The sequence below is a fragment of the Martes martes genome (genome assembly GCF_963455335.1).
Source record: "Martes martes genome assembly, chromosome: 12".
NCBI classification, from domain to species: domain Eukaryota; kingdom Metazoa; phylum Chordata; class Mammalia; order Carnivora; family Mustelidae; genus Martes; species Martes martes.
The window spans coordinates 24,848,950-24,993,128 of record NC_137900.1 but is presented as its reverse complement, the minus strand read 5'-3'; the positions used below and the strand labels follow the sequence as shown (position 1 = coordinate 24,993,128).

The window sequence follows — 144,179 nt, the reverse complement described above, 5'->3', positions numbered from 1 at the left end:
CCACTGGATATTTTTTCCTGTTTTGTCAAAGATTATTTGACCATAGAGTTGAGGGTCCATATCTGGGCTCTCTACTCTGTTCCACTGGTCCATGTGTCTGTTTTTATGCCAGTACCATGCTGTCTTGGTGATCACAGCTTTGTAGTAAAGCTTGAAATCAGGTAACGTGATGCCACCAGTTTTATTTTTGTTTTTCAACATTTCCTTAGCAATTCGGGGTCTCTTCTGATTGCATACAAATTTTAGTATTATTTGCTCCAGCTCTTTGAAAAATACTGGTGGAATTTTGATTGGAATGGCATTAAAAGTATAGATTGCTCTGGGCAGTATAGACATTTTAACGATGTTTATTCTTCCCATCCAAGAGCATGGAATGGTCTTCCATCTTTTTGTGTCTTCTTCAATTTCTTCTAGGAGTGTTCTGTAGTTCCTCGAGTACAGATCTTTAACCTCTTTGGTTAGGTTTATTCCGAGGTATCTTATGGTTTTTGGTGCTATAGTAAATGGAATCGATTCTCTAATTTGCCTTTCTGTATTTTCATTGTTAGTGTATAAGAAAGCCACTGATTTCTGGACATTGACTTTGTATCCTGCTACATTACTGAATTGCTGTATGAGTTCTAGTAGTTTGGAGGTGGAGTCTTTCGGGTTTTCCATATAAAGAATCATGTCATCTGCGAAGAGAGAGAGTTTGACTTCTTCCTTGCCAATCTGGATACCTTTTATTTCTCTTTGTTGTCTGATTGCTGTTGCTAGGACTTCTAATACTATGTTGAACAAGAGTGGTGAGAGTGGGCATCCTTGTCGTGTTCCTGATCTCAATGGGAAGGCTGCAAGCTTTTTCCCATTGAGGATGATATTTGCTGTGGGTTTTTCATAGATAGATTTGATGAAGTTCAGGAATGTTCCCTCTATCCCTATACTTTGAAGCGTTTTAATCAGGAACGGATGCTGGATTTTGTCAAAAGCTTTTTCTGCATCAATGGAGAGGATCATGTGGTTCTTCTCTCTTCTCTTATTGATTTGTTCTATCACATTGATTGATTTGCGAATGTTGAACCATCCTTGTAACCCAGGGATGAATCCTACCTGGTCATGGTGGATAATCTTTTTAATGTGCTGTTGGATCCTGTTTGCTAGGATCTTGTTGAGAATCTTAGCATCCATATTCATCAGTGATATCGGTCTGAAATTCTCCTTTTTGGTAGGGTCTTTGCCTGGTTTGGGGATCAGGGTGATGCTGGCTTCATAAAAAGAGTCTGGAAGTTTTCCTTCTGCTTCAATTTTTTGAAACAGCTTCAGGAGAATAGGTATTATTTCTTCTTTGAAAGTTTGATAGAATTCCCCAGGGAATCCGTCAGGTCCTGGGCTCTTGTTTTTTGGGAGGTTTTTGATCACTGCTTCAATCTCGTTACTAGATATCGGTGTATTCAGGTTGTCAATTTCTTCCTGGTTCAATTTTGGGAGTTTATAGTTTTCCAGGAATGCATCCATTTCATCTAGGTTGCTTAGCTTATTGGCATATAACTGTTGATAATAGCTTCTGATGATTGTTTCTACTTCCTTGGTGTTAGTTGTGATCTCTCCCTTTTCATTCATAATTTTATTAATTTGGGCTTTCTCTCTTTTCTTTTGGATTAGTGTGGCCAATGGTTTATCGATCTTATTGATTCTTTCAAAAAACCAGCTTCTAGTTTCGTTGATACGTTCTACTGTATCTCTGGTTTCTACCTCGTTGATCTCTGCTCTAATCTTGATTATTTCCCTTCTTACGTGTGGAGTTGGTTTGATTTGTTGTTGGTTCTCCAGTTCTTTAAGGTATAGAGACAGCTGGTGTATTCTGGATTTTTCAATTTTTTTGAGGGAGGCTTGGATGGCTATGAATTTCCCCCTTAGGACCGCCTTTGCTGTATCCCATAGGTTTTGGAGTGAAGTGTCTTCGTTCTCATTGGTTTCCATAAATTGTTTAAGTTCTTCTTTGATCTCCTGGTTGATCCAAGCATTCTTAAGCAAGGTGGTCTTTAGCTTCCAGGTATTTGAGTTCCTTCTGAACTTTTCCTTGTGATTGAGCTCCAGTTTCAAAGCATTGTGATCTGAGAATATGCAGGGAATCATCTCAGTCTTTTGGTATCGGTTGAGCCCTGATTTGTGACCCAGTATGTGGTCTATTCTGGAGAAGGTTCCATGTGCACTTGAGAAGAATGAGTATTCTGTTGTTTTAGGGTGGAATGTTCTGTATATATCTATGAGGTCCATCTGGTCCAATGTGTCATTCAATGCTCTTATTTCTTTATTGATTTTCTGCTTCGATGATCTGTCTATTTCTGAGAGAGGCGTGTTAAGATCTCCTACTATTAATGTATTCATATCAATATGACTCTTTATCTTGATTAATAGTTTTCTTATGTAATTGGCTGCTCCCATATTGGGGGCATAGATATTTACAATTGTTAGATCATCTTGGTGGATAGTCCCTTTAAGAATGATGTAGTGTCCTTCTGTATCCCTGACTACTGTCTTTAGTTTAAAATCTAATTTATCTGATATGAGAATCGCTACCCCGGCCTTCTTTTGAGGCCCATTGGCGTGAAAGATGCTTCTCCATCCCTTCACTTTCAGTCTGGGTGTATCTTTAGGTTCAAAATGGGTCTCTTGTAGACAACATATGGATGGGTCCTGTCGTTTTATCCAATCTGCAACCCTGTGTCGTTTTATGGGTGCATTTAGGCCATTCACATTGAGAGTGATTATTGAGAGATATGTTTTTATTGACATTGTGTTATCTTTGAAGTCTTTCTTTCTGTTGATTGTCTCTATATTTCTGTTCAATGCTATTCTTAGGATTTTTCCTCTTTTATAGAACCCCCCTTAATATTTCCTGCAGTGTCGGCTTGGTGGTTGCATATTCTTTCAAGCCTTGCCGGTCTTGGAAACTCTTTATCTCTCCATCCATTTTGAATGTCAGTCTTGCTGGATAAAGTATTCTTGGCTGCATGTTCTTCTCATTTAGTGCCCTGAATATATCTTGCCAGCCCTTTCTGGCTTGCCAGGTCTCTGTGGACAGTTCTGACGTTATTCTGATGGGCTTTCCTCTGTATGTAAGGAGGTTCTTTGTCCTAGCAGCTTTCAAGAGATTGTATCTACAATTATGATTCCTCAATTTTACTATGAGGTGCCTGGATGTTTTTTTTGAATTTATAATCTTGGGGGGGGACCTTTCTACTTCTAGTACATGAACACTTGTTCCATTCGCAAGATTGGGAAAATTTTCATGAAAAATTTGTTCCACTATATCTTCTAGACTTCTTTCTTTCTCCTCCCCTTCAGGGATTCCAATAATTCTGACGTTGGAACGTTTCATGGCATCATTTATTTCCCTGATTCTGTTTTCGTGGCTTCTAAGCTGTTTGTTCCAGGCTTCCTCCTGATCCTTTCTCTCTATTTGTTTGTCCTCCAGATCACTAATTCTATCTTCTGTCTCAGTTACCCTAGCTTTTAGAGAATTTAGATTAGATTGGAACTCATTGAGAGCGTTGTGAACCTCATCCCTGGTGGCCTTCAGCTCTGCCCTAACATTATGAACCTCCTCTCTGGTCGCTTTCAATTCTGCCCTAATCAATTCTGTTTGGTCATCCATGGCTTTCTCCAACCTAGCTATTGCCTGGATAATTGTTAGCCTGAATTCTCTTTCTGACATATTGTCTATGTTGATAGCCGTTAGCTCTGTTGCAGAAGGCCCATCCTCTGTATTTTTCTTCTGTTGGGGATTCCTCCTCCTAGTCATTTTGGTGAGAGATGACTGGACAGATGTAGCTGGATGTATTGACCGTGGTGCAGTCAAGGTGCACCCTGGAACGCTTCTGAGCAAAAATATGGAACGCTTCACGAATTTGCGTGTCATCCTTGCGCAGGGGCCATGCTAATCTTCTCTGTATCGTTCCAATTTTAGTATATGTGCTGCCGAAGCGAGCACGCAAAACAATTTTCTGAAGGTATTCTTTTGGCAGAATCAAGCAGCATAGAATATTTCATTGGGCCAGAGTAGAAAACACTGGTCATCCAAATTCTCCAGTGGTATGCTCACTTTATTCTGAGTGCAGTGTCACTAACTGCATAGAAGGGGTTTATGTGGTTAGCAAGATTTAGTCTTGTCAACCGTGCCCGAGATTTTAATTATCTCTTTGTTACAATAGGCCCTATCAATACTGTACATGAGGTTGGAGAGATTGATGGGAAAAAATAGGTAAGGTTTCTGAGTTAGGTCTCAGTTACAATTTTCAGTATGTGTGTATGTCGCCGAACTGTGGAAAGAACCAAGATGCCCTTCAATGGATGAATGGATAAAGAAGATATGGTCCAGGGGCGCCTGGGTGGCTCAGTGGGTTAAAGCCTCTGCCTTCGGCTCAGGTCATGATCTCAGGGTCCTGGGATCGAGCCCCACATCGGGCTCTCTGCTCAGCGGGGAGCCTGCTCCTCCTCTCTCCCTGCCTGCCTCTCTGCCTACTTGTGATCTTTCTCTGTCAAATGAATTTAAAAAAAAAAAATCTTAAAAAAAAAAAAAAAGAAGATATGGTCCATATATACTATGGAGTATTACACCTCCGTCAGAAAGGATGAATACCCAACTTTTGTATCAACATGGACAGGACTGGAGGAGATTATGCTGAGTGAAATAAGTCAAGCAGAGAGAGTGAATTATCATATTGTTTCACTTGTGGAGCATAAGGAATAACATGGAAGACATTGGAAGAAGGAGCAGAGAAGTGAGTTGGGGTAAACTGGAGGGGGAGACACACCAAGAGAGACTGAACTCTGAGAAACAAACTGAGGGTTTTGGAGGGGCGGGGGTGGGGATTTGGGTGAGCCTGGTAATGGGTATTAAGGAGGGAATGTATTGCATTGATCACTGGGTGTGGTGCATAAACAATGAATTTTGGAACACTGAAAATTTTTTTTTTTTAAAAAGGCTACACATTAAGTTTCCTTAGAGCTGGATCTAGATCCAGGGGATGGATCCTTAGCCTAGTGCGACTTCTGGTCTATATGATTTCCTGCCACCTTGCAAGTATTGAGCCCCTACCACATGTGAAGACCCCAGGCTTCGGTGCCAGGGATATCAGAGAAGAGGTCTTTCTCCCTGAAATGTCCTCTCCTTTTAGTTTTGGTGATGCCAGGCTCTGTGGGCTTTCTTCTACATCTTTGGTAGCCTTCCTGGACTTCCTGAAACTACATGTCACATAAAACAAACCTGTTTTCAGAGAGAAGCAAGTCTGTGTTGCTCTCTTCATACCATGTCCTCTTTAGCTCTACGTTCCAGCTGCGCCAGACACTGGTAACGTCTGTAGGCAACTCCTCACTGCAATGGCAGAGTGATAGACCTTGTGTTTCTTTTCAACATCTCCCAGAGATGGTTCTTTCTCAAAACACAGTTTGACCAAGTGATTGTGTGTGCAAGATGAAGCCAAAAATCAACCCTGGTATGTTGCTTTTGGAAAAGTGATGTAATTGCTCAGTGCCTTGGTTTTCCAGTTGCAAAATGGAAATAATATTTGCCAACATACTCCCTTCTCCCTGTTAGAGCTCATCAAGGTTCAGCACTACTGCACAACCCTCCCTTCCCAGGCCATTCTTGTGGCATCAGTCCCCATTTACATACCAATGAGTCCATCCCCCTGGGTGCCCAGCAGGCCACTGGGTGTGGCTTCATTCCTTTCCCCATCTGAATGTCCAATCAGTCACAAAGCCCTAACAAGCCTCCATTTTCTCTGCCACTGGCTTCCCTCCTACTGGCCTTCTCCAGATGCCTTGCTCTCCTTCAACGCTTTCTCCACACCAGTGGTGTCCTGAGGGCTGGGGGCAGAGGGCGGAGATGTGCCCTAGGTGCATTAGGAAGGAGGTACATTGACTGTAAAGAGTTTAAAAGCAGTAAGAAAACCTACTAAAAGTTACCTACTAAACCTATTATCACCATGCAAAGGCAAAGGCAATTCTAAGTGGTTTCAGCAATGAAGTACTCATTGCTGGAAAAGAAAATCTTTTTTTTTTTTAAGATTTTTTATTTATTTATTTGAGAGAGAGAGAGAGAGAGAGAGAGATCACAAGTAGGCAGAGAGGGAGGCAGAGAGAGAGGGGGAAGCAGGCTCCCTGCTGAGCAGGGACCCCGATGTGGGGCTCGATCCCAGGACTCTGAGATCATGACCTGAGCCGAAGGCAGAGGCTTAACCCACTGAGCCACTCAGATGCCCGTGGAAAAGTAAATCTTAACCTAAGTTGTATACAACTGTTGCAGTTGCTCTGGAATTCTAATAATTAATATATGAGCTTTAAATGAATCCATTTGCAATACTTACCCTTTGGTAAACATTGTATTCTACGTGGAAATGGATCCTTGAGTGCTCAGTAACACAGCGGGTCCCTGACTCACATGGCTGCATCAATCCACATCTTATGAAAGTTTAGTTCATGACTGTGTGTCTTCTGGAGCTTCACATTCAAGCATTTAAATGGCTGATCCAAATTACACGATCATAGCACAGGGAATATAAAGAGTTACTTTGGTTCCCTTATTTCATGTAACCACATAGAGAATTTATATGTTTAAAATTTTCAACAGCAAAAGTTTGATATGTCCACTTTTTGCTCATACATGAAGTGATTTGTTGATTTTAGATAATGTCTTAAAAAAGTACGTTTAAAGGTTTTGCACTAAACCTGAACAGCTCCAGGAAATAATAATTGTTGTCGGAAATCATTTTGCCCTAAAGAGAATGGGGAGTGTTAACAATGACCTATCACATCTCTACAAGGTAGCCAAAGTGATCTGTTTTTAAAACTCAAGATGGATCCTTGCTTAAAATCACTGGGTTCCGACCCTCATCCTAGGCCACAAGGTCGCATGCAGTGTGACTCTTTGCCACCTCATCTTGGGTCACCGCACACCCCACTGTGCAAATGCAGGTGACACCAGCCTTTCTTCCCTTCCCTGTGCCAAGCTCTTTCCCTTCTCCCTTCCGTGCAGATTCTCACATCAGCACAAATGCCTCTTCCTGGGGAAGGCTTCTCTAACTCCAACGTTACCCTTCATACAATCTTCCAGCATCTTTACTCGAGCACTGGTCAGGGTTGCTGGTGACCTTGCACACATGATCCTCCCTTGGAGGTCTGCCTCTCCCAGCTGAGCAGCCTGAGAACAGGGACCTGTCTATGTGGTTCTATCTCCAGGTGCACCACAGTGCCTAGCACATGCGGGTGCTCAGTAACCTTGATGGCACAAGAGAGTACACCTGGAATGGGCCTTATCCTGAGGGTGCTATTGGAGGGGAGCTCCTTAAGGTCTTTGGTTTTATTTATTATTATTATTTTTAACTCCCAGGGAAGCAGGTCTGGATCACAGACTGCTGCATCCTAGAGGATGACTGGCTCGCGGCTGCGGCTGGCCACCGGCCCCGTTCTCTCTCTCTGCACTGCTGCCGCCATGTTGTCCAGGCCATGACAGAGCAAGGGCCGAAGGACTTCTCCAGAGCTGTGGGGCTGCTTTTCAGGTATCAGTACTGGCCGCACACCGGACGCTTTTCCCCCCGGGGGAAACAGTATGGATTGGGTTCTGATGGCTTTCTCCCTCCCTATCCCCTCACTCCCCATAAAACATTATCTCTTTGGCATAAGACTGCACAAAAATGTAATCTGTTGGATGGGTACTACATTCACCTGGTGTAAAAAGTGAAAAGAGTATGAAGAGCTATCCTCTGAGACCGCGCCCAGATCCATGTTATATTAGTCGGAAAGGATGGTCATAGCAGGGTACCACCAACAGGCTTATGGGATTATAGGCCCGCCCTACACCAGTTCGACCTCATCTTCACTAATTACATCTACAATGAATCTATTCCCTAATAAGGTCACATTCTGAGGCACTGGGGAAGGGGCTTCAAAATGTAAAGTTTTGGGAATCACACTTCAACCCATAACACGTATCCCCCATGATATTTTAAATGTTTTTTTTTTTAAGATTTTATTTATTTGACAGACAGAGATCACAAGCAGGCAGAGAGAGGAGGAAGCAAGCTCCCTGCTGAGCAGAGAGCCCGATGCAGGGCTTGATCCCAGCATCCTGGGATCATGACCTGAGCTGAAGGCAGAGGCTTTAACCCACTGAGCCACCCAGACGCCCCCCCCCCACCATGATATTTTAATGTCTGATTGGACTTTCATGCAGGTAAGAAAGCACTTTATAATTATCCGAGCATAGATGACTTTACATAGACACTCAAAGTAATTTTTGCACAGTTTTAGTATGTGCTGAATTTCTCAGAAATGCAACTACCACACTTGCCGAGTTTGTTTTGTTTGGAAATTTACAAGGAGTTGCTCATGTCTTTGGGAAATTGGGATCACCAAGATAACACACGGAAAACACGCTTCATTTACGGAAAAATGTCAGGATCCTGCAACTGTAAAAATGATCTGGAGTGTGCTTTTCGTTTTGTTACACAGTTTTCCTCTTTTGAGGTGGGAAGAATGGGATTGCAAAATGTTCTAAGCCAGATTTACAGATATTCCCAAAATAGTCCCAAAAATATTATGGGAAAAATACACAAAGAGATGTGCACACAGACACACACACACATATAAATATATATATATATATATATATATATATATGGCACATTCATGATTTATGCATAAAGTTAAATATTTGTAGCATTGGGGAGATTCAGAACATAATGATTTTGTACAATATCTTGAAGATTTAAAATTTTCTTTGTTTTTTTTAAAGATTTTATTTATTGGAGGGAGGAGTCAAGATGGCGGAGAAGTAGCAGGCTGAGATGACATAGGGTAGCAGGAGATCAGATAGATAGTTTATCTAACCATTGCGAACACATACAAATCCAATGGGAAATCGAAGAGAAGAAGAGCAACAATTCTAGAAACAGAAAATTGATCACTTTCTGAAAGGTAGGACCTGGGGAGAAGTGAATCCAAAGCGACGGGAAGACAGACCGCGGGGGAGGGGCCGGCTCCCGGCAAGCGGCGGAGCAACTGAGCACAAAATCAGGACTTTTAAAAGTCTGCTCCACAGAGGGACATCGCTCCAGAGGCTAAATCGGGGGGAAGCCCATGCGAGGTCAGCGTAAACCCAGGTCCCGCAGGGTCACAGAAGGACCGGGGGTGTCTGAGTGCCGCAGAGCTCTCAGGTATTAGAGCAGGGAAGCCGGCTACAGCGACAAAGCCGAAGAGTAGGCTCTCAGCCCGGGGTTACCTTGAGCTGGTCGCAAGCTGGGTGGGCTCGGAGTGCGGCTGGAGGCCATGGAGATGGAAGCAACCAGGCACTTTTCTCCAAGTGCAGGCAACTGAGCGCTTTCCTCCAGGTGCGAACAGAGGCCAGGGAGATGGGGGCGGTTGGGCACCTTTCTCTGAGGGCACACTGAGGAGCGGGACCCCGAGCTCTTGGCTCCTCTGCGCCGGAGATTGGGAGGCCTCCATCTTCATTCCCGTCTTCCGGAACTCTACGGAAAGCGCTCAGGGAACAAAAGCTCCCGAAAGCGAACCCGAGGGGATTAATTAGCCTGGCTCCTGATAAGGGCAGGGCAATTCCGCCTCGGGGGAAAAGACACTTGAGAATCACTACAACAGGCCCCTCCCCCAGAAGATCAAAAGGAAAACCAGCCAAGATCAACTTCACTCACCAAGAACAGCGGAATTCCAGAGGAGGAGAAAGCAAATCTTATCTGGACAAAATGACAAGGTGTAAAAACTCACCACAAAAAAAAGAACAAGAGGCAGTACTGAAGGCTGGGGGCTTAATCAATATGGACATTGGTAATATGACAGATCTAGAGCTCAGAATGACGATTCTCAAAGATCTAGCCGGGCTCGAAAAAGGCATAGAAGATATTAGAGAAACCCTCTCCGGAGAGATAAAAGCCCTTTCTGGAGAAATAAAAGAACTAAAATCTAACCAAGTTGAAATAAAAAAAGCTATTAATGAGGTGCAATAAAAAATGGAAGCTCTCGCTGCTAGGATAAATGAGGCAGAAGAAAGAATTAGTGACACAGAAGACCCAATAACAGAGAATAAAGAAGCTGAGCAAAAGAGAGACAAACAAATACTGGACCACGAGGAGAGAATTCGAGAGATAAGTGACACCATGAGATGACACAACATTAGAATAATTGGGATTCCAGAAGAAGAAAGAGAGATGGGAGCAGAAGGTATATTGGAGACAATTATTGGAGAGAATTTCCCTAATATGGCAAAGGGAACAAACATCAAAATCCAGGAGATGCTAAGAACGCCCCTCAAAATCAATAAAAATAGGTCCACACCTCGTCGCCTGATAGTAAAATTTACAAGTCTTAGCGACAAAGAGAAAATCCTGAGATCAGCCCGGGAAAAGAAGTCTGTAACATACAAGGGTAAAAACATTAGATTGGCAGCGGACCTATCCACAGAGACCTGGCAGGCCAGAAAGAACTGGCATGATATATTCAGAACACTAAATGAGAAAAACATGCAGCCAAGAATACTATATCCGGCTAGGCTATCATTGAAAATAGAAGGAGAGATAAAGAGCTTCCAGGACAAACAAAAGCTGAAAGAATTTGCAAACACCAAACCAACTCTACAGGAAATATTGAAAGGGGTCCTCTAAGCAACGAGAGAGACCCTAAAAGTAGTAGATCAGAAAGAAACAGAGACAATATACAGTAACAGTCACCTTACAGGCAATACAATGGCACTAAATTCGTATCTCTCCATAGTTACCCTGAATGTTAATGGGCTAAATGCCCCAATCAAAAGACACAGGGTATCAGAATGGATAAAAAAAAAAAAAAACCCATCAATATTCTGCCTACAAGAAACTCATTTTAGACTCGAAGACACCTCCAGATTTAAAGTGAGGGGGTGGAAAACAATGTACCATGCTAATGGACATCAGAAGAAAGCTGGGGTGGCAATCCTTATATCAGATCAATTAGATTTTAAGCCAAAGACTATAATAAGAGATGAGGAAGGACACTATATCATACTCAAAGGGTCTGTCCAACAAGAAGACCTAACAATCTTAAATATCTATGCCCCTAACATGGGAGCAGCCAACTATATAAACCAATTAATAACAAAATCAAAGAAATACATCGACAGTAATACAAGCAGGGGACTTTAACACTCCCTCACTGAAATGGACAGATCATCTAAGCAAAAGATCAACAAGGAAATAAAGGCCTTAAATGACACACTGGACCAGATGGACATCACAGATATATTCAGAACATTCCATCCCAAAGCAACAGAATACACTTTCTTCTCTAGTGCACATGGAACATTCTCCAGAATAGACCACATCCTGGGTCATAAATCAGGTCTCAACCAGTATCAAAAGATTGGGATCATTCCCTGTATATTTACAGACCACAATGCTCTGAAGCTAGAACTCACTCACAAGAGGAAATTTGGAAAGAACACAAATACATGGAGACTAAACAGCATCCTTCTAAAAAATGAATGGGTGAACCAGGAAATTAAAGAAGAATTGAAAAAATTCATGGAAACAAATGATAATGAAAACACAACGGTTCAAAATCTGTGGGACACAACAAAGGCAGTCCTGAGAGGAAAATATATAGTGGTACAAGCCTTTTTCAAGAAACAAGAAAGGTCTCAAATACACAACCTAACCCTACACCTAAAGGGGCTGGAGAAAGAACAACAAAGAAAGCCTAAACCCAGCAGGAGAAGAGAAATCATAAAGATCAGAGCAGAAATCAATGAAATAGAAACTAAAAAAACAATAGAACAAATCAATGAAACTAGGAGCTGGTTCTTTGAAAGAATTAATAAGATTGACAAATCCCTGGCCAGACTTATCAAAAAGAAAAGAGAAAGGACACAAGTAAATAAAATCATGAATGAAAGAGGAGAGATCACAACCAACACCAAAGAAATACAAACAATTATAAGAACATACTACAAGCAACTCTATGCCAACAAATTTGACAACCTGGAAGAAATGGATACATTTCTAGAGATATATAAACTACCACAACTGAACCAGGAAGAAATAGAAAACTTGAACAGACCTATAACCAGTAAGGAGATTGAAACAGTCATCAAAAAGCTCCAAACAAACAAAAGTCCAGGACCAGATGGCTTCCCAGGAGAATTCTACCAAACATTTAAAGAAGAATTAATTCCTATTCTCCTGAAACTGTTCCAAAAAATAGAAATAGAAGGAAAACTTCCAAACTCATTTTATGAGGCCAGCATCACCTTGATCCCAAAACCAGACAAGGATCCCATCAAAAAAGAGAATTACAGGCCAATATCCTTGATGAACACAGATGCGAAAATTCTCACCAAAATACTGGCCAACAGGATCCAACAGTACATTAAAAGGATTATTCACCACGACCAAGTGGGATTTATTCCAGGGCTGTAAGGTTGGTTCAACATCCGCAAATCCATCAATGTGATACAATACATTAATAAAAGAAAGAACAAGAACCATATGATACTCTCAATAGATGCTGAAAAAGCATTTGACAAAGTGCAGCATCCCTTCCTGATTAAAACTCTTCAAAGTGTAGGGATAGAGGGCACATACCTCAATATTATCAAAGCCATCTATGAAAAACCCACTGCAAATATCATTCTCAATGGAGAAAAACTGAAAGCTTTTCCGCTAAGATCAGGAACACGGCAAGAATGTCCGTTATCACCACTGCTGTTCAACACAGTACTAGAAGTCCTAGCCTCAGCAATCAGACAATAAAAAGAAATTAAAGGCATCCAAATCGGCAAAGAAGAAGTCAAACTATCACTCTTTGCAGATGATATGATACTATATGTGGAAAACCCAAAAGGCTCCACTCCAAAACTGCTAGAACTTGTACAGGAATTCAGTAAAGTGTCAGGATATAAAGTCAATGCATAGTAATCAGTTGCATTTCTTTACACTAACAACAAGACAGAAGAAAGAGAAATTGAGGAGTCAGTCCCATTTACAATCGCACCCAAAACCATAAGATACCTAGGAATAAACCTAACCAAAGAGGCAAAGAATCTATACTCAGAAAACTATAAAGTACTCATGAAAGAAATTGAGGAAGACACAAAGAAATGGAAAAATATTCCATGCTCATGGATTGGAAGAACAAATATTGTGACAATGTCTATTCTACCTAAAGCAATCTATGCATTTAATGCAATCCCTGTCAAAATCCCATCCACTTTTTAAAAAAGAAATAGAACAAATAATCCTAAAATTTATATGGAACCAGAAAAGACCTCGAATAGCAAAAGGAATATTGAAAAAAAAGCCAAAGTTGGTGGCATCACAATTCTGGACTTCAAGCTCTATTGCAAAGCTGTAATCATCAAGACAGTATGGTACTAGCACAAAAACAGACATATAGAGCAATGGAACAGAATAGAGAGCCCAGAAATAGACCCTCAACTATATAAATATAAAATATAAAATATTTAATATTATTTAATATTTATATAAAACATAAAGGTTATACTTGGTTTCGTCTTGTGGAACTGCATATATATACTAGATTCAGGGTCTGGAAATGGGCCCAAATGAAAATAAGAGGGGCATGTAAAATAGACATGAATTCAAACTACCCCGGTCTTTTCCATTCATTTATGACAGTATTTACCACAGATCTATGCCCTTGGATTAGCAGACCACTGGGCCCACACACACTTCTGTTAGATTTACAGAACCAACATGCTTCCTCTCCTCTTTGCGACTTCACCAATATCATCCCTCTTGCTAATCACGTCTGTCTATGATCTTCATAATGGATGCCGCAGTTGGCAGACAGAGGATGCTTGTCAGATCCTACATATCTCTACATGGGAAAAATCAGTAGATTAGAATAGAAAGGAAGACATCATAAATGTACTTCATTATAGCCTTGAGGCCTACTTTTCCTTCCGGTCCAATTTTTAAATTATGCTTAAGCCACATTACAGATGGAACCCCCCCCACCCCCCATTCCCACCCCCCGCTGACCTTACTTTCATTTTGTCTTTTATCTGTGAGTATCTGGATAAAGGCTGTGCTTATGATCCCACTGATCAGCTTACTATACGTGTTTGGATTTCACTTGTAAATGTCTGACTGAAATATAACAAAGAAAAAAGTGAATATACAGTGCACTGGGCTAATGATAAGCCACTGTTAGCTTTTACTGATTTTGTCTCTGAGACAAAAGTCGCTCGTCTGGGTGATACAGAACTAACAAAAGTGTGACTTGACTGGAACCCGAGTCTTTCCTGTATTACCGTTGGCGGGCGGCCCGCATGAATGATCCACAGCTCAGGTCAGTTCCCTAATTAGGAGACTACATTCATGGTAGAAGGGTGCTGTGTCTCTAATTACACTGATATGTACCAGAGGCTTCACTTCAGAGAGGGTTTCATAAGGCTAGAATCTACTAACAGGCAGAATTAAAGACATTTTTTTTTCATTCTGGCTTATCTCCAAAGGCTGGAACATACTAATTAAAGTACAGAGGAGAGATTATTTTATTGGTTTTCACTATCTTACCAACATGGAGATTGTAGGCTGCGTGTGTGTGTGTGTGTGTGTGTGTGTGTGTGTGTGTGTTTATTGGTAACTATGGCAACATCGCCATTTTTGTTGGCTCTCCTGGCACTCTTACTGGACTATCTGCTTCATGCCACCTCAGGATCTTCCTTTTCTATTTTACTTCATCTCCAATAAAACATTCAGTTAATTCAAGTGTGAATTCAAAACCAGTTACGTTGCCTTGTTTACTGCCCCCAAACCAGCAGTTCAGTAGCTTAATTCAGAGAGAGGTGATCAAATAGGCAAATATACGACAGGCACGGGTGTCTGATTGTTTTACTGCATCTCTCGGAGCAGGGGTACCTCTACAGCAGAGCCTATCTGAGCAGGATTTATTCGATTATAAGAGAAAAGAATGTTCTATTCTGAAAGCGATGGGGACTTCCGGAAATGGTTGAATAGCCTGAAAGAAACATGTACAGCAATGTGAAACCTGTCCTTACATTGCCTTCCTCACGTTAGTGAATTTGTTTTCTTAGAGGAGAACATGAAACACTGTTCTCACGCTCATGAAAACACGCAACAGAAACCTGGGTCTGTGTCCTGTGGTTTTTATATTATCATTGAGGTTTGGACCAGAAATGAACAGGAACAATTATCAAACAGAGTCTTGCCCACTCATTTACTAATAGACTCTCAGGAATGAGAAGCAGATTACTTTTTTTTTTTTTTCCTGTGAGGCGATAAGATCTCTAACTAAAACATTCAGGAAAACACTCATTTAATTCTTCTTGTGCAAGTAGTCTAAATCTTTTGTTTCATTTGAGAGGCAGGATTGATTTAGAATGGACTTTGGAGCCCAATTCCCTGGCCCAAACCTCAGCTCTTTTATTAGCTGGGTGACCTTGGATGAGATACTAAACCTTTCTGTGCCTCACTTTCCTCATCAGTAACATGAAGATGAAAATGATAGGTCCTGCCTCAGGGTCTACGTGGGGAGTAAGTGACTTAACTCAGGAAAAGATTTAGGGGCCCAGACTATGAAAAGCACTCTGTGTTAGGCATTATTATTTGTTTATAAATACCATTAAAATTATTTTTATTCAAATAATAAGTATTATTCACTATGCATACACTCATGCTACTTATTTAAGGTGGTTATTTCTCAGAAAGTAAAAATTATCATTACTCAATTTGAATAAACCCATTGTAAAGAACTTTGAATTTTCATAATTATTACTATTGCTTAGAGAGCACTGGCCTAATCATTCAGTGGGACCCAAAGAGATATCAGAATTTCAATATTTATGGATATTATCAAGCTATTTAAAGTCCTCCAATTTTTCTGTTATTAATTGAAAACTAGAGAAAGTGTCCATTTTCTTTTTTCTTTAAAAGATTTTACCTATTTATTTGAAAATGAGACAGAGAGAGAAAAGAGAGAGCGTGAGTTGGGGGAGGGGCAGAAGGAGAGGGAGAAGGAAACTCCTACCCAGCAGTGAAGTCTGATGTGAGCAGTACCCTGGGATCATGACCCGAGCAGACGGCAGAGGCTTAACTGACTGAGCCACCCAGGTGCCCTAAGAAAATGTCCATTTTAAAGATGAGGACAGAAATTGTGGAGTTTTTTGTATGTATAATATTCTTTTAACATTGAAAAGCATAGATTTCTTACTACAGATATGTGCTTTCACCAGCATGAAACATGGGGAATTATTTCAGGGACAGTCTAAGGAAGCTTTCCCCTTGCCCTTGTTAACATTAGGAGAACTCTCCGTGGTATGCTATGTGAAACATTCAAAACCCCAACCAGATCATCTTTGATAGTGAGTACAGGCCACACATACTATCTGGGTCTGTATCTGGAGAGAAAAGATGATGATACTTAGCATTTAAGTTTGAAAGTTCCTTTGCCTTTAACGTTGGCATGGCTTTATCTCCATGGGACTATCTCATGTTTCTGACGTTGATGACTGTCCCATTTCCCAACAGTTCTGGGGATGGAGGAAATATGTTTGCTGCAAAACTACTTGCCCCAACTTTCCCCCCTTCTTGCTATTCTCCATTCTTACCTGCCTTCCTACAGTCCCCCAATTTTAAATGGAAACCTGGTAACTAGCCTAACAGAAGAGTCTGAAATGGACAGAAGAATTATTGCTTATAGAGGGCACAAATACTGAACATGGATTCTGTTAAATCAGAATTACTATTTTTAGGGACCCCAACTAGAAGGTCAGTAAAAAATCCTGCTTTCCAGAAATGTTTTACTTTAACCTATAGATTCATTTTCAGAAATCTGTTTCTTAGAAGTACAATTTGTTTAGATTGGTAGAATCACTGACAGTGATTCTCTGGCATCCATATTTGCTAATCATCGGATCACAGGTGGATCTGCTGTGTGGCCAAGGCTGTGAACCATCGTTAAGATCAGTAATTCTCAATTTTTATGTACACCAGGATCACTCAGAAGACTTGTTAAAACACAGGCTCTTGTGGGGCACTTAGGTGAGCATCCCACTCTTGATTTCAGCTCAGGTCATGATCTTGGGGTCATGAGATTGAGCCCCACGTCTGGCTCTGTGCTCAGCGCAGAGTCTGCTAGAGATGTTCTCCCTCTCCCTCTGTCCCTCCTTCCATGTGCTCTCGCTCTCTCTCTCTCCCTTTCTCAAATAAATATACAAAATCTTAAGCACACACACACACACACACACACACCCCTATATGCACAGACTATTGAGCCCCAACCCTGAAGTTTCTGATTTAGTGGGTCAGGAGTGAAGCCTCTCTCCCCCAAATTTTCTAACAATTTCTTAGGTGATGTTGATGCTGCTGGTCCAGGAGTCATCCTCCGAGGACTAACAATTTAGGTTATACACGGATCCCTTGTCCTGGGAGAGGACATTTTACTCCCGAGATCTAGGTAAACTCTTCGAAGTTACCAAAATTCCATGCTCATGATTTTGACAAATCCTGGGGTAGGACTTACACTCTCAGGTCCCCTCCCGTCTTGTGCTTCTTGGGGTCCTGCTCCCTCTCACATGCACAATGGTGACTCAGCCTCTTCTATCTCAGTTGTGAGCGAAATAAACCTCAGTAGAAATGTTTCAGGGAACCCAAAGAAAGGCCTACATCACAACAAAGAGAACACCTTCTCTCAGTCTCAAGTGTCCTGTCAATTTCACCTTGCCGGCTCTGGCTGTGCCCCATTTTTTTGCCTTCTGACTCTCCCCTCTCCACGGTCTTTACCCAGCTGTCAGGAGGGAGAAAAACCTATCCCTGTTCATGAAGAGTGGCAGAACTATCACGTGTTGTTCTGCAGGCCCTTTCCTCCTACAAACGTCTAGCACAGTATTAGCCCAAACAAAGACAGGTCCCTTCTGGGAGTAAGTCTGGTGCCAGACGTTAAGATAACGATCACTTTTACTTCATTATTACTAAATACCCATCAAAATTACAACACCGTAATAACCCTCTGGATTTATCTACTATTACCCTTTCTCTAAGTATCTCCAAGTAGAATCTGACATCTTTAGATCTTTGCCCCGTCATCTTTACTTTTTTTGTTTTGTTTTGTTTTGGTTTTTGGTCGGGAAATTTTATTAGGTGTGTTCATTGTATGTGCTTCTTTTACGGAACTATGTTTGCAGTCTCTGTCTGGATGGGAGGGCAGGACTGGTAGGGGAGGAGGGATAGCGTGGGGTTAGTGAACGTGCAAGGCCAAGGTAAATTTGGGGGCTGAGTTTTTGAAAACTTTGTAAAAAAGTACACTTCACTATCTATTCTCATAACTTTTTGTTCTCTTTCTCTTTCCAGAGTTTGTACATTGGCTAATTATTGTCAAATTAGTTTGGAACACATGAAACTCAGTTTCTGCAAGAATGTCACCCTGGATGTGGTTCGGAAACTTTGCGAAAACTGTAGATGGTAAGAGAATGTTGGTTTTTGTCCACTTGTTTCTCTTTCAGTCTTAAATGTCATCACAAAATGAAAACTTGATATTAGCTGTGTATTGTTTGTTTATTATTTAATATTTGTATTATTATTTATAAATCCTCAGTGTTGCTTCCATTTTATCAACACAGAGTTCTAGCTTATCATTAAATATTTCCCAGAAAATAGCTTCTGGTAACTTCATTTAAGACCAAACCAAGTTTTCATGAATTCTCATATAGCACAAAAATTATAGCTGGTCTTCAACTTCAGATATTCTCACCATACCTCACTAAGGCGACAAAATTTAAAAATGTACTTGATGTTCTCAAGTTTGATGCTATCTTTCTCCTTGAGAAACAGAAAGTACTTAACATAAAGAATGTTCATGCACTTACCATGCTTAGAATCTAGGCTCCACTGTTTCCACTCCACATAATTGGAGGTCTTGTCTTTTCACTTTTTTTTTTTTTTTGGTTGAAGATTCTCCATCTTTATGGTTGCATTGTCACTTCTGACCTGTGCAAAATAAAAGAGTCTTTCAAAAGGGTTCAAGTATTATATGATGCTAATGTTTTCAGGAAAATAGAATTTCTAGTAATAAAGATATTAACAATATATTAAGTTAAATATGCCCAGAAATATTCCCAATTAAAGCAAGATATAAATTATTTTTGACTTAAGAGGTAGACAAGGAATAATTGCATGGTACTGTGTTGAGATCTTATAAAAAATAATCCATTTTTGTATGTCAAACATCTCTACCCCCCCATAATAAAATAAAAAATGATACAATTTTAAATATTGGTATTTTCTTGCCAGTTTGTACTATTTGTTTATAATGTATTTAAACTTTTACCTGAGATTCCTAATTGGTAAACTGAAATCTACTTTTGAGTCACTCAGTGTGTTATAAGAGAATAATATGTCAATTAACTCTGGAAGGAATATTTTCCTTTTATGTGCTATACATATTTAATTGTATGCACCATGGTTTTATATGTAATACAGCAATGCCCAATAGTTTATTTCTTCAGAACTTGTATCAGGACATTGTAGTGGCTTCTGGGGAGCCCATATATCCCACAGGGTCATGCCCTTTGACTTGAGTCTCTGTTGTGACTATTTCATGCAAAGGAAGTAGGTGTGCACTGTATGGCAGGTTACCCAGACACTGGGATGAGGATTCACGTGGACACGGAAGGTAAGCAAAGTGGGGCAGGTAGAACAGTCAAGGGAAGGAGGATAAGCAACAGTGCACCACTGACATCGAGTTAACGTCACTGTAGATAACTTTGTCTCAGTCCCAATGCTGAAGATTGTACGGGTCAACTCAGAGTTGTTCTACAGCGAGGGCAAGGGGGCTTGACCTCCACTACTTTCTGAGGAGATACAAATTGCTTGGTATCTACAGCTAACTAGACACACAGGCAAAGTAAACTCGAACAGCCTCAAGGCTGACTGTTGGGTAGAATGCATAGGGGACGGGGCCGAGCAAGAGAGCCTTTGGTACTTGTGCCATGTACAAGTGCCATGGAGCACTTGAATCGGACGATCTGGTTTGAATCCTAATTCTAGTAGCTGTGTGATTTTAGTCATAGCACTCAACCTCAGATTTAGTTTTATCTCCCAAATTGGGAAGCCTAACTTTGTGAAAGGATATTTGAAGGGTGAAATATGATTGTATGGTGGCAAAACAGGGAAAGGATCCTGGGCAGAGGGAATATTGTAGATGAAGTACAGAGTCTTAAAAAGAATGCTTAATGTTTGGGAAACAGTATGGCTGAAGGACAGATCCGCATGTGCAGTAGGTATGGAGGTGAAAATGGGGTCCTATGGGGACACTTAAGAGGGAAGCATAATCTCTTTTTGGAAAGTCAGGCAAATGATACCTAAGTTGAGGGGGACGCCTGGGTGGCTCAGTGGGTTAAAGCCTCTGCCTTCAGCTCAGGTCATGATCCCAGGGTCCTGGGATCGAGCCCCGCATCGGGCTCTCTGCTCTGCAGGGAGCCTGCATCCTCCTCTCTCTCTGCCTGACTCTCTGCCTACTTCTGATCTCTGTCTGCCAAATAAATTTAAAAAAAAAATCTTTAAAAAAAAATGATACCTAAGTTGAGGTCTAAAGCAGGGGAGGGGAATATCAGGTAAATAGGGTAGACAGAGCTGAAGAGAGAAATAGCCCATCCCACTTCAGACAGAGATGTAGAAAACAAAAAAGGTGTAATATAAAGCCCAACTCAGAGCAAAAAATGTGTGGTAGATTAAAGATGGTCAAAAATTCTTTACTACTCCTCTCATTGAGTGATTGTGACTATTTACCCTCCTTTTGAGTCAGCGTTGGCCTTAGTGATTAGCTTGACCAATAGAAGGTAGCTGAACTAACACTGAAGACTTCTGAGGCTAGGTTGTAAGAAGCCTTGCAGCCTTGGCCCAAGACTCTTTGAACACTCATGGTTGGAGCCCTGAGGCACCATGTAGGAAGTCTAACTATCCTGAGGGAGGGGCCGTGTGAAGAAGCTGTGAGACCCCACAAAAGTAAAAGCTGGACTAAAATTTGAAAATTCATCAATATAATTCATCACATTAACAGGATAATGGAGGGGAAAAACCATTACCCTCTAAATAGATGCTGAAAGCATCTAACAAAATGCAAAATCCATCCATGATAAATATTCTCAGCAATGTAGGAATAGAGGAGAAATTCCTAAACCCTATAAAAAGCATCTACAAAAACTCTACTGTTAACGTTACAATCAACAGTGGAAGAGTGAATGATTCCCCCATGATTAGGAACAAAGCAAGGAGATCTGTTCTTACCACTGTAATTCTACATTGTAGTAGAAGTCCAAACTAGTGCAATAAAGCAAGAAAAAGGAAACACATTCAGATGGGAAATGAAGAAGTAAAACCACCCTTTTCTTCCCACAGACGACATGACTGTGTAAGGAGAATATTCTAAGAATTCTACCAGATCACTACTAAAACTAATAAGTGAGTTGAGCAAAGTCTCAGAATACAAGTTTGTCAAAATTCCAAAATCAATTGAATTTTATATGCTGGAAACAAATAAATGAGGGATACAACATGTTTATTGATAGGCAGACTTAATATTAAGATATCAATTCTCCTAATATTGATCTATAAGATTCAACACAATCTCAATGCCAGATATATAAGTATAAATTGAAAAACTGATCTTAAAATTTATATGGAAATACCTAAGACCAAGAAATATCCAAAACAATTTGGAAAAAGAATAACAAAGCTGTAGAACTTATCCTACTTGATTTTGAGACTTACTATCAAGCAATGTGATCATTGCTTGATAGTCAAGAAGACAGAATAAAAAGTTCAGAAAAAGACCCATACATGTATGGTCATTTGATTTCTGACAAAGGTAATTCAATAGAGAGAGGATCCTTTTTTCAATTTCAATCAAACCAACTCTATAGTGTTCTAAACAGTATAAACACCATTTCACAAACCAGAGCAGGGTAGACATTCCGTACTAATTGTCTATAATTCATGATTTCCCAAAGTCTGAAACTGCCAACACGTACACACACACAACAACGCTGTATACTGATTAGAGAAACAATACGCAATCAAAGAGGAAGTTCATCTGGATGGATCCATAATGCTGTATTTTCTAAAAATTAAAAAAAAATCTGGCAAAATGTTCATATTTGCAATTTTGTGTATATCAGTGTTACATTATTCTTTTCTCTTTTTTCCAGGTTTACTTAAAGAGCAAGTAAATTACTATGATGTAAATTTGTGGACACATTCTTTTTTTGTAAAATCTTCAAAATTTTCTTGTAACTTCCTTAGGAACAGCAAGCCATGGCAGATATTCATGACACAGTAAGACTCAAGGTCTTGCAGGGGTGCCTATGTTTGAGAAATTTCTGAACCTCCTAATTGGTCCCTCAGTGGTATGCCATTACTTGGATATTTTGTGCCATCTCAACAGGCTCATTGGATCTTTCTGGGACAGAGTAACTGGAGTGTTAAGTGACTCTGAGGAAGGCTGTTGTACCTGAAGGAAATCCTATAGGGTAGATTACAACAGGCTTCCACTAAAAGCCTCTCCCATTTTACTGAGTGAAGAGGAGATTAGGGGGTTGTGCTCATTCCCAGTTATAGGAAATTGGGTCAATTTATGATATTGGGGCAAAGGAATAATTTCTCATGACTCATTACTCTGGTCATTGGTTTCCCAAAGAATGTTCTCAAGATCACTAACTTGGTGGAAAGCCCTCAGAAATTGAAACAAAAACCAAACCAAACCCAAAACCCTACTTTCATAGTCAAATACATTTAGGAAATTCTAGCTTAAGCAAGTATAAACCGCTTTCTTTATCTTATCCAAGAAGGGGCAGAATAGGATTCTTTTCCAAATTTATTTGTGTTTTAGAAGTGTATTTGATCACATAATATCTTTTCACTGTTTTGAGAAACACACTCTAACAAGATTATCTCTGATTTTTAAAATCCTTGGGTAGCCACAGAGCAAGCTGATCTTTCTCAAAGTCATGCTAATAAATACAAGGCAAGCTCTCTTTACCTACCAATTCATTGGCTCTCAAAGGTTGCTCTGTTATCTCCAATTTCTCACTAGCTGTTTCTGGATGCTAGAACAGAAAAGAAATGCTTCCTATTTCTTTCTTCTCCCTCTTTCTTGAAAAACTTAGAGACAGATTACATAACCTTGGCCTTCCCCTGAGTATATTGCTGAAGATACTCAGAAGCATTCCTCAGCAACTCGTGAATGGGTTTGCAGAAGCATCGCATGTTTTAGATAAACTGGAGGTTCCTTACTCTTTCTATAAATCAATTATTTTCTCACTGATTTACAGGACAATTTCAGATGGTTGTCAATTTGTACTTGTGCCTAATGAATTAGACTTAAGCTTCATTACCTCCTCTTCTGTTTCCCCTGATCATCTCTGCCATAGGCTTAATGATGTATAAAAAAAAACACTTAAAATATGAAAGCAACCCACTAGGAACTCCCAGTACTTTAAGTATGGTCTGATACATTGTTACAATAAGGGCCCCTAATAAAGTACAAGTCCTTCTCTCTGTGATCTTGTATAGTCCCTTCCCACATTGAAGGTATGCTGGCTTGCCTTGTTGGCCATGTTGGCTTTGCCGGCCATGTTGGCTTTGCTGGCCATGTTGGCTTGCCTTGATCAATGGAATATCAGCACCCATGACATAAGCTGAGGCTTGAAATGCATTTGTGTGTTGGGACTTAGCCTCTTGGAACATTGTCCCCATGTAACAAAGCCCATGATAGCCTTTTGAAGACATATGGTCCAACTAACAACCAACACCAACTTCCAGAGATGAGTGAGGCCTTCTAACACCATGTAACCACAGTGAAACCACCATGACTACATAATCTTAGGCAAGCCTGCAGAAAAACTACTCACCCAACCCTGCCCAAGTTAATGACCATGAACAAATGAAATAGTTGTTGTTTTAAATGACTAAGTGATTGTTGTGTTGTTATGCAGTGGTAGATCACTTAGAGTGGGTTTGGAGTAGATCATTGTCACGGGAAATGAAAAGATGTGTACACAAGACATTTGCAAGGATCTGTATTTCTTGATGACTTTTCAGTCAAGGGACTCAGTGAAAGGGCAAAGCAGGTCAAAAAATACAAGAATTTAGAAACTGAGGGCAATGGTCAAAGTGAATTCAGGAATGAAGTTGGAGGAGCAGTCTTCAAGAAAGCACTTCTGTCTAAGCAGTTAAAAATATTAACTCATCTATTTTGAAAACTACAGATATTTAGTAATTACTAACAGTATAATGATAATAATACTTGAAAGGTTGAGTTTAACAAGTCTATTTCTAAAGCTTTAAGGGCATCATTTAGCTAGCCACTTCTTCGCTTATACGGAAAAATCAATCTTTAGAATAAACAGGAAGGCACATAAACTCAATAACAATTTATATTGCAATAATGATAAAATTCATTTTGATGTGTTAGCTGTCCACTTGAATGGAACTATATTCACTTAGCAATTAGACTGCTAAGATCAGGGCCTCTAATGGAATGCCTCTCATAATTTACCAGTTAAATTTATAGATGATAATTATCAGTGGTATTTATGGCTTGATAGATGCTGAGCATTGACTCTGTTTATTGTACTATTCAAGAATTAACAGTTCCTCAGATAGTTAGCACTTAGTCTTATGTTTAGGAACAGCAGCCCGGAGGGATGTCTGTCAAATCCCCTACTTTATTTTAATCATAATAAAAAAAAACACAGTAATAAGCAATGAAGAAAATCCAGAATGAGATAAAAATGGAAATACGGAGTCATAACAAAAAAAATGGCTGTACATAAAAGACAGTGTAAAGCGTGGAGGGAATGTATAATGTAAATACAGTAAAAATCACCCAAATGCATTTTCACAGGCTATTAGAATCACTGGAGGGAACATTCCCATAAGTCACATGACAGAGTGAGGAGGGTCTCTTGCAAACAGGGTCAGATTGAAAAAAAGAAAGATCAAAATGATCGAATTTTTAAAATCTTGTACCCATTAAGCAGTCAGTATTAAAGAAACAATAGCACTGCTGAAATAAGTGTTTAAAATCAAAGGGTAACATGCACTTGGACATAAGATTTCCCTAAGATTTATCTAAAAATTTTTAAAAAATCACCCTAGTTTATAACTGTCGCTGCCTGCCAAAGGATTTTGATTACTAATTCTTTCTCAGGTTGTGGAGACAAGGACCGAGAAAAATTATTCGGATGCGGGGATCAGGAAGATCTATGTGATTTCTGATGTGTATTGACCAGTTGGAACTTAATGTTGGGAGGACATGGATTAAGGAAAGCCAGTAAAATCAGAAAATGGGGTGTTCTGGTAAATCTCGTAGATAAGTTTGCAAGAAAGCTTGTATATGCAGACGTTTACCAATGTTCCGGAATAACAAGAGACTGAAATACACATAATGTTAACCAATTTGGAGTCCTACCCCTATCTTCCTTTCCTCTTTTTGTCCAGGTAGCTTTGCACACTCCTGCTAGCTCTTGGCTTTAACTGAGCAACCAGTGTTTTACTCCAAAGACCTTGGCAAACGCTACCGCTGCAGCCCCGGTTCGGGCCGGGTATCCCAAGTCCAAGAGGCCCCAAACCCGTCTTGGCCGGCTGGAGCCTGGCGCAGAAGGGACAGCGGGCTACTGAGGCGTGGGAGCCCGAGCCACGCGTCCCTCCTACCTGGCTGGGCGGAGCGGGGCCCGAGCGGAAAGTGTGAGGGCCGCCCCGCGGGGAGCTCAATCTCGGGCGGCCGCTGCTGCGCTGTACGCGGAGTCCCGCTCCCGGGCGGGAAAGGGCCGCGCGCGGGACAGCGTTGGAGGCCCCTCCTCCGGCCCGCGCAGGCGCCCCGCCGCGCGCGGACATACCTGCAAGCGGCCGAACCAGCCTGAGGAGGCCTACTCAACGCGGCTCCCAGCGGCAGCAGGTGGCCCCGGAATAACCCCTGTCACCGCTGTCCCAGCGGGCCTCACGCCCCGTCGCGCCCCGGAGCCGTCTGGGCTACCCTCGCCGGGCGGGATGGAGGCGGACGGGGACCGGGAGGAGCTGGCCCACCTGCACTCGCTCTTCGCTGCCTGCGAGGCGAACCGCTCGGGGCGCCTGGAGCGGGAGGAGTTCGGCGCGCTATGCGCGGAGCTGCGCATGCGGCCGGCCGACGCCGAGGCCGTGTTCCAGCGGCTAGACGCTGACCGCGACGGCGCCATCACCTTCCAGGAGTTCGCGCGCGGCTTCCGTGGGTTCTGCCGCGGGGGGCGGCACCGAGGCTGGGCTCCACGGGAGACCGCGTCCGCCTCAGCTCAGGCGGGACCCGACCCCGAGGACAGCCAAGAGGACGAGGACTAAGGGGACGCGCTGGCAGCCCCCTGGGGTCGGGCGAGCGCTGGCCAGGCTTGGCAGGACTTCCAGGCGCGACTTGGAGACCAGGCCAAACTCATTCCCAGGTGCGTGTGTGGGTTGGAGGGCGGGAGGTGAGGATGGTGTTACCTGCCCTCACCTGTGCGCTGGCGTCTCCCTTTTAACCCGCAGGGTGAGCAGACCAACGCGACTCAGCTCTTCATTCTGAGTTGCTTTTCTCTGTCCAACTATTCTGAGGGGAGATCCCCCTAAAGTTGAAGAAAGGGAGTGCGTTCAGAGTCAGGGTTTGGGGAGAAAGTTTCGCCTGCTCACTTCTGAGCCTTGCAAAAGTCACTTTATTAATTACTGGGGCCGCAGTGAAATCCGCAGCATCAAGAGTTTGTTCCCAGAGTTTAGGAGCGCCCGCCGGATCTCATCGCACCTTCTAGCAAGGGCCCCTGGCTGCACCCCAGAGCTGTGAGCTGCGGATTGTCAAACTGGCGTCCCTGATATGTAGTAGTTTTTGTATTTGTTGTTTTCCTACAACATAGAAGACGAAACATGTTGGGCATTTGTGTTGTTGGACTTACCTACTCATTGATACCTACCATGTATTAGGCATTTTACAGAATTCGTTCATTTAATTTTTGCAACAACCCCGGGATGTGGATTTTCTCATTTCTAATTGGAGAAATTTAGACCCAGAAATATAGGCCCGTAAGACTTTAAGGAACTTGACTGATTAATGAAAGAGCAGGGATTTGATTCCATATGTTGTTGAACTGAAAAACTCTGTTTTATACAATGGAATAAAATGAGAAAGTTATATAATAAATTCTCTATGGCTCTGACAGAAATGATATCAAGTTACTAACTTAATTCTCGGGGGAAAGGAAATGCCTGCAGGGCCAGGCGTGGAAAGATGCTTAGGTTTTATTCAAGAGTAATTTGCCTCTGTGCTTTCCTTCCTGTCATGGTGTGTCTTGAACTGCTATATTCACTTCTTCCTCAGACACTCTAAACATGTTAATGCTGTAAAATGTATTCCTGCTGTTTGGATTATGGATGAAAGGCAGCTTGCATATCTTAGACATAAAACTCAGAAAACCAAATAGCCCTGGGAGGATCAGTGGTCTTACTCACCCATTCACAACTTGGACCTGCTGGCTTGGGAGTCCCACTTCCTCCTCCTCCCACCTCCTACCTCAGTTGTGGAACACAATTGTGGCAGAGCAGTCCTGGTCTTGAGTGCAGATTCATGAGGGGCTAGAGCAAGGCACAAATCCAGGATCTTGAGTGAGGTTGATTCCGTGTGTATCGATTTGGAGGCTTTGTGCTGGTCTAAAGGGATAATGCATCACCTTGCTGCTAATAGATTACAGTGAATAAGCTGTCTCCAGGCCAGTGAAAATCTGTCAGTCCGCAAAAGTCTGCATATCTTTCAGACAGGTTGTTACAATCCTAATGAGCCCTGGCAACAATTAAAAATATTATGATCTAGCTGAGCGTTTGGGCCTTAAAAAGTGACCTACTCCGCCGAATGACACTTAAAGTTGTTGCTCAGCAACTGAAAAGTAATTCAGTTCTTATTGAATTCAATTTATTCAACTGAGTAAGTTGAATAATCTTTTTTAACTCTTTTAGGCAGTGCTAGCTTGCATATGCTGTGAAGCTGGTAAATTTTTGGGTGTGTCCTTAGCACCAAAGTGCAGTGATTCAAATCACCGTGTTATTTAGGGTTCCCTGGAGAAACAGAAACAATAAAGACTCTGTGTGTGTGTGTGTGTGTGTGTGTGTGTGTGTGTGTCAGAGAGAGAAAAAAAATTTTTTAAGGAGTTGGCTCATTGATTGTGGAGGCAGGCGAGTCCCAGCTCTGCAGGGGGGTAGACCAGGAGGCTGGAGACCAGGGAAGAGTCAGTGTGGCCCTGGAGTGTGATGGCAGTCTGCTGGCAGAATGCCTTCTTCCTTGGGGAGGTCAGTCTTTATCTTACTGTCTTCAGTTAATGGGGTGAGTCGTGCCCACATTATGGAGGGTAATGTACTTTACGTAGAGTCTACTGATTTAAATGCTACTCTGATTTACAAAATACCTTCACAGCAATATCTAGACATGTATGACGAATACTTGAGTACAGTAGCCTCACCAGGTCGACACGTAAGATGAACCACAGCCACTAAGAAACTTTTTCAGATATTCTAAGTTTTTGAGATTACTTGTGTCTTGGGAATCAGTTTTGAAAAGATCAAAGAGCATTTTTAAATGCTTCTAGGGTGTACAATATGTACCAAAAACCTTTCAGTTATTTAGCAGAATCTAGAAATATCCCTGTACATCTCTTGTACCTCCTTCCAAATGCTGAAACACTCCAAAACAACATACCACATTTCTGTGGCAACTTTAAAGTTACTATCATTTTTCTGTCGGCCAAGAAAAGGCTTGCCCTCCATGTATTTATGGCTCTGAGATGGGCCCTGGAGAAATGAGCTTATTTTTCTTTTCTTTCTTTTTTAAAAAGATTCATTCATCCATTTCAGAGAGAGTGGGAGAGAGTGTATGCACGATCGAGGGGAGGGACAGAGGGAGGTGAGGGTGAGAAGTAGACTCTGTGCTGTGTGGGGAGCCTGATGTGGGGCTCAATCCCAAGATTCTGAGATCCTGACCTGAGCTGAAACTAAGAGTCAGACACTTTACCACCTGAGCCACGCAGCTACCCCCAGATGGGCTTATTTTTCAAGTTCATCTCTACCCCTCCATCCTTACCCTGCAGTCCCACTCTTTACCTCAGTATCTCTAAGTCTGAACTGAGCAGCTGACAGAAGAGGCATTTTGGATTGAAGCAGCCTTTGCCCTGTGGCAAGCTATGCCAGCATTGCACACTGCAGCCTTTGCCTGAGCAAACCATTGCTTGCTTGCTCACTTCTTTCTTCCTTCTCCCTCATCCCCACCCTCCTTCCTGAAAATGCTGTGGGAAAGACATTATGCCAAGAAGTCCAAAGGCTGAAGTTTTAATGAGAAACAGTAGGAAATTCTTTAGAGTAGGGACACATTCTTTCTTTACCATTTCCAACCACTGGTTTTGGTTCCTGAGTTGGTAGTTGCTACCAAGGATGGAATTTGAGAGGCTTAGGGCAGCCCGGATGTGTTCCACCAGATAGAGGTCTTAAAATTCAGCCATAAGAAAGCCAGTGGTTCCACACTCATATTCTTAGAATGAGGCATTTTTTAGTTCATCAGCAGACACTGCTTTTAAATCCCATCTTTTCTCAGGCATTGCTGTTCAAGGGCCTCAGACTGCAGCATTGGTAGCACCTGGTAGTGGTTCTAGAACTGCAGACTCCGAGGCCCCGTCATAAACCTGTGGAAGGACCTGTATTTTAACAAGATCCTTGGTGATTTGTGCATGTATTTAAGTCTGCCAGAGAAATGAGAAGTGACGGTATGGGACATGGCCACGTTGGGTTGGGAGTTCAGTATGAAAAGATAGAAAAGATCCAGAAAGAGCATGTTAAAGACGTAGAAGGTAGCAAAGGTGAACTTCATGTACTCCAAAATTCTGCCTTGGGTTGCCTCTGGTTATCTGAAATCTGAGTTGTGAAGCATTCATGACTGAATTTACCCTGAAGATAAGTAACTGATAGTTCACCAAGGATATGGGTGTATTTTGTGAATGTATTCTTCAAAGACAGATAGGCATACAGCACAGTGCACACAGCTTACCTGCACACACCTTGCTGAATCTTCCCCGACAGAACACTCCCATAATCAGCATCCAGATCAAGAAACAGAACATTTTACCACATCTGCAGAAGCCCTCAGTGCTCCCTTCCAATCCCTGTTGCCCTCACCACCAGGTTAGTCATTATCCTTTGCCTGTTGTTGTTACTGTTTTTACTTACACAGAGGGGCTCAAACAGTGTATTTACCCTCCTGTCCCCAACCATATGTTCATGAGCTTGGAGTTGTACATCTGTCATTTCCATTGCTGTAGTGTATCCCTCTGTGTGAAGATAAGACAGTTGACCCGTTTCACTACTAATGGTCATTTGGGAAATTTCTGCATTGTGGCTATTACTCCTATAATGAGCAGCCTGTCACATGTCTTTTGGTAAACGTATGGACACATACAATGCATTGCCTTTAATAATTTCAAAATAATTTTGAGATTCCCTTGCTAACTCACGGTCATAATCGTGAAGCTTTCATCTTGGGCTGTAGTATAGCGATACCCCATGTTTGCAAAGATGGTTATTCAGCTTGGGTTTTTGGGTTCCTGTATACATTTTCTGTTCTTTCTGTAAGGCTGCTAAGTTTTATTCATTATTGTCAGTTCTTCTTTCCTGGGTACCTTGTCTGCCAAAGATACACAAAGCACATGATCCCATATTTTAGAATAGTGTTTTCAAACCCCTACAGGGTTATTCCTGTACCTACAGGTTATTCCTATAATGAGCAGGGGTGTCTCAGAGGCTGCTTTTCATTCTTTCTTGCTTTTCAGCCTTCTTTTGGATTCTTCTTGGTGCCAGATCTCCGAATTTTAGGTGGCTGGGGTACTGCTGCCATTTTGAAATCATTGTCTTTTTTTTTTTTTTCAGTCTTAATAATTTTTATTCCTGTGTTAGCCCCTTTTCCCCTCTGCTCATTTTGAAAGTTCCTCAAAGTAGACATGATAGTTCTAAATTATCTTTGTAGAAATTATGCCACTTAGATAAGCACGAACATTCAATTATATTATTATGAATACATGTGAGAAGGAGGTGTCTAGCCAAGAGTGGGCATGGGCTTATGCTTGGATGAACCCACGGGAGTCTGGCAAGGTTGTGAGCTTGCACCTGTCTCATTGGCCCCCAGCCCAACAGATGGTCAATGAAATTATTTGTAATGCTTTTTTTATGAGTCTTAAGGAAATGCTACAAAAACTATTCATGGAAGTAAACAGATACTACAGCTTTGTGGGTTCTCCTTGTCCACTCAAATGAATTATTATAATAACCCTCTTACAGCTCCTTCTTTAGTATTTGGATTGAAAGCAGCCATTCAACATTTCTTTCCATTTTGTCTCTGGGTTTTGGACCAGTTGCACTGCCCAGAGGGGATGTTATCCACACAGATGAGAGCGGAGGTCAGTTCATGCCACAGGGAACCAGAACGGCAAACTAGGGGGGAATAAAGGCTTGGGATGAAAAATATAAACTGAGATAAATGTAAATGCACAGTGCATTGAAATTCCTTTTTTTTTCTTTTTCTTTTTTTTAATATGATGAAGGGGTGAGTTAAGTTGATGACTCAATTAAGAGACCAGTTTTCCTTTTCTCAGCTCTCAGGAGGTGTTGAGGTCAGATTCCTTCAGGAGATAGTGTTTGCATATCTGAAGGTAGTTGGCTCTTTTAGTGGGCTGCAGCTCTGGGAACTCAAAAGTGGATTAGTTTTCAGGGCAACTGTTCCTGGTATAAAGTGAGGAAGTCAGGTTTTAATAGGATTTCTGGCTACCTTCTTTTTTTCTTTTTTTAAAAGATTTTGTTTATTTATTTGACAGACAGAGATCACAAGTAGGCAGAGAGGCAGGCAGAGAATGAGGAGGAAGCAGGCTCCCTGCTGAGCAGAGAGCCCAGTGCTGGGCTGGATTCCATGGCTACCTTCTTTTTTTAAATTACATTCCAGAAAATCACGCTTCGGTTGTTGAGAAAATCAAATGAAAAAGTAATTAAACTTTCCTGCTGGGTGCTGGGGAAGCAATGAAGTGGACAGTTGATGAGCAATAAAGTGTAGCTCAGGAAGTTTCTCCCTTGTGGAAAATATGCCCCAGGTGCCACTGAATGGAGACCAGAGATCTCTCAGAAGGTCTTAACTGTTGAAGTGTCAAATTAATGATGTCAACAATATTTTACTTTCAAGCGTTCTAGAAAACTTGTAAGGAAATCTCTATAGCTAATTTGACTTTAGTTTGGTCTTTTTGATCCAGCACTGCGTAAAATAGAGACTGGAAAGCCATTATCGATTTATTTTTATGTTTGACGGTTAGGTAGGAAGGGAGATAGGTAAAAATCAATGATTCTTTAAAAAAAGTAGATTAAAAAGTTCTTTGATACGCTTTTTGTGCAGGAACTCAACAAACACTACCATGTGTACAAATAGTTTTAATTTAAGTTAGTTCGAGGATGTGTGGAAAAACTCTCTCGTTTAATTACATGATTTTTCAGAGCAAACTCTTGTAACCCTCAAGAGAGGTTTTTAAGAAGGCCAGAGCAGGCTGGTATGATCTACAATAGTATCATCCATACTCCAGCGTAAGGTCAAGATTCAGCTGTTAAAGAAAATGTGACTATAGCTTAGGCACCAAACAGTTATCTTTCCATGATATCTATAATAATTTAGCATTAAATGCCGACCAATCAATAATTAGTAGTAGATTTTTTCAATACCTATTATATACAAATTCAAAAAAAATAGGTTTGCTGCAGAGTGAAGAGGTAGGTTGCACTTATATCCCAGAATAGGCTAATTTTAGTAGAGAAAAATGTGCTCTTTAGTGGTACTCATGATATTAAGAAGTCTTTCGGAGATTTTTTAAAAAGACAGGCAAATCCTTATCTTTTATAGAGGATGCTTGTGGGTTGTCTGCATAACACAATATTTTAAATCTGTGTTGACCTACATAAAATCCTGTAATTTAATTTGTGCTTTGAGGATTCACATGTATATCATAATGTTTAGAAACTTAAACGTACATATTACTCTGTTACAAATGCATCCTTCTTTATTATTGAGGAAATATATTCAGGATTCACAACATTAGTTCAACCATTCAGCTGGAGTTCCGATTTCAGCAACCTCAGTGAACACTCTGGCTGGTAGAGTTCAGATGTGCTTTCTGGAATGCCCTGCTTTCTCAGTGTTTAGAAGGGGATTGGCCCCTCTCAGCTTGGCTGTCAGATTTCCCACAGTTAGTCTTGTCCCCGACCCTGACCAACAAAGTTCGTCTGCTCCGTCCTCACTACAGCCTTCCTTGGTCAGCCTCAGATCCAGCATAGAGCTCCACCCTCTCTGGTTATGCTCCCACTGAGTCCTCCTTCTCCAGGCTCTGTTCTCCTTCATTTATGCAGGATCCTGTGGGGTCAGATCTCTAGTGCTGCAAGGGATATGGAGGCTGATAGGTAACTGGGAAGGTAAGCATCCGCAGAACACTCAGTACACAGAGCTTCAGATTTGGTGTGGCAGGAGATCTGAAGAGGAAGATTTCTTCTGGTTGGAACAGTCAGGGCAGGCTTCATGGAGGAGGCAGCTTTGGGGAGAGCCTTGACTGATGTGTAGGGTTTGGTTTCTGGACAGGAACTACAAAAGGCTGTGATTTTGATTAGAGGCCAGTGTTGAACTGTAATTCATCCAGGAGGGGGTGAAGGTGTTTCCCATGACATATTTGATCTGAACAGTGTCTCCTTTTTTGAAAATTTATGTATTACTTGTTGGGCACTGTGCAAACTATTGGGGGACGGTGAGCACCTAAGAGTGCTTAGAATATGAGGAGGTTGAAGGAAATGATATAGGAAGTAGAGTGGTTATAAAATTGATCCCCCAAACCAGAATTTTCTTACAAATAAAATGAGAGGAATTAATGTACTTAAAATTATGTAACCTTATTGGAATATTGTTTTATTGTCTGACAAATTATGTTTTTATTTTATGTGTGATCCTCTGACATAGTTCTATCAAAAACATTAAAAAAAGTTATTTCTAAAATGCATACACATTTTATATACATTAAGGCAAAGAAAATGTTGCGACCAGTTATTGAAGATTTAAAAAATTGTGTAAGTGGACCAGTTACTTTTAGAAAATACTTAAGTACTTTAATCAGTTTCTTATCTTGTACTTTCCTGAGGAATATGTCTTTTTTTTTTCATTGTGGTCTTTTATGCTTTTTCTGCCCTATCAGATTGCTTGTAATGTTCTTTAGAAGACTTTGATTATTAAATTTGAAATTATTGACATTGAGCAATTGACTCTTCTCTGCAGGTCATCATGTTTTTAATGGAGAAAACATTCCCTGTCCAAGTGCTGACATACAATCATAGAGAAAACTGTGCAACAAGCTTAGAGCAAATTCTTATAAATGGAGGATATTCTCAACTTAGTTTTGGTATTGAGAAGTGTTGATTCTTACGTATGTGAATGAATATTTCTGCCCTTGATGGTCACAAGCTCTGTGTTTTCTGCCTCCCTTTGCAGAGCTTTCTTTGACAAACACTTTGACAGATTTCTTTCTTAAGTTTTGCAAGATAAGACTTGTAGGATAAGTTTGTTTCCATTTATGACTCTTATGAATGTTTTCCCATATTGAGATGCTTCAAAGTTGTAGGCCTTTTCAATTTCATTTCATTTTGATTCAGAGCATAAATGTAATCAAATAAAAATAGGAAGTTGAGATATTCCAAATCATAATTATGGAATTTTGGGATTGAATTTGTGCAACATTTGAGCTCTCAATCTCATCTGTTTAGTTCATCAGTGCCTTCCTGTTTTCAGGCGTATTTTTCAATTAATTCCAATCTGTTAACAGTTTCAAAAGCTGAAGACAGTTTTTATAAATTTGATAAAAGTTTTCCAACAGATTTTGAGCAAAATGTAATGCCAACTTAGGGGGCAGGTTTACAGCAAACATAGGACGATTTGCTAAGTAGTTCTTCAAAGGTTCAAATGTTTCCAAAACCTGAATGTGATAAGCCACAGAGAAAAAGTAATCTCGACAAAAATGTTTAGATGCTGTAATTATATGTGTGAATATATTTGAAATTCTGATAGCAACAGCTTCTCTTTCAGTTGGTAGAATATCAAAGCCTGTCTGGATGCCATCAAATGCACCAGCACCATTTCCACATGTATTTCTACTTCACAAATGGCTTAATTTAGTAAAAATTATGATAATTTTTAACCACAGTGCTTTACTTTTATATTTCACGAAATTTATAGTAACATTTGTAGTAAGTTCGGAAGTTTTATCTTCCACAGAATGAATTTCTAAAAGCTTTACTGGGACGCCATGAAGTGGATGGAAAAAACGAAATCAAACCATTATTGAAATTAACTCAACTGATTTTCTTTTTGAGGCATTGATCAGAATGATAACAAACTGGCCTCACTTACCTCTGCAAAGTTCTTTTTTGGCTAATGGAGGCACGTAAGCACCTGTCACTTCATCATGTGTATTTGTACAAGGAAACTTGGAAGTGAAAATGCACAGAACCAATACAGAAGCATCGTCTTTTGATTGAAGGGAAAGGTCCTACTTTATATGCTCTCATTCTGCAGCTGCATGAGTGACCTCGTAGACCCTGAACAGTTTTCCTAAAAGACAGATGCTGATGCTTTTTCAGGAAATTTGTTGTCTTCTGGTTTTGGTGGTTAATGGTATCATTCTGGTCCACCATGGTGGAGGCTAAATGTTGATAAACTTAAAAAAAATTATTTTGTTTGGAATATTTTTAGATTTACAGAAAAACTGTGAAGACATCACAGAGTTCCCCTATTACGTGTACCCACTTTCCCCCATGATTAACATCTTGTATTGGTGCTGTACACTTGTCACAATCAGTGAACTGATATTGGTACTTTAGTATTAATTTAAGTCCATAGTTTATTAATATTTCCTCAGTTTTCCCCCTAATGTCCTTTTTGCACTCTAGCATCCTGTCCAGGATACCACATTCCATTCAGGTGTCATGTGTCCTCGGGCTCCCCTCAGCAGTGACCGCTGACAAACATTTTGAGCAAGTTACACGTTTATCACCATCATTCTTGTAGAGAGGAAATTTGGTTCTTAACTTTTTTATTTAGCGTGCACCTTTGTTGTTCCTTGTCATGGTTGCCAGAAGGGTTTATTGCAAAATAGTAAAGCATTACCATTCAACAAAATAACTAGTTGTACTAACCTGGTTAAATTCCAGTAGCAGGAGCATTCCAGATACTTCTTATTGCTGTGTGGGAGGACCCTCCGACTTCTGTTTTCTGTACCCTGTGCCTCTGATTTCCTTAGTTCCCACTGATTTGGCCAAACAGCCACCTGGCAAAGAGTAGCACAATGGACTGGTCACCCAGGCGGCCAGCAGGGCAGCCGTCCCCAGGCTTTCTCCCACACACTCTGAGACCTGCGGACTTATCAGTCTCCAGCTTCTCTTATCCAAGTCTAACTTGTTTTATCAGTGAATATTCTATTCCTGGCTCCTGAAAGGAAGAGCCTTGTTATGCTGTATCTGAAAAGGGTCAGGAAAGGAGAGATGGGTTTATCACTGGTTGTCTTCCCATTTAGCCACTTGTTCATGAGAAGTTTCGCCACCGCAAGCGTGTGTCACACACTCCCGGGTAAAAGCTGGAGGTAAAAGGTGCAAATCCACCAGCTTCCCTTGGCTTATTGTAATGCAGCTGTTAATAACTTTAATGCATAGTTAGTGAGGAGTTCAACAACAGTTAATAGCTACGTACTCTAAATGTAGCTTTTTCATGAACATTTATCCAGAATTTTCCTTTTTTTTTTTTTTTAAAGTCAAAGTGGACAGAATATAGGACAACAGTATAAGATTGTCCTGGGTAAACCCAGGAAGGAGACAGATGTCACCTAAAGAAAAATTTTGTGCAGGAACTGAAGTGGCACTTTATTTTCTTCCCAACTCCTATCTTTCTTACCAAAACAGAAATTTTCTGTGTAAATACACCAACTTGCCCTAACATTACTAGATTATGCCTACATTAAACTTGACTCCAGGTAAACTGATAGAAGAGAAATACCGGGAGAATGAATGTGCATTGTCAGTACTCTTAAGTAAAGAGGTACCTATTCTCCCATGTGTGTGTACACATACAGAGCACACTGACAGTGTGGTGTCCATAAATAAATATAAATTGACGTGCACGTAGGGGCAGGATGTGACCAAAGCCCTGTTTCCTTGTATGTAGAAGGCTAGGCCTGCACTGCCCCATCCTCGTTACTGTGCTCAGGGCCTTCCTTATGTTAACAAACTATAACAAGGATCCAAGGAGGGCCCATTGGGCCCTCGGCCTGTTTGTGTAAATAATGTTTGATTGGAGCACAGTTAAGCTTATTCATTTGTGTGTTGTCTGTGTTTGTTTTCATGCTACAGTGGCAGTGTTGAGTATTTGCAACAGAAATTGTAAATATTTTCTGACTGGTGCTTTACCGAAAACTTTTACTGACCCCTTCTTTTGGAGTACTTGGACCCAATTCCCATATGTGGGTATGACCCCCATCCCCCCAAAAAAAGCAGTCCTTGGACACCAGCAATGTGTTCGAGAATTCAGCTCAATTCTGACACTGTCTACTTGGAGATAGCATCAGATTCCACTACCCCATCCCCCAGTTCAGACACCAGTCACAAGCCCCAGGCGGTTATGTGTGCTTCCGACTGATGGGAGGTTCCAATAATCTCCTCCTTAAGTTCAGTTAATTCACTAGAGAGGCTTACAGAACTCAGGGAGACATCTACTTACATTTGCCACTTTATTAAAGGGTAAGACCGAGTATGGACCAATAGCCATATGAAGAGATACACAGAATGAGGTCCTGACCAGAGGAGTTTCTGTCCTCGTGGAGTCTGGGGCCTGGCTCAGCAGCACATGAAGTGTTCTGGTTTCCCAACTATGGAAGCTCTCCCAAAAGGACCAAAAAGATATTCTCCTGGGTTTTATATGGAGGGTTCATTATGTAGTCATGATAAGCTAAGTTGTTGGCCATTGGCTGATTCAACCTCCAGCCTCTCTTCTCTCCATGAAGGTCAGGGTATGGAGTAGGAGACTGAAAGTTTTAACCTTTAATCACACGGTTGGTCCTCCTGGCAACTATCCACCTCTTTGGGGGGGGGGGTCTAAAAATCACCTTCATTAATAAAGAGAGTCCCGTTTCACCCTTATGGCTTTGAAAGTTTTTAGGAATTGTGGATGAAGACAAAATATGTCTAAGAAATGCATTTTGGGTCATCTGAATGACCAAATATATATGTCTTATAAATCATGCTATCATACCCTTGGACTGTGAGCTTTGAGCACTGACCTCAGCCATGACCCAATTTTCATTTCTCAGTTTTCCCTGCACTGGCTCCCATAAGACAACATTTCTGTCCATGAAGTTTCCACACCATGCTGCTTTCTCCCTTTTGGCTCTTTCCCCAAAACACAACCCACAGATACACAGGAGATAAATACCTACTTCTTTCTAACTCATTAGGGCAGAGGAGTCAAGAGCATTGACAGATCGTGATGATGGCCAACATTTATCAGTTCCCTACAATGTGCCTGGATTGTGTTTGTTTCGGTCTGGGTGAATTACGTTATGTGGAAGCTTCCATCACTTTCCTCACTTTATGTCTGAGGAAACTGAATGAAGCGCAGGAGGCTAAGTGTTTTGCCCTGGTTCGCAAAGCCAGGATGTGAGGAGGAAGCATTTGGTCTAGCCAGGCCATTACACTTCCCCCAGGCATTATTCACTCATGACTGAAGCAGCCCTCAGCGGTGCGCAGCGTGCCCTCCCCAAACCTTCAGCACCGTGCCGCTTGCTGTTTCTGTCTTCCTCCCTCCATTGGCGAACCCCCAGTAACTAAATGTCAGTGATTTCAAATAGGAAGCAATTTGCAATTTGAAACGTTTCTAGACTTTGAATCATCTCCCAGGGAGCTTCCATTTTAAAATCTTGGCAGGAATGCTACCCATCTAAGTACTTCGGGAAGTACAATACGTCTCAAGGCCATGGGAATCCCGAAAGAATTTTACCTGTGGGAGATGTATTTGGGCAGGGGGCCTGGGTGTGGCACTGGTGGTTGAACACCTGGGCTGGACCATCTTCTGAGCAGCAGCAAAGCAGAGCCAAGGAAGGCCCGGGCCGCTGGACTGGCTTGTCTCTCTGTGGGATGGTGGAACCAAGCTGAAGAGACCATTGTTTTCTCTAGAAGGGGAGTCAGATAATCACTTTGTGACTGAGTTAATGACAAGCGAGAGATTTTGTGAGACCACAGGCCAGAATCACTTCAAGTTAGAGGCGGCTGGCGTCAGGCTGATGGTGGGCAGAGAGGCACACACAGCACACCATGTCTGGAGGGAAAGACATGAACTTCACAAAGAGAGCTACTGCCGCCCTGTTCTAGGCGCAGAGCTAGATTTAGTTGTTGGCATTTATTTTCCAGTTAGTTGGGGTTTGTTCTGAAAGTATGTGTACCATGTAATAAAAGTATGTTTTGAAGTCAGTAACTTTTATCTAACTTGTGTGGGAGTAAAAGGATAAGCCTTTCCACTTACTGACAAATGACCATATGGTTGGCTCAGGGCATCTAGAAAGATCAGCTGGTGTCACCTGAGTAGGAATATACCCCTTTTTCTTACCACAAAAGAGAAATAACGGTCAGATTAAAAAAAAAAAGATTTATTTTTTTAGAGTGGTTTTAGGTTTGTAGAAGAATTAAGAGGAAGGTACAGAGATTTCCCATATCCCCTCTGCCCCCACACCTTCACAGCCTCCCCCATCATCAGCAAACCTGTATCAGAATCATATATTTGTTACAATTGATAAACCTACATTTACACATTATAACCATCCAAATTCCTTATTTTACGTTAGGGTTCACTCATGTACATTATATGGGTTTAGGCAAAGGTACAGTGATACATACCCATTATCATATTATCTTACAGAGTATTTTCATTGCCCTAAAAATCCTCTGTGTTTCACCTATTCATCCTATCCCTTCCCCTCCAATCCCTGGTAACCTCTGATCTCTTACTGTCCCCAAGTTTTGCATTTTCCAGAATGTCATAGAGTTGGAATTATGTAGTATGTAATCTTTTCAGATTGGTTTCCTTTGCATAGTAATATGCATTTAAAGTTCCTCTATATCTTCTCATGGCTTGGTGGCTCATTTTTCAGGTGTTGGTTAATATTTCCTCATCTGGATGTACCATACTTTACCCACTCACTCCACTGAAGAACATCTTGGTTGCTGCCCAGTTTTGGCAGTTATGACCGAAGTGGCTGTACCTGTTCATATACAAGTTTTTGTGCTGACATAAGTTTTCAACTCCCTTGGATAAACACCAAGAAGCACTGATTGCTGGACTATGTGGTTAAGAGCGAGTTTGGTCTCTTAAGAAATTGTCACGGTGTCCTCCCAAGTGACTACCATTTTGCATTCCCGACAGCAATGAAGGAGAGTTCCTGTTGCTCCACATCCTCACCAGCATTTGATGTTGTCATGTTCTGGAATTTGGCCATTATAATAGGTATGTGGTGCTATCTCATTGTTTTAATTTTCATTTCCCTGATGCCATATAATGTGGAGCATTTTTTCATGTGCTTGTCATCTGTATATCTTCTTTGGTGAAGTGTTCATTAAGGTCTTTGACCCATTTTTTAAATCAGGTTGTTTGTTATTGTTGAGTTTTAAGGATTTTGGGGGGGTATATTTTAGATGACAGTTGTGTCTTTTACAGATGTTTCCTACAGTCTGTGGCTTATCCTCTCATTTTCTTGCCATTGTCTTTCAAAGAGCAGTTTTTAAGTTTAGTGAAGTCTAGCTTATCAATTCTTTTTCTCATGATTATGCTTTTGGTGTTGTATCTAAGAACTTGTCACCATACCCGTGGTCATCTAGGTTTTCTCCTTATATTCTAGAAGTTTTATAGTTTTGCATTTTATGTTTAGGTCTGTGATCCATTTTGACTTCATTTTGGTGAATGATTTAATGTTTGTGTCTATATTTGTTCTTTTTCAAGAGGAAGCCCAGTTGTTCTAGCACCACTTGTTGAAAAGACTATCTTTGCTCCTGTATTACGTTTGCTCCTTTGTCAAATATCTGTCGACTGTATTCAGGCAGGTTTCTTTATGGGCTCTCTATTCTGTTCAGGTGATCTGTTGGTATGATCAGATTCTAATTGTCTATAATTTTACATATTCTGTAACAAAGAAAAGTCGAAGTTCATGAAAACTTCTGAAGTTGTACATTTCTGGATTCAGTGACACTGGACTTAGATTTAGTTTTATCCCCCACAGACTTGTTGCAAAATCCTGTGCTTATTTTTCTGCTTTAGCCAAAAGTTTATGAAGATGGGAGTAGTTAAGATGCAGACTTGATCAAGTCATTGCTTCCATATAACACTTCCAGTGGCCTCCCACCCTCTCAATAACTGTCTCCTCCCATGTCTTTGCTGTGCCTTCTGGCTCCTGCTGACTTCTCACCCCATGTCCACGTCTGATGCTGTTGCTGCCTCCCCTGCTGCTGGCTGTCCAGCCCCACCGGCTTCTTCTGGTTACAGGAGCGGCTGCCTTATCCGTGCCCCCCCCCCCAATCCTGCCCCCTCAGCCTGTGGTTTTTGGTGCCCGGGATTGGCCACCACCCCCTCACCCCTTTCCCACTGGCTGCCTAATTGACATCTACTCATCCCTTAGGCTATCCCCCAAGTGCTGGTCATGGTCCCCTGCCTATACTGCCAGGATATCTTGTACTTAATTTTCATGGTGGGTCTAATGGGGGAAAGGAACCCAGTCTGTTTCTTAACATTTTACTTCCAGGATCTAGCATCCATGCCTTAGGTGGCATGGATGTTTTAATTTCCTGCACTCAGATGGTGGGGTCATAATGTTAGTTTTCTTATGCCGGACGCTGGTGTAGGATGATGCAGACCTTGGTGCTTTATACTGTTTGCTTTTGTTCGTAGAAAACTGTCTTGAGTTTTAGATCTAATTGACTTATGTTTGAATGACTACGTTAGCCCCCTATTTTAATGCTTAATGCAGCGAGACTCGGGATCTAAGAGACAGTTTTCCTAACGATCTTACTGGGTCACCGTGTTCCTTAGTGTGCAGTGGCGTTATCTGTGCTTGACTATTGCCCAGAGGTGTCCGTAGAGCTGAGGTGTTCAGGCATTCTCAGTACACTACTCTGGTGTATACACGTCGACGTAGAGATATCTGTATATGGTAAGTGTCAATCCTGTGAAAATATGTCACCCTTTTATAATTCGTACACATCTTAAGTGGACCTGTTTTTCTTCTAAGTTCATGTAATAGCCTTTTCAGTCTCAGTGGGAATATTTGTGACTTAAAATGCTTATTTCCCCCGGACCATTGTAAAATTCTAAGTTGTGAATTGTTCATCGGTAATTACCCACCCCCACTGTCTTCTTGTCTTTTCTTTTTTTTTTTTTTTAACAAATTGTCTTGTAATTTATCAATTGAGATGCATAGGCTCAGATTTTTTTAATTTAAATTTTTTATTTAAATGCAGTTAATTAACACATAATGTATTGTTGTTTCAGAGGTACAGGCCTATGATTCATCAGTCTTATATAACACCCAGTGCTCATTACATCACATGTCCTCCTTAATGTCCATCACCCTGTTACCCCAGCCCTCCGTCCCCTCCCCTCCAGCAACCCTCAGTTTGTTTTCTGTGATTAAGAGTTTCTTATGGTTTTTCTCCCTCTCTGGTTTTATCTTTTATTTTTTCTTCTCTTCCCCTATGACCCTGTTTTTTTTCTTAAATTCCACATAGGAGTGAGATCATATGATAATTATCTTTCTCTGATTGACTTATTTCACTTAGCACAATACCCTCTAGTCCCATCCACGTTGTTGCAAATGGAAAGATTTCTTTCTTTCTTTTTTTTGATGACTGCGTAATATTATAGGCCCAGGTTTTAAACATCTAAATCTAATTGGTAATTCAGGGTGTGTTTTTCTCTGATCTGTATTTCTCTGATGTCTTTCTCTGCCTTTCATTCACTCTCTTCCTTCAGACATAAATTAGATTATGTTTAGTATTAGAGACTTTCTTGGCACAGAAGGGTAGACAATGTGTATTGTCTTGATCGACTAAAACCTATGGCTTGACCCTTAATTTTTACCTAGTGTTTGTCAAATGCACCTGTAAACCGCTCTGGGTGGTATTTGTAACAAAATGTAACCACGTGAGATGAGGCCCCAGACTCAATGGATCAAAAGCACTTTGGTCCTTGTCACCACAAGGCACCCTTCTCAGTCCTCCCATGTGCCACCTGGGGTCAGGCCAGAAGGAAACAGAGCTGTGTGCGGCATTGTGCGTTCTCTGCTTGCTTAACATTTGACGTGGGGAGCAGGGACACTGGGGGAGGCCGTGCCTGCGGCACTCTTAGGAGCACAACAAAGATTGTCTTGGCACCAAGTCTGTTGAGCGGAAGGACCCACATGTGTTTAGCTGCTTGGGCAAGGCATAGCATTTAAAGCTCACAGAGAGGGACCAGGTATCATCTCTTGCTGCAGCAAGGTGGTTTTTTAAAATTTTTGTTTTGTTTTCTCCATCAGATATCAGAATAACCAAGTGTGTTCTGTTGGCTGTTTCTTGGCATAATCCACATGGTTCTCTAGTTTCACGGAAACAGACCAAATGAAATACACAGATATATGGGGGCTGGAGGGTGTGGGAGGGCACCTTATTGTCTGCAATAGTGCTTTCCAACCAAATAGCTGTAGGTAAACCAAATTTTATAAGATTACCTGATTTTAATCCTCATCATGCCGTCATTCTTTAAAGGAGACCCTTTGTAGTGTGGACAATCCTTGCAGCAATAATGCATAGCCTCCTCCAAAGCAATTTTTAAAAAATCCTGTTATGTTAAATTTTCTTTAGTGGAGACATGCCCTTGGGGCCCCTTAAGACCACTTCAGCCTTTAGTTTTGGCACAAAGGGCTAGTTCTTCCGTGGGAAGCTGGACTCTGGAGCCAGATGGGCTGAGTTGGAATCCTGACTCTGCTACCGGGATAGTATTTAGCTGTCTCTGCCTCAGTTTCCTCTTTGGTAAACAGGATGCTGGTGATAACTTCTTTGTAGGGTTGCCGTGAGGATTTAGTGACTAGTGATGTAACTTCTGGATCACTGCCTGGACTACATATGTAAGGTGCCTAATAAGTGTCTGCCTCAGTATAGGATGCTTCCGAGTAGTCTTTTGTTCCCTGAGAGAGAGCAGGTGGTGGTGCTAAGGATTTACCCTGGTCATAGAAGCTTTTACATAGTTAAGAAACTATCAAAGAAAAAGATGAGGAAGTAATTTAATCTGGAAGAGGATAATTAAAAAAAAAACAAACAAAAAACAAAATAGGAAACTATTATGCCAAACTTTTAAGTTCAAACTGACTGTAACAAAGAAGTTCCAAGTCTGAGTGGCTTTACAAAATACAAACATTTCTTTCTTGTATGTCATTCAGATTGAGGCGGTCATACAGCCCTGCTGAGCAGTTAAGCTCAGTGTGGTGATTCAGGAAGCCAAGCACGTTTTCTCGCATGGCTTCACCATATTGGAATTCTTCACTTCAGCTGTGGGGATGAGGAAGAGAGATGGAGGGAGGTAGAGAAGGAGCGGGAAGGGGGATGGAGGGAGAGATGCTGAGAGAGAGAGAGAAAGAGGGAGGATATGAATGAATAGAAGCTCAGAATCTAATGAAGGATTTTAGGGAACAAGTGTGGAAGTGGCCAACATACCATTTCTCTTCCTGTTCCATTTACCAGAACTAGTCACATGACCCTCGTCTACCTGCCTGGGGTTCTGGGAAGTGTGCCCTGTAATAGGAAGCAGGACAGATGAATATTCATGTAGTCTATAGCACAATGATTAACCATATCACATATTTCTGCTAAAATATCTGGCAGATATTTTTCATAATACCATTTCTGGAACTCTATAATGTCAAGAGCAGCAAAAGTTTTATAAATTATTGTGTTTCTTTCTTATTTTTGAAATTTGCAGAAAGTCCTGAAATCTGGTGACCTGTACTTGTGAACATTTTGTTGTGCTCTTAGTCGAGAAGCAAGGACTCTAGGTGACAGTATCTTAATAGCCATCTCTGACAGGCAGGTTCCCATTAAGGAGAAAGTTTTTATGTTTTGTATCTTGCTGGTGATCAGTAACTGACAAAAGGCAAGAAGTTAATGATCTTGTTATGCATTGAAATTGCATGGGACAGTCCAAGAGTATTTTTGTTTTGTTTACTGCTCCAGTAAATACAGCTCACTATTGCAACTAGTGTTTGTATTCAGCTCTGATGGGAGGGATGATGGCCGCTTCCTGCATCTTGTATCAAATAAAGGGACTTAATCCAGCAGCTTTATTAATAATATTTCACTTGAGCAGTTCTTTTCAATCATAATTGGCCTCTGCACAGACGGAGAAGTTTATTTATAAGCATAAACCTGGGGGAGTTTTTTTTTTTTTTTTTTTTTTAAAGATTTTATTTATTTATTTGACAGAGATCACAAGTAGGCAGAGAGGCAGGCAGAGAGAGAGGAGGAAGCAGGCTCCCCGCTGAGCAGAGAGCCCGATGCGGGGCTCGATCCCAGGACCCTGGGATCATGGCCTGAGCCGAAGGCAGAGGCTTAACCCACTGAGCCACCCAGGCGCCCCAACCTGGGGGAGTTTATACCTCACGGACACACCTTGAGGCCATGCTTAACTAAGCCTCTAGGTTAATATATACCTCACATTTTTCAGGGTTTTGTAGTTCTGTGAATTAATTTTGGATCCCATTTCTTCTGCTACGGCTCAGATGCGTTAACACAATTGGGAAGCAAAATAACGTTCTGGCGAATCATGTGGTCTTCAGCTTCAGACGGGGGGTGGAATCCCAGCTCTGCCACTAAGTCATTCTGGGACCTTGGACCTTTTGTTGTTTGCTGTGGTTGCCTAGGAATTTCTAGTAACAAATACCAGACTGGTGGCTTAAACAGCTGAAATTTATTTTCATACAGTTCTGGAGGCTAGAAGTCTCAGATCAAGGTGCCTATGGAGTTTGTTCTTTTTTTTTTTTTTTTAAATTCAGATTTAACTGAGTGTTCTCTATTTTTTTTTTTTTTTAAGATTTTATTCATCCACTTGACAGGCAGAGATCACAAGTAGGCTGAGAGGCTGGCAGAGAGAGGAAGGGAAGCAGGCTCCCTGCTGAGCAGAGAGCCCGATGCTGGGCTCGATCCCAGGACCCTGGGATCATGACCTGAGCCGAAGGCAGAGGCTTTAACCCACTGAGCCACCCAGGTGCCCCTGTGGAGTTTGTTCTTGATGAGGCCTGTCTCCTTGGCTTTTTGATGGCCACCTTCCTGTGTCTTCACAGAGTCTTCTCTCTGTACCCTTAGGGTATCAGCCACTGAACCTGAATCAGGAGCACTGCTAGCCTCACTGACTCACTCCTTTGTCCTCCAGCAGCTGAGTTGCCCAGTTTTTCTTTTGAAACGACTCTGGAATATGTATCTTTTAATAAAAGTTAATAATGACAGCTAGGATGGTCACATATAAATACATGTGAATTTATATGAAGTAATTTTTAACTGACTATAAAATAACAGGTACATTCACTCTTATGATCATAAAGGCTGAAATGTGTCTTATCAGAGATTAGTGGAACATGTTATTCATCAGTTTAATGGTTACCTTTTTTCCCTGTACCTCTTATTACCTTTCTTTTTTCAAGTTCTATTTTTATTTCTACTCATTCATTCATTCATTCATTCAAGTGGGCTCCATGCCCAGTGTGGGGCTTGAACTTATGATCTTGAGATCAAGAGTCACATGCCATACCAGCTGAGCCAATCAGATGCCCCCTATTTACCTTTCTGTTAAAAAAAAATACCTGCAAGTGGCACCTGGATGCCTCAGTCGTTAAGCCTCTGCCTTCGGCTCCGGTGGTGATTCCAGGGTCCTGGGATCCGGCACTGCATCGGGCTCTCTGCTCAGCGGGAAGCCTGCTTCTCCCTTTCCCACCCCTCTGCCCCTTTCCCCCCTCTCGCTGTGTCTCTGTCTGTCACATAAATAAACAAAATCTTTAAAAAAAATACCTGCGGTAATAACAAAAATGCCCCTTCCTGTCAATCCCTCTCTATGCCTTTCTCTTCCCTCACCAGTCTACATTTTCTAGCACCAAATCATGACTGGGAAACCTAAATATATACAGTTTTTATTTATCAGTCATACCTCAATACATCTAGGAAATAATAAACTTGCTGTTCCATTTCAAAAATACAGAGAGGGCGCCTGGGTTTCTCAGTGGGTTAAAGCCTCTGCCTTTAGCTCAGGTCATGATCTCAGGGTCCTGGGATCAAGCCCTGCATTGGGCTCTTTGCTCAGTGGGGAGCCTGCTTCCCCCCCCCCCTCTCTGCCTGCCTCTCTGCCTACTTGTGATCTCTCTCTCTGTCTCTGTCAGATAAATAAATAAATTCTTAAAAAAAAAAATACGGAGGGTAGTGCCACAGCATCACTGCCTGCCTGCTCTTCTTTCCTTTCTGGTCCTTCTGTTATTGTTGCTTTTTTTGGTTCTTATGTGTCTCATTCCTGAAAGTATTCTGAAAATTTGCCTTTTTATTTTTTACTTTGTTTAATTTTAATTTTTTTTTTTTTTGGCAGAAAAGAGCAAGTTAGTACCTTGTATCTAAACATCAACCTTGTGGAGCGAAGACTAATTCAGTCATACGAGCGTGTTATAAGGAACTTTATCCGTGAGATCAAACTGCAGAGCACAGAAATGGAAAACCTGGCCATTGCAGTGAAGAGGTATTAAAGGCCTTCCTGTGTTTCTTCTTCTTTTTCTTCTTCTTTTTCTTCTCCTTCTTCTTCTTTTTTGTTAAAGATTTATTTACCTGTTTGACAGAGAGAGACAGCAAGAGAGGGAACACAAGAAGGAGTGGGAGAAGGAAAAGCAGGCTTTCCGCTGAGCAGGGAGCCTGACATGGGGCTCGACCCCAGGACCTTGGGATCATGACCTGAGCTGAAGGCAGATGCTTAAACGACTGAGCCACACAGGCACCCCTCTTCTTCTCTTTTTTTTTAATAGAGAGAGAGAGAGAATGTGAGTGGGGGTGTGGCAGAGGGGTAGAGGGAGAGAGAATCTTAAGCAGGCTCATATGTGGACGTGGAGTCCAACATAGGGCTTGAGTTGATGACCCTGAGATCATGAGCTGCACCAAAATGCAAAGTTAGATGCTTAACCATCTAAGCCACCCAGGTGCCCCAAAGCCCTTCCTTTCTGAGTGGTATGGGGAGGTCCTTTCACTGGCTCTGTGTCCAGGAGGCACGTGGACTGAACTGCACGATCCCATTATGATGTGGGTGGACGTCCCGAACCTCGGGCATCTGGAGCTTCCTAAGCTGGGCCAGCATGAAGGCTGAGTCGGGCAGGACGCTTTAAGGACAGCCAGCAGTCCATCAGTAGGTCACCGTGATCCTATCCTATAAACTTTTCAAGACCAATGATTCCATACAGAACAGTTCTGACAGGTTTGTTACTGTATATCCATCCTCTTGAAGCCTACCGGAAATGTCTCATCTGGAGAGGCAGACAGGACAGCCCTTGAAGCCTGGCCTGGTCTTGGGCTGGTGTGTGACTTTGGGCAGGAACCTGCATCTACAGAACAAGACTGTAAACGTTCACATTCTCAGGGTGTGGAAGGCCAGGAGATGATGTCCCGGGTGGAGCCCCCCGCCCCAGGCTGACCACGTGGTGGGTGCTCAGTGGTGGAATTCTTCCTGTCTTTGGCCCTCCTCACCCAGCCTGAACTGGAAGACAGAAAGCTGTAAGCCCGTACCGTCCTATGGCTTGTGTAAGCCGTAGCTGGTTTACATAGGATATCTTACTGGTCTGACCAGCAGCCCAGGGCAGAGGAAGGGGTTACACGTGTTACAGTCCAAACGTCAGCCTCTCTGTTCCCTAGAAGGACTGCAGTCCTCTGGCTTTAGTGGGAAAGAGAGCATTTTGTTTGTTGTAATTCCCGGCTGTTCTGCCCCGTAGTGGCTTCTCGTGGTGGCCATTTCACCAGTGTCTCTGAGTGTGAGGCACGTCCTGCTGGCCTCTGCCCAGAACTTGTAAAGGCCCCTTTGATAGGATATACCCCACCTACAAGGGGGCAGGAGAGGGTATGCCTCGGTCTCTCTATTCTTTCCTTCCACATGATGATCAAGCTATCTAGTTAACCTTTTGGAGTTTAAGTGAAGGAAATTAAAATATAGGAGTGTTTTCAAACATTGATGCTACATAGGACTTTTTATAGTTCTGGAGTCATGCGAAAGTAGAGGTATCATGAACATTTCAGTTCCTGACTCTGAAATTTTCTCTCAAATTTGTCTTCTAGGGGTTTTCAGTAGGAGAGTAGGGCGGTCCTATGAACTCCAAATTCTGTAAACTAGGGGTGATTCACAGACCCACTTATTGAGTTTTCAGAGTGTCCAGGAATATCTGTTAAAACAGACAAACTTCCATGCACATGCATGTGCGCAGACACACACGAATTTATATGTGACCTTTAAGGATAGTACCATATAAACCCACAAGGGAAAAAAGAATGTCATTCTTCATGTTCTCATCACCAGCCAGGCTGCTGTCCCTCTGCGGAGGGAATGTCTTACCTGTGCTGAGCTGTGTTCCTGCTTGTCTCCTCGCTGCTGCTCAGCTGTTGGGGTGGGAGCTTAGTCAGACTCTGTCCCAACTACCAGAGACCTCACTAAAGTGCTTCAATGATGACTGTGAAGTCCTCCTGTGTTCTTAGCTGAGGACCATCACCCTCACCTGGGGTTGTGGATGGGGGCAGATCTCTATCTTTTCACTCTGCACTTGGACCTGAAGGATGGGCAGTGTCCAGATGGGAGCCCTGGACTAGGATAGAGTGGACAGTCTTCATCATGCCAGACATTTCACTATGAGCTAGGAATTGCTGGGGCAAACACGGTGTCCTTATAGACTTAGACCTAACTTATAAAAAAAAAAAAAGTTGCTCAGAAGTGAGGAAGGTGGAAAGAACACATTCAGGAGCAATCCTGGATATCGAGAAGCAGCGGTTGGAAAAATGGTAATGGGGGAGGAGGGATGTGGGACTTGGCTGTTTTATAGTCCCAGAGTTGAGCAGACCAAACAAACTTTCTGTGGAGATAAGTAGTTCTTAGATGTCTTATAGCAGGTATTTATAAACGAACCAGAAATAGCTAACTTTCCAAATGAGGTTAACATCTCTTCAGGCAGGCTGTCAGGTAAGAATGAAGTAAACACAAGGGGAAAATAGCAGTAAGTCACTCAGAATTTTATTTTGGGGCCTTCTCCCCACCCCTCAGGACTCACTTGACACTTTATATAGAAATTAAAGTAATGTATGCACAGACCGTGTTAACAAGGGAGCCAGCAAGTGGAAAGCAGGAAAAATGGTATCCCAGAGCCATCAAACTGGGAGACAGGAGATCTTCTGTTACGTTCTTTTTTTTTTTTTTTTAAGATTTTATTTATTTATTTGACAGACAGAGATCACAAGTAGGCAGAGAGGCAGGCAGAGAGAGAGGAAAGGAAGCAGGCTCCCTGCTGAGCAGAGAACCCAATGTGGGGCTCCATCCCAGGACCCTGGGATCATGACCTGAGCCGAAGGCAGAGGCTTTAACCCACTGAGCCACCCAGGCGCCCCATGTTAGGTTCTGTTGTCTGCTTTTTATCAATGTCATGTCATTGACCCTCTAAGTCCCCTGGTGGCTCTTGTCATCTAGTTGAATAGGCAAGACTTATGAATGAGAAACTTAGATAATCGGACATACATCAGAAAGAGAGAATAAAAAATCCATTTTTTTAGGGTTTAATCTGCAGCCTCGACCATTGTAGAGTGACAGATGTCTCCATACTAGCCAGTTCCTTAGGAAAACTATGCCACAACTCTCCTCAATGACATGTTCCCATTTCTAACTTTTTGGCAAATCAGTGTGCTCTGCATCTGTAGAGAGGAGATTTAGGGACAACATTAGTAAAGGAAATAGAATTTTTCTACAATGTAAAGACTAGTTTTATTCTAGAACTTTAGGAAGCGGATTAGAAATAATTGTTGAGATTCCTTTTTTTTCCCTTCTAACCGTAGCATATAACATTGTGTGTTTTATACAATAACATTTCAGAATTCTGTCTAAAGATGTGTTTTCTATGCGTTTTTTTTTGTTTTGTTTTGTTTTTTGGTCTAGGATTGTCACTCAATCATGGGAGCAAAAAGGATTTTCAGAATTTATTAAGAGCTTCCCAGTGATTTGATATCTTTAGCTGTTCTTTGTCACAATCTAGGTTAACACTATTTTGTCTAATTTATACCATTTACTAAATATCTAGTTTTAATGTTATTTTACACCCAAGTGGTCAGAGTACTAATCCTGTTTTATGATGTGGAAGAACAGGGAATACTATTTAAAATAGTGTGTTTCTCCACATCTGTAACATAGGGGTTGAGATAGACGAGGTTGAAGCTGTCTCTGCATGTTGCAGTGAAAAAGTGTGCACCCTCTTGAAATTCAGAGCCCAGGACAAGGCAGCCATGCAGCTGAGTGAGTTGGAAGAGGAAATGGATCGGAGGATTCAGGCAGCAGAACACAAGACGCGTAAAGATGTGAGTTTGTGGGATTGGCCCTTTCTTTCCATGATTCCTGATGGATCGCCTTTTACAGACCGGGCACCGGGCAGGGTGTTCCATGGGGCTATTTTTGGTAGCAGTTTTGGGGGGAGAGCAAGGGGAGATAGAGATAATAAATGATCAAATAAAGTAGATAATTTCAGTAGCTGTGAGTAAAGCGCAAGTGTGGTCAACAATGATGGGGAGAAGAGGTCAGCGGGTCGGGGCCTCTCTGTCGAGGTGCTGTGAGAGTGGAGGCCCGAGGAAGAAGGCAGAGCCCCCCTGGGGTAGAGAAGGGTGACTCAGTTTTTATGCCACAGTCTCCCTGACCATGCCCACTGCCAACTTTAAATCTAGATTGCAGGGAAATTAAAATTCTGTCTGTGAACTTCAGTGTTTTATAATAAAAAGTACTTTTATTCATCACTGAGTGAACTCTACAGTCGAAACTTGCTTACCTTCACTGATTTCCATAGAAGCAATGTTTGTCTTTTTTCCTTATAAACTACAGCTGGGTATGAATGTTTACTGGAAACGGAAAATAGACTTACCTGTAAGGCTAATGTTGGGTTGGACATTCTCTGTTCATTTGCCCTGTTAACTCCAAGAGGCAGCAGGATGCAGTGAGAAGGGCCTGAGTATTAGCATCTGATTGGCCTTAATGTGCTTCCTGGCTCTGCCTTTGCCCAGGCAGGTGGCCCTGGGAAAATAACTGGACCTCTGACCTTGGTGGTGCCATTTTTAGAATGGGGTAATGCACCAGCCTGCTTCACGGAGACCCAGCCTGATGATGTACGTGAGTGCCTAGCACCGGGCCTGAGGCGTGCTGGCTGCATCCTGGCTGTGGCCGGCCTGCTCTTTTCCGTGGCTCTTCATACTTTGTGTCCTTCCAGATTCTTTGCCTTGGCCTGCTGTACCCCATATATGACTTTGGGTCTCTTCGTTGTCTTATCTCTTACTGGCGAGTTGAGTAACTGTTGGGATGTCATGTTCTGCAGAGTCAGTGGCTCACAGTCCATGGGCCCGCTTTAGTGCAGTGGAGATCCCATTCTTCTGTTGGCACTCCAGTTGTTGTAGTCTAGAAACAGGAAAATCATATATATTTTTTCTGCCTTTTTTCCCTCTCCGTGCATTTAATCTGTGTGCTCATTCCTTCATCGAACACTTAAAAGCGCATGTGCTCTCCTGCCATCAGTCTCACTGCTTCTTAACCAGCAGACTTGTAGTTGGTGGTGGAGCCCTTACCAGGACCCCCACACCCTGTAACTTCATATTTGGCTCAGCTCGGCTCCCTGTGGTTCTTCACCGCACAGCTCTGGTCCGGCGTGATCATCGCTCTTCCTTCTCTCCATCTGTTTTCTGTGCCCCTCCTTTCCATTTTCCCGAACTCAACCAAGCTTAGAGAAATTCTCCCCGTCTCCTTGATGCTCCCTTGCAGTCTTCTGGCCATATTCACCTCTTCCTGACCTTGACTCCTTTTTCCCCAACAGTGTTGTTCCATTGCTCCAGGTCAGTATTTTAGACTGTAATGGCTTTCTTGAAGTAGAATTGACAGACAAGGAGCTGCATATTTACAGTACAGAATATGATAACACTGGGTGTACCCATACTCCATGAAACCACCACCACAGTCAAGATAATGGTGTTATCCGTCCACCATCTAAATTTCCTCAGGCCCCTTTGTCATGCTTCCCTTCCTCCCTCCTCTGCCTTCCTTGCCAGGCAACCACTGGGTATCTTCTTCTGTGAAATATCTGTTAAAATCTTCTGTTCACTTTGAAAATTAGGTGGTTTTCTTATTATGCAGGATTTTATTTTTTTTAAATATAGTTTTCTTTTGGACTAATTTATTTATTAGAGAGAGAGAGCACGAGCAAGAGGGGCAGAGGGAGAGAGAATCTCAAGCCGACTCTGCACAGAGCCCGACCCCAGGACCTCGAGATCTGATCTGACCCGAAACCAAGAGTCAGACACTTAACTGACTGCACCACCCAAGCACCCCTGTTATGGAGTTTTGAGAGCTCTTTATATATTCTGATTTTAAAATTCTCTCCCACATGGTGACTTGTCTTTTCATTCTCCTGACAGTGTATTTTGAAGAGTAGAAATTTTTCATTTTGATGAAGTCCGATTTGTCAATTTTTCTTTAATGGATCATGCTTTTGGCGTCTAAGAAATCTTGACCTAACACAAGGTCACAAAAATTATTCTGCTCTTTTCTTCTGTAGGTTTTGTTTGTTTTAGATTTTATATTTAGGATCAATTTTTCAAGATATGGGTCAAAGTTCCTATTTTTTTGCAGGTGGATATCCAGCTGTTCCAGCACCATTTGTTGGAGATTATTTGTTCTCCATTGAATTGCCTTTGCACTTTGTCCCACGTAGGTTTACTGTATTTGTGTGGCTTTATTTCTGGGCTCTCTGGTGTGTTCCACTGATTGCTTCATGCCAGTATTACATTGTTTTGGTGACTGTTGCTTTATAATAAGTCTTGAGATCAAGAAATATTAGTTCTTCAACTTTGTTCTTTTTCAAAGTTGTCTTGGCTGTTTTATATCCCTTAATTTCTATAGCATCAGCTTGTCAGTTTCTTAAAAACAAAAAAACAAAACCCAGACCTTCTGGGGGTTGATTTGATTTTATTGCATTTATAGATCAATATGGGGAGAATTGGCATCTTAACAATAATGAGTAATTTGATTCATAAACTGGATGTATTCTCCATCTATTTAGGACTTCTTTAAATTTTCTTAGCAGTGTTTTGTACTATAGAGCATACGGATCTTATAAGTCTTTCCTCAGATTCATTCCTAAGTATTTGATATTTTAATGCTACTCTAAACAATGTTGTTAAAAATTTCAATTTCTGTTATCCAAAGTGGCTGCACCAGTTTGCATTCCCACCAACAGTGTAAGAGGGTTCCCCTTTCTCCACATCCTCTCCAACACATGTTGTTTCCTGTCTTGCTAATTTTGGCCATTCTAACTGGTGTAAGGTGGTATCTCAATGTGGTTTTGATTTGAATCTCCCTGATGGCTAGTGATGATGAACATTTTTTCATGTGTCTGGTAGCCATTTGTATGTCTTCATTGGAGAAGTGTCTGTTCATATCTTCTGCGTATTTTTTAATATGATTGTCTGTTTTGTGTGTGTTGAGTTTGAGGAGTTCATTATAGATCCTGGATATCAACCTTTTGTCTGTACTGTCATTTGCAAATATTTTCTCCCATTCCGTGGGTTGCCTCTTTGTTTTGTTGACTGTTTCTTTTGCTGTGCAGAAGCTTTTGATCTTGATGAAGTCCCAAAAGTTCATTTTCGCTTTTGTTTCCTTCACCTTTGGAGACATATCTTGAAAGAAATTGCTGTGGCTGATATCAAAGAGGTTACTGCCTATGTTCTCCTCGAGGATTCTGATGGATTCCTGTCTCACATTGAGGTCTTTTATCCATTTCAATGTTTATAGCAGCAATGGCCACAGTCGCCAAACTGTGGAAAGAACCAAGATGCCCTTCAACGGATGAATGGATAAGGAAGATGTGGTCCATATACACTACGGAGTATTATGCCTCCATCAGAAAGGACGAATACCCAACTTTTGTAGCAACATGGACAGGACTGGAAGAGATGATGCTGAGTGAAATAAGTCAAGCAGAGAGAGTCAAGTATCATATGGTTTCACTTATTTGTGGAGCATAACAAATAATATAGAGGACAAGGGTAGATGGAGAGGAGAAGAGAGTTGAGAGAAATTGGAAGGGGAGGTGAACCATGAGAGACTATGGACTCTGAAAAATAACTTGAGGGTTTTGAAGGGGCAGGGGGTGGGAGGTTGGGGGAACCAGGTGGTGGGTATTAGGGAGGGCACAGATTGCATGGAGCACAGGGTGTGGTGCAAAAACAATGAATACTGTTACGCTGAAAATAAATAAAAAAATTTTTTAAAAAATTTCAATTTCTGGTTTCCCATTGTGAATATATAGAAATACACCTGATTTTTACATACACATCTTATACCCTATCATATTTGTTTACATTGCTCACACTCAGTAGCTTTTTGGGTAGATTCCATCAGATTTTTTAGGTAAATGGTATGTAATCTATGAATAAAGACAGCTTTATGTCTCTCTTTCTGACGTGAATGATCACTTCATTTTTCTCTCTTTATTGCACTGGTTAGAACAAGGAAAGTGAGAGCAGACATCCTTATCTACAATCTCTCTCTTAACAAGAAATACGATGTTGGTGGCATGTTGTTCATAGATGCCCTTTATTGAATTTTGAGCATGTTCCTGGTTGGCTAAGAGTTGTTGTTCTAATTAGGAATGGAATGTTGGATTTCATCAAATGCTTTTTCTGTAGCTATTGAAATGATCATGGCTTTTCTCTTTTTTCGACCATCAATGTGGTAATTATATTGATTTTCAAGTATTAAAACACACTTGCAGTCTGGGGATAAACCCCACTTAGTTATGATGTATTTTCATTTTTATATCTTGGTTAATTCATTTTGCTAAATTTTGTTTATTATTTTTGCATCCATATTCATAAAAGATATTGGCTTGTGGGTTTCTCTTAATGTGTTTGATTTTTGTTTCAGGCCAGTGCTGGTCTCACAGAATGAGTTGGGAAGGCTTCCCTCCCTTTCAGTTTCCTGGAAGTTTGTGATGAGTTGGTCTGAAGCACCACCATTTCTACCTAAGTTACTGTAACGAACCCCCGTCCGATCTCTGGGCGTCTGCCCGTGACAGGTTGGGAATGGAAAGAGCTACATAGTGGTGATTTCCTTTATTAAGCTCTGAACCAAATATTTTTACACCATAAACGTTATGTTTAGTGTCACGGCGCTGGTTTTAGTGAGAAGACTTGCCAAGATGCCAGGAAGGCTGTCTGAGGTAGATGCTCATTGGAAGGCTTCATGTCTTCATCTGCCTGTGAGGGGGCAACACTTGCTTCCTCACCTGTAAAGCTGAATAAACTCAAGAGACTCGCTTAAAACAAGGTTACCATGAGTGAAGATGTTCTTCTCCAGACATTTCCTCCTAAGCATAGAAGATTTAATTTACATGGATTATTTAATTTATATGGATTATTTAATTTACTTGGATAATTTAATATAATCCTCACATTAATCCAGTAAGGAAATGGAGGCTTCAAGTAAGTCGTCTCAGCTAGACAGCCAGTAAGAGGGATGTAAGACCGTGTAACTCCGGCAGGTGTTGAGACATGGGGTCATGTCTCCCCTGCAGAGAGGCCTTACCTTACCTCCCGACTCACTTCCTGTCACATCTCACTGCTAGCTTCTTCTTGTATTGCTTCCTGAGATCATCTTTGCTTCCTTTCCTCTCCCACCAGGATGCGTGTTGGTCTTTGTTGCTCCTGCGCTGTCCCTCTGTGCTCAGGAGTGTTGGCATATAGGAGGCTATCAGTGCATATCTGAACACTCAGTTTCACTGGCTATTAACATAAAAATGTATTTGAGTTCTAAGCATAGGGCATAAAGTTCCATGCTTTGTGAAGAGGAAAGGGAAATTTGAAGATGTCTGGGCTCCTGGGAGCTGCAGGCCTTGACCTCCTGGTGTGCCCCTTGGCATTCTCTGATCCAGGCAGGGTACATCTGAGAAGAGCCAGCCCGTGCAGAAGCACTTAGCGTAGAAATTTGCAGGTGATGTGATTTGAATTCAGGTAAGGTGTAAGCTCTTGGAAGAAGGATACACCCACTGGACCTTCCTGGGCCCTGATGCCATGATAGGGTGCAGGCAAGCACTTGGGCTCTTGCTGTATATTTTAATTAACAACAGCAGTAATTAACTAAACTAGTTACTAGATGCTCCCTGGCCTCCTGTCACAACATGAGTGATAGTCTTAGGGGCGTCTCTCCAGGTGATGTGTGCATGTCAGCTTTCACTTGCACAGGTTTCAATTCCATAAGAGCTGTACCTTGAGAGTCAATTGGTTTACTTCTGCCATCCCTTCTTGCCCTCCCTGTGTGGGAGACTTGGGATCAGCCTTAGTTTGACACAATACATTTCGCGCTCAACGGGGCCTTGAAAAACCTATTTAAATCAGTAAAATCTTTTTTTTTCTTTTTTTTTTTTTAAAGGAAAAACATAAGGCTGAGGAAGCCCTCAGTGACCTCAGACGTCAGTATGAAACAGAAGTAGGGGATCTGCAGGTGACAATAAAGAAACTTAAAAAGGTAGGTTTGTGGCAGAGAGGCTTCTAGGAATAGCCTCAGTATATCAGGGTGTTTAAGTTTTTAGCCACTGAAAACATTGGGAATCATATTAAAGCAGCAGTTGGAATCAGATTTCAGAGTCAAACTGGACTTCCTGAAAGATGGTTTTTTAAAGGTCCCTGATTTTCTGTTTCAAGGGCAGCCTTTCTTCTGCACAGGTCTAATAAGTATTTCTGACCCCTTGGACAGTTGTCCATCAAACCCCAGTTTTCCTTCCTCGGGTACCCTCAGTGCCCACATGTTCAGTGGACTCTGCTCAGGACAGGAGGGATCCTGTCTTTACTGGTCACATATTCTCATATCCTTGCCTCCAGCTAACAGCAATGGTCAGTATTCGGTGAATATTTATTAAATAAAGTAAATATTCTTGTTCTGTGCAGAAAGTTCCACATGTAGGGCACCCCTGATTAGTAGGAGGTAGGAGAGAACTTGCTGAAATGTGAGCAAAGGTATGATTGGGTTTGGCCTTTGCTGTGTTTGCTCTCTAATGAGTAAGGTATTCTTCACCCTGTGATGTGCTGGTAGCTACTTAACAACGGGCTCTGGAGAGGGGAGGGAGTCAGGCACAAATCTGTAATATTTGCTGATTTCCATGGTGTTAACGCTCCCATCATTACAATTTTAAGCTGCCAAGTTGACATCACTGAGAGCAGAGTTTGGGAAGAGGTACATCCCATTGGCTCTCCGCTGCCGGCCCAGGCTCTCTGCAGCTTGGTACTGGATCCACCACTTGGGTGTGGGTTGTCTCTGTAGCAAGCAGAAATACCTTGGTTAAAGTGAAAACGGGTACTTTAAAAAGAATCATTCCTGAAAGTGGCACTGTGGACTTGGGCACATCACTTTGGTTCTCTGGTTGTTCATGTGCTAACATTTAATGCTCTTTCCAGTGTTTATAGTCAATGAGATTAAGTGACGATTAGCTGTATTTTATAGTCTATTGCAGTTCAAACCTCTGAGATTATTAAAAGTTCTCCCCAATAGCCTTCTTGGGAAATTATGATCAATGTCAGCCTTTTCTCTAGTTGACAGAGGCCATTAGACCAGAGATGAGATGCTTGAATTGCACAATTTGAACAGACCAATCCCTTGCTGATGCCAGAGTCACAGATCTCCTCATCCTGGTCCTTAGTTATTTTCCTGTCTTCTGACATCTTTAGGCTAAAAGCAAGTTATGCAGAAAAGACACACAATTTCTTGCCACGATGAGGCATATGATGAGGACCACATAGGCCCTGGACAGTAAGAGTCAGAAGTGATGGGACCAGAGTCCTCATCGTGGCTCTGCCACTTTCTGCCAGTTGCACCTGGGACAATTGACTTTGTTATTTTATCATTTCGTTTCTCATTTGTAAAATGGGATTAATAATTGACTGTCCCGGGCGCCTGGGTGGCTCAGTGGGTTAAAGCCTCTGCCTTTGGCTCAGGTCATGATCCCAGGGTCCTGGGATCGAGCCCCACATCGGTCTCTCTGCTCAGCAGGGAGCCTGCTTCCCCCGCCTCTTTCTGCCTGCCTCTCTGCTTACTTCTGATCTCTGTCTGTCAAATAAATAAATAAATAAAATCTTTAAAAAAAATAATTGACTGTCCCGTCTCAGCATAATAGCTGAGATGTTACTGACTTTATAGTTTAATAAGCTCTTTTTCACCATTTTTAAATTTAATTCTCAAGCTTTCTCTGAGGAGAGGTGAATATGCTGCTTTCGCTGCTGAGGACACGGAGTCCTCGAGTCACAGTGCTAATAAGCCGTGGAGTGGTTCGCTACACTGTTTGTGCTTTCTCACTTGTACCAGACTTCCCGCCTGCTGGGGAGGCTTTTTTATAAGAGAGCGGATGGGGATTTACATTAGGGAATGTTAAAGGCTTAAACTATGGAAAAGATTCCAAATTGATTATGATTGCCATTACCCTAGGCCATGGATTCTGAGGAAACTAGTTTTTTTTTTTTTTTTTTTAGGATTTTTATTTACTTATTTGACAGAGATCACAAGTAGACAGAGAGGCAGGCAGAGAGAGAGGAAGGGAAGCAGGCTCCCCGCTGAGCAGAGAGCCCGATGCGGGGCTCGATCCCAGGACCCTGGGATCATGACCTGAGCTGAAGGCAGAGGCTTTAACCCACTGAGCCATCCAGGTGCCCTAGGAACCTAGTTTCCCCCCCCCATTTTTCTTCTCTGAAATTGGCATGCATCTGAAAAAATCAGGGGCTCTTCTCAGAGCTAGCCAGGGGGCAGAGTCGTGGTCTCGTGTGAAAACTTTTAATAGAAGCATCTGGTAAGTTGAAGAAAGTCCAGCATCCCATTACTTAGGCTTTGACTTAGTGTGATGAAATTTAGCTTCATTTTGGTCACTGCGTAACTACTCAGTAATGGAAACCCACGGATCCCCACCGTTTCCAGGGACTGTCGGCTCTTTGTAGGAGAGACGTTTTAGTTTTCCATGTTAGAGATGCTCCTGAGCTGGTTTAGTCTGGTGATACTGACAAGTCACCCAGAAAGCAAGCTGCGGTATACATCCATAGAGTCTGGGTGCATATGTCACTAGCTTCCTATCACACTTAAATGTTACTGATTTCAGTTATTCTAGTAAGCATTTACTGGAATCACTGTGAAAAAAAGAAGTGAATCTGACGCTAACATTGCTGTTAAAAATCTTGGACTCTGGTGGGAGAGGTAAGGCATTCGTAAATAATTATAATACAGGGTAGAAAGTGTTAAGTACAGATAAATTTCTAGGAGAATATAAAGGTCCAGACTCATATGCAACGTAACTGAAAAGGTGAAGTTAGGTCACTTAATAGTTGAATGGCTTCCCAAAAGGGCTGTTCAGTTGTTTCAAAGGAAATTCATTAAGCCAAAAAAAAAAAAAAAAAAAAAAAGAAAGAAAAAAAGAAAAAAAGAAAAAAAAAACCCTTTTTAAATGCTTAAATTATTGAAACCAAGTTTTCAAATCCTCATGGATTATATGTAGCTTAATGATTTACAAAGTTGTATCATGTCGAAAATTGAAGACTTTTAGAATTCCTATAGCTATATATTCAAGGATACTAATACACTTAACTGAATCAATCCAAAGTGAGTTTGTACATGAACAGCTTTTATTTGTTCTTTCAGCTAGAAGAACAATCAAAACACCTAAGTCAAAAAGAAGATGTGGCTGCCTTAAAAAAGCAAATTTATGATTTATCAATGGTAAGAATCACCTTTCATTCCCAGAAATACATTTCCTCTTCGATAACTAGACACGATTGTGCTGTTTATCGGTGTTCCGGGGATGGAGAGAAATTAATACTGCAGTGAGAGAAAGCCTTTGATGTACCTTTGACCAAACATGTTATTCAGGCTAGTATCCTCAATGATTCCCCACCTGCTTTTATTTATTTCTTACTCACAGCAATGGAGGCATGGCCCTTGCACTTCACATAGTTAACCCTGCATTCCTGCAACTTCAGCTCTGCTCTGCATCTCTGGCTTTGTGGGATGAGGGGATAATTGCCCTTTTCTTCCTCCAGCATTCCTCTTTCTGTCCCTTTCCCATCTTTGTGACCCTGCCTTTGGTCTTTCTGTTGCCAAATTGACAGCTTTTGTATCTGTTTTATCATCATCATTAAGTTGTCTTTATTTTGTTTTTAGGTGGACTCTTGAAAAGTTAAAAGCCACTAGTGAACATTTCCTTTGTTAGGACTCTATATACTCTCATTGCCGAGCCCAGAAGTGAGCCAGCTTGCTGCAAGTGCATTTCTTTCTCTCCATTCATTATCCCCATACCACTCAGAAGAGAAGGCTCCTAGCTTCATGGTCACGTTGGAATGTGCCACTGGTTCCAAATTTTGCCACATCTTAGTTAGCTCTGTATTTGGATCATGACTTTCTTGTAGAGTTGCTTATTTTTCTTGCATTTCCTGGTTGAGTTTTTGGTTTCTTGTAAAAAGAAACTCTGACATCTTCAGGATATCATCCACTGATGCCTTCCAACTTCTTATTTATTCTTCCTAATGCGTGGAATTTGTTTTTTCTCCTTGAAAATGTTAATTTTGGAGTCTCCAAAATTTCAGTTCTTATTGGACTGATTGTTTTTTAAACTCTCTACCCATACATCATTCTGGAATTTCTGAACATTTTAGGCAGCTGGTGTAGGATTCCAGTGCACCTAGGTAAATAGGTCTGTTTACCTCGGGACCTCCTCCCTGAGAGGGTGTCTTCCTAGGAGCTGTGTGTGTGAAGCTGGCTGTTGGAATGGGGGACCCCTGATGACCGGAATGAGTGGGATATGGATAAGAAGCCTTAGGACACTGTATAGGGGTCATTCAGTTCTTTTTCTTTTTAAAGATTTTATTTATTTGTTTGAAAGAGAGAGAGAGCAAGTGGGGGCAGAAGGAGAGGCAGGGAATCTGAAACAGACTCCACGCTGAGCACCGAACCTGAGGCGGGGCTCTATCTCATGACCCTGAAATCAGGACTTGAGCCCAAACCAAGAGTTGGATGCTTAACTGACTGTGCCACCCAGGCACCCACTTCAGTTCTTTTTAAAAAGACAAGCCCTGTGTTACTGCCTTGGGAATTGAATCTGACTATCTGCTCTTCTTTGCTAGTGTAAGAGAGGATGACCTGGGGGCTGCGGGCTGCATGCCTTAATACACAAGTTTAATCTCTGTTTTTAAGCTCCTTTTCCACCTGTTGGCGGGTGGGTCCTGCCCAGCTAATTGCCTCCTCCTTTGCTCTGTGGTACAACCTTTCTCACGCCTGTTCCAGACCTACTATGCTCCTGTTCTCTTCTCTTCTGTCAGCACATTTCCATCCAGTTTCTATCTTCCAGAAACGTATTTAATTCACTTGACTGTTGGGGGGCCCCTCTTGCATTCTTGTAACCTGTATTGGTTTATTTCATGTTATTTGGTATTTCATGGGAATGGGGTCTTCAAAGGGAATGAAGAGTGTTCAGTCCCATCATTTTGTACTGGAAGCCTCCAGTGTTTTTTTCTTCTTTTTTAAGAAAAACAGACTTTTTAAAAAAACCACACTATTTTTAAGTGCAAAAATCACAAATGTTAGGTGATGAGATATATTGTAAAAATTAGCCAGTCTGCCCGGTGATAAGTACTGTTAATTTCACAGCATATTTGTCAGTAGATTCATAGCTCTCATTGAGTAAAACAGATGTTTACGTGTTTGATCTGAGTTAATTTGCCAATAACATGTTAAAGTACATCACGATCATGTCTTGACTGGAGTTTTTTTTTGGCACCAAATGTCAAATGTTAAAAAAAGAACAATTTCACTGAAAAACAACCTGAGGGTTTTGAAGGGGCGGGGGGTGGGAGGGTGGGGAAACCAGGTGGTGGGTATTAGGGAGGGCACAGATTGCATGGAGCACTGGGTGTGGTGAAAAAACAATGAATACTGTTCCGCTGAAAATAAATAAAAAAATTAAAAAAAAAATAAATAAAATTTGAAAATAAAAAAAAAAAGAACAATTTCAAAGATTTACCTTTTTGAGACTTTACTACCTTATGATATTTTCAAATCACCTTGAATTGGTAACTAGTTCTTCAAACACCCAAGATTTGAAGGACTGTGGAGGTGTGGGGGTGGGGTGTGAGGTTCCATTACGCTTGACTCTCCCGGGTGGAAGATGCCCGAAATCTAATGCTTGTGCTATTCCTTTCCTTCAGGAAAATCAGAAAGTTAAGAAAGATCTTTTAGAAGCACAGACAAATATAGCCTTTCTTCAGAGTGAATTAGATGCTTTGAAAAGTGATTATGCCGATCAGACTCTGAATTCAGAAATGTATGAAACTTGACATTTTATTCTTTAGTTTGAGCGGGTTGTTTGTCTAGATGGCCATCCATGAGAATGAAGTCAGCTACGTAATCATAAAGGGTTATTTATTGACCTTGCTGGTATGTTCTTTGCTTTCCAAAGATTTCACTTTCAGTGTCCTATTTCCTAGTAATTTTTTGCGTTAAAAATTTTTTTTAACAAAAAGATTAATTAGTATAATTATTGACTGCTTTGGAGAGTGTGGGGCTTAATAGATGTTTGAATTACTGGGAACAGAAGAGTATACCTAAAATGTCGGCGGTCAGTGCTAATTGAAGTGCACATACACAGAGGTACATACACGTATGTATACATATACATGTATATGTATGTATGATATATATACATATATGTGTGTGTATATATGCAAATTCCAATGTAAGTATCCATATATATCCTTATACCCATATATGTCCATATAAATGGATACTTATGTGGGTATTTGCATTCACAGATTTGCATACAAATGCGTATATGGAGATATATACATCCATGTGTGTGCATGTGTCTATATAAACTTGTACACTTGGGGAAAATATCATGCTTTTTGTTTTATTTGCTTGCAAACCTTAATCACAAGGTTCTGTAATGGTCAGCTGTGAAACATTTAAGTACTTATTGTATACAGGTTCCTGACTTATAGAAGGAGTAATGAGTGTGGAATATATGAAAAAAAGAAAAGCAAAGATGTGGTCTCTGCTGTATGAGAAGTTCAGGTTCTTTGAGAAAGCCACGAAGCTGAAAGGTTACGGAGCTTATTAGAGCTGAGCAGTGTCAGAAACAGTCCCAGCAGTGTTGCTGGTTGGGTCCATTGCCATGTGATGGTAGATAAAGTTGTCCTTTTTATTCAGAAGAGGTGAAGAGATTTATTAGAGAGGAGACGCTTGAGGTCAGCTTGGGAGGAGCTGGCCTGTGCTGATCGGGGTTTCGGGGGGGCAGGGGCAATGTCAGTGAGGTTACGCAGGCGGCCCTGCCATCTGGCAGGCACTGTGCACAGGACCTTCCTAGCATTAACTCGTGCAATCCATAGAATGTCCTATGAGATACAGACTTTTAGTCTCTCCATTTCAGAGACTCTTAAGAGTCTCAGAGTTGTTCTAAGTGAGCAGTAAGGAAGGCAGAGGCAAGAACAGAGGGACAGGTAAGACTGGCTTGGGGAACAGTGCTCAGACCTCTGGATAGGAAAAGGTATTTCGAATGGAAGAGTAAAAGTTAAACAAAATCTAAAAATTTAAAAGCCAGTTTAAGGCTATAATGCAAGGGCCCGGCATTTTTGGCTAAAGAGCTTGAATTCCTATCGTCAGTTGGGAACCTTTATTTAAATTTTATTTTCTTAAAGATTTTATTTATTTATTTGATAGAGAGAGACCGTGAGAGAGAGAACACAAGCAGGGGGAGTGGAAGAGGGAGAAGCAGGCTTTCCAGCAGAGCAGGGAGCCCAATGTGGGGCTTGAATAGGGGCTGGTGGTGAGTGACTGAAGTTCTCAGGGGACATTACCAAGAGGAGGCCAGAGCTTTGTAATAAAGCAACAGGAATCACTGAGCATGGCTTTATGACAGATGGAGAGACCCTGGTCCGGTGGACTTCTCTTTGTTTTACGGTGAGGACGGGAGAGCCAGGCAGGGAGAGGAGAAGGAATCACAAGGAAGGAGAAAAATAGTTGGGCTGGGATTGCGTTAAAGCAGAGAAAGAGCAGCGGAGGGTCAAAGTAGAGAGAGCAGGCTGGGTTGAAGGGACTGGTAATGAGTGCCTGGGGAGAGGGGGTTTAGCAGAAGGTGAAGCGTCATGGTGCCGTGAGGAATGGAGCTGGCTTTGGGAGGGAGAACAAGACCTCGCACAGGAAGCAGAGCGGGGATATGCAGGCGTGTGGGGCTGCTGACCACACAGAGGGACTGAACGATAGAAAACCATGGCCAAGGACACAGATCTTTGAGAAAGGTGAAGGGGGGTCTGGAGGATAGGTGTAAGGCAGGACTGCATACCTAATTCTGGTTCAAACTTAAAGTATGGTTTTCAGGGATCTGGAAATAATCCGAGAGTACACAGAAGATCGAAATAGTCTTGAGAGGCAAATTGAAATACTCCAGTAAGTTCTCATATAAAATGCTTATTACATTTACATTTTCCTAATGTTTTGTGAATGAGACATGTGGTCCATGTCACACGAGTGGTCATATTCTCAAGACTGGGTTTGCAGGTCCATGTGGATTTCTTCTCGCTGTGGTGCATTCAGCACTTGGCCTTCCCCTGCTTTTAATCCTAAATAAACTATTCAAATCCAGGGACTAGAGTATAATTCTCTCTAAGTCCTCGAAAGTCAGGTGAGATGTTGTTACACCTCCGTAAAGACTCAGGGCTCAGACCTCAGCGGCTGTCTCTGCAGCTCAGCACACCGGGAGGCTGTCAGGAATCTCCTGTTAGCTCACGTCAGAGCACCAGACACCCACAATCATTCTTGCCCAACATATTGTTCTTGGTGAGACGGCGATTTTTCTTAGGTTGTTGTTTTTTTTTTTTTTAACCCTACTGGAAATATTACACCTGCTTATCAACTTCACACCCAAGTTACCATAATCCCAGCCTCTGAGGGCCTTCCCCACAAGACCTCCCCCTCCTCTACCTCAGCGCTCTCTTCTACCCATGTAAGTTCTGGTTTGTCTCCCCAGATGAAGGAGGATCAGACTTGGCAAGTTTGTTTTCCCCATTTTGAGTGATTGTTAAGTCTCACCTGTAGCAGTTACAGAGTTGACATGTTATAGTAATCCTGCTCATTCATTTATTCATTCGTCCAGCAGACTTTATTCAACACTTTTTATAGGTCAGGTATGCCAGGAACTGAGCATAGAATGGCAAGTAAAAAAAAAAAGAAAAAAGTCTCTCTGTCTCTTTATGGGGCCCATTTAGGGGAAGAAGATGGAAACTGATGGCTTATTATAGACATAAACATTAAAATGCCAAAGAAGTGGTGGGGGGAAAGGGATGTGCCTACTGAGGGCATATAGTGCAGAACTTTCTCCTAACCAGGAAGTTCCAGGAAGTGTTCTGGTGGAGCTGAGATCTGAAGGATGGACCAGCCTTAAGTAGAGACAGATTGGCCATTCTCAGGGGGAGGCTCTGTTATTGTCCTCAGTTTATAGAAGACATTGCCGCCGCTCTGACAGGTCAGATGACTCCCATCAATGATATGGAAGGTACATGCCTGCATGGGATTTGAACCCAGAGTCAACATCAGAACATTTCATCGGTACCTGACAGTGCCTGGTGGGCAGCATCACGCCATAAGGAAGACATGGGAGTAGCCGGGAGAAAGAAGTGTGACATAACACATTGCATCTACGCCTGGCTGGGACATGTGCACAGGGACAGAGAGTGGCACATAGGGCCACCTGGGTCTAGGCATTTAGGAAACAGAGACCTTCAAGAAACCTATTTACACTGTGAAGCTACCTGAGGGAACAGTGGATTCCAACAGCATAGCTAATTCCTGAAATGCCTTGAGACCTTTAAAAGAGAGGTAATACATCAATTAAGTTGTAGTTCTAGTAGTGAATTATGATCTCAGTTCATGAGGTTTGAAGAGGAGTGGTAGAAAGTTGCAAGAGGTGGTAAGTAACTCAGTGTTCTGAACTTCGCAGCCTGTGAAGAAGGTGGCTTTTACCCCAACTTCCCTTATCTGTTTGTTTGTCTATTTGCTGTGTAGAACAGCTCACCGGAAGTTACATGACAGTAATGATGGCCTTAGGAGTGCCCTTGAAAGCAGTTACAGCAAGTTCAACAGATCTTGGGTATGTAGTAGAATTTTGTAATACATTCTATTCTTATAGTAGAGTGTTTTGATGAAGATCATGTATTTTCTTAAAGGGGGAACTTACAAAAATGTGAAACTATTCCATTTAAATAGAGGAGGCAACATTTTCCCAAATTAAAGGATATGCTATCCTTCTGCCGAGATAAATGCCTAGATGTTCACCAACTGTCTGTTAGCTGTTCCAGGAAACCAGAGAAAGATGTGTAAGGTGTGACCTGGGTCTTGGAAGAGTTTATAGTGTAGTAGGGAGTTCAGATGTGCACAGATCGTAATGATAGAAGAAAAATGGGAAATCTTATCGAAGTAGGAGAAAATACTTCCCATTTCAGAGGAGGGAGAAGGTGCGTCTGGCTGAGGAGTGTGTTTAGACACACTGAGTATTCTTTAGGTCATGAGATTATCAGAGTGGGGGCCTTGGATTTAAAACCCTGCTGCAGAAACAAGCTATGCCTGTCTTGGAATTTTGAGGAAATTTTCCTGACTACATGTGTCAGAAATCCTCTTCTCCCACTTTTGCGGGTCAGCTTCAAGTTTAGGGTTCCTTCACCTTAGCTTTAGGCCTTAGCCTTTAGCTTAGTCACTGAGCCAAATTATGGTTTGAGAAGAGATAAATCCAAAGACGTTGGTATTCAGAGTCCTAGACAATGCAGGCAACCAGGATGCCCTTTATGGCTCATGCAGTGGGATTTGGATCTAAGACACAATGCAGAGAGAGTACTGCAGGAGTTATCTTGGTGTTTGTGCTCACATTTACTCATGTAGGGTACCAAACTTTTAATTACATTAGAAGTTAATTAGTGTGATATATATATATGTGCATATGTATTATGTGTTTATGGAATAACAAAATGTTGCTTATATATTTTATGTATTTCAGCGCATAAGTAATATATCACCAGGGAATACAATTTCTAGGAGCAGTCCCAAATTTAATGGTCATTCTCTTCATCCTCTGGGCTATGACAGCTATGGTAACACCTACTTACTTTTCATTTGAATTCTGGATCAGAGTGAAAAGGAAAGTAAATTTCCTTAGAGGGGAATTAAAACAGTAGAATCTACTTTGGGCACTAATTTCTATTTTCTGCTATCTTATTTAAAATTTCTGAAACCTGTAAAGATTCAAAGTAAAAAAGTTTCAGAGAGGGCAAAGTGATTTCCTTAAGACCTTGTTATGACTTGATTTTATGTATGCTTCCCCTGACCTTGTTCTCTCATTGCATCTTGTTCCTCAGAAGTGAACTCTGAAAACTCTTAGAGGGAAGCAAGCAGAACTATAGTGTTGGATATTGCCATATACGTGGGATAGGATGTTGAGACTCTTGGCATGATCTGCAAATGTTTAATAGCTCAGCATAATACTATGTAAGCTGTGTTCGAGGAAACCTTCAAAACAAATAGAAACATGACTAGCAGACGTTTGTGAGCTGTTGTATTGAAAGAGTCAGAGAGATTTAACAGAAGTGAGAATTTAGCTCTATTTTGAATCAAAAGAAGTGATATATTGGTCCTATGTAACCCGAGATCTGGCGACAAGGACTGAAAGATTACCTGTGTGTACTTGTGTGTATAAATATATATGTCCATTGTTATTACTTAAAAAGTTAAATTTGGTGGCTATCAAACCTTGAAAGTAGAAGTTAAGGCATAAGCTTTGGGCTTCTAGCTCTCCATTTCCAATGGAACTTTTTTTTTTAAAGATTTTATTTATTTATTTGACAGAGGGAGATCACAAGCAGGCAGAGAAGCAGGCAGAGAGAGAGGAGGAAGCAGGCTCCCTGCTGAGCAGAGAGCCTGATGCGGGGCTTGATCCCAGGACCCTGGGATCATGACCTGAGCCAAAAGCAGAGGCCTTAACCCACTGAGCCACCCAGGTGCCCCTCCAATGCAACTTTGCAATTCATATTCATTCCCTTTGCATTTGAGATCTTTTGTTTTAAAGAATAAAAATGTATTGAGAGTTAAGATGGCAGAGCAGTAGGGGGACCCTATGCTTGCCTTGTCCCTCAAACACAGCTAGATAAATATCAGATCTTCCAAATACTCAAGAATAGGTCTGAATACTGAGAGAACAAAATGCAGAACTAGAGGGAGAAAACATTGTAGTAGGTAGGAGGTGCAGAGGAATGGTTCTGCAGATTTTTCCATCAAAACCTGGCAGGTCAGTGGAGAGTGGCGTGATATATTCAACATGCTGGGAAAAATACGCAGCCAAGAATACGTTATCCAGCAAGGCTAGCATTCAAAGTAGAAGGAGAGATAAAAAGTTTTCCAGACAAACAAAAACCAAAGGAGTTCCTGACCACAAAATCAGCCCTGCAAGAAATACTAAGGGGGGCCTTCTCTGTGGGACAGAAAGACCAAAAGCAACAAAGACTAGAAAGGAACAGAGAATCTCCAGAAGCAGTGACTTTACAGGAATACAATGGCACTAAATTCTTATCTATCAATAATAACTCTGACTGTAAATGAATGAAATGCTCCAGTCAAAAGATATAGGGTATCAAAAGGGATAAAAAAACAAGACCCATCTATATGCTCCTTCCAAGGAACACATTTTAGACCTAAAGTCTCCTCCAGAGTGAAAATGAGGGGATGGAGAACCATCTCTCATGCTAATGGACATCTAAAGAAAGCTGGAGTAGCCATACTTATATCAGATATGATAAATATTAAACCAAAGACTATAACAAGAGATGAAGAAGGGTACTCTATCATAATTAAGGGGTCTATCCAACAAGAAGATCCAACAATTGTAAATATTTATGCCCCCAACTTGGGAGCACCCAAATATATGAATCAATTAATAACAAACATAAAGAAACTTATTGATAATAATACTGTAACAGTAGGGGATGCCAAAACAATCCTCCTGCAGCAATGGGCAGATCATCTAAGCAGAAAATCAACATGGAACCAGTGGTTTTGAATGACTCACTGGACCAGATGGACTTAACAGATATACTCAGAACAGTTCATCATAAAGCAGGATAATATATATTCTTTTCAAGTGCCAATGGAACATTATCCAGAATAGATCACATACTGGGTCACAAATCAGGCCTCAACAAGTACAAAAGGATTGAGATCCTACCATTCATATTTTCAGACCACCATGCTATATCAACTTGAAGTCAACCACAAGAAAAAACCTGGAAAGATCACGAAGATCAGGAAATTAAAGAAGAAATTTAAAAATGCATGGAAGCGACTGAAAATGAGAACATGGTAGTCTAAAACCTTTGAGATGAAGCAAAAGCAGTCATAAGAGGGAAGTAAATAGCAATACAGACCTACCTCAAGAAGCAAGAAATGTTCCAAATGCACAATCCAATCTTACTCCTAAAGAAGCTAGAAAGGGAACAGTAAATAAAGCCTAAATCCAAAAGAAAAGGGGAAATAATAAAGATGAGAGCAGAAATAAACAATACAAAACAAACAAAAAATAAGAGATCAATGAAACTAATAGCTAGTTCTTTGAAAGAATTAATAAAATTGATAAACTCCTATCCAGACTTGTCAAAAAAAAAGGAGAAAGGATGAATTGAATCATGAAAGAAAGAGGAGAGATCACAACTAATACCACAGAAATAGAAATAATTATAAGACAATATTGTATATTATATATTACATGCCAACAAATTGGGCAATCTCGAAGAAATGGATAAATTCCTAGAAACATACAAACTACCAAAACTAAAGCAGGAAGAAATAGAAAATTTGAACAGGCCCATAACCAGGAAAGAAATTGAACCAGTAATTAAAAACCTCCCAACAAACAAAAGCCCAGGGCCAGATGGCTTCCCAGGGAAAGGGTTTTGCCAGATCTTTAAAGAAGAGTTAATACCTATTCTTCTCAAACTGTTCCATAAAATAGAAATTGAAGAAAAACTCCAAATTAATTCTACAAGACCAGTATTACCTTGATCCCCAAACCAGACAAAGACCCCCCCCCCCAAGAGAAGAATTACAGGCCAATCAATATCCCTGATGAACGCAGATGTAAAAATTATCAACAAGATACTAGCAAATTGAATACAACAGTACAGTAAAACAGTTTTTCACCATGATCAAGTGGGATTTATTCCTGGGCTGCAGAGGTGGTTCAATATTCACAAATCAATCAGTTGATAAAAAGAAAGAATTATAGGATCCCCTCAATAGATGCCAAAAAAGCATTTGATAAAATACAGCATATATTCTTGATAAAAACCCTCAACAAAGTAGGGATAGATGGAACATACCTCAACATCATAAACGTCATGTATGAAAGACCCACAGCTAATATCATCTTCAAAGGGGAAAAACTGAGAGCTTTCCCTCTATGGTCAGGTATAAGACAGGGATGTCTGCTTTCTCAGTTGTTATTTAACATAGTACTGGAAGTCCTGGCCTCAGCAGTCAGACAACAAAAAGAAAAGGCACCCAAATCAACAAGTAAGAAGTAAACTTTCACATTTGCAGATGACACGATACTTTAACCAAAAAAATTACTAGAACCAGTAACATGAATTCAGCAAAGTCACAGGATATAAAATCAATGTACAGAAATCTGTTGCATTTCTATACACCAATAATGAAGCAGCAGAAAGAGAAGTCAAGGGATAGATCCCATTTACAATTGTACCAAAACCATAAGATACCTATGAATAAACCTAACCAAAGAGGTAAAAGATCTGTACTCTGAACACTATAGAACACTTATGAAATATAAACCTAATCAAAGAGGTAAAAGATCTGTACTCTGAGCACTATAGAACACTTATGAAATATATTGAAGAAGGCACAAAGAAATGGAAAAACATTCCATGCTCATGGATTGGAAGAAAAAATATTGTTAAAATGTCTATGCTTACCCAAAGCTATCTACACATTCAGTACAATCCCTATCAAAATACCACCAGCATTTTTCACAGAACTAGAACAAACAGCCCTAAAATTTGTATGCAAAGAGAAAACACCTCAAATAGTCTAAAGTCTTGAAAAAGAAAAGCAAAGGGGTGCCTGGGTGGCTCAGTCAGTTAACTGTCTGCCTCGGCTCAGGTCATGATCCCGGGATCCTGGGATTGAGCCCTGGGTTGGGCTTCCTGCTCAGGGGAGAGTCCACATGCCTCCCTCCCTTTGCCCCTCCCCCACCATGCTCACATGATCTTTCTCACTTTTGTGCACTCTCTCTCAAATAAATAAACAAAATCTTAAAAAAAAAAAAGAAGAAGAAGAAAAGGAAAACCAAAGCTGAAGGCATCGCAATTCTGGACTTCAAGTTCTATTACAAAGTTGTCATCATCAAGACAGTATGGTACTGGCACAAAAGCAGACACATAGATCAATGGAAAAGAATAGGAAATCCAGAAACAGACCCACAGCTATGTGGTCAACTAATCTTTGACAAAGCAGGAAAGAATATCCAATGGAAAAAAGTCTCTTCAACCAATGGTGTTGGGAAAACTGAACAGCCACACGCCGAAGAATGAAACTGGACCATTTCCTTACACCACACACAAAAATAGACTCAAAATGGATGAAAGACCTGAATGTGAGATAGGAAACCATCAAAATCCTAGAGGAGAACACAGGCAGAAACCTTTTAAGCCTTAGCCATAGCAGCTTCTAACTAGACACATCTTCAGAGGCAAGAGAAACAAAAGTAAAAATGAAGTATTGGGACTTCATCAAAATAAAAAGCTTCTACACAGCAAAGGAAACAGTCAACATAACTAAAAGGCAACTGACATAATGGGAGAAGATATTTGCAAATGACATATCTGATAAGGGATTAGTATCCAAAACCTATAAGGACCTTAATCAAACTCAACACCCCAAAAGAAATAATCCAGTTAAGAAATGGGCAGAAGTCATGAATAGACATTTTTCCAAAGAAGACATGCAAAATGGCTAACAGACATGAAAAGTTGCTCAAGATCATTTATTTTCAGGGAATTACAAATCAAAACCATGATGAGATACCTTACACCTGTCAGAATGGCTGAAACTAACAACACAGGAAACAAATGTTGCTGAGGATGTGGAGAAAGAGGAACCGTCTTACACTGTTGCTGGGAATGCAAACTGGTACAGCCACTGTGGAAAACAGTATGGAGGTTCCTCAAAAAGTCAAAAAAGAATTACCCTGTGACCCAGCAATTACATTACTAGGTATTTACCCAAAGGATACAAAAATACTGATTTGAAGGGGTACATGCTCCCCAATGTTTATGGCAGCATTATCAATAATAGCCAAATTATAGAAAGAGCCCAAATGTCTGTCAACTGATGAATGGAAAAAGAAGAGGCGCTATATATCTACAATGAAGTATTGGCCATCAGAAGGAATGGAATCTTGTCATTTGCTGCAATGGTGATTTAACTAGAGTGTATTGTGCTAAGCAAAATAACTCAGAAAGACAAATACCTATGATTTTACTCATATGTGGAATTTAAGAAACAAAACAGAAGAACATAGGGGAAGAAAAACGATCAAAAGAGAGAGGAAAGCAAATCATAAAAGACTCTTAACTGCAGAGAGCAAACTGAGGGTTGATGGAGGGAAAACAGTGGGGGATGAGCTAAATGGATGATAGGTGTTAAGGAGGGCACTTGCTGTAAATAGCACTGGGTATTACATGTAAGTCATGAATCACAAATTCTACTCCTGAAACCAATTTTACCATATATGTTAACTAACTAGAATTTAAATAAAAACTTGTAATCAATAAAAAAATAAAGAATAATGTTCTTTTTTTTAAATATATTTTTTAAGATTTTATTTATTTGACAGAGATCACAAGTAGGCAGAGAGGCAGACAGAGAGAGAGAGGGAGGGAAGCAGGCTCCCCGCTGAGCAGAGAGCCCGATGCGGGGCTCAATCCCAGGACCCTGAGATCATGACCTGAGCCGAAGGCAGTGGCTTAACCCACTGAGCCACCCAGGCACCCCAAGAATAATGTTCTTAACTATCCTGGCAAAAGCAAAATGGTCAGGAAGGTTTATTACCAGGGCTTATTGGTGATCACTTTGAGGAAAATGCTATACAGGTATCAGATGTTTTTATTGTCAGTGATTTGTGAAATAACAAATGTTGATGGTTTGTAGACATGCAGGCAGCTCAGTTGTTCTGTTATTGAGAAAAAGACATTACTTTTAAAAAACTATGTGGGTGCAGCGTGATTTTCCTGGACTGATATTTAAGACCAATTCTAAGCACATTTCCTTAGCAATTCGGGGTCTCTTCTGATTCCATACAAATTTTAGTATTATTTGCTCCAGCTCTTTGAAAAATACTGGTGGAATTTTGATTGGAATGGCATTAAAAGTATAGATTGCTCTGGGCAGTATAGACATTTTAACGATGTTTATTCTTCCCATCCAAGAGCATGGAATGGTCTTCCATCTTTTTGTGTCTTCTTCAATTTCTTTTAGGAGTGTTCTGTAGTTCCTCGAGTACAGATCTTTAACCTCTTTGGTTAGGTTTATTCCGAGGTATCTTATGGTTTTTGGTGCTATAGTAAATGGAATCGATTCTCTAATTTGCCTTTCTGTATTTTCATTGTTAGTGTATAAGAAAGCCACTGATTTCTGGACATTGACTTTGTATCCTGCTACATTACTGAATTGCTGTATGAGTTCTAGTAGTTTGGAGGTGGAGTCTTTCGGGTTTTCCATATAAAGAATCATGTCGTCTGCGAAGAGAGAGAGTTTGACTTCTTCCTTGCCAATCTGGATACCTTTTATTTCTCTTTGTTGTCTGATTGCTGTTGCTAGGACTTCTAATACTATGTTGAACAAGAGTGGTGAGAGTGGGCATCCTTGTCGTGTTCCTGATCTCAATGGGAAGGCTGCAAGCTTTTTCCCATTGAGGATGATATTTGCTGTGGGTTTTTCATAGATAGATTTGATGAAGTTCAGGAATGTTCCCTCTATCCCTATACTTTGAAGCGTTTTAATCAGGAACGGATGCTGGATTTTGTCAAAAGCTTTTTCTGCATCAATGGAGAGGATCATGTGGTTCTTCTCTCTTCTCTTATTGATTTGTTCTATCACATTGATTGATTTGCGAATGTTGAACCATCCTTGTAACCCAGGGATGAATCCTACCTGGTCATGGTGGATAATCTTTTTAATGTGCTGTTGGATCCTGTTTGCTAGGATCTTGTTGAGAATCTTATAGGGGAAAAGATACATTACTGAAAATTATTTCAGAAATTTTACCATGGTTCATTTTAGAAAAGATTACACACCATGAATAAGGCTCATTCGTACTGGATTAAGAACTCCTCAAGAGTAGGTTCTAAGGGACAAAGTCATCACACCCCAGTGGCTCAGAGGGACAGAAGTAGAGCACTCTTGTTCTCATCACCCTGAATAATAACCAGTGGGCCACCAGGGTCTGGACTGATGTCCTCTTTGGAAGGTCATTATTTTAATATCAGAAGTTTAATATCAGAAGTTTTTGATGCTAATATAAAAACTTAAAAACATGTTTTAAATTTAATTTTATTGCTTTTGTGACCTTACTGGATTTTAACTTGTATACTTGTTTTAGTTTTGTGTTTTTCTAAGATTTGTAACAAAAATATAGCTTGTTCTATATTTATACTGTTGGGTCTGTTATCAAAGGAAAGAGACTGAGACAAAGTGAAAGTTATACAAAGCCTTATTCTTCGCCAAGCATTAGAAGTTAGACTAACTGGCCAGGGCCGCCTCCGAAGAGAGCGACCACCCCTTGGTCTTATAGGCTAGTTTTATAGGGCACAGCCGCAGACTTCTACATATGTGGCTTTGGCTGATTGGATGTCTCCTACCTGTGTGTTTTAGTAACGGTTACCCGGAACCGATACTAGTAACTGCTGAGGCATTTATTAAACAACAAAATGGCCTTGTTTTAGGTATGTGTTTTAGCAACGGTTACTCAGAACCGGTATCGGTAACTGCTGAGGCATTTATTAAACAACAAAATGGCTACCTAGGCAACATGGAGTCACTATGGCTAAGTAGGCCCAGGCAGGCCCTACAGGTTTTAACATGGAATGGGCCCCAACAGTACATACTTACTTATGAAAATATTTTTGGGCAGGTAAGAATAGTTTACTTTTTTAAAGGGTATATATATGTTGACTTTGAGAAAATCTGATCTGTACCTATATTTTAAATTTGGAGTCTAGATATTCATGGAAGTGATTTCTCAATTCTGTATTTCACTTCTTCCCTTCTTATTAAAAATCTGAATGTTTTTTAAAAAAGTTCTGATTAATAATGATATGGAGCTGAAGTAGTTTGTACTATATTATAATGAGAATGGTTTTCTAGGTTCCTTATAGTGTGGCTAAAAGTTTTAGAAGGATAATTTCATAAATGATGAAACAACAAAAAAATGTATGTATGCACACAGACACACAGAGCTTGCTAGTTAGCAATATGGTCTGACTATGCCCCCAGGAGAAAGACTTTGTAATTACGTAACATATTTAGGGAGGGTTTGGTGGTTCTTACTTTTTTAGTTAATTTTAAGCATTTGCTAATGGTACTAAAATAGTTTTTTTAAAGATTTATTTATTTATTTTGGGGAGAGAGCACATGAGCGGGAGGGGACGAGCGAGAGGGAGAGAGAGCTTCAAGCAGACTCAGCTGAGCACGGAGCCCACCATGGGACTCCATCTCACAACACTGAGATCATGACATGAGCCGAAACCAAGAGTCTGACACTTAACTGACTGAGCCATGCATGTGCCCCATTATTTCAGTATAAACAGGTTTTTGGGAAAATCAAATGGAAAAGCAAAAGTAAATAGGGAAATAATGCGGTTTCTTTTGATTCTTTTGTTGGATGTTAATTTCTCCCTCACTTATAAGATGTTAGAGAGTTTCACAAATGGAAACTTCCATAGAAGCCAGGGGTTCCTGCCTTTATCCGGGAGATCTCCCTGTGAAACTTCTTCTACAAGCGTCTTACTAGACTATGTATCAACACCTAGTGGCAGAAAACTCCCTGTGTCATATTCTGGTACCACACCTTTCTAATTGCCTGTCGTTTTTACCATGTTGATTAGAAATATGACTCCTGGGGTGCCTGGGTGGCTCAGTGGGTTAAAGCCTCTGCCTTCGGCTCAGGTCATGATCCCAAGGTCCTGGGATCGAGCCCCGCATCGGGCTCTCTGCCCAGCAGAGAGCCTGCTTCCTTTCCTCTCTCTCTCTGTCTGCCTCTATGCCAACTTGTGATCTCTGTCTGTCAAATAAATAAATAAAATCTTAAAAAAAAAAAGAAATATGACTCCTGGGGTGCCTGGGTGGCTCAGTGGGTTAAAGCCTCTGCCTTCAGCTCAGGTCATGATCCCAGGGTCCTAGGATCGAGCCCCGCATCGGGCTCTCTGCTCAGCAGGGAGTCTGCTTCCCTTCCTCTCTCTCTGCCTGCCTCTCAGCTTACTTGTGATCTCTCTCTCTCTGTCAAATAAATAAATAAAATCTTTGAAAAAAAAAGAAATATGACTCCTAGAAAAGCTTATCAGTTGGCCCTTATTTTGTCTTGTGCAACCTAGGAGAATGTATTCTTCATCTTCATGTGTCAGCTTCTCTGAGGATTTGAAGAGGGACACCAGTAAGACTGAAGTTGAGCTCATGGCACAGTTTCTTGTGTCCGAGGATTTTGAGTCTCGCAGTCATCATGGTTACGTTTCCCATCTAGGTTGTCAGCATCCCTTTTAAAAAGTAGAGCTGTTATCCAGAAATGGACAAACTATTTGGAGTATGGTCTGACCACATTAGAGTAAAAAGGTTCACATCTCCTGCATACATTTTTCTTAACTTGAGATTGCATTTATGCTCTGGACACTGCAATTCCTTTCTTATTAGGAAATACAGAATGTGATTTTTAAAAATGGCTACATTTTTATTAAATATTAGACTTGAGTGTCTTTATCTTAATTGATTGTTGCATAGAATGAGCTGGTGTTGCTCTGAACATTTTGTTTCCCCTGATGCATAGTCATGGACTACATCGTGATTCTTGGCAAAAGGGAGAGTTGTTGGTCTTCTTGAGTCCCTTGCTGTGTAGTCCTGAGCTTTGTGAACTCTCGGGTAGAGCTGTCTTGCTGTCTTCTCCTTTATCACCAGGTCATCCCGCTCCTCCTACGTGGATGAGGACTGTGACTCGTTGGCCCTCTGTGACCCTGTGCAGAGGGTGAATTGTGAGGTGGACAGCCTTCCTGAGAGCTGCTTTGACAGCGGCTTGTCTACCCTGAGAGACTCCAACGAATATGACTCAGAGGTGGAATACAAGCACCAGAGGGCACTTCAGAGGTCACACGGCATGCAGGAGAGCTCTGGGGGTGATGCTTCAGACATAGATGTAAGCCCCAGAAAGCCCCAGGGCCATACCTTCGGTAGAAATCTATCACCCTGTTTGACTTGTATCTGTCATGGGAATACGACTTAAAGGTTATAAATATGAAATATAGTCAGTAGAATGTATTTTTCTTCATCAGGGTAGGGAGAAATTTTCACAGATGGCCATTTGGGGCTACTCTGTTCCATAACAGAACTGACTATAGATTCATCTACGTATTTTTCTTCTCTTTAATCCATAATATATATGTGTAATGAGAGATTTGTTTTTTAATAGCTGACTTAAAAAAAATAATAATAATAACAAAAATCAGGTTCCTGATATAAAGGATGAAGAGATGTTTGGTGCCAAAAGTGTGGCTGCCATCTTAGACTGGAAACCCCAGGGGTCCACTAGTGAGGGCAGCGTCGTCAGTTCTTCAAGAAAGCCCATCTCAGCTCTGTCACCACAGGTAGGTAGTTTCTGGGATATTTTATTCATGAACACTGTGAATTTTCAGTGCCTTATAACTTATTAGGAAGACAACTGGCACGACCTTTGTCACCCACTGTGGCTTTGTCCCCCTAGACAGACATGGTGGATGGCGACCATAAATCTTCCAGCTCACAGAAGGCTTACAAGATTGTGCTTGCTGGGGATGCTGCAGTGGGGAAGTCTAGTTTCCTCATGAGGCTCTGCAAGAATGAATTTTGAGGAAATACAAGTGCCACCCTGGGTATGGTTCCTTCTCCAGTTGGTAATGGGGAAATGACCTTCTTTTAGCTTGATTTTATTTTCCATAGAAGGTATATACACAGATCTCTCTGTATACATATATAATATATAGGGGTGTGTGTGTGTGTGTGTGTGTGTGTATGTGTGTATCCTTATCTACAGAATGGTCTTCTGTTTTGGTGAAGGCCCAACTTTAGGAAAAGAAGACTGACAAAGGACAGAGGTATCCACTTAGCCAGTCAGAGCAGCCAGACCAAGCTTAGAGCCAGAGATGACAGATTCATTTATTCAGCAGACAGTTCCTGATTTCTCCTAGGAGCACGATACTGCTGTAAGTGCTAAGGACACACAATGAACAGAGGCAACTAAATCCCAGCCTGCAAGGAAACTTCACCCGAAAGGACAGCAATGGGTGAAAAAAAGATGAAGTTTGGAGAGAGGTGCAGTTTTACACAAGGTGACCGGCGAAAGCTTTTCTGATAAGCTGTCACTTGGCAAAGTGACATTGTTGATGGCCACTTTGTCATGGTCAAAATCATAGCCAGGTGTATGATCCCTTCCCCTCCTTTACAGCGGAATACAGGAGTAAGCAGTTCTGAGAACAAGAGAGGAAGTGTCCTGATTTCCCAAATTTGCATACTAATCAGTAAAAGGAATTGAAGGTTTGCAAATTATTGTTTACCTTTCTTCCTGATCTAAAGAGTTCTTACTTTGATGATGAGAAATACTAGAACAGATTGATTATACCCTCTTCACAATGGGCGTCTTTGTAAATTCATGGTTCTTCATCATACCCCTGAAGGTAACAAATCTGCAAGTTCACTTTGATTTGGTTCCTGAAAAGACCACCGCGTTTTGTTCGGTTGCTCAAGAGCATGGTGTATATGCACACCTCCCACGTATCCACACACAGATACATGCACACGTACACACGTACACATGCACACACACATAAACACGCAGAGACATACCGACTTCATGTAATCACACAGACAAACAGAACGTAGATTTTCCTTTTGTCTGTAGCCAAAAGCCTTCCCCAGCTCAGCCAACCTGCAGAGGGTGCATCTGCGCACACATGTGTGTTCTGACTTGTAATTAGTGTTTGAAGGTCGCTCTCCTTGAAGGGTACATTCATCCCTCTCTAACCCATTGAGCTTTGCCTTATTGGCTTTTGTCTTACCTACAGAGGGCTTGAGAGTCAAAACCGGTGACATTATTTACGTCATGGTCCCTACGTTCTCTTGTAATTCCTTTCAGGAGTCGATTTTCAGATGAAAACTCTCCTTGTGGACGGAGAGCGCACAGTCCTGCAGCTCTGGGATACGGCTGGTCAGGAGAGGCAAGTGCTTCCCACAGCGCTGTGGGCTCACCTTCAGTCTGCATGGACGAGCCTCGTTGGGACGCTTGGTGGTTTTTGATGCTCATAATCCTATAATTATAATACACTGTGTAATTACATAGTGCGTTAGGATTTGGGGAATGTTTGCATGTCCCCACATTCTTTCCTCCTTCATTTACCTGTCAGTTGTGTGTGGAGGTCTTCAGGCTTCCTCTGAGCCGCTGTTCAGTTGGCAAAAGGAGAGTGCCCTTTCTGAACGAGAGAACGTAGGCGAGGCAGCACTCCTGGAATGCAGTGCCGGTGTGAGGAGGCACTTAGCCAGGCTCAATAAAAGACAGAAAAGGGAATCTGTCAGCTCCCCTCCATTGAAGGGCAGAGGCACCAACTAAGTAGAAGACTCATGTCTGGTGACCTTGCCTTCTCTTGCCTGCATTGCCGATGACCAGAAGGATCAAGTGTAGGTTTTAATCCTGCCTAACTCTTCGGAAATAGCATCTCCCCAGTTGCTCAGCTAGCGAGGATGGGCTGCGTACCCATATGTGCCCGTACCAGGCACCATTTAGGCTCCAAAGATTCAACAGGAAACAGACACAAATCCACAAAAGCTGCTTGCAGGGAGCTCGCATTCTCTAGGACACTGAGACTTTCAGTATTTAAAAAACATTTGTAGTCGACGTGGCCTTTTTAAAGATGCTGTTAAGTGTTGCAGTTGGTTTAGAGTTGGGACACACATGCAGGGGTGTGCTCTTGCGCTAGCAAACCGGCCCACGTGCCGTGTGTGTAAAGCTGACATGCTGTGCACTCCGCACCATTAAGCCCTCTTCCATGCCACCCCCCCAGTACTCCCTCCCCACCCCCAGACCACAGTTTTCTCTCTCGGGCCTCTCCTTCCCTCCTTCCCTGTGTCCCACACATGGGTTTGGGAGCTTGTTGCAGGACCTGAAATTTTTAGAAATTATACTCTCAGCCTTGTCCTGGTTATACTTTGGGTTTATAGATATTCTTGGAGAAATTGTTTGGCTCTCGTAGATCATACCCCAAATTATTCTGTTCCCCTCCACTGAGTCGTTCCAGCCCTCTGAGGTGGTTCTGTCCCAGTGCAAGGTTGCCGTGAGATTCTTCTAAATGGAGGTTATCTTAGAAAGGGAGAAAAAAGTGAGAATGAAAGAGATGAAGAAAGGGTAGCACCTGACCAACAGACTGATTAGAACTGGTATTTACACGCTTTCCTCTTTGCCAGGTTCAGAAGTATCGCCAAGTCTTACTTCAGAAGAGCAGATGGCGTTCTGCTGTTGTATGATGTTACGTGCGAGAAAAGCTTTCTCAGTGTTCGAGAATGGGTGGACATGATCGAGGTAAGATATCAAAACACAGCAACAAAGAAAAAACTACACAGGCGTCATGGGCCATCTTAGAAGACGCGGTTTCTCTTCTTTGTTGACGTGCACACCATTAGAGAGCATTGACTGGGTGTGAGAGGGGGAGTGTCTCATGGCGCTTGGCAGTATTGGTCTCTTCCTCGGTAGCCGGGCGAGTTTCCCCAGAGCCGTGGGTACCACTGAAGGGAGCTCTGGGAATAAAACTTCTGGTTTTCTTACAGATAAAATCAGAACCCCTTTGGAAGTAACTGCAACTGTGGGCAACCTGAGAAGAAGCAGCTCTTAATGCCTGGGGTGGTGTGTATGTGACTGGGTGTGCACGGGGCCCCCATGTGTGCCAGATATGAGCACGTGCAAGGCCCAGCTCCGTTAGCACTGTCCTCAACCTTATTCTGGTGGTAATTTGGGTGCCCCTGAAATACCAAGTGGATTTTTTTTCTTTTTTAGAGTCTCAAAAATCAGTAAAACTTTTTTTTTTTTTTAACCAAGTGGTATCTTAAACATGGTGACAACTGTGCTGCCTTTTTTTTTTTTTTTTTTTTTTTTGTTAAATGAGATAGTGTCTTTCATCTGAGGAGCTTTCATATCCTTTGGTTTCATGGTAAATAATTTCTAGAAGTAGGAAATGATTTTGACCACACTTAGTGTGCTGCTAACGGGTTATTAATTAACATAAAATTCAGTTCAAGCTGTGGTTCAATATGCTCTCTTGGAAAAAAAAAACTAGTGACTAATAGAATTTTCCAATTAAGTGTATCATCTCTAATTTTTAACAGGCATTAAACAGTGCAAGAACTGATCGCTGTATATCAACTTAGCTTCTAGAGTCTTCCATTGGGCCCATTTTATACCCTGTAAGAAAATAGAATTATATTATCTTTCTAACTGAAGAAATGATCTGAGAAATGACAAAGAAATGTGCATTTTGTCCTAGCGAAATATCATGACCTAAAATTATTATAAATATGATGCAAGTGTGTTGACGTTTATGTAGCATTTTTACTTCACAAAATTTCCACATGTTATATACATCTTTGTAACATATCTGAGGAAAGAAATAAGAAGTGTAATGTTACTCTCATTTTTTATGAGAAACCTGAGTTGGAGAAAGTGTATGACCCTGGTTTATGGTTATTTAGAGGGGAGGGGTTGAAGGGGGCCTTGGATCTCCTGAGTCAGCCCTGGTTGCTGCTGTGATAAAGAGCCAGAGTAAGCAGCAGGTTGAGAAAAGAAGCTTTTGGTGTCCAGAGTGGAGTTCCTAGGTACATTCCACGCACAGAGGAGAAGCGTCTGCTTACGGGAACAGACAGACCTCCCTTGGGGAGAACGATAAGTCCAGAGAATAACATCATCCCAATGGACTCGTACCCACAGAAAATTTAAAATCCACAGCAAAACTTTTTATTGTTAAAACTTTTGGACATAGTCTGCATTTTAAGTCTTTGCATGATGTGCAAGGACTGGCGGCCCAAAGGCAAGGTCAGTCAGAGGGTTGAAATAGCCATTAGTGACCACCACAGCTGGTGTGCCTGGACCCCATAAGTTGCCATCCTTTGCTAATCACCTACACATGGTAAGTGACCTTTACAGCTCTGTGGACCACCTTTCATAGGGTCTGAAAAGGACAAAAACTATATTCAAGATGAACTCTTGAATTTGTCATGGGGAAAAATTAGATACTACTTGGCTTTTGACTTCTACCTTTGGGAAAAAAGGGCATGACAAACCTTTGTCATGGCCCTTTCTAACTGAAGGACATTCTGTAGGGACAGTTTATGTGGCCACTAGAGTCACAGGTGGAAAGTGTGATTGTTGGGATAGGCCCAAGGGCTTCGGGGTAATGGAATGTCAGTGGTGAATTAATAATTAATACATTTCGATAAAAACCACTGAGCTACAAAATTGCGCAATAAAATCATGGGTAAAATTAAATGGTGGCCATTTACTTACCTGTCGTGAGTAATGTATTGGTTGAATGCTTGGGTGAACGTTGAGTTGAGGAGACACTTGAGACATGAGATCTCTAACCGACTTTTTCACATTCCGGAGTATTTTTGGAGTCCCTCCTTTGTGCAGGTTCCAGAGCCTGGAATACGCCCACAGTAGGGGAGCTTGTATCCAAGTAGGGGAAACATAATAAGCAATAAACAAGTAAATAAAATAAATGGAATGATAGAGAATGATAAATATTGTGGACACAAGAGGGCAGAGTAAAGGGCCTGATGCTGTTTGAGACAAGACTGGAAGGAGTTGCCTGTATTTACTGACATAACTTAGGGAAGTCACTTAGATGCTTGGGTTCTTGGCTCACTTAAGTGAGTATTTGTTGAGCGGCTTCCAAAGTTGCCCCCTTGGAATCTTAACAGTTTGCAGAAGAACACGGTTAATGAACACATCGATGGACACCTAGTTTCAGGGACGGCCCTCCATTCCCATCTCCCCTCTGCTGTTACTACACTTCGGTTCCCTTGGTCGGAGGAGAATGGTCTGAAGAGAAGGGAAATCAGATGTTTTCATTGTTTTCAAGGCTCGTTTCTTGATCCTGTGGCAGGTGTAGCACCAAACCGGAAGCACAGCTGGTACCTGGAGGCCCGGCAGAGGGTCACGGCCAAAAGTCAGGGCTGCTGCTCTTGTGTGGGAACCAAAACTCTGTTTTTCTGGGCCAGTCAGGCTAGCTTTCTCTGTTCTCATTAGAGTCTGCTTAGGTGCAGTGTGCCCTTACTAACCCCTTCATTTTACCAGTGGGGAAACTGAGGCAGAAACATGAAGCGTTTCACCTGATTTCTGGGCCACAGCCGGTATAGCGGCCAGGTGGTGGGAGGGGTGGCCTCCGATGCAGCTCTGTTCCCCATGTTTCACGTGGACCTGCAAAGGTGGATTTGGGAGCATTAGCCTTAGAATCGATTCCTTCAAATGATCGGTAATTGACTCCTCGTAAGAAAAATGTTAACCTTTAGGACCTTCACATTTTGCTTTTGTTGTGAACCGGACTGCAGTGAGTGTGGAACGCCCACATTCTGTTTTTATCCCGTTATGGCTGAGGGATCTTCCTGTGTGTTTTGTGCCTGAGATAATGAAGTTGACTTGTTATCAGCACCGTTTGGAGTGAAAGTCACAGAAAATTGTGTGGGTGCCACAGCCAAATATAGCTCTGTGGTCAGGCCCCTTGAGTTCATATTGGTTCGTCTGGTGGCAGGGGTGATGGGGAGCATTTGCACCGTGGCCCTGGCCTTTGCAAATTCTTGTTTAACCTCTCGGAAGTTCAGTGTTTTCGCTTGGTGATGGGAAGTAGTTTGGCTCTCTGTAGAGAGATTTTGAGGCTGGAATATATGACCTCCAGGTCATGCAGAACCCACGGGGCATTTGGAGAGTGGAAGCTGCTGTTGTCAGTGGAACTTGTTCAGTGTTTGATGAACACACAGCTTTTTTTCCCCTGGCAGGATGCAACCCAGGAGAGTGTTCCTATCATGTTGGTAGGAAACAAGGCTGATCTCCGTGATGCTGCTGGAGCAGAGGAACAGAATTGTGTCCCAGGATACTTGGGAGAAAAACTGGCCATGGTAAGGGTGAAATGGGGCTGTTGGAATAGACGTAGCCATTCATGAGCTTTGCAGTTGGCGACCCTTCACTCCCGTCTACATTCGATTAACAAGGTGCTTTGACAACTCACCCCTTCTGATGGGACTACTGGCCTTCTTATTCAGGCAGAACTCCCAGTGTCCCCCTGCCCTTTATTTTTTTATTTTTATTTTATTTTTTAAAATTTATTTATTTGAGAGTGAGAGAGAAAGAGCACGCTTGAGCATGAGCGGGGGTGGGGAGTGGAGGGGCAGAGGGAGAGGGAGAAACAGGCTCCCCACTGAATAGGGAGCCTGATATAGGGCTTGATCCCAGGACCTGAGCAAAGGCAGACACTTAACTGACTACGCCACGCAGGTGCCCTCCCGACCCCCACCCTCGCCACACACACTTTAATGAATGTAAGTAATTGTACCAAGGATTAAACCTCTCATGGAGGTAAAATGATCACTTGGGCAATTTTCCCCATTGAAGAGCATTGACAAAGGAACCAGAAGTATCCTGCCTTCCTCCTCACCCTCGGCCAGTTCCTGGACTCCTCCTAGTTCTGGAATCCACGTCAAGGAAAAATAATGGGTGTCCTGTTTAGAAAACATGGTTTAGTTCCAAAAGGTTACTGTGCCGAAGGGCAGTGTGTTACCTGGCTGGAAGAGAATTTGGAAAGTTGTTTTTTTTCTCTAAGATTTGTGCTTAGTTGAGTAGTCTAAAATTATTTTTGGTTGTATGCTTGTATAGAACATGAGACTCATTTCGATCCAGTTTATTACTGGGGGCAGCATTTATCTCCCGTTATTACCAGTGTGTGAGGCTGCTCCAGGGCCCCCTTAGGACCTGTCTTTCCCAAACAAGGCATCAGAGGTACCTGTGGGTGGCTAAGTCCACGCCATTGCAGTCTGATTTGATACGGCTGCCTCTGTGGTCTGCTTCAGCCCATGGACAGCCTGCGCTGTAGTATGGCACGTGGACTGTAAAAACAAGGGTCAGTGCCACTGTTTTAAGTTGGAAAATCTTTCTTAAAGTTTTAAAGACTATGAACCAGGGCGCCTGGGTGGCTCAGTGGGTTAAGCCGCTGCCTTCGGCTCAGGTCATGATCTCAGGGTCCTAGGATCGAGTCCCGCATCAGGCTCTCTGCTCGGCAGGGAGCCTGCTTCCCTCTCTCTCTCTCTGCCTGCCTCTCTGTCTACTTGTGATCTCTCTCTGTCAAATAAATAAATAAAATCTTTAAAACTATGAACCAAACATGCTAAACATCAGAGCTAGGCAGTGAAGCACAGAAGAGATTCATTCAACACGTTTAATCGTATGCACTTGATCATGTGTGAAGGAAAGACTGGAGCACACAGCAGACAGCCCGTGTCTTCATGTAGTTCATTTCTGGGGGATACGCAGGAAATGTATGTAATCCACGTGCCACATCGTCCCACACGCCCCCTTAGAGAGCATGTGATTCCCTGCCACATGCCAGGTTTATCCCCTCTTCACGATTTCAGAGTTCCCAAGGTTTGCTCACTTACACATCTTGTGACCCCTACCCTCCTGTAGCCTCGGAGAGATCCTCCATGTCACCCCATAACATCCTAGCCATAAAACTTGGAAACAACGCTACGCATTTCCACTGGAAATTCATTCACATTCATTGTAGAATTTTTATAGATTTTCCCCAGGCTCCTGGGTAAAGGTCCCACTGTGGACTCTTACCCCCTCTTTTTGTTCTCTCTCTCCATGCTCCAGAGCAGCCATGACATCCTCCCCTTATCCCACACAGAATTGTGTCACCTACACCCAGGCCCAAGGCCCCTGCAATTCTCCTTCCTTAAAGGACATTGTCTCCAGACAAAGATGCACAAAACTAACTTCATCAATTACAGCTGTGGCAAGTGCAGTACAGAGAAAACGCAGAGGGCTGTGAGGTTTCCTAATAGCAAGACCTGGCAGGGACATGCCAGGCTTAGACAACACTGAAACTTGATTTCAGGGGAGGATTATGGAAAAATTCAAAAAGTAAGTAGGAGTCAGCCTGGAGAAGGGGGTTGATGGGCATAACCCAGGTAATGGGAACAGCAGGTGCAAAGACCGTGAGGTAAGGGGGAATTTGGAACATTAGTGAAACAGAGGGAAGATTAGAGTAACCAGAGCATTGAGAGCGAGGGAGGAGGGTGGCGGGTAAAACTAGGAGTTAGGCCGGGACTACATGGACTCGAGGCCTTGTCAGCTGTGGGGAAGCATCTGAGCGTTACTTGAAGAGGAATGGGAAATACTGAAAGGTGTGAAGCAGGAGAGTGATATGATCAGTGGTCATATCCACAACTGCTGGGAGATAGTATAATAGAGCCCTAGACAGCGTCCATTGGGTTTAACAACACGGAGGTTACTGAATCTTGAAGGCAAAGATGATAGTGTGAAGGGATGCAAGTTAGCTGCTGGCCCAAAGGAGACATACTTTTGATGGACATTTAATTCGTGAGTGGTTACCTTAAGCTACCATTTTTACCTCTCTCAGATTATCCGATAGAGAACGTTTGTAGCAACTGGTAGGACCGTGGAGAATAAGAACCTTAAAACATGAAATGGTGTATTGGGCTTGCTTTTAAGGCAAAATAAAACGTCCCCTGACTTGGAGCTATTGTGTCTGGAATAACTAGACCCAAATTCACTATCAAAACCATGGATCCTATTTCTTAGCTGTTAGAATACTCAACAGGAGAATATGTTTATTTTATTTGTTGGTTTCAAAAGCTAAAATTCCAGGAGCCTTAAGTAAAGGCTTCATTTAATTGTGTTTATTTCTTTTCTACAGACCTATGGGGCATTATTCTGTGAAACCAGCGCCAAAGATGGCTCGAATATAGTGGAAGCTGTTCTCCATCTTGCTTGGTAAAATGTTGTCTTATATTTGGAAAACTGAATGCAGGATTGTATTTTCACGTAGTTGGTGCATATGCCCGATTTCTGGACCATAATGTGAATATACATTGGAAAACACTGTCTCGTATTTCAGTGGTGGTTAGAGAAACAATTGAACACGGATTTTAGAAAAACTGGTAGTGCGGCTTATTCACTGTGAATGTTGGCAAAGCACCTTTACTGCCAAACAAAGCAGGTGCATCTGAGGTGTCGCTGACATTTCTGCAAAATGTCACTGCAAAGCTAATAGTTGACTTGTATGAATCATTTCCAGGAACCAGATTTTAAACACAAGAGACTATTATGAAATTAACTGCCTATTCTGACATTTTCTGGGATAAAGGAGAAAAAAAGCAACTCAACAAAGCAAATTGTGTATCATGCCAGTTGGAAGCACTTTATTAAAATAATTACTCAGGTAATTATTAAGCTCAGGCAGTGGTGTTAATAATAAATAATATTTGGGGATGTAGATTAGACTGAAAATTACATCCTCAAGGAACTTGGATATAAATGTGAGTGTTTTTTAATCCTTGGAGTAAATTTGAATTTTAAGAAATAACATTATCTTTTAGATTTACGTCTTCTGCCTGGTTTTCTGCCACAAATGAAAAGATGATTCTTTACTGGCCTAAAGAGATTAAATATCCAAAAGAAAAAAGAAAGGAAAAAATGAAAAGAAAACGAGCATGAACAAAATCAGGCCAGTGATCTTTAATTGCTGACGAAGTGAAGCCATAATTTGGGGTGTGTAGGTTTTTTTCTGATCATATGTGAAATTTTATAAGAATCTTAGCTTTAGTATGATAGATGGCTTCTTCTGCTCCTATACAGTGACAAGTAAAATACATCGCAGTGTTCCAATGCTGCTTTTCTGTTGATGACTCGTTGTTTATAATGCTTACCGGCTGCTTAGACCGGGGCCTTGGGCAAGATCCTTGCCCTCACTTGAGAAAATCAGGAAATGGGCCCCAGGACTTTAAATGGTCTGCTTGGCATTAGTCTGTGGCAGGCCTTGGCAGATGCCTTGGGCTCGAACTGAATCTTTGAACATTATCTCCTTTGATATCAGTCCGAGAGAGAGCTACCTGCCCGCACCATGCTGGAAATCATCTTTGTGTGAAACAAAGACAGCACTAACTCTGAGTGTGACCTAGATCAGGTGGAAGAAAGGCAAACATTTAAGCTTGTGTAGATTCAAGGGAATGACATGGTTTTCTGCCTGTGATTAGTAGGAGAATCATGGGCTCATACCACATTTGTCAAACAAGAGCCCAGGTAAAACTAAGCTGGGTGAAATAATGGATTCCATGTACCTGTGGGTGTGAAGGGGCCGCTGGCCATTTTGACCAAAGAAGGCTCATTCAGTACAGGCAGTGGGGGCGGGGCGGCGGGGAAACTGGGTGAGATGCACTGACGGTGGACTCACTGCTGAACTGGTAGGTGTTGGTCCTTTCTCAGGTGTTCGTGCTGGCACTTCGCTACAACATACCCGGGGATTCCTGGGTAGAAGTGCTCTGCTTGCTGGGCTAGGGGGGGTTTGGGGAGGACCTGCAGGTCTTTAGAGCATCGCTGGGCCCAAAGCTGAACCACAGCGGGCCGGGGTGGGGCTCCCTAGCTTTGGCAGCGGGGTGCTGACCTGTTGGTGGGCCCAGCAGAGAAGGATGCTGTGCGCAGGCCTCCTGCCAGGCTGTTGCCTCCTGCCCCACTTAATGGAGGACCACGGTGCAGGAGGCTCAAAGTACAGTCTTAAATCTCCCCTCAAACAGCTGTGGAGTCGGACGAGTCCCTCCTCTCTCTTGGCATCTCTAGTCTGTAAAAATGAGGGAGGGGGCTGGAGAAGCAACCCCCAGGCTCCTCTCTGGTTCTGCAAGTCTGTGGTTCTACACAGAACCGCCGGTATGCCACGGAATACCAGTTGCTACTTCGTGCTGAATTAATTGTCTTACAGGATCATATTACAGTTAAAGTGAAGAGTGCCGAATCGATGCTCTTTATTGTATCGTAATGGTGGGCGAGGCTGTGAGCTGCCTATGCTTTCTCTGCTGTCCCCACACAGCCTTGTGCTTCCTTACCCAGCACACCTGTGCACAGAGGCCTTTTGATCACAAGGTCCCTCCTTGGGAATCACTCACCAGGGAGTTATTTTATTGTTGTTGTTGCATTATGGCCTGGTGTGAGGTCCCTGGTTTCGTTATGTTAGCGATGTGTTAAATATGGAAATTATAAATAAAGCAAATGTTAAAAAATTTTAATTTGCTTTATATCCTGCCTTCAGATTTGCTTTTTAAAGTGCCTAAGTCTTACATGGAAATGGTAGAGTTGCCACTGGTGAAATGATCGTTTTTAAAGTTTTACATCCTGAGGCACCTGGGTGACTCAGTCCGTTAAGGGTCTGCCTTCAGCTCAGGTCATGATCCAAGAGTCCTGGGATCGAGTCCCACATGGAGTTCCCTGCTTAGTGGGGAGTCTGCTTCTCCCTCTCTCCGCTGTTCATGCTCTCTCTCTTGCTATCTCTCTCTCTCTCAAATAAATAAATAAAATCATCTAAAAAAAGGTTTTACATCCTTTAGAAAGTTACGTATAATGTAAAATATGTTACGTTCTCAATTTAGATCTTGCAAGACAATTACCATCACGGCCGCTTTCATGCTGTCTCATGTCATAAAATGTGAGCTAGACGAGTTTATGGATTTGCACTGTCTGAAATAGAATTCTGTTTTGAGGGGAGGCCATGAATGTTTGGTTAACACCCTGAACTACTAGTATTGCTTTTTTCTGGAAACCTCTCAATCCCAGGAAAAGTGTTTCCTAGAAATGCAGTTTCCTCGCAGTGCTGACAGGACATTTATCACAATCATTGTCCATTGGCAAGTGAACTTGCCAGCACCAGAACCACAAGCTTTGTGCATTTTGCAGTAGATTCAAGTTCCAAAGTGTTTAATTGATCAATGGTCTGAGATTTGAAAGAAAAAAAAAAAAAACCACAAGAAGTGCTCAGGCTGTTATTTCCATTCAGCCCAGGAGCTGAGCCTGTTGGGAGGAAATCTGCTGATGAGATAGAGTCACCTTACATGCAGTTGTCAAGCATGTGGTCGTTTTGGTCAAAGAGTGTAGTGTTCCCAGGCTTACACCTATTGTAGGTGTTTGGAATATCTGTCTGATTTCCTTGACGTGGGAGGGACATGCCTGTACTTATGGTGGATTAGAGAAACCAAAGGCCAGATGGACCATGTGGGTATGTATTTTTCCTCCCTAATACTTGCTTTCAGGTTCAATAAAATGTCTGCATTATTGTGAGCTCTCAGCCTGTGGAGGCCCCATACATGGTTCAGTAGCGGTATCGAGGAAATGAATATTTGCAGGCCATGCAGTGTAACGAGAGGGGGGAAAACAGAGAGAGAGAGAGAAAACATTTGACCAGACAGTCAGATGATTGTAGCTGATAGAAGCTTTTGGACCTCCTAGAAGGGAGAGATGTGAGTTGTCTTGTGAAGGCGCTATGATTAGTATACCCATTGCACAGAAAAGAAAGTGGAGGACTAGGATGCTTAATCATCCTGCTCAAAGTGACACAGCTGCTAAGTGGCAACATTGGGGCTTGTTGCCACCACTCTGGTGCATTGGCTTGTTGCTTCCCTGTTGGCAATCTCAGGATTGCATTCCACATTCTCTTCTTCTTTACTTTCTCTCTGCCTAATGTCTATCCCCAGGGCTTCTAGAACTGTCTCTAGCTGGTGACTTCTCCAATTTCTGTATTTTTTACCTCCACCTCTTTTTAAAATTCCATAACCACATCCCCACCCACCACCAAGAGGAAATTCCAGAGGCGTGACTGTATCCAACATGTGCAAACGCTCACAGCCTGGCCTCACCCACCTTTCTGGTTGCATCTCTTAATCTTACTTCCCAAAGGAATGATAATCTGTAGACACAGCAAACTTTTTTTTTTTTATTTTCAGCATAACAGTATTCATTGTTTTTTCACCACACCCAGTGCTCCATGCAATCCGTACCCTCCCTAATACCCACCACCTGGTTCCCCCAACTTCCCACCCCCCGCCCCTTCAAAACCCTCAGGTTGTTTTTCAGAGTCTGTAGTCTCTCATGGTTCAACTCCCCTTCCAATTTCCCTCAACTCCCTTCTCTTCTCCATCTCCCCTTGTCCTCTATATTATTTGTTATGCTCCACCAATAAGTGAAACCATATGATACTTGACTCTCTCTGTTTGACTTATTTCACTCAGCATAATCTCTTCCAGTCCTGTCCATGTTGCTACTAAAGTTGGGTATTCGTCCTTTCTGATGGAGGCATAATACTCCATAGTGTATATGGACCACATCTTCCTTATCCATTCATCCGTCGAAGGGCATCTTGGTTCTTTCCACAGTTTGGCGACCGTGGCCATTGCTGCTATAAACATTGGGGTACAGATGGCCCTTCTTTTCACTACATCTGTATCTTTGGGGTAAATACCCAGCAGTGCAATTGCAGGGTCATAGGGAAGCTCTATTTTTAATTTCCTGAGGAATCTCCACCCTGTTCTCCAAAGTGGCTGCACCAGTTTGCATTCCCACCAACAGCGTAAGAGGGTTCCCCTTTCTCCACATCCTCTCCAACACACGTTGTTTCCTGTCTTGCTAATTTTGGCCGTTCTAACTGGTGTAAGGTGGTATCTCAATGTGGTTTTGATTTGAATCTCCCTGATGGCTAGTGATGATGAACATTTTTTCATGTGTCTGGTAGCCATTTGTATGTCTTCATTGGAGAAGTGTCTGTTCATATCTTCTGCGTATTTTTTAATATGATTGTCTGTTTTGTGTGTGTTGAGTTTGAGGAGTTCTTTATAGATCCTGGATATCAACCTTTTGTCTGTACTGTCATTTGCAAATATCTTCTCCCATTCCGTGGGTTGCCTCTTTGTTTTGTTGACTGTTTCTTTTGCTGTGCAGAAGCTTTTGATCTTGATGAAGTCCCAAAAGTTCATTTTCGCTTTTGTTTCCTTCGCCTTTGGAGACATATCTTGAAAGAAGTTGCTGTGGCTGATATCAAAGAGGTTACTGCCTATGTTCTCCTCGAGGATTCTGATGGATTCCTGTCTCACGTTGAGGTCTTTTATCCATTTTGAGTTTATCTTTGTGTACGGTGTAAGAGAATGGTCGAGTTTCATTCTTCTACATATGGCTGTCCCGTTTTCCCAGCACCATTTATTGAAGAGACTTTTTTTCACTGGATATTTTTTCCTGTTTTGTCGAAGATTATTTGACCATAGAGTTGAGGGTCCATATCTGGGCTCTCTACTCTGTTCCACTGGTCCATGTAGACACAGCAAACTTAATTCTACTTGTGGCCAAGCTCTTTTATGTCTCCTTGCCTTTATGCATACTGTTCCTTGCACCTAGAATCTCCTTTCCTCATTAAGCGAAGGTCAATTCCTGTTCTTTCAGGAGGTCCCTCCAGTGTCAAAGTGTCCACACAGCCCCATCTCCACAACACCTTCCTTCCCTGCAGACCAGCATGACTTGTGTACCATGCATGTGTGTTAGCAGCTGTCTCAGGACCTGGGAATGATTTGTTTAGCCTTCTCTCTCTCCTTCAGTGCTCACTAATAAAGGGTCCCAGTGCTTGGCATAAATTGAGCATTTGTTGAATGATCAAATGTCTGAGATGATGCAGTTGGAAGTTGTATTAGTTCTCTGTTGTTGCTGTAACAAATTCCCGCAAGTGTTGTTGCTTCAGCAATGCACGTGTATCACATTCTAGTTCTGGAGGTCAGGAGTCTGAAACAAGTCTTATGGAGTGTTCTGGGTTGTGTTGTGTACCTTCCTTCTTCTCCTGGGTCTTTGTTTCCTCGTCTGTGAAGTGAGGATAATCTCGCCTGTAACCTGTCAGGGTTGCATGTGTGTTTGTGTTGTGTAATTGTTTATGTGCATTAAATAAGAAAAATGTGAAAACATATAGTATAGCATTTATTAGCTGGCCTTCAGCAAGAATTAATTCCTCCCTCTTCTTTTTTTTTTTCTTCTCCTGAGATATCTTCTTTCCAACTCACAGTATAGTGGTTTTCAAAAGTTAGCACATATCAGCACCTTCTGGAATCCTGCTGACTAATTTGGCTGCTATGGGCCACCTGAATGTGACGAACCCAAATTGAGATGTGCTGTAGGTACTGAGTGTGTACTAGATTTTGAAGACAGTATAAAAATCATAAAATACTTCATTATTATTTTTATTGATAAAATGCTTAAATGATAATATATTTTCTATACTGAGTTAAAATATATTAATAAAATTAAATTTACCTGTTTCTTTTTACATTTTTTAATATGGCTACTAAAAAATTTAAGATTACATGTAGATTACATTATATTTTGTTTGAACAGTGTTGCTGTACTAGGAATATGCCAATTCTTAGTAGGTTCAGTTATCTGCTGCTCTGTAATAAACCAAAATGTGGTTGCCTGAAACAACTACCACATTTTAGTTTCTTGAAATTATCAGAATTGGCCTGATCTCAGCTGGAAGTTTCGTCTAGTTGGAAGGTTCTTGCTTGGGGTGTCTCATGCATTTGTGGTCAGGCGCCGTGGGGGTAAAGCTGAGGCTGGGTGTCTGCCACCAGGGTCCTTGTCCCTCTGCTGGCCCTCTCCACTGAGGAGCCCTGGCAGCTGAGAGCAGCTAGGCCTTATTAATGCTTGGCTTGGAGTCCCAGCCCACCATTTCCCCTGCATTCTGTTGATCTAAGCAGTCACAGAGCCAGTACTGTGAAGGGATAGCCGATGATGGCCGCTCCCCAGACTTGATGGGGAAGGTAGGATTGTTTGGGGGCCTTCTGGGGATGAGCTGTCACAGTCAGGAGTGCCATTCAGGGGCTACATGTTTCACAGGCATCCCTAGGAATGCACTTGGAAGGATACTATCCCTAGGAGGTTTTCACAAGATTTTAGAGATCTTTTGTCACTGTAGCCTCTAGCTGTTCATTCTAAAGGAAAGTTAGGAAGAGGCAGAAGGAATTTTTTTTTTCCTGGATTTTAAGCATTCCTCATTGTCTCCATGATCCTGTATAATTAAAGAGTGGTTTTGAAGTCATCATTGCTTTTGTTAAGGCCAGCAAGTACTAGTTGGCGATGGAAGCCAGGTTCCAGAGTGCTAAGGAGTGAGCTGTGCGTGTGGCAGACTGGAAAGCATGTGAGACCACAGGAGAGAGCAGTAGTAGGGTGTGTGTGTGTGTGTGTGTGTGTGCGCACACATGTGCATGTGTGTGTGTGTTCCTGTGCATGTGTGTCTCATGTGTGCCTGCCTCGTGCATGCATGAGCATGGCCTTGTGCTCAGAGTTCAGGCGTGGTTCCAAGCCGACTCTGTGGCTTCTCCAGCCACGTGGCCGAGGGGAAATCGCTTCACCTTTCTTTCTTTGCCTTTGCTTCTGCACGTATAAAATGGGGCCCAACAAATTCACATGGTCCTCGCAAGAACAGTGTCCGGATGACATACAGCTAGTGCTTCAGCCGTCTTGTTTTTATTTCTACAGAACCATTTGTGGTTTAGTTTTGTACCTCAGTAATGCATTCTCTCTGTCTCTGTCTCTCTCTGTCTCTCTCTCCCTCTCTCCCCTGCCCCCTTCCCCCAGGGAAGTGAAAAAAAGGACCGATGAAGATGACAGCAAATCCATTACCAATCTGACCGGGACCAGTTCCAGAATGTCAACGCCGATGAAGAACTGTTGCAGTAGTTAAATCCCAAACATCCTTGGCCTGTCAGGTCTTCAGGCCCAGAGTCCTGGATGTCTGTGACTTGTTTGCTTCTCACAGAGGCGTGCGTCCTCCAGACACGGCCCGGTGGAAGCTGACAGTGTGGGCCTCGGAACTGTGCTCTTAGATCCTTTTGGAGCCCTGGCTCTTTGCTATGTTTCAGTGAATGATTGGGGCCCCGTGGTTGAAGGTACTTATCTTGTCCTTACAGAGTCTCAAAAGAGAACATGTAAAAAAAAAAAACGGTAAAAAAATCATATGCTCAGATCAAAGCTATAGAAGAAACGTCCTGATGTAGATTCACATGGTAGCTGACTTTGTAGATAACCTAAAACAACATTTTTTTTCAAATATCTGTTACTAGAATACTAGTAAAAGGGCATTATCATCCTAGCTTTGCTGTTAACTAGCCTGTGGACTCAGACGTGTCAGCAGCCCACGATAGATCTGTTTCCTCACCTGCAAAACAAGCAGCTTGGCCTTGCAGGCCTTGGCCTCTCCGATTCTGTGCACTGTAAGGAGTGGGAAGGAGACCACGATGACCCACAGTTAATAAGGACTCTGGTTAGTCGGACTTTTTAAATATTGGGGCATTGATTTTTCTCATTTCTGAAACAACAGAATTGAGAAAAAATAATGGAGGCTTCAGTGGAGACAGAAAAATCTATTTTTATATACAAAGGAAAAAATGTTTGTGTGACAAAAAGTTAGAAAAAAAAAAAAACAAGGTACTGACATCTCCACAAAGTCTGTGGTTTGAGTTTCATGTTAAAAATTCTAATGAAAATCATAGGAGGCCACACACTGGTAAAAGTACAATGCTCAGGAAAGTTGTCACTCTTCACTTAAAAATATATACCAGCCAGTCATGGCCATGGCTAAGGAAAGACAGGAGCTGGAGTGACCACTAATGGGGATGTGGTTTCTTTGGGGAATGAAAATGTTCTGGAATACATACTTTGATAATGGCTGCTAACTCGGTAAATACATGAAATAACACTGAATTGTTTAAAGGGGGGAGTTTATGGGATGTGAATTATATCTCATTAAAAAAAAAACCACTACCACTTTAACATTTTGCCCAAGGAAAATGTGCATGATTGTTTCAGACCTTCCCATGATTTACAAGCATAATCTCCAATATGGTACAAATCTCTGAACTCTGTCATGCCCAGCATTCACTACCTGAAATAATGAACAGTGAAAAAGATGTTATATATATAGTTTTGGAAACTCATCTCTTCACAAGAGGTGCAGGAATAGAAAATCATAGTCCTTTGTTTAATATGACTAGTGACTCCTCACCAACAATGTGGTGGGTCTTGCTCTCCTTCTAGAACCTGCAGTGCCTCCCAGATTTCCCCACTTAAAGGTCTAACAGCTGAAGGAGTCAACACCTGACCCTAGAGAAGCCTGGTTTTTGGTTTTTGGCTTTTGGTTCTCAGTGGCCTTGAACCAATTAAGTTATCCCCAACTAGAGGTTTGAACTTACCTTGGTTCATAGAGTTCCAGCTTCCAAGTAGTCTGCTGGAAAAACCTTAAATAATAACTTATTTATTGTATTACATAAGCTCATAACTTTCCTTTTTGTTGAATTAAAACAATTCCATGGGCAGTTTTTCCCCCTGTTTACGATTTTTATGATCAAATCTTTAATTCCCCAGCTTCATTTTCTTTTAAGTGAAAACTGACCAGATATGTTACACACCAAGATTATAAAGAGCCACGACATCCTCGAGTTTGCAAAAGCATGCCTTCTCTCTATTGACATCTAGGTGTTTTTACCGCAAAGTTTGATCTATCCCTGGCAACTCTACCATGCATTTCTGTTCAGTGGCTTAGGTCGCACCAAGTTTACATTTTTGACCAGAAAGAGCACCTCGCTGGTCGAATAGTGTCAAACTGAGCGGTGGAGGAGGTGTTATTTCTGTGCCATCGTGAGATGCACGTTTTGCCACTGCTGGTTGCCTCTGCGGCATCTTTGGAACCCGGGTTAGAAAGGATCTGTGTGTTGACATATGGGACAGTTGTTCAGGTGTTTGGTGCAGTTGCACAAAACTCTATGAGTATAGTTGTTACTGTGTTGCCTTTATTTCCCCCCAGGGTGTCTCTCTGTATTTGTCTGATAGTTTGTACATAGAATATATCTTTGATACAGAAGTATTGCCTTGGCTTTTGTGTCTGGCTCATATGGCTAGTACACCCAGATTGACTTGGACGGAGATTACATAGGTGCCTTTGATAGACAAAGCACTCATCTTTATTCAAACCTGGATAAATATTTTGGTAACAAAACCCAAATCAGAGAAGTAGAGCTCTGGTGAGCAATCTTCTTTAAAGAAAAGCTACTTAGAAGCTCTTTCAGCTGCATTAGTGGGAAATCATCATTATCACCAACATTTCATTTCAGGAAAGTGTTTTCAAAGTGTGTTTTTGATTAAAAAAATGTTTTTAACCTAGAATTAATGTGGCACATTCATATAGTCTTGTGCAACTAATTCATCTTGACTCAGTTTTTCCTTTGAGGGCTTTTAAAATCACAATTACACACTGCTCTTTTTTTTTTAATGTATCCTGACATACTGGATAATATTTTAATTTCATCATGGAAAAGAATGTTGGATAAGGAGACATTTTTCACTGTTAACTTTTAGCCTCATGCATTTTCATAATTTATATTTTCCACTTGCTGCTTTATATGACATATGTGACATTTGATTATTTAATACCAAATGTGATTTGCATAAACTCGTCACACAACCCTCTTGCTGAAGATAAAATTGAGGTTAAAAGATAAAGATTTTTTTTCATATTTGTATAGTGATCAGCTTCAGAGTGAAGGCTTTTGTGGGCTTTTATTGTATATGTGTGTAAGAAATTTCATATGTGTATATTAAGTAGGTCTCTGAGTATAGAATAATTGTTTCGTGATTTTGATTTACATGGTTTACATTTTCATAGTATCGGCCATATTTCGTTTATACTGTTTATTTCTCTTCAAACCGTTAATAATTATACCATAAAGTATAATTTTTATAGCAATACAAATGTCTAAGGAGCTACAAATATTTTATGCATTGTAAATTCAATAAAGCACGCTTCCTTTGGTCTTCGGGCTGTTCCCTTCAGCTTTACCGCAGGCATCCCTGAAGTAACTTTATTTCTAGGGTGTGCCTGCATGAAACCATGCCTTTAAAACAGTTGTCTTTTCGGGCCTGGGCAGCTGGCTGGTTGGAGAAAAGAATGAATTCGTGGCATTTGGTATTGTGGCCCAGCTGTGTCACCTTGGCCAGCGGGGCATCAGGTCAACCAGCTTGGTGTGTGACAGCTAGAAACAGTGAGGCTTTTGTAGAAAAATTTCAGGACGTGTCCTGGCCATCCTCAGGACCTCAGGGGTTAGTCCCTTTCTCTGCCACCCATTCTGCTCCTTCCATCCCCCACACGGCCCCAGTTCCTGCTCATCCCCCTGTTTTAGCTGAAACATCACTTCCTTCAGGAAGTCTTCCCTCTCCGCCCCTATAAACTAGGATGAGGCTGCCTGCTCTCACCTGTACAGCACCCTCTTTAACTGAGCAGCATCCTTACTGCCCTTTACTTGCTGAACTAGACGTATACCTGGAGCCATGAGCCGTTTGTCTGCTGCTGCCTCCCTTCTGCTGTATGCAGTGCTGAAATGGCTGAGCAAATAATTAACTTTAAATAAGGCAGGCTTTGCAGAGAGTTTCTGCAAACACACAGAGGCACATATGCGGTAGTCACGGATGGTGTAATAAGAGGCAGCATATTTTAATCGCCACAGTTCTGAGCTCTGCAGCCAGCCTGCCTGGGTATGAACCCAGCTTCATATTCCTAATACTGGGGTAACAGTGAACAAGGGGCTTACCCTCTGTGTACCCCAGGGTCTTCTTTGATAAAATAGAGATTAAAGTACCATTCTTTTTTTTTTAAGATTTTATTTATTTAACAGAGAGATCACAAGTAGGCAGAGAGGCAGGCAGAGGTGGGGTGGGAAGCAGACTCCCTGTTGAGCAGAGAGCCCAATGCGGGACACGATTCTAGGACCCTGAGATCATGACCTGAGCTGAAGGCAGAGGCTTAATCCTCTGAGCCACCCAGGTGCCCCTAAAAGTACCATTCTCACGGGATGTATATAAAGGGTTTGGAATAGTACCTGGCACTTGGATCACCCTCAATTAAAAACATGTTTTGGGGGCACTACGGTGGCCCAGTTGGTTAAGCATCTGCTTTCAGCTCAGGTCATGATCCCTGGGTCCTGGAATGAGCGACACATTTGGGGGGGAGTGTCCCTGCTCAGCGGGGAGTATGCTTCTCCCTCTCCCTCTGCCCCTCCTCCCAATCATGCTCTTTTTCTCTCTCAAATAAATAAATGAAAATTTCCTTCTTTTTTAAAAAGATGTTTTGAAACACCATTGATTGCATTGGTTTTGGTCGGGACCTTAGGAACCGCCATGGATGAGTAGCAGAACTCAAATTTACCAGATTACCTGGGGGATGGGGCATTGTAGAAGACTCACTTTGACATAAGTTCATTGACTACTTCCCATATATATTCTTGATATTTCAATGGACATGAAGTTGGGTATCACATGGCATAGGATATTGTATGATGGATTGAAAGAGGAGGAAATCATTGAGAGAAAAATGAAGGTCTGAAAGTTAAAATGGGAAATCGTGAAGGGATTCCTTTCAGGTGTAGGACCGCCATTTATTAAAGTCTAATTGGATCAAGTAGTTGAAGGGATGGGAAGAACACCAGAGCTCTGTTTGAGAGTGTGAATGTAAATGACAGTAGACATGGTAGTGGGTAAGGGGGCTCTTGAACTAAATAAAAAGTAACCTTTATGTTTATACCATGACAGGTAGCCTGTTGAGAAGGATCTCCAGTGGGTATATCCAACCATCCACAAGAGGGGAATTAATTTCCAGGAAAGTATATTATTTTGCAAGATTTAAAGTAAAAATTACATCTTTTCTTTCCAGATCTAGATATTAAAATATGTTTTCATAGCTGAAAATGGAAAACAGGCAAAAATGCCTCAACTCAAAATTACAGGGTCAAGTGGATTTTCAAATGCAAAATTCTACAAATAGTTAAACAATTTCCTTTATTTTTTCTGTATCTGTATCAGATTTATTTGTAAATATTGTAAATTTATATTTCTTATATTTTAGTAGAATAGGGGTTTAGTTGTAATGTCCTTTAACTTGTGACCTCTCAGGCTGGCAGTTCATGAGCCATATTTCATAGCATTTGACATATACATTTGTAGGGTTTCTCTGTACCTTTGGATTTTGGCTTTCTGAAAAATTTTCCATGCCGGTTTTCTGGCACTCCCATTGCTGTGCAGCAGGGCAGAACTTAAGAGCTGGATAAAGATCCCTTCAGGGGGCATCTCATGAAAGTTCCAGTGTCATTTTAGGGGTTCTTTGATTCACCACAACTATTTTCTTTTCTTGATCAGTCATTCCAGAAACAGATGTTTTTCCCTCTTAGATGAAATCCCCAAAGTTTTCATGATCTCTAAGGCCCTCTGTGATCTGGCTCCTACCTGTTTGCTCACAGTGATTCTAGACACTGGGGATGGAGGGTGAATAAGGTAGACTCTCAAGCAGATTATATTCTGGTAGATGTTGACAACAAATTTGTGAACAAATAAAGAAGATCCACATTCTGCTTCCTCCTCCCCTTTCTCTACGTCAGAGTCTATATTTCGGCTTGGGGAACTCTGTTCTCAGACATACCATACCCTCTCTCCCCCACCCTTTACTCAGGCTCTGCTTTCTGCCTGGAGCACCATCTGTCTGCTCGTGTCCATTTGCCTGCCCAATTCCTGTCTACCCTGGGTGTCTCGGTTCCTCCCAGCAGGTTCCTCAGACCCTGAAGACTGAGCTAGACCCTTTCCTCCATGATGTCTCCCTGTAGTGCCCATCATAACATTTCATCAGTGGTTGCAATGATCAGCTGACTTGTGTACTTGCCATGCTAGATGATTTCTGCCTCCTGCAGCCCTTTAAACTTGACTGAGTGAAGTAAACTTTCTCCACCCTGGAGCATACTTCAGCAGGCTTATGACTCTTCTGAGTCCTCTGGGTCAGGGTCTCAGCTTTCCTACACCACAGACTCCTCTGAAGCCCAGGATCCCCTCAGATTAATGTTTCTAATAAAGGAAACCAACGTTGTTGAAAGACTATTCTCAAGATATTTCAAAAATTTTGCAATAATGCGGTATTCGTATTGCTTTATTGGCACAAGATCTGGTGATAGAGCTAATAAGCACCGTACTTTTGATGCAGTCATGAATGTAAGCTGTATTTTGAGATGGCTACACCAATCTAGAGTAAATTATGAATATCCATGGTTTTGTTGATGGTACAGTCACATGGGAGCAGAAGTATAAAAAAAGTATATTATAGAGTTTGGAAGATAAATTTGAGGAGTCATTCAGAAAGAAACACACAGAAACCAGGAGTGGAAAGAAGTCCAATGTCCAAAAACAGCTGTTCCACAAGGAGACATCAGAGAAAATAAGGTGACATGGTCAAATAATTCAAGACAAATTTCCAGAACTGAAAGACATGACTTGCTAGATTGGAAAAGCCTATCTAAAACCCAGAAGAATGGATGGACGTAGAGCATGTTGTCATTAGGGTTCTTTGCCCAGTGAAAAAACTTTCCAAGTTTGCAGAGAGGGAAAAAAAAAATAGAAAACAGGAATTAGAATGGTTATGCATTTTTCAACAGAAATACCAGAAGCAAAATGACAATGTAGCAATACCTTTAAGTTTCCAAAGGAAAATTATTTCCAAACTGTAATTCTATACCTAGCTAAACTAGGTCAGTAATAATGACATTTTCAAGACATTCAAGGTCTCAAAAACCTTCTGTCTTATACACTATACACCTTTTCAAAGATGCTTGAGGAGAACTTGCTCCAACCAAGGAAAAGTGTATGACTCAGAATACAAGAGTTAAGACATTCAGCATAGGATGGTATAAAGTCCAATACCCAGGGAGACAGTGAAGGAAGATCCCAGTCTGAGAGACATCACCAGTTCTAGAGGATACTGATCCTGATTGGAACAGTGTGACTTAAGAGAGCTGTCACCACAGAGTGCCATTACATCATCTTTTTATCTGAGGACAGAATGGCAGGGTAAATCCGGCCCTGATCCTGATCTGTGTACTCCTGTCCTTGCCTTATGCTGGTGAAGTTCCTGCTTGCTGCTTCATTCCCTGTTGCTTGGACTAGCTGCTCATTCCATAGGAGTGTTCTGTTTTTTCCTCTCTTGGGAGATGGTGGGAGGCCATAGGTAGCTAGGGGAAAAAAAAAAAAAAGAGAGAAGGAGGGAGAGAGAGAGAGAGAGAACGCACGTGCACGAGCTGTATACCCTCCCTGTGTATATTTGCTGTAGACATCCGGTATGCAGCTCACACTGTATCTTCCCAGATTGCCAATATTTGGTAAACCCTCTTTCCAGAAACCAACTCATCAAATTTTCAAATGATATACCTAGAAGGTGGGAGGGATGGAGGTAAGAAGGATGGAAGGAGAGAGAAAAAGAGGAATGTTTCTGCAATATGGAACACAATTTTAAAACATTCTCTAATTTAAATATTTGAATTTCATTAAAAAGTTTTCAGTTACTTATTTATGTTTTAATAACTACAGACAAAAGGGTCTTAACACTATTTTAAATTTCTTGATTAAATGCTGTGCTGGATAATTCAGACGATCAGAAGCAGTGGTAGACATCTGTCCTTTCCTTTCCTACCAGCATCTGAACACCCTTCTTCTTTACCAGGAATCCCATAAGACGTGAATGTTAGTGAGAAACAAAACCCCATGGATCCTGAGAGAAGGTGAAAGGAACAAATGTTCCCTCTCCCCATCACCTAAAACCCAGGGTTTTAGACTTCTCACTGTCTTCCCACCCAGCCTTGTGCTCTAAAGGAGTGACCCAGACCTGAGGGTGCTTAAGAAACTCCTCACACCACAGTAATGGAACCCAGACCCTCTAGGGCATGGCCTTGGTCACAGTCCCCAGAGCCTAGCTACCCTTGGTTTCTGCTTATCATCTATAATCTCCACTGAGTTCTTGAGCCTTCTTATTGATTCTGTGTTACCCATGACCTTTGGATAAGATCATTTCTTCTAAGTTTCAAAAATTAAAAAGAATGTAAAATGCAATTAATTCATCAGTCTTTCTAGTTTGCTTACATGTGGCATCTCTAAATTTTGATCTCAAACTTGGAAATAATTAGTCTGGTGTGTGTGTGTGTGTGTGTATATATATATATATATAAAATATATATAATATATATATAATATATATAATATATAATATATATATAATATATAATATAATATTATATAATATATTATATATTATATAATGTAATATATAATTATATAATATATAATATATAATATATATATAATATATATGTATAATATATATATTAATATATATAATATATATATTATGTCTTATTTTTCTACTCCATCTGACAAATCACCACCAACTTTATGACTGAAAAGAACACAACCTGAGGGTTTTGAAGGGGCGGGGGGTGGGAGGTTGGGGGAACCAGGCGGGGGGTATTAGGGAGGGCACGGATTGCATGGAGTACTGGATGTGGTGAAAAAACAATGAATATTGTTACTCTGAAAAGAAATAAAAAATTAAAAAAAAGAACACTAATTTATTCTTATAGTTCTGTAGGCCCTATGTATAAAAATAGGTTTCAAGGACTAAAATCAAGCTGTCAGTAGGATGTCATTCCTTCTAGTAGCTCTAGGGGATAATCCATTCATTGTCTTTTCCAGCTTTGCCAATAAAGTGACATATTTACAGGTTCTGTGGATCAGTGCTTTCGTGGACCATAATTCTATCTACTGCAACATCCACAATAATTTTATACCATGATCTTTTTCTTTTCACAGTTTGCAAGTATCGGGTGACTTAAAGAAAAAAAAAGAATGCTTGACTCCTGAATACTTTGCCTTTTAATCTTTTAATTTGGAAAACCTAAATAAGTAAGTACACAACCCAAAATTTTCACTTAAAAAAATATATGCGGGTGATTTAAAAAATTCCAAATGCTCTCTGAAAATAAGAAATGAACATTTATCATTTTAAACATTACGTTTATGTAAATGGCCACAACTTGACATAGAGTTGGCCAATTAAACATTTATATAGCACGGATTAGGGGGAGTACTCTCTGAAAGTCTGGGCAGAAAGAAAAAAAAAAAAGGTATATTCCCTCTTTCTGAAGAATGTATCATTTAGTTGACAAGATCACAAAAGAGGCCATCCCGTCAGTACTGGAGAAAATAGAGCCATTGGAAATTCCAGCCGTGTAGCAAAGGAGAATGTGCATTCCCACAGGTTTCTCCATCAGCTACTGGGCTGATGTGTACTCTGTCCTCTTACCATTTTAGAGGCTATTCAAATGGCTATAAACAGATATGGCCCTTTGAGGAGTTTAAAACTCCCGAGATTGTAGACTTGATGGGATTTCAGTGGGAGCACTGAGCAAGTACACAGATAAATTACTAAAAACATATATCATAGCATGACCTTATGAAGATGGTCTATCCTAAGGGATGTGAGATATTTACCAGAGCATACCAATAGAGCATAAACCAGACCTGTGGTCTGCTCAGATATGGGTAAGTCACAGGATGTATATTTCTTATTGTAGATAGGAAAACTCATATTTCCCAAGTGTTTTCTGTGTCCTACAAGCTTTCTACATGTTTTCTCATGTTATTCTTGGCAGTAACTCCTGTTTTAGCAGATGAGGAAATGGGTGTAACTAAGCCCAGTGACTTAGCTAAATGGATCTAGGGCCTAAGTGGCAGAGCTGGGCTTCCAACCCAGGTTGGTTTGAGTCTTTCCACAATAGCACCCTATCTCAGACAATGTACGTCTCAAAGGTCACCCAAATTTATTGAGTCTAAATGGTCTTGGAGAAGAAAATATCTCACTTAAAAAAGTGGGGGGGGGGCCTGGGTGGCTCAGTGGATTAAAGCCTCTGCCTTCGGCTCAGGTCATGATCTCAGGGTCCTGGGATAGAGCTCCGCATTGGGCTCTCTGCTCCGCAGGGAGCCTGCTTCCCCCTCTCTCTCTGCCTGCCTCTCTGCCTACTTGTGATCTCTGTCTGTCAAATAAATAAAATATTAGAAAAAAAAAGGGCACAGGAATAGGAAACATCTTTTCTTTCTATTGTCTTGACTCACCGAGCCCAGAGGAACCGATCACATTGTACTGGGGCTACTGTTCTGATTCAAATTCAAGAAGCCACCTGAATGCCTTTTTCCCTGTGGCAGGCCAGGACATTTAAAGTTCTTGTTTTAGAATGAGGATGGTTTGTATAAGGTTTTTCTCCCTCAGTCTTGAGTATTGGAAGCCTTCAAATTCCCGTTAGAACTGGTTCTTGATTTCCCAACTGGATAGTGACCTGAAGAAACACTATCTTCTCTGTGGACCCAATCCAATGAGTGGATGTCCAGGATAGAACTAATGCCAGTGCTGAGAGGGATTTTAGAGCTTATCCGTGCCAAGCGCCTCTGTAACCAAACCAACGTGATTTCACTCCTTGGTGAGTCAGAAACTGTGCCAGGTTGAGTTGTTACACAAAGATTCTATTTGCAGCAAATAAGGAGATCACGGAGAATGAGAATGATTTCCAAATCTGTGACTCCCCGAGCAAGGGTGGATGGGTTCCTTTTATTTAGGGTTAGGATGAATATTTAGATAGAGCAGCCTTGTCACCATATGGAGAGGCAGGCATAAGGTCATGAGTGCACCTTAAGGAAACATTCCTGCACACACATAGTATGTTATGTAAATGCAGCTTGTACTCCTCCTTGGGCAGAGATTTTAGCATTACAATGAGGTAAAGGTAGTTGTTGGTCGTTCTAGAGGTCACTCCACAGTCCATCTGCACAGGCGCGAGTCAGAGGTTAAGCTCAGACTGGTCTGAGTGGTCTGGACTCGCTGGAGTTTCTGTCCTGGCTGTCGCCTTCTCTCCAGGGGCAACTTCACTTTATATCTGCCTAAGAGATACTGTAGAGAGAAGAGCGTAAGGAAAAATGTGGGACCAAGGTCATTGAGTACTAGCAGGTGGGCAGTGAAGGTCGTGTGTGGGGTCTAGCTGGCGACACTTTGTTTTTAATTGGTGAGGTAACTGGTGTTCAGGGATAGCCTGAGATTATCTGTGTGGTTTCAGAGCAGGACACAGAGTCCAGGTCTCCGCTCTTCAGGCCAACAGTTCAAGATACCACACTTCCTCCTGCTTTTTAGGAATTCTTTCTTCATTTCTTCTTCTCTCCTTCCTCCATCCCTTCTTCCCTTCCCTTCCCTTCTCTCTTTTTCTTTCTTCTTCTTTCTGTTGGGTGCAGAGATGAGGGTGTGAGGGTGTGGGGCTCTGCTTCAAGGCAGAAAGAGGAGAGAAGAACTAGAGGCATATGGTCTGGTTATTAGTGACTCCCCTGTTAGGCATAGAAGTAAAATTCTTTCCCTCAAAAACAAGTAAATAGGACCCTAACCTACCATACTCTGGGTATTTAAGGCAAAGTACTCACCATCAGGTGATTTTTTAAAAGTAAGCCTTATAATGGCAAAAACTTAGGAAATTAACTACTGATCTTGGGGGAAAGAACTGTGCATGTGAACTTGTTATATGAAGGAATACAAATCACGTAGTGACTCACCAGAATGTAAATTCAGAAAACCTACTCCATGTGGCTTCTTTCCCACCAACATGATACTTGAAGTCTTAAGAAAAAATCCAGATTTTCCCTTCTTTTTTCCTTCCCTTCTTTTTTTTTTTAATATTTTATTTATTTATTTGACAGTCAGAGATCACAAGTAGGCAGAGAGGCAAGCAGAGAGTGAGAGGGGGAAGCAGGCTCCCTGCGGAGCAGAGAGCCGGATGCGGGGTTCGATTCCAGGACCCTGAGATCATGACCTGAGCTGAAGGCAGAGGCTTTAACCCACTGAGCCACCCAGGCGCCCCTCTTCCCTTCCTTTTTAATTTCCTTCCTACTCTTCTTTCTCCTATGAAGTATGGGCTTACTTATTTTTTCTCATTAAGTCACTGTTCTGGGTTAAATTGTATCCCCCTAAAATATATGTTAAAATCCTAGGCTTTGGTACCAGTGAATATGACCTTACTTGGAAATAGGGTCTCTGCCGGGGTACTCAGATTAAAATGACATCATGCTTGGTGAGGCTGGTCCCTAATCCAATGTGTCTGGTGTCCTTATAAGAAGAGAAAGAGACGCACAGGAAAAACGTAGTGTGATGATGCAGTCTGAGATTAGAGAGATGTGTCTACAAGCCAAGGAACACCAAACATTTCCAGCAACACCAGAAGCTAAGAAGAAAGTACAGGACAAATTCTCCCCTAGAAACTTTAGAGAAAACATGTCCCTACCAACACCTTGATTTTGGACTTCTGGTCTCCAGAATTGTAAGAGAATAAATTTATATTGTTTTAAGCCACCTAGTTTATGGCAATTTATTACAGTTGCCCTAGGAAAATAATATAGTCACCAAACATTTCCAGAATTCCTGCTATAGCCAGTAGCATTGAGCGGGGTATGTGATGGGGAGGAGAGAAAGAGACAGGTGAATATGATACAATATTTTAGTCTCTAGGAACTCACAGTCTAGCAGCTCAGTTAGGAAGCTTTGTCATTTCCCCATCCCACCCACAGGTATATCCACTTTTCAGAAGATGCCATCAAGGGCAGGTGATACCTATGGTGACATCTTTGTGTTATACTTTTAATGCAAGGGATTGATCCCAGGGAAAACTGTGAGGAGAGGAAATGTGAGTAAGTCTTTAGAATCAAGCAGTAATTTAAATTGGCTTCAGAGAGCTGAAAGCCAAAATTTTAAATTATTAAAAGAATGATGGTGATATTGAGTGTTCTGTTTTGGGTTATTTTGGGGTCCGTGGCCAAGATGAATAAAACTGAATAAATCAAACAGAAGAAGGTAGGAAAGTTCTCTCTGAAATACTTCTAGTCAGTATTCAAGAGGAAAATGTGGTGTGGAGATCATTGGCTCTCAAGGACCTGAATATACATACTTTTTGATGTGAAAGTTTCCCTTTTACAGATCTGTCCACACTCATGCAGAATGCCTACCATCGCAACATTATCTGCTGTAGCAAAGTTTGGAATGGGAACTAAATACATATTTTAAAAATGGGTAAATAAATTATGGCGTGCCTGTGCAATGGAATATTACGTAGCCTTCTAGAAGAATGACCCAGCTCTGCATATACAGCTATGAACCATTTCTAAGACATTATTAAGTGAAAAAGAAAGAGTCTGATACATATAATATGATATGGTTTGTGATATAAAGGTTATAGATACACACATGCTTATATAGGTACAGGCTACCTGTGGAAAGATCCAGAAGAAAATTGGGGAGCTAGGAGACATGGGTGAGAATGAGCTTACCCCTCAGTATATCCTTTGGAGCATTTTGAGGTTTGCTTCATGTGCAAATATTAAATATTTAATAATATTTAAATATTACCCATTAAAAAAAAAAGTCACAAAGCAAAACGAAAACTCAGCCTAACAAAATACTGGTGGTCTTGGTGCTGGCAAAAATGGCCCTTCTGCCCATTGATTCCAATCTGCTTGGCTTATCTCCTTTGGCTTGTTGGCATTTTGGATCCTCACTCTGGCTCTCTTGACTCCCAATACCCACCACCAGCCTCCTTTGTCCTGACAACCCACTTTTGACAGACTCCTCTGGCTTCTATCTCTGGCACTTCTCTTGGGCATGGTGCCATGAATGCTCTCTGGCTTCCTGGAGCCCGCCAACTCCTGGTCAGGCCAGCCAGGTCACTAGACAGCATGCACCTGGCTGCAGACACTGCCTAGGTACGAGAAGGGAATGGTCTACATGGTTGGTTGTCCATTGTCTGGGTGTAGTAGAGCAGCTGCCTCTAATGACGTTTTACCCTTTGGTTGACCCAGAATATGTGGTTCCTTCATTCACTTATTTCTTCATTGGTTGATTTGTGGGTTCTTTTGTTCATTCTTTTGTTTACTCAATACTTCTGAACCTGACAGATAATATTAGGGGTGTGCCAGGGGAAAGATTTCATAGCCCTCTACTTTCCTTTCCTCCAACCCCATGGATAATTTAGATTTTATTATGTCTTGATAGCATGAGATTTAATAATTAAAGCAACTGAACATGTTGTATGCAGACTGGCAGCTTTTGGGAATTACAATTAAATGACCTCCCTTTCACCCTCACCAGAAAGGATCTAAAAGGTACAACAAAGAGACATTTAGTTTAATGACATTTGCAGATGAGCCTTATTTCCCTTGGCTGAAAAAAAAATTTTTTTTTGAACCAGTAAAATCCTTTTTATTGAAGCTTTTTAGTGTTCCAGTTCTCCCAGAGGACATCTTAGGGAGAACAATGAATGCCTGCAGGCAATTGACCACTTTCCATCTTCAGCCACCAGGGATCTTGGGTGAGGTTAGAAGTGCTGCCAGGAACTCCATCAATATTGAAAATGCCTCTGGCTTGATTAAGCTTCGGAAATACCTTCATTGATCCTATTCAAATATTTATTGAACATCTCCCTCAGACAGGGTATACTAATTGACCTCAGAAAAGTCACCTTTGCCCAAGGCCCAAGAGGGAAGGCACACACGTACACGGGGCAGGAAAGGGAAATTCCTGGTGGGGTGACTGAAGAATGGGCTGGCTCAGCTCCAGAGAAGGATCCAGTGGTAAAAGCCATTAGGTCCCTGGACACTGATAAGGCTTATTGCTCCTGTTATCAGAGGTGTTCTGATCTGAATGGTCATCCAAGCAGTAAAGGAAAGCTCCAGAGTGGCAGCCAGAATGGACCTCAGGAAGGCAATGGCTTTCGTGAGTGGAGGAACCATCTTGAACAACCTCACAGAAAAAAGCAGCAGGTTTCTTGAGTTGCCTGCCCTATAGAAAGTGTTCTTTATTGAGTTAGTTTAATAGTATAGTACAGACTCTGAGGACAGACCAACCACCCGGGTTCGGATTCAGGCTCTCCCTGTAAGTTTGCTTAACTTCTCAGGACCTCACTGTCTTCATCTGTAAAATGGGGATGTGAGAGTCCACACCATGTAGGCTTGTTTGAGGACTAAATGAGTAAAGTGCTAGAATAGCAAAGGAAGCATAAGTACTTGAAAATGGAAACAGTTATTTTAACTGTGCCCTTCTCAAAATGACCATGTCTTCCAATGAGTGGAATTATTAATTCACCTAATTTTGAATTTTGTACTTGTATGGGTAATAAGCTTTTTGTGCTGCAAAATACATTTCCCCCCCTTTTGTGGCTTTTCTCTGTTGTCCTTTCCACATCACTTTTTGATCTCAGGCAATGATGTAAATGGCAACAGCCATGTGATCGGTTGTCCCCGGAGTTAGAACATTGATGTGTCTCTTAAATTCTAAGAGGTGCCATCATTATTGTCTTAAAATGTCACAAAGAGGTTGCAGCTGAAAATTCGTGAGCTCTTGAATGATTTGTCTCAGTTTCTGCCCATCTCATATTGAAAGTGTTATTGGGGGGCACCTGGGTGGCTCAGTCAGTTTAATGTCTAACTTCAGCTCACCTCATGATCCTGGAGTCCTGGGATGGAGCCCCAAGTTGGGCTCCCTGCTCAGCAAGGAGTCTGTTTCTCCCTCCCCCTCTGCCCCTCCCCTTGCTCTCTCTCGCTCTCTCAAGCAAATAAATAAAATCTTAAAAAAAAAAAGACAGTATCATTGATAATGTTGACTAAATCATTATCTTTCCCAAAACCTGCCTAAATGATCTTTTCCCAGAACCTGTGTGTTTGTATTAATCAGTTGAAAATAACTTTCTCATGAAATATAGGTCCTTCGTGGTTATTGAAAATGTTTTGCATTGTATATAAGTTGACATTGCCTGAGGAGAAAGAATTTCGAGTTTGTCTTCAAAATCGTAACAATTAAGATTATTCCCGTCAAACTCTCATTTGCTGGATTTAGGCTGTCACCAAGTCATCCTTGGCCTTGTCCTTCTTTCCATCCCCTCAGTACACCTCCTGGCTTCTGAGTCAAGCCTGAATAAGTTCTGAATAAATTTTATTTTTGCAATTGAATTGTAGTTCCGACCATATGGACCTATTCAGACTCTGTAACAATCCGCTTCCAAATGATTTTCTGTCAATTCAGTTCAAGGTGCAAATCAACTGTAACCCTTGTGCTGAAAATAACTGTTGAGAGAAAAGCATTTCCCAAGTGCAAGTCGCAAATATGACTTAAAGGGGCTCCTCTTCAAGGCAATAATTTTTCACTGAAAGCACGCAGGGGTCATGCTCCGCGCCCCCCGCCCCCACGCCCCGCATAATGTATTTTGTTTCAGTTCCTTGAGCCAGCAGGGTGCAGTGGAGGAAGGTCCCCTTTTAACAGCGGCCACAGGCCTTTCTGAATAGCAATGCGTCAGTTCCGCAGCGCAACCTCTAGGTGGCAGTGCAGCCCAAGACAACGTGCCTGGTCTTCTGCCTCCTCCCCTCACCCTCGCTCTGGGTTGGCAGCACAGGTTGGATTGGCATGCAGGGAAAATAATCATTAAAAATAAATGCAATCAAAAGAAGTAGGTTATTACAGTGGCACATTGGAACTGCTTTAGTTAGAAGTCTGTCGGCCTCCCGTTAGAAATGTCGTTTGGGAAGAGTTTACCACTTGGCTGTGGAAATTTGCTAGAGGTTAAAAGTGACATTCTCTAGGTCTCAAACTTGTAGCCTATTTAATCCTAAGAAGTCTGATTTCAGAGGGTCGAGTGGCTTTGAAGTAGCACGCAAAGACACACAGATGGATTTTTCTTAAGGCAATTCCTAACTGCTTTTGTAACCTTGATATGCACTACGACCCTGTGACATACTGTGGTTTTGTTGGCCAAATGAGGGTGTATGTCCTTAGTAGGATCTTAAGATTAAATTCTGAAAAATACTGACGTGCGAGGAGGGAAAATATTAGAAAGTGCAGCTTAGTTACACATTTCGGTTGGTTTCGTAACCACCCCCACCTCCCACTTTATCTGAGGCCAATCTTTTCTCCTATTCCTTCTTTTTTTAAAATTTTTATTTATTTATTTGACAGAGAGAGAGATCACAAGTAGGCAGAGAGAGAGAGGAGGAAGCAGGCTCCCTGCTGAGCAGAGAGCCCGATGCGGGGCTTGATCCCAGAACCCTGAGATCATGACCTGAGCCGAAGGCAGAGGCTTTAACCCACTGAGCCACCCAGGCGCCCCGTCTCCTATTCCTTCTGACACCATGTTTTCTTCCACTTTAAAATGAGGCATCACGCTCCCTGAACATTATCAACCTGAGTGCGTCAGGATGTTCGGGTTAGGGTATGGTAACAAGCAACTCCCCAGTCTGAGTGATTTACTACCACCAAAATGAATTCCCAGCTTGTACAGTGGTGTAACCTGGGTGACACATTATCATGGAAATTCTACCATCTTGTACCTGCACCACGGGAATATGTGCCCTTAGGTTTTCTTTTCTATACTCTGTTCTGGAATGTTCACATCACTTCTGCCCCATTCATAGTTTACAACTAGTTATGTGGATACACTCAACAGCAAGGGAGTGGGGGAAGTACTAGGTCAGCATCTCAGCCTCCAGCCTATGTCCCTTCCAGCTCTGTATTTTCTGATTCTGTAATTCTGTTGAGATGTTAGCTTATTTATATTTTAGTGCCCTCAGCCGTCAATACCAAGTGCATGTTAATTCCTCAAAAACTAAATTTAATTGAATAACTTGATCACCTCCCAACCCCCCATCAAGGTAAATAAGGCTATGGAATCTTTTCTGAGAACCCTATTCTCCCTTTCTAGGCAAAATTAATTGCTGCTTTTCCGTGCTTTTGTGGCACTTTGTTCATGCTGATGCTTTTGCATTTGCCACAGTCCATTTTGTGCTATTCTATCTATTCTGATAGAATACTGTCTCCTTTTTCTTTTTAAGGTTTTTTATTTATTTATTTGAGAATGAGTGCTCGAGAGAGAGAGAGAGAGAGAGAGACAGAGAGAGAGAGCATGAGCAGGGTGGGGAGGAGGAGCAGAGGGAGAGGGAGAAGCAGGCTACCTGCTGAGCAGGGCACCGGATGTGGGGTTTGATCCCTGGACTCTGGGATCATGACCTGAGCTGAAGGCAGGCAATCAACCAACTGAGCAACCCAGGCACCCCTAGAATATAATCTCCTTGATGGCAGGCACTCATTTTTGTTTTTTTAAAGATTTATTTATTTATTTGTCTGTATGTGTGTGTGTTAGAGAGAGAGAAGGAGAGCGAGCACAAGTGGGAGGGGCAGAGGGAGAAGGACAGGGAATCTCAACTAGATTCCACACTGAACATGGAGCTGGACGTGGGGCTTGATCTCAAGACCCTGAGATCATGACCCGAGCTGAAACCGAGTCGGACACTTACCCAACCATGCCACCCAGATGCCCCCGCAGGCACTCATTTTTATCCAACTTTGTATTGCTGATGTCTGAAAAGACACAAACAGACAAACAAAAAGGATGAAAAGTTAATCTATGAAAAAGAATGATAAAAATAATATTTTTGAGCTCGATGTACTCAAAATAAGTTTTAAATATATGGAATATGCATCAGTACCTCATCTCGTTCAATTACTATAATAATTCTATAATGTAGATAGATGAGGAAACTGCATTTTAAAATTTATTTTTATTTTTTCTTAAAGAATTTATTTATTTATTTATTTGATAGAGAGAGGGGAGGAAAGCTTGAGCAGGGAGACCAGCAGGCAGGGGGAGAAACATACACCCCGCTGAATAGGGAGCCCGACTGAGGGCGTGATCCCAGAACCCTGGGATCATGACCCGAGCCAAAGGCAGACACTAAACCAACTGACCACTCAGGCACCCTGAGAAAACTGGATTTAAAGGAGTCAAATTACTTTCCCAAGTTTATGAGGTAGAAAATGCTAAAGCTGAGATTCAAGCCAAGGCCTCTTTGATCACAGCATAGTACTTCTGAAGTGTTACTCTATACTCACTTATCTCCTGATTTGTATGTTTTAATATCAAAAAATAATTTAAAAACATAATTATGATAGATTGAAACGTTCACCCTGCAAAGTGGTGTGAACTTGAAGTAAATCCTCCCACCCCTGGCCAGAGATCTGGATTCTGTTTCCATCTCAAGGAAGCCTGTTCCAGAGAGCTCACCCCGACAGAGCTCTGGTGGGTTGCCTACTTATGTCCCAGCAATCACAGGCATTGACCCCTCCAGCTTGTCAGTTTTAGACCTCCCTCACTGGCAAACTCATGCCAAAGACTTCTTCCCTTCAACCCTGGCTCCACGTGATTTCCATCAAGCCCTCCATTCTTCAGAGGCTTCTTCCAGGGGAGAGCCTGCAGCCAACCTTGTAGAGCCTGGTAACCTCTCGCTTCTCAGCCCTGATGCCCCGGCACTTCTAGAGAAGCAAGTCCAAAAGAGGTGTGACTTCGTCAGGGGGAAGGAAACAAAGGGTTCTTTTCCAAGGGAAAGGATTGCTGATAAGCACGAGTTGGCATCCCCCTTCCTTTCTGGAGCAGCAAAGACCAATCAAAGGAGCTGCCTATGCATCAGCAGCGCCCATATCCTACAACCTTGGAGGAGGGCCATTTACAGCACACCCCCATCCAGTTCTTCTGGGGTCTCCAAACCCCGCACAGTGAGTCCTTTCCCCCTGCTGCTGATGCCTCAGATAACATCTCGAATGTCTCCCCAGAGCAGGAATCCCCAGTAGTTCCCCATCCACTTCCTCCATCCTTGCCTGAGAACCCGCCTCAACTTCTGCCTCAAACCCAGCCCCTACCCAGCCCTCATGTCCAGCCCCAGGCCCACCTTCAATCCCCACTCCCAATCCTGCCATCTGGCCCTCTACCCGACATCAAGATCTGTGGAGTGCGTGTTCACAGACCTCAGAATGAATCCCAGAGTCTCACGTCAACAGAAACGCACCATCTGGAATGGAACGTGTTGCAGAAGGTACAGAAACATGTGTGGGGTTTACCCACTGTAGTCCAAAGATCCCAGGAGGACTACTGTCCTTCAGCTCCTAACCCTTCTCTCAGCCACAAGGCCACCAAGGCCCAAGTTGTCATCTCTGTCCCTCCCGGACAGTTTCCCCTGAATGAAGAGCTTCGGAGAAAACTAGAGAGTCACCTTCGAAAGAGGCTCATCCAACACCGGTGGCGCCTGCCCCGCAGGATCTATGAGTGTCTCGCACTGATGAGCGGTCCGAGGACTCTTCCACAGCTCCCTGAGTCTCAGCGCCATGGCGGACGCTCGGAGATCTCTAATAAGAGTCAGATCAGATGGACTATGTCAAAAAGCGTGTATGTGGAGGACCCAGAAGGAATTCTGCCAGAGGACGGTGGCCTGGCAAAGTACGAAGATGACCTGGAGAAGGATCAGGGACACAACCCAGAGAATGATATGGGGTATGATTCTGAGAAAGAACTTAGAAGCCCATCCGTGAAAAACTCCACGGTGTCTGTGGAGACTATGGGTCAGAGACAACTTGAAAATGCCCTGAAGATACATTTACGCAGAAAGTCTGAGGAAATCAGTGAGGGTCAGTTGCCTGGGACTGTGCATAATTCATGGCATATTCTGAAGCAGACACCACTTCTTTCTGAGAGATCCCAGACTGAAATAAAACGGGGAAGTTTGCCACCATCAGAGGTTGAGGACTACTCCCTGAATTCCTTCCAGGAGCGTCCCTTTGTTGAACCTAGTGCAGCCCAGAAGCTGGAAGACCATATTAAAAGGCTTAAGAAGAGGGTGACTTGGGGCCTTCCCCCTAGGGTCCTTGAATCCACACAGCACTTTAAATCGAAAGAGTCCACATACTCCCTTGGTGGAAGCTTGAAATCTCTCCATGGAGACCAAGCAGGAACAGCAACTTCAGCCCCCATCCCGGATCATCCTCTCCCTGCCACCTCCACTGTGGGCAAGGAAGAACAGAGACTTCGGAGGCAATCGCCCTCTAATATCACCCATCAGTTGGCAGAGGATGCTCTGAAAACAAAGGACGGCAGCCAGGCTCTTACCTCGGTCAGACAGGACACCTTAGGCAACAGACAGCCCCCAAGGCTGTCTACAAGGCAAGGGGCACTGAGACGTGGGCCAAAGGGTAAGAGTGCCAATTCTGGTGCGGGAAGAGGACAGCAACAAGACAGAAACTTGAAGAATCCAGAACCTGCTGTTGTGCCCCCAGAGTCCAGGGAGATATTCAGGACCAAGGAATTTCATACACATCAATCTCAACCTAGCATCTTGACAACCGACAAGCCAGTTAGCTCCCAAATTATACAGGGGAATGAGCATCAGGTCAAAACCACCATCCCACCAAACACACCCATTCCGCACGATCCTAAATCATTGCATGTCAAGGAACCACTCTTGCATGAGTTCAATCTTACCCTGGAGGACAGGGAGCGTAGCCAGGCCCAAGCCCCATACACTGGCCTGCCCCCTGCCTCAGATCATTTGCCTTATAAGGCCTCACTGACTCAGGGTGTCTCCCGCGGGGACACGAGAGCTTCCCAGGTGCTGCATGTCCATCCAGAGGACACAGGAATTACTATGGAACAGCATCAGGAGCCCTGGGTCCCTAAGCATGTCTTAAGGAGGTGCCAGAATAAGAATCCCCCACCGGCTGCAAAGGCCATGTGGCCTCCGGGTTCCAAGGCACAAGAGCGTGGTGGAGGGGATGCAGGACTGGGAACATGCCAACCGAGGACGAACAGGTTCCCTACTGAAGATGGGGCATCGAAGAAGAGGTTCCCTACTCAGGACGCGGTATGGAAGGTAAAGCTGGGAAGCCAGCCTTCCCAGACCCTATCACAGAAGGGTCAGCTGCCTCCTGAAAGCCTTTCCCAGAAGGGTCAGCCTCCTTCTGAAAGTCTTTTCAGAAAAAAGATGAGGGATTTTGTACAATGGCTTAATCCTGTTATAAAAGACAGACGGCAAGAAAACTCCCAGGAGAAGCGCAGTCCCGTATCATCTGTGGAAAGCAGTGGCCTACTTAACGGTAGAGCTGCCTTTCCCAGGATGCCCGAAGCTCCGAAAATCATGACAGCTGTTGGGAAGTTCCAAGAGGAGAGAATGGGGCGTCTGCGTGCAACAGGCAGCACCTGCCCTCAGCAGCCCATTCCCTCCCCAACCAAGTTTGGGAAAACTCAGCAGAAAGCACAAGTGCCGGCCCAGGCACAGCCTGTCCCGGGGTATCCTTTCAACTACAGGGTTCCCGCCCGTAAGGAGACAAATACCAGGTCCTGCCAGCAAGAAGCTGTCTTTGCTGGCCAAGGCCTTATTGGAAGTAACAGACAGCTCAGAAACAAGGACAGACAGCCCCAGAACGTTGGGGCATTTAAGGAGCAGCTACCGCATCAGAAGTATCCCCTCTCCGTGCCCCTCAGGGAGCCTGCGCCCCAGCGAAAGACCACCTGCGGGCATCAGGCTGCCCAGTGGCCTCCAGCCACTCTCACGACTCCTGCAGGCACTGTGGGCAAAGATGTGTCTCTACCATTTACTGCATCTCTACTATTTACACAGGAAACTTCTCCAGAATTTCCAGGGAGAGGGTTTGGGGGGGCATTTCCTACCCCAAAATAATCCCTTGTGAAGAATCAATATTTCTCTAGTAAACTGATGTCTGTTGTGTGTACTGTCTTGGGAGCATGGGTTTGGGGTAAATCAGTTCAGCTGTTACTGATTGCTTCCTTCGGCTTCTAAAAGGTGACCAATCTAATCTCCTGGACCTCTTGGGAAATATGTATCATGTGCTCCCCAAAGCCCCCAAAAGCCCATTCCCTCTCTGATGAAGTTTGCGGAGATGGGAGGGCTCTCCTGTCCCATGGCTTAGCCTTACTGAAAATGTATAGTAGCTCACACCTCTCCCCTCATTGAATGTTTCACACCCTTTACAGTAAGTCTTCTATATCTGAGGAGGATCAAAGACGGGCATAGTTATCAGAAAATAATGATTAAGACACAGTTGCTATTTCACTGTTATTGTGTTACAGTAGCTTAATCATTACTTAGAAGTCAGTGGTCCGAGGATCCCACAGGTGGATGAACTCTGAATGGGAGTGTTTTCGGGGGGGCGGGGTGTTGTTCGGCTTGATCTTGGGCTGGTTGGGGTAGCGTCAAAGAATACCCTAGATGCTGCTGAAGAATCTGTCCTGTGAGTCACGTTACACTTGACATTGAGGTTTCCCACTGGAAGTGCTTCCCTTCCCTGGGTGTGTCCTCAGGCTGCTGGACTGAGGATGTTTTTTGCAGAACAAAAGCATCACTTAGCTGTTAGTGGTAGCAATGTTGACAAGGCAGCTACCACCTTCCAGGATAAGACACCTTTGAAGAAGTGAAAGGTGAAAGAGGGACCTTGCTGGTAGAACAAAAGTTTATGTCTAATCATCCCCTTCTCAGGACCCTGTCCCGCTCCCCTCCTTCCTCAGTCTGATCCAGGCACCGCCACTTTAAGGCAGACTGGAATCTGGCACAGCCTACCGATGCCTTATACCAAAAAGGCATGGTTCTGTTCCTTGAGTATGCAAGCAATACCTGCAGGCTGTCAGGCATGGCATCCCCTTTGGGGGAAGGTGATTTCGGTGGCTGCCTTCCATCCACACTCGATGGCAATATATAAGATACTGCCTTTACTATGGCTAGGCTGGCGGTATGCCACCTTCAATATTCACGGCCTTAGTGGAGCCTTGGTAGCTCTTCCCCAGAAGACGTGCAACTTATGAACCAGAGGTGAGTTCTAGACTGTGTACCAGGATACAGATGTTTGGAGACTTATCATGGAACTCCGTGGAATGCTTTCTTTTGGGGGGAGGGGGGTAGCCAAGAAGGCACACATTCCCACACTTAAAACAGGGCTCTGGAGGGAAGGGAACTCCACCTCAGACCGGGACTCAAAATGGGGTGAGTGTGCTAGAGAACACCTGAGTAGTCTTCTGGACAGTCTCAGGACTGCTCAGTGCTAAAACAAAAAACCAGATGTCCATGACCTCTCTCAGTACCACACGTGCAGCTTCTTGTCCCGGTTATCATTGGCCCTACACTATCTGAATGTTGGGGTCACAGAAAGAATGCAGAGCTGACGCTGTGGAGTCACTGAGGGGGACAATAGATGGGAAGGGGCCCCGGGCAGGGAACCCGAAGAGGTGAGGCGGGGGTACAGGAGGCTCTAACATCTATGCGGACAGATCAGCCAGTAACCCAGCCTGCCGGTTCCTACATAATCTCGTTTTAGAGTCCATTATGGCCAATGCAGTGCACTTTGTGCCACCCTGTAGAGCTTATTCCCGGCAATACTTCTGCCATCGGGAATACCACGTAGTCTGACACTCTGTGCCTCTGCCTCATGCCCCTGTCCTTCCAGCTTATAGGTCCCTGTTAATTTTTCGACTCCACATCATCCACTTTCCACTTCTTGCCTATCCAGCAAGGCCTTGTTCTTCCTTTCCTCACTGATGGCTTGTCGGGTAACCAACATGTAAAAAGCACCAGTCCAGCATAGGAAATAGAGTCCATGGTCCTGTAGCAGCGTTACCTGGTGACATGTGGTAGCTGCAGTAATGGTGAGCACAGCACAGCATAGAGTTGCATACCTGACACTAATGTGATATTGCATCATCCATTCTTCAATTAAAAAAATAAAGCAACACAAAACGGGCTCTAGTACAAGGGGACGACCCCATCTAATCCCCTTCAGTGCTTCCTGTCTGGCAAAATCTTGTCTCTCTGCCTTTTTTAGAAATGCCTTTCTGTATGTAACTGATTATTGTTGGATTAAATCTCCCATGTGAAAACCGAGTCTACTCACAACCGAGTCTACTGATGTCACATGAAATTCAGCCCCAGCACTACCTGGAAATCATTCATTCACTCCACAAATACTTACCCAAGACTTACTAACTGGATCAAAATAAATGGAGCTAGGTCACTATTTCCTTAGTACATGCTCTCCTCAGTGTACCCAGATCTGATTTATTTTATTTTAAATTTTATTTGACAGAGAGCAGGAGCACAATCAGAGGGAGAGGCGGAGGTAGAGGAAGAAGCAGGCTTCCTACCAAGCAGGGAGCAGGACTCAAGCCCAGGACCCCAGGGTCATCACCTGAACTGAAGGCAGATTCTTAACCGACCGAGACACCCAGGTGGCCCTCAGATCTATTTCCAATTCCCTTTACTTTCCTCAAACTTAGGCCATCTTCACGTGCCCAGCAGATGTGCTGGACCACAGCTCACAGAGGAGCAAGCAAGCAGTAATCGAGCCTCTCACAAAACAAAACAAAACAAACCCAAATCCTTCAAAAAAAAAACCAAACTCCCCATTTTTCTTTTTCCTCTTCCTTCCTGTTATACGGAAAGAGGTTTCCTTCCCAATCTCAAAGGAAATATACTTTCTGAAATGTCTTTATTGAGAGAGAGTTAACTTCTAGTCCTGATGGACTGATCCACCCTTGCCAGGTCTCCTTCTGACCCCTCTGCCCTGTCCTTATGAGGCACCCAACATCTTTTTTTTTTTTTTTAATGGTTTTACTACATCTTTTTTTTTTTAATGGTTTTTACTACAGAAACATGTCCAAGAGCACATATAACAATATAACTTCCCACATATCTGCCACCCATCTTGCACTATTATCATCGGGCGGGTGTGATACACTGTGATTCAAGTGCAAAAACCCCTTTAAAAAATCTTGCCATCCATCTCTGAGACATACGCTATGTGTCCACGTCAAAGCTCTCACATTCCTTTGGTATTTACCACCTGTGCTACACACTTATTCACAACAGGTGTATGCAGCGTTGGTGTCGAGAAGGCACTGGGCTTTAGAGGCTTTGGCAATCAGTTCTGCTCTGCCTTATAGTCAACCCCGAGGAGCCATCTGAGTGAATTCCTCAACCCCACAGAAGAAGTAATCTTATGGAGCAAATTCAGGGCAGAATTTCACTGTCCCTTAATCTCTCAGTAACTGTAATATGCAAAAAGTATAGAAGAACACCGTATATGTTGTTAAAGGCTTGACATTGTGTGTTTTCAAATATTTGGAAGAAAAATTTGTCATGTTACTGTTCAAATAAACTACTGTGTTTCGCCTGTAATGGAGTAGATCAAACACTCCCCTCTTTCCCAAAATGCCCTTAAAAGTAAAAGAGTAGATGAAAACTTCCCAATATCATTAACCATCAGGAAAATGCAAATCAAAATCAATATTTACCAAAACTTCACACCTCCAACGATGGCTAAAATCAAAAAGAATACAAATGTTGGTGGGAATGTGGAGAAATTAGCACCCCCATGCAACGTTGGTGGGAATGAAAAATGGCACAGCTAATTTGGAAACAGTGTGGCAGTTGATCAAAAAGTTAAACATAGAGTTAACACAGGACCCAGCAGTTCCACTTCTTGGTATATACTCCCCAGAAAGGAAAACACAGGTCTACACAAAAACTTGTAAACAAATGTTTATAGCTATCTTATTTATAAGGTCAAAAGATGGAAGCAATTCAAACATCCATCAACTGAGAAATGGGTCAATTAAATATAACATATTCCTCTGATATAATATTTTGTGGAATAAAAAAGACCAACCAATGCCACGGCAGGGATGAACCTTAAAAACATGTTAAATGAAAGAAGCCAGTCACCAATGGTCACATATGACTCCATTCACATGAAGTGTCCAGAATAGTGAAATCTACAAAACAGAAAATAGACTCATCTTAGAGCTCCAGGGAGGAGAGAGAGGAGAATGATAGCAAAAGGTTGCAGATTTGTTTCTCTTAAGTCATGACAAAGTTTTAAAATCGACTGTGGTGGTGGGCGCCTGGGTGGCTCAGTGGGTTAAAGCCTCTGCCTTCGGCTCAGGTCATGATCTCAGGGTCCTGGGATCGAGTCCCGCATCGGGCTTGCTGCTCAGCGGGGAGCCTGCTTCCTCCTCTCTCTCTGCCTGCCTCTCTGCCTACTTGTGATCTTTCTCTGTCAAATAAATAAAAAAAAAAAATCTTAAAATTGACTGTGGTGATGCCTATACTGAAAATCAAGGAATTATACATGTTAAATGGGTAAATTGTATGGTATGTGAACTGTATTTCAATAAAGCTGTTAAAACAAGTAAAGGATTTAAAAGTAAGTGCTTTTGGGACTTCATCAAGATCAAAAGCTTCTGCACAGCAAAAGAAACAGTCAACAAAACAAAGAGGCAACCCACGGAATGGGAGAAGATATTTGCAAATGACAGTACAGACAAAAGGTTGATATCCAGGATCTATAAAGAACTCCTCAAACTCAACACAAACAAAACAGATGATCATATTAAAAAATGGGCAGAAGATATGAACAGACACTTCTCCAATGAAGACATACAAATGGCTACCAGACACATGAAAAAATGTTCATCATCACTAGCCATCAGGGAGATTCAAATCAAAACCACATTGAGATACAACCTTACACCAGTTAGAATGGACAAAATTAGCAAGACAGGAAACAACGTGTGTTGGAGAGGATGTGGAGAAAGGGGAACCCTCTTACACTGTTGGTGGGAATGCAAACTGGTGCAGCCACTTTGGAGAACAGGGTGGAGATTCCTCAGGAAATTAAAAATAGAGCTTCCCTATGACCCTGCAATTGCACTGCTGGGTATTTACCCCAAAGATACAGATGTAGTGAAAAGAAGGGCCATCTGTACCCCAATGTTTATAGCAGCAATGGCCACGGTCGCCAAACTGTGGAAAGAACCAAGATGCCCTTCGACGGATGAATGGATAAGGAAGATGTGGTCCATATACACTATGGAGTATTATGCCTCCATCAGAAAGGACGAATACCCAACTTTAGTAGCAACATGGACAGGACTGGAAGAGATGATGCTGAGTGAAATAAGTCAAACAGAGAGAGTCAAGTATCATATGGTTTCACTTATTTGTGGAGCATAACAAATAATATGGAGGACAAGGGTAGATGGAGAGGAGAAGGGAGTTGAGGGAAATTGGAAGGGGAGGTGAACCATGAGAGACCATGGACTCTGAAAACCTGAGGGTTTTGAAGGGGCGGGAGGTGGGAGGTTGGGAGAACCAGGTGGGAGGTGGGTATTAGGGAGGGCACGGATTGCATGGAGCACAGGGTGTGGTGAAAAAACAATGAATACTGTTACACTGAAAAGAAATAAAAAATTTAAAAAAAAGTCAGAAATCTCAAAGGTTGGGTTAAATTCATTTTTAAAATGTATTTGAAAATACAGTTGTGGAAAAGTTGCATAGATGGTAAAGCCATAGATGGTAAAGCCATATACCCTTTATCCAGATGTTCCTATTAAGATTTTGACCTGTTTACAATCTCTCTCTCCTTTCTTCCTTCCCCTTCTCTCTATATAGGAAGACATACATATGCCTATGAAAACTATGCATACATTCTTGAATATTTGAGAATACATTTCACGCACCATGCACTTTCTCCCTGAATATTTCATTGTGTATTTCTTCAGAAAAAGACTATTCTCTGACACCACAGTTATCTCCTTTGGTAAATTTCATATTGACATAAAATTTTTAACTAATCTCCCACTCACATTCCATTTTTATCAAGTTATCAAGTAATGTCTTGTGTGTGTGTGTGTGTGTGTGTGTGTAAACCTCTTTACAGGATTTAGTCTAGGATGACATACTACATCCAGTTGCTGTGTATCTTTAGTTTCCTTTAATCTGGATCAGTTTCTCAGCCTCCTTCAGAACAAGGCCAGGTTTGAAAAATCAAATCATTGTGCCATATTTATAACCCCTTCTCACCCGGAAATTTTGGGGGGTGGAACTTATCTTGCTCAGACTTTAAAGGATGTTTTTAGAGTTGTGTGTCCTAGGGGCCTTAGGGACAGTTAAGACCACACTTTCTACTTAAAAACAATTCCAGAAACTCAAAGATATGTGGAGGGATTTTTCTTAACAGACATATGTCTGAAGTCAAGGAGGGTGTGTGAAGTGGGGCGGGCTTGAAGAGTACCTTCCTTTGGGTAGAGACCATGGTGAAGCTGTGGATGCAGGATCAGAGAGGGAAAAAAGGGAACTGTCATTACAGGCAAACCCTCTTCAAATGGCAGGGAAAGGATTGGGTGTCTAGGACCAAGACTGATTCATCAGCAAGGGAATGTAGGTGAGTCAAGTAAGGAAATGATACAGGGCTTAATTTCAACAGTTTATAATCTAAATAATGAAGCTGTAAGAGTTCCAACTATTGGGGCGCCTGAGTGGCTCAGTGGGTTAAAGCCTCTGCCTTCGGCTCGGGTCATGGTCTCAGGGTCCTGGGATCGAGCCCCGCAACGGACTCTCTGCTCGGCAGGGAGCCTGCTTCCTCCTCTCTCTTTGCCTGCCTCTCTGCCTACTTGTGATCTCTCCCTGTCAAATAAATAAATAAATAAATTCTTAAAAAAAAAAAAAAAAAAAAAAAGAGTTCCAACTATTAAATGACTAGGTAGCATGGGGAGAAGAAATAAATACATAGAACCATCAAAAAAAAAATGACATTACCATGTAAAATTGGTAGAGATGACAATAAGGTATTCTGGTGAAAAGGTAGAAGGTATGTGGGAAAAACACTTTTCTTGGAAGAAATAAACATAGGTGTCATTCAAAAACAACAACAAAAAAAACTTGCCAGCATTGAATAGACAAAGTGGATACTCTTTGTATCCACGTGGCTGCTTTAATTTTAGGACTAAGATGGCTTTTTAGGATATCACTTATTATTTAAAATAGAGGTGTTGAGAACATTGGGGATTTCATCGTCAGTGCTCTACGAGTTACAACTGAGTGATCTAGAGAAGTCACTTACCCACTCTGAGCTTCAGTTTTGTTCTTTCATAATAGAGACACACTAATACCTGAGCTGCTTACATCATGGGGTGATTGTGAGGTTGCTCCCAGTAAACTTCTGGAAAAGGTAGCAAATCATTTACACTTGCTGTTAGTGTAGGAGGAGAAGTGCTGTGAACCTCCCCTACCGAACCTCAGTGGAGGTTATTTTTGGTGACATTCTACATATACCTTTCAGGTCTTGTTCCCTTAAACTTTGAAGGAACTTCTACCAGGTTCTGAGAAAAGTTTTAACTCAAGGCACATAAACGCACATAAAGATATCTAGCCAACGTATGCCCTTTTAAAAGAGAAAAGCCGTTCTTCGACTATCCCCTCAAAGGGCCATTAACTTGTATCAGATAATCGCAGAGATTAGACATGCAGAGTTGCCTTTCTAAGGAGCATGGTGTGTGTGAGCATTTGTGACCCACAGTACCTGTCACTTTGTTCCTCTGTTCCAGAGATCATCTGGCAATTCACAAATGCGGCAGGATACCTGTCCCGTGTCCTGTGTAACTCTCAGCCTGCACAGGGCTTTCCCCTAGAACAGCACCATGAGGTCCTTAAGGACAGAGACCAGGACTTAACAGGTGTTTGTGTCTCTTGGCTTCCAAAAGTAACTATTGATTAAATGAAAACGTGGCTGAGACTGCATGTCAGGATGAGGAAGAAGCGGTGCCTCTTGGCAGGTCTGATCTTCCAGGCAGGCGACCTGTTCCTGCAGAACCGAAAGGAGACTCTGCTGGGCCAGGGTGAAGGCTGTCCTACCCTTTCACAGATGACCAAGTTAATAATGCTAGGCCAGGGGTGTCAAATAAAGGGCATCGCATCCCAGTTTAAGAAAGACATGAGAAGTTAGGAGGCAGTTCAGAGGACAGCTGTCATGAAGATAGAAGAGTTTAGAAAGGAAGATGGAGGAAGAGTGGAGGGAAATACTGGGATTATTTAAACCTGACAAAAAGGAACCTGGAAAAACTGTCACAGGTAGTTGATTTTCAAACATACGTGGGGATGATAATATAGGGTGGAGCTTCTCAACCCCTTTTCATGGCAAGGCACTCCTGGGAAAGGATATACAAGGCCCACAAGGGCAATCAGGCGAGGATCTTCAAGACTACATTCTCCAGGAAGGCTGTGACACTCCTGGGTCCCACCCTGCCACCAGAGGAGGGGATCGATAGCTTACTTAGCAGCCTGTAACCTCTCCTGGCCTTTGGGGAGTTTATGAACTGTATGTTTGTGCTCCTCCCCAAATGCATATGATGAAACCCTAATCCTAATGTGATGGTATTAAGAGATGGGGACTTTGGGAGGTGATTAGGTCACGAGGGTGGGGCCCTCATGAATGAGTTTAGCCTCCTTAGAAAAGAGACCCCAGAAACCTCTCACCCACTTTTTCTGCCACGTCAGGTTGCAGGGAGAAGATGCACCTGCTTGTGAACCAGGAGGAAGGTCTCAACAGACACTGAATCTGCGGTGCCTTGATCTTGGAATTCCCATCCTCCAGAACTATGAAAAATAGATGCGTGTCGTTTAAGCCACCCGGTCTATGGCATTTGTTACAGGGCTGCAACTCACTGAGAAGGGATTTGTACACCTATTAGGGTATTGACGTACAGGACACAGTATTTTAGGTAGAGTAAGAAGACCTGGGGTCAATATTTTATGAAAGACTGAAATAAAAGGAGAAAACACTTTATTCTTCAATATGAAATATACTGGATTGTTTTGTCAAAGGGGGTGTGTGTGTGTGTGTGTGTGTGTGTGTGTGTGTGTGTGTTAGCTTGTCCCCAAACCTTTTATGCAGTTTCGCTTCACTAACTTTAGGCATACGAGTGCTACAGAGTTACCCCCAAGACCATTTGAAGGTTTAATTATTACATTCATTTTATAATGATTTTAGTTTTGGGATTATTGAATAATGCATTATTGAGTTTCGTTGAGTCAGCCTCTGTGACGGAAGATACTAAAGGCCGAATGAAACACAAATTGAAATGTGCTGTGCAACATGTACAAAACTAAGTGAGTGTGAAAGAACTTTAAGGTCTCTATCTGGGTTCACGGAAGGCAAAAACATTTTCTTTTAAAGGTTTTATTTATTTGAGAGAGAGCACACAATCAGGGGAGCTGCGGGCAGAGGGAGTGGGAGAAGCAGGCTCCCTGTGGAGCAAGGAGCCAGATGTGGAGCTTGATCCCAGAACCCTCAGATCATGACTTGAGCTGAGGGCGGTTACTAAACCGACGGAGCCACCCGGGTGTCCCAGGCAAACACATTCTATATGAAAGATGGATCTGAGGACCTATGTGATCCTGAGTGTCAATGTCAGGGTACAAGCAAAACTTCCAGGTAGTCTTGCAGACTTTCAAGGCACGGACCTGGTAAGACCCAAGTCAAGGTCTCAAACGGTAAAGGGGGACCCAGGTAATATATGAATTATACATGGAACGACAGAAAATTTCACAAGTTTCATAAATGAGGAAAAGGAGTAGGAAAACAGGATGGCAGACCTGAAGGACTAGGAGGATGGAGGGGCCTTCGGAGCTAGTAGGTGGGGAGGGGCTGTGGACACACCTTGTTCAATTGTCCCCTCCCTCACCCTCAGAAACTTTTTGTGACAGGGCTCTGTGATGTAAGCCTGGGGAGGATATATATTCAGCGTGTGCACAGTATAGGCTGTCTTGCGATTCAGACAATGGAGTTCAAACACTGGAATGTTCTCTCATTTCTGAATAGCGACACTAAACCATGTCTGAGCTTTGGCTCAACATGCTTAGAGACTGATCCCAACTTCACCTTCCTGTGTGGGTTGGGATTGCTCCTTCTGTTCCTGTGCTACCTGGTGGGGATTCCATTTCCAACTTGGAAGACCAAAACCACCCAAAAGGTAAGAAATTCTTGGGCGGGGGGTGGGGAGGAATCAACATAGATTATTACGGTTTCCATTTCTAATCCCCAATTTTTTTCCTTTTTTTTTTTTTTAAGATTTTATTTAAGACAAAGCAAGAGAGCACAAGTGGGGTAGAGGGGCAGACGGAGAGCTTAGCAGGGAGTGCAATGTGGGGCTAGATCCCAAGACCTTGGAATCCTGACCTGAGCCCAAGGCAGACACTTAACCAACTGAGCCATCCAGGAACCCTAATCCCAGGTTTTAAACGGAGTTTGGTAGAGTGGGAGAAACACCTAAAACGGGAAGTCTTAAGAGAACAGACATTCACTCCTCTAGGAAAAGAGGCCTGGCAGGGGTAAGTGTTAAGAAAGGACGAAGCTTTCTACTTGAAACTACAGTCTATCTGGGTATGGGTGTGGTTCTTGGATAAAATCCCAAACACAGGGAATCTGTAGTCCTGGATTGGGGTATTTTGAGAGGATGGGGTCTGTGTAAGTGAACAAAGTTTCCCAGCACTCGATCATATCGAGTCACATTCCCATGTCCAGCATCACTCGATCAAGCCTTCCTTCATGCTGGGCTGATCAGGAGAACACTGCTAAGCCTCTGAGAAGACAGTGGTGTCTGAGCTATGACCTAGGATACAGGGTCCTACCTGAGGCAGCACAGATGTGACTGTTGGGCGTCCTTTTCCATGTCCTCATAGAACAAAGGACTTCTGACTGGCAATACCAAGTGTGGGCCTCCCAGACAAAGTCGTCCCCTCAGTTTTTCGAAGAAGTAAATCTTGACAACATTTTATCACCATAAAAACTGAAAAAAGCGAGGAACACAAAGTTCTGTTAAAGTCCTAGAATTCTTGGAAATGGTGGATAAAGAATGTTTCCATTTCCGAGAGAAGAGTAAGACATGGGTCCCACCCCCGCCCCTGCCCTCATTCTTTTCATTTTTCTTCTAGCGTCAGGGCAGAGCCAAGAGGAGGAGGAAAGGTGGGACTCTGGAAGGTAAGGTTCTGCCTATTCCACCTGAGCTCTCCAAGGCTGATCCTTGCTGTCCTCTCCATGAGGGCCCAGTCCAGGATCTCTGAGGATGCGAGCTGCTAGATACATCCCCTCAGAGGAGAGGCTCGTGGAAGTGCAGCCAGAATGCAAAACCCTTCTCAGATTCCCTGCTCTGACCATGACTGAGCATGAAGCAGTGATGGATCTGGACAATGAGTGCTGCCCAATAGGTGGCCATGTGAGATGACAAGAGTCAGAACTTCTGTCTCCTGACTTTGTGAAAGCTCTGTGACATCATGGATACTCAGGAGTCTTCCCCGACCTCTCTGCTTCACAGAGGTGGTCTGATCATCACATGGATAATTTACATGAAAGTACCTTATACAGGAAGCTAGATTACTAGCCAGCTTCACATCCTTGGCCATTTGCCCTCATCGATTGATTATTGGGGCTTTCAGAGTCCAACATCCCAAGGCTTTGCTGTAAGGGGACTCCTGTATTAATACCTATGTGTCTACTTTCACTGGATAACTCACTCTTCTGTTTCCTCAGATGGCAGATGGTACCAACGGGAAGTGGAGGAGACCCGGAAGCTGATCTCCATTTTAAGAAGGTGACCAGTTTTTCCCCTTGATCCTATTGCCTCTTAGAGCACGTTTTATGCAATTGCAGGATTCACTGCAGTCTGTCATAGCCATGGGGGGTGGGGGGGTTAGCCATAGGAACAGATATTGGGGAGAAGGCTACTGAGTGCACTGTCAAGTCATAAAGGTGGGGCATTGTGAAGGGGCAGCAGGCTTCAGGTGGCCCCTCCCTTGTCAGGCCTGCATGGCCTCCTCCCCTTGTTCTGGTCCTGGCTGCAGTTTTGCACCTCCTGTCTCCTGCAGCCCCCTTGGCCGGCATCATGATACCATCCAGTTTCGTCAACGGTTATGTCCAGACCCCTCCTGTGAGGTATGTAATAGCACAACTGCTGAGATCAACCGGCTGCTGTTCCTGCAGGCTCTGGAAGATTCTACTCCCTTGGCTTCCACAGCTCCTGTGACTTCTTCATCGTTCACTCTCTCCCCTGACTTCTCAGCAGTCCCTCCAGGAGAGCTAATCCCAGCTTCGCTGCCTGAGCCTTCCCCACCACCTGCCTCCATCGTCTCACCTAACCCAGTGATCCCTGTGGCTGATTTCTTTCCTCCCTCACCACCGGGTGATTCTCTGCCACCAGAGCCCTGTCCTCCCTTGGATTCCAAATTCCCACTGGACCGTTTCCCAGCCCAGCCCCCTGCCTTTCCACCACCTGTCCCACTCCATCATGCCCATTCGGTGGACCGTGGTGTCCAAACAGAGACAGTGGCTCTAAATACCGTATTCTCTCCGGAACCTACCCTTTCCCAAACTGTCAGCCCCTTACGGGAGTTGTCCCAGAGGGTGAATCCCACCGAGACCTTTGCTCGTCACCAAGCACCACCAACCCGGTCTGCTTCACCACCGCCAGACTGTCATTTAACTGTGACTCAATCTAAACCGATTTCCATCTCAAGGAAGCCTGTGCCAGAGAGCTCACCCCCACAGAGCTCTGGTGGGTTGTCTACTTATGTCCCAGCAATCACAGGCATTGACCCCTCCAGCTTGTCAGTTTTAGACCTCCCTCACTGGCAAACTCATGCCAAAGACTTCTTCCCTTCAACCCTGGCTCCACGTGATTTCCATCAAGGCCCCCATTCTTCAGAGGCTTCTTCCAGGGGAGAGCCTGCAGCCAACCTTGTAGAGCCTGGTAACCTCTCGCTTCTCAGCCCTGATGCCCCGGCACTTCTAGAGAAACAAGTCCAAAAGAGGTGTGACTTCGTCAGGGGGAAGGAAACAAAGGGTTCTTTTCCAAGGGAAAGAATTGCTGATAAGCACGAGTTGGCATCCCCCCTTCCTTTCTGGAGCAGCAAAGACCAATCAAAGGAGCTGCCTATGCATCAGCAGCGCCCATATCCTACAACCTTGGAGGAGGGCCATTTACAGCACACCCCCATCCAGTTCTTCTGGGGTCTCCAAACCCCGCACAGTGAGTCCTTTCCCCCTGCTGCTGATGCCTCAGATAACATCTCGAATGTCTCCCCAGAGCAGGAATCCCCAGTAGTTCCCCATCCACTTCCTCCATCCTTGCCTGAGAACCCGCCTCAACTCCTGCCTCAAACCCAGCCCCTACCCAGCCCTCATGTCCAGCCCCAGGCCCACCTTCAATCCCCACTCCCAATCCTGCCATCTGGCCCTCTACCCGACATCAAGATCTGTGGAGTGCGTGTTCACAGACCTCAGAATGAATCCCAGAGTCTCACGTCAACAGAAACGCACCATCTGGAATGGAACGTGTTGCAGAAGGTACAGAAACATGTGTGGGGTTTACCCACTGTAGTCCAAAGATCCCAGGAGGACTACTGTCCTTCAGCTCCTAACCCTTCTCTCAGCCACAAGGCCACCAAGGCCCAAGTTGTCATCTCTGTCCCTCCCGGACAGTTTCCCCTGAATGAAGAGCTTCGGAGAAAACTAGAGAGTCACCTTCGAAAGAGGCTCATCCAACACCGGTGGCGCCTGCCCCGCAGGATCTATGAGTGTCTCGCACTGATGAGCGGTCCGAGGACTCTTCCACAGCTCCCTGAGTCTCAGCGCCATGGCGGACGCTCGGAGATCTCTAATAAGAGTCAGATCAGATGGACTATGTCAAAAAGCGTGTATGTGGAGGACCCAGAAGGAATTCTGCCAGAGGACGGTGGCCTGGCAAAGTACGAAGATGACCTGGAGAAGGATCAGGGACACAACCCAGAGAATGATATGGGGTATGATTCTGAGAAAGAACTTAGAAGCCCATCCGTGAAAAACTCCACGGTGTCTGTGGAGACTATGGGTCAGAGACAACTTGAAAATGCCCTGAAGATACATTTACGCAGAAAGTCTGAGGAAATCAGTGAGGGTCAGTTGCCTGGGACTGTGCATAATTCATGGCATACTCTGAAGCAGACACCACTTCTTTCTGAGAGATCCCAGACTGAAATAAAACGGGGAAGTTTGCCACCATCAGAGGTTGAGGACTACTCCCTGAATTCCTTCCAGGAGCGTCCCTTTGTTGAACCTAGTGCAGCCCAGAAGCTGGAAGACCATATTAAAAGGCTTAAGAAGAGGGTGACTTGGGGCCTTCCCCCTAGGGTCCTTGAATCCACACAGCACTTTAAATCGAAAGAGTCCACATACTCCCTTGGTGGAAGCTTGAAATCTCTCCATGGAGACCAAGCAGGAACAGCAACTTCGGCCCCCATCCCAGATCATCCTCTCCCTGCCACCTCCACTGTGGGCAAGGAAGAACAGAGACTTCGGAGGCAATCGCCCTCTAATATCACCCATCAGTTGGCAGAGGATGCTCTGAAAACAAAGGCCGGCAGCCAGGCTCTTACCTCGGTCAGACAGGACACCTTAGGCAACAGACAGCCCCCAAGGCTGCCTACAAGGCAAGGGGCACTGAGACGTGGGCCAAAGGGTAAGAGTGCCAATTCTGGTGAGGGAAGAGGACAGCAACAAGACAGAAACTTGAAGAATCCAGAACCTGCTGTTGTGCCCCCAGAGTCCAGGGAGATATTCAGGACCAAGGAATTTCATACACATCAATCTCAACCTAGCATCTTGACAACCGACAAGCCAGTTAGCTCCCAAATTATACAGGGGAATGAGCATCAGGTCAAAACCACCATCCCACCAAACACACCCATTCCGCACGATCCTAAATCATTGCATGTCAAGGAACCACTCTTGCATGAGTTCAATCTTACCCTGGAGGACAGGGAGCGTAGCCAGGCCCAAGCCCCATACACTGGCCTGCCCCCTGCCTCAGATCATTTGCCTTATAAGGCCTCACTGACTCAGGGTGTCTCCCGCGGGGACACGAGAGCTTCCCAGGTGCTGCATGTCCATCCAGAGGACACAGGAATTACTATGGAACAGCATCAGGAGCCCTGGGTCCCTAAGCATGTCTTAAGGAGGTGCCAGAATAAGAATCCCCCACCGGCTGCAAAGGCCATGTGGCCTCCGGGTTCCAAGGCACAAGAGCGTGGTGGAGGGGATGCAGGACTGGGAACATGCCAACCGAGGACGAACAGGTTCCCTACTGAAGATGGGGCATCGAAGAAGAGGTTCCCTACTCAGGACGCGGTATGGAAGGTAAAGCTGGGAAGCCAGCCTTCCCAGACCCTATCACAGAAGGGTCAGCTGCCTCCTGAAAGCCTTTCCCAGAAGGGTCAGCCTCCTTCTGAAAGCCTTTTCAGAAAAAAGATGAGGGATTTTGTACAATGGCTTACTCCTGTTATAAAAGACAGACGGCAAGAAAACTCCCAGGAGAAGCGCAGTCCCCTATCATCTGTGGAAAGCAGAGGCCTACTTAACGGTAGAGCTGCCTTTCCCGTGATGCCCGAAGCTCCGAAAATCATGACAGCTGTTGGGAAGTTCCAAGAGGAGAGAATGGGGCGTCTGCGTGCAACAGGCAGCACCTGCCCTCAGCAGCCCATTCCCTCCCCAACCAAGTTTGGGAAAACTCAGCAGAAAGCACAAGTGCCGGCCCAGGCACAGCCTGTCCCGGGGTATCCTTTCAACTACCGGGTTCCCGCCCGTAAGGAGACAAATACCAGGTCCTGCCAGCAAGAAGCTGTCTTTGCTGGCCAAGGCCTTATTGGAAGTAACAGACAGCTCAGAAACAAGGACAGACAGCCCCAGAACGTTGGGGCATTTAAGGAGCAGCTACCGCATCAGAAGTATCCCCTCTCCGTGCCCCTCAGGGAGCCTGCGCCCCAGCGAAAGACCACCTGCGGGCATCAGGCTGCCCAGTGGCCTCCAGCCACTCTCACGACTCCTGCAGGCACTGTGGGCAAAGATGTGTCTCTACCACTTACTGCATCTCTACTATTTACACAGGAAACTTCTCCAGAATTTCCAGGGAGAGGGTTTGGGGGGGCATTTCCTACCCCAAAATAATCCCTTGTGAAGAATCAATATTTCTCTAGTAAACTGATGTCTGTTGTGTGTACTGTCTTGGGAGCATGGGTTTGGGGTAAATCAGTTCAGCTGTTACTGATTGCTTCCTTCGGCTTCTAAAAGGTGACCAATCTAATCTCCTGGACCTCTTGGGAAATATGTATCATGTGCTCCCCAAAGCCCCCAAAAGCCCATTCCCTCTCTGATGAAGTTTGCGGAGATGGGAGGGCTCTCCTGTCCCATGGCTTAGCCTTACTGAAAATGTATAGTAGCTCACACCTCTCCCCTCATTGAATGTTTCACACCCTTTACAGTAAGTCTTCTATATCTGAGGAGGATCAAAGACGGGCATAGTTATCAGAAAATAATGATTAAGACACAGTTGCTACTTCACTGTTATTGTGTTACAGTAGCTTAATCATTACTTAGAAGTCAGTGGTCCGAGGATCCCACAGGTGGATGAACTCTGAATGGGAGTGTTTTCGGGGGGGCGGGGTGTTGTTCGGCTTGATCTTGGGCTGGTTGGGGTAGCGTCAAAGAATACCCTAGATGCTGCTGAAGAATCTGTCCTGTGAGTCACGTTACACTTGACATTGAGGTTTCCCACTGGAAGTGCTTCCCTTCCCTGGGTGTGTCCTCAGGCTGCTGGACTGAGGATGTTTTTTGCAGAACAAAAGCATCACTTAGCTGTTAGTGGTAGCAATGTTGACAAGGCAGCTACCACCTTCCAGGATAAGACACCTTTGAAGAAGTGAAAGGTGAAAGAGGGACCTTGCTGGTAGAACAAAAGTTTATGTCTAATCATCCCCTTCTCAGGACCCTGTCCCGCTCCCCTCCTTCCTCAGTCTGATCCAGGCACCGCCACTTTAAGGCAGACTGGAATCTGGCACAGCCTACCGATGCCTTATACCAAAAAGGCATGGTTCTGTTCCTTGAGTATGCAAGCAATACCTGCAGGCTGTCAGGCATGGCATCCCCTTTGGGGGAAGGTGATCTCGGTGGCTGCCTTCCATCCACACTCGATGGCAATATATAAGATACTGCCTTTACTATGGCTAGGCTGGCGGTATGCCACCTTCAATATTCACGGCCTTAGTGGAGCCTTGGTAGCTCTTCCCCAGAAGACGTGCAACTTATGAACCAGAGGTGAGTTCTAGACTGTGTACCAGGATACAGATGTTTGGAGACTTATCATGGAACTCCGTGGAATGCTTTCTTTTGGGGGGAGGGGGGTAGCCAAGAAGGCACACATTCCCACACTTAAAACAGGGCTCTGGAGGGAAGGGAACTCCACCTCAGACCGGGACTCAAAATGGGGTGAGTGTGCTAGAGAACACCTGAGTAGTCTTCTGGACAGTCTCAGGACTTCTCAGTGCTAAAACAAAAAACCAGATGTCCATGACCTCTCTCAGTACCACACGTGCAGCTTCTTGTCCCGGTTATCATTGGCCCTACACTATCTGAATGTTGGGGTCACAGAAAGAATGCAGAGCTGACGCTGTGGAGTCACTGAGGGGGACAATAGATGGGAAGGGGCCCCGGGCAGGGAACCCGAAGAGGTGAGGCGGGGGTACAGGAGGCTCTAACATCTATGCGGACAGATCAGCCAGTAACCCAGCCTGCCGGTTCCTACATAATCTCGTTTTAGAGTCCATTATGGCCAATGCAGTGCACTTTGTGCCACCCTGTAGAGCTTATTCCCGGCAATACTTCTGCCATCGGGAATACCACGTAGTCTGACACTCTGTGCCTCTGCCTCATGCCCCTGTCCTTCCAGCTTATAGGTCCCTGTTAATTTTTCGACTCCACATCATCCACTTTCCACTTCTTGCCTATCCAGCAAGGCCTTGTTCTTCCTTTCCTCACTGATGGCTTGTCAGGTAACCAACATGTAAAAAGCACCAGTCCAGCATAGGAAATAGAGTCCATGGTACTGTAACAGCATGACATGTGGTAGCTGCAGTCGTTGCAGTTGATGGAAAGAATTCAAACATCTGTCAACTGAGAAATGGGCAAATAAATTATAACATATCCCTATGATATAATATTTTTTGGAATAAAAAAGCCCAATCGACTGGAAGAGATTATGCTGAGTGAAATAAGTCAAACAGAGAAAGTCAATTATCATATGGTTTCACTTATTGGTGGAGCATAACAAATAATATAGAGGACAAGGGTAGATGGAGAGGAGAAGGGAGTTGAGGGAAATTGGAAGGGGAGGTGAACCATGAGAGACTATGGACTCTGAAAAACAACCTGAGGGTTTTGAAGGGGCGGGGTGGGAGGTGGGGGAACCAGGTGGTGGGTATTAGGGAGGGCACAGATTGCATGGAGCACTGGGTGTGGTGAAAAAACAATGAATACTGTTACGCTGAAAATAAATAAAAAATTAAAAAAAAAAGAAACAAAGCAAAAAACAAAACAAACAAACAAACAAAAAAAAAGCCCAATCCATGTCACAACAGGGATTGAACCTTGAAAACATATTAAATGAAAGAAGCCAGTCACTAATGACCACATATGATTCTATTCATATGAATTATTCAGAATAGGGAAATCTAGAAGCCGAAAGTAGTTCATCTTAGAGCTGGAGGGAGGAGGGGAGAGGAGAATAATAGCGAAAGCTGCAAATTTGTTTCTCTTAAGTCATGACAATGTTTTAAAATTGACTGTGGTGAAGCATATACTGAAAATTAAGAAATTATACATGTTAAATGGGTGAATTTTATGATATGTGAGTTGTATTTCAATGAAGCTGTTAAAACAAAGCATTTAAAAATAAATGCTTAAAAATGACAAGAAGGGGAGCATAAAGGCCAAAGGTTGTCAACACATTTTTGGAAGATGGAAGTCTAGTGGAGGACTGGTAATTGACTAGCAGAGCAAACAAAGTGCTGGCAAATCAATCCACACTGCAAAACCCAGGTGAGGAGCAACCTGTTGGCACTAGAGAAAAAGGAAATTAAGTGTGCCATGTTAGTAAGCAATGTTGATGTTGAATTTTTGTTCTTTGTTGTTTGTTTTATATTGCAAATAATGTCTAAAATCTTTTTTTTGAGTGGGGGTGCTCTTTGCCAAATTTGTAAAACCTTGTTGAAATGTTCGCATGTTTCAAATGTGCAGAGAAGATTCCACGTTTCTTGCATTGGACAGAACTTGAGACAACTATTCTAAAGTTGGCATTGCACACATCTGGGGTTGGGGGTATGGTGGAGGCAGTAGCTTCTGGAATCAAAGCCAGAAGTCTCAAAGGTTGGGTTAAATTCATTTTTAAAATGTATTTGAAAATAAAGTTGTGGAAAAGTTGCATAGATGGAAAAGCCATAGATGGTAAAGCCATATACCCTTTATCCAGATGTACCTATTAAGATTTTGACCAGTTTACAATCTCTCTCTCCTTTTCTCCTTCCCCTTCTCTACATATAGGAAGACATATATATGTCTATGAAAACTATGCATACATTCTTGAATATTTGAGAATACATTTCATGCATCATGCACTTTCTCCCTGACTATTTCATAGTGTATTCCTTATGAAAAAGAATATTCTCTGACAGCACAATTATCTCCTTTGGTAAATTTCACATTGATGTAAAACTTTTAACTATTGCCCCACTCCAATTCCTTTTTTATCAACTTATCAAGTAATGTCCTGTGCATGTGTGTGTCTGTGTTTGTATAAACCTCCTTACAGGATTTAGTCTAGAATCACATACTGCATCCAGTTGCTGTGTATCTTTAGTTTCCTTTAATTGGGATCAGTTTCTCAGCCTCTTTTAGAACAAGGCCAGGTTTGAAAAATCAATTCAGTGTGCCATATTTATAACCCCTTCATACCTGGAAATTTTTTTGGGTGGAACTTATCTTGCTCAGATTTTAAAGGATGTTTTTATAGTTGTGAATACTAGAGGCCTATTTGAAAACAATTCCAGTAATTTAAAAATATGTGGAGGGATTTTTCTTAACAGACATGCGTCCTGCAGTCAAGGGAGGGTATGTGAAGTGGGCGGGCTAGAAGTGTACTTTCCTTTGGGAGAGACAATGGTGAAGCTGTGGACACAGTTTAAGAGAGGAAAAGAAGGCTGTCATTATTGGCAAACCCTCCTCATATGGGAGGGAAAGGATTGGGTGTCTAGGGCTAAGACTGATTCATCAGGGAGGGAATGTAGGCAAGTCAAGTAAGGAAATGATACAGGGCTTAATCTCAACAATTTATAATTTAAATAATGAAGCCATAATGGTTTCAACTATTAAATGACTAGGTAGCATGGGGAGAAGAAATAAATACATATAACCATCAAAAAATGACATTATCATTTAAAATTGGTAGAGATGACAATAAGGTATTTTGGTGAAAAGTTAAGGTAGAAGGTATGTGGGAAAAACACTTTTCATGGAAGAAATAAACATAGGTGTCATTCAAAAATCCAAAAGGTATTGCTAGGTATCGTCACAATTGTGCTCATTAGACATTATGATAGAGGAGCCCACTTCCTAAATCAAGGTGAGTTTGGTCTGCTGTGATGCAGCACACTTGCTCTGTAAAATAAAGGAACCTTTAAAAATGTTGGGGGGGGGGCACCTGGGTGGCTCAGTGGGTTAAGTCTCTGCCTTCGGCTCAGGTCATGATCTCAGGGTCCTGGGATCGAGCCCCAAATCAGGATCTCTGCTCAGTGGGGAGCCTGCTTCCCCCTCTCTCTCCCTGCCTGCCTCTCTGCCTACTTGTGATCTCCTTCCCTGTCAAATAAATAAATAAAATCTTTAAAGAAAAAAAAATGTTGGGTGGAGAAGGTGGACTGGACAGAGAGGAAAGAGGGAGCAGCAGGGAGAGACACTATATGTGTAGAAGAGAACCTATATGGCGTGAATAGCCTAAGAGGGATTTGGGGAAATGAAAGAATTACTAAAAGTGTTTAAGTTGTTTGCCTCAGTTCCATGGATATGTCGTGCCCTTGTCTCCCTCTTTGTCGTGCTTTCTGTTCCTTGGTACAGGCTATTCTGCTTTCTCATGCTTTTCAGTGAACCTTTTGAATACTTTTGAGGAGCTATGGGGGTGGGGCTGCTGCTGAGTCTATTTCTGGCATCATACAGGGAAAAAATGCTTGAGGGAGATCTGCAGCTGAAGGCAGAGTAGATCTTGAGAATGTAAATCCCGGGGTAGAGCAAACCTTCAGAGATGAATTGAGGTCCAAAGTGAGATCACCAAGCAGTGAGAAGGGTCTCAGGTAATATCAGGGTAACAGGGGACCGAGAACATTTCACTAATGTAAATATATGATATGGGACTAGGTGGAGCAGGAAGGTAGGCTGGAGGCATCTAACAGGCCAGGAAGGATGGACACATCTGTTGGGCTGGATAGTGGGGGAAGGGTTGCATGTGAGTTTCTCTCTCCTGTGCTGTCTCCTCCCCAACACTCAGGAGTCTTTGGTGTCTGTACTAAAGCCCTGTGATGTGGGCCTGGAACTCTAGTCTAGCACATGGATTCTCCATGCCCAGCTGCCTGAGGCAGCAGTGCATTTGCAATGATGTGAATCATCTTTGTCTGAGAAGCCTTATTGCACCATGGCTGAACTCCAGTTATACTTGCTCAGTCTTCCCATCCTTGTCTTCCTGGGTCGGGTGGGTTTCCTCCTCCTGGTGCTGTGCTACCGAAAGAGGAAGCTGTGTTTACCAGTATTTTGGAAACAGAAATTCAATCATGTAAGTAAAGTCCCTCAGAGATACTAAACCTTTCTTTTCAAATAGATGAATTCAAAACAACTTCCAAATGATGCTTTTGCTGAATCTTACAAATACTAAGTATTTTGTTTTTTTTTTTTTATTCTATTCTATTTAATTTTATGAGTCTCTATGCTCAGTGTAAAGCCCAAGACAGGGCTTGAACTCATGACCCTGAGATCAAGACCTGAGCTGAGACCAAGAGCCAGATGCTTAACCGCTTGAGCCACCTAAGCACCCCTTCAGTTGTATTTTAATTTTCATTTGGTTTAAAATAGTTTTTTTCTTTTGAGTCTTTCTTGGCCTGTGTATTAGTAGTGTGTCATTTAATCTAATCTAAACATGTTGGGATTTCCAGCTATCTTTCTGTAGTTGATTCCTAGTTTAAGTCTATTATGGTCTGAAAACATACTGTGTGTGATTTCTATTTTATATTTGTTAAGGTGTGTTTTGTGGCCTTGAATATGGTCCATCTTAGTGAACATTCCATGTGAACTTGAGAAGTTTGTGTATTCTGTGGTTGGATGAGGTATTCTATAAATGTCAATTAGAGCAAGTTGATTGATGATGTTGTTTGGGGCAACTATATCTTTACTGGTTTTCTGCCTGCTGAATCTGCCCATTTCTGATAAGCGCTGTTGAAATCTCCAACAGTAACAGTGGATTCATCCATTTTTTCTTGCAATTATAATAGTTTTTGCCTTACATATTTTGACACTATGTTGTTACATGTGTACCTGTTAAAGAGTGTCCTATCTTCTTGGAGAATTGACCTCTTTGCTGTTTGTAATGCTCTTCTTTACCCCTGATAATTTTGCTTGTTGTGAAGTTTGCTTTGTCCAAAAGTAATAGAGTGACTCCTGTTTTCTTTTCATTAGTGTTAGCATGGTACATTTTTCTCTGTCCCTTTGCTTTTAATCTATCTATATCTTTGTATTTAATGTGGGTATTTTATGGACAACATATAATTGGGTCTTGTTTTTTGTTTTGTCTTGTCTTTTTTTTTTTTTTTTAATCTGCTCTGACAGTCTCCTCTTTTAATTGGTGAATTTAGACCACTTCCATTTGGTGATTTTTAAATATAGTTGGATTAAAATCTCTACCTTTTCCATACTATTTTGCTATTCATCATACCTATTCTTCCCCTCTTTCTCTGTTTTTTTTTCTTTTTCTGAGGGTTTTGAAGGGGCGGGGGGGTGGGAGGTTGGGGGAATCAGGTGGTGGGTATTAGGGAGGGCATATATTGCATGGAGCACGGGGTGTGGTGCAAAAACAATGAATACTGTTACGCTGAAAATAAATAAAAAATTAAAAAAAAAAAAGACGTGCAAAGAAAGTGAGACCTCAGGATCCCAAAGCAAGAAAATGCAGAAGTGAGGACTCAGGAGTAGGGACATTTGTAGGCAGAAAGAAGAGCCACTGCGTTGAGGACAGAAAATGAGAGAGTGCTTCCCCAACTCTGTCACAAAATGAACAGTTTCCTTTTGAAGTTACTTCAGAAAAAAGATGAGGCAATTTTGTCAGTGGATCAATTCCAAGAAAAAAATCATAGGGCATCAAGAAAGTCCTCAGCAGGGCGCCTGGGTGGCTCAGTGGGTTGGGGACTCTGCCTTTGGCTCAGGTCACGATCCCAGGGTCCTGGGATCAGGTCCCGCATTGGGCTCTCTGCTCAGCAGGGAGCCTGCTTCCTCCTCTCTCTCTCTGCCTGCCTCTCTGCCTACTTGTGATTTCTGTCTGTCAAATGAATAAAATCTTAAAAAAAAAAAAAGAAAGTCCCTAGCAAAAAGCCAAGTTCATGTCCACCTTAGCACAGCACCAAGACCCAGTTGAAAATGTGGCTACTTTTGGGAGTGATCAGCTTCCTGAAGCTCACAAGCTCACTTGGGAAGGTCCTAGAAGAGAAGCTGGCACATATGTATGGATGTGAGGCCTCAGAGTTAAGCCAGCAGCAGGAGGATGTACAGGCCCAAATAAGGCCTGACAAGTTACATCCCTCCACTTATAAGACTCTCTCTGACCCACAGCAAGAGAAACAGGCAAGTATCAAGTCCTGCAGCCAAGAAGCTCTCTGTGCTGACCAGAACCATCTTACAAGTGTCAGACAGAACAGAGACAAGGTCAGACATCCCCAGAAAGCTGAGGCCTTCAAAGATCAGCTGTTATGCCAGAGTCAACCCCCTTCTTCTCTGGCCTCTGGGGAGTCTGTGCCTCATCCAAGCCCCACCTGTGTGCATCAAGTATGCCAGGTCCTTTGGGCCACCAGGGGTGACCCTAACAAAAGTACTGTGTTTAGCAATTTCACTCTTCTACTCAAGCAGAAAATGCTTCTCCAGCACTTCCAGGGAGAAAAATTTCCCTAAAGAAATAATTCAGTCCTTGTTGAGAAAGCCTCACAGTTTTCATGACAATATATCCTCTGATGAGAACAACCTTCAGTACAAGCAAGAATATTAATCCTCCTCAATAAACGTTTCTTCTAATAGAGAGTGGTGTTCTCTGTGTGTTGCACAGAGACTGGGGCTGGGGCTTGCACTCAGGGAAAGGAAGCAGTGCATTCAACTCCTAATGATTAACTCTTTTGGCTTCTACAAGTGCACCAGTCCCTTGTAAGAAGCCAGACAGTAGCCTTCTCAGTTTCATCCTGGGGTTATTTGATCCTGCTCTGATGTCCTATATTTAAAACATTTACTTTTTTAAAAAATTTGTTTGCTTTGTTTTGTTTTGTTTTGTTTTTTCATAAAAAGTACAAAGAGCTTACTCTGAAAACCTTCAGGCCTTTACAAATAGTGAGAAAAACCTTTACAGTGTAGAACGTGACTCAAACTCTTTTCATCAGCTCCCAAATTACCTGTCGAGTGGGATGAGTTACTGTCATCTAGGCCTCACCTCCTGGAGGATACTCAGGCTTATTACAGCCCAATGATACCATTTCAACATATGAGCATATGGTATAGTCTTTGAGC

General features: G+C 42.6%; 3 protein-coding genes across 3 annotated transcripts; all 3 read left to right on the top strand.

The window, feature by feature from the left end:
- Positions 1–26,054: 26,054 nt before the first annotated feature.
- RASEF (RAS and EF-hand domain containing) lies at positions 26,055–97,347 on the top strand (the record flags this gene model as incomplete). The annotated part of the gene is given in 19 exon segments (XM_080820150.1): positions 26,055–26,375; positions 26,379–26,476; positions 47,782–47,928; positions 51,683–51,773; positions 57,877–57,972; positions 61,120–61,197; positions 63,678–63,793; positions 65,845–65,913; positions 67,528–67,612; positions 68,513–68,601; positions 78,742–78,976; positions 79,287–79,424; positions 79,541–79,663; positions 79,667–79,688; positions 80,948–81,029; positions 82,270–82,384; positions 85,849–85,968; positions 88,785–88,861; positions 96,518–97,347. Coding segments are annotated over 19 exon segments (2,208 nt in total). The 3' UTR covers positions 96,624–97,347.
- A 9,824-nt stretch (positions 97,348–107,171) lies between these two features.
- LOC308353332 (spermatogenesis-associated protein 31D1-like) lies at positions 107,172–128,132 on the top strand (the record flags this gene model as incomplete). Its single annotated transcript, XM_080820184.1, is given in 6 exon segments — positions 107,172–107,268; positions 109,797–109,852; positions 111,500–111,587; positions 115,960–116,259; positions 116,262–119,139; positions 128,021–128,132. Coding segments are annotated over 6 exon segments (3,531 nt in total).
- A 764-nt stretch (positions 128,133–128,896) lies between these two features.
- LOC308353331 (spermatogenesis-associated protein 31D3-like) lies at positions 128,897–136,252 on the top strand (the record flags this gene model as incomplete). Its single annotated transcript, XM_080820183.1, has 5 exons — positions 128,897–128,989; positions 130,457–130,502; positions 131,052–131,112; positions 131,363–135,242; positions 136,139–136,252. 5 exons carry the CDS (start codon positions 128,897–128,899, stop codon positions 136,250–136,252), a joined length of 4,194 nt encoding a protein of 1,397 aa, XP_080676309.1.
- Between the last annotated feature and the right edge of the window lie 7,927 nt (positions 136,253–144,179).